The sequence below is a fragment of the Melospiza melodia genome, chromosome W, assembly GCF_035770615.1.
Source record: "Melospiza melodia melodia isolate bMelMel2 chromosome W, bMelMel2.pri, whole genome shotgun sequence".
NCBI lineage: Eukaryota > Metazoa > Chordata > Aves > Passeriformes > Passerellidae > Melospiza > Melospiza melodia.
Genome location: NC_086225.1, coordinates 33,827,948 through 33,972,126, shown reverse-complemented (window position 1 = coordinate 33,972,126; position 144,179 = coordinate 33,827,948).

Genomic DNA, 144,179 nt, shown 5'->3' with positions numbered 1-144,179 from the left:
ACCTTTACATGCTGTGACTCTCTTCACTGATGGCTCTGGTAAAAGCCACAAGTCCGTTGTGACTTGGTTTAATCAAAAGACTGATGTTTGGGAATCTGATATTCAAACAGTAGAGGGATCCCCTCAAATTGTTGAGCTTGCTGCAGTAGTTTGAGCTTTTCAGCTGTTTCCTCAGCCTTTTAATTTGGTCACAGATTCTGCTTATGTTGCTAATGTAGTCAGGAGAATAGAAGGTTCCATTTTAAAGGATTTTAGTAATGAAACTTTACATCGTTGGCTTTCATGTCTTTTTATAACTTTGCAATATAGAACTAATCCATATTTTGTTTCTCACATTAGGGCGCATTCTTCACTTCCTGGATTTTTAGTGGAAGGAAATGCAAGAGCGGACAAGCTGACAATGGTCATTTCTAACACATTGCCAAATATTTTTGAACAAGCAAAATTGAGTCATGCCTTTTTCCACCAAAATGCACAAGCACTCATGCGAATGTTCCAAATCACTAAAAGTCAAGCTAAAGCTATCATTCATACTTGCCCTGACTGTCAATTGGTACAACCTCCTGTTTCTACAGGAGCAATCAACCCCTGAGGCTTACAAAGCCTACAGTTGTGGCAAACAGGTGTTACTAAATAGCCTTCTTTTGGTAAATTTAAAAATATTCATGTTTCCATAGACACGTTCTCTGGTGCAGTTTTTGCTTCCCTTCACACAGGTGAAACTGGCAGCCATGCCTGTCATCATTTCCTGCAAGCTTTTGCTTCATTGGGTAGACCCCAAGAAGTAAAAACTGACAATGGTCCCGCATACATATCTCAAAAATTGGCCACATTTTTAAATGAATGGGGTGTTCGACACATTTTTGGTATTCCCCACTCTCCCACAAGCCAAGCAATCATTGAAAGAACACATCAAACCTTAAAACGCATATTAGATCAACAGAGAGGGGGAACGGAAATCACCCCACAGATGAGACTGAGTAAGGCTTTGTATGGTTTTAATTTTCTAAATAGTTCAAGTACAGAACCAGATCCACCAATCTTTAGACACTTTTCAAATAGCACACAGGCAAAACTGAAAGAACATCCTCCTCTTCTAATTAGAAACCCTGACTCTGGACAGATGGAAGGCCCGTTTCAATTAATAACGTGGGGCAAAGGGTATGCTTCTATTTCCACAGGTGCTGGAAGAATTAAGTGGGTTCCTGCCAAAAACGTCAAACCGTATCGCACTTCAGAACCTGTTGTCGAGCCTAGAACTGAGGAAGCGAGTACGCAGACGTGGACCGAATCGAAGGATCCCGAGTCTCGCCTGACGCCTCTTGTGCCTGACGTTCTTTGTGCATCGGTGGAACCCATGAACTCTGATTTTGTGCCAATGTTATTTATGAGTATACGAATTGAATGCTGAATGTTTGTTTAACGAAGCAAATTTTTGGCTGAAAATTTAGGTTATTGCTTTTGTTTAGAAAGAATTCTGCCAAAACTTAGTTCTTGAAAGAGATGGGGCAGAATCAAATGGTATACTTGTTTTGCTTGATGTTAATTGTTTTTTGTCGTGCAGATTTGCCTGTGGATCAACCGAAAACGAATGTTTGGGTGACCTTAGCCAAGGCTGCTGGATCGGATACTATATGCCTGTCTAATTCGGAACCAGAAAAGCCTTTCTCAACCTGTTTGGTTGGTGTGCCAGTGAAAGAGTTTCCTTTGGTCAGAAAAGAATCCAATGGTAAACCAGGTGGAATTGACAATGGAAACAGTCCTTCCTTCAATTGGAACATTTGGTCCAACAAACTTCTCAGGGCAGCAAATGTTTCAAACAGTTGGGATGTGTTTCTGGAGACGGACCAATATCCACGGCAATTGCCAAAAGGGTATTGGATCATTTGCGGAGACAGAGGTTGGCAAGGCATTCCAGCCCACCTTGAAGGTGGCCCTTGTAGCATTGGTATGCTTACCATAATTGCCCCCACTGCCAAAGCAGTGATGAAAAAGAAACAAAGGAAAACAAGAGCTGTTCCTCATTATGATGAGAACTGTCAGAGTGATTTTATGCCTTGGAATGCCGCCAGAAGGCTTTCAGCAGGTATATTTCTACCCCAATTGGCTTCAGCTGTGGCATTGAGACAATTAGATCGAGTTGGATGTTGGCTGAGCAAACAAGCTAATGCCACATCCTCCGCAATCAGTGATATGTTGACCGATGTTGATAGTATTAGACATGCTACTCTTCAAAACAGAGCAGCCATTGATTTTCTCTTACTGGCACAAGGACATGGTTGTGAGGAATTGGAAGGATTGTGTTGTATGAATTTGTCTGATCATTCCGAATCCATTCACAAAAGCATTCAAAAATTAAAGGATCTGACAGCCCAAATTAAAGAAGATGGAGGTTCCTGGTTGGATGATTTGTTTCAAAATTGGAGTTTTGCACCTTGGCTAAGGCAACTTTGCAAGATAGGTCTTTACATATTAGGTGTTCTAATACTGATATTGATAGTGGCACCTTGTATACTCTGTTGTGTTAGGCGAATGATGAACAAAACAGTCCGAGAAGTTTTTGTCATTAAAGCAGGAGAACTAGGAAGTAGAAGCACAGAGAGTGTATGAAATCTCACGAAAGCAGTAGATGAGGGTATTGACATGAACGAAGGTTTTGAATTAAGGCCTTGGAATCGACCAGAGTTTTTTGAACGATGCCTTGTGACTGTTGCCAAACGTGATTCATATCTCTCTTTCAGGGATTGGGTCTTCACAGCATTAAGTTGCTGTGCCGTAATATAGCAATGCTTCAGTTTAGTGAAAATAGGTCTTCAGCAGATAATAAGCAGAAATTTTGCAATAGAGCTATGAAACGCAAATAGCAAGCGACAAGAAAATGAAAGCTTCTGGGTCAAACAGAGAGGGGGAAATGTTGGAATCCATAAGGTTAGAGGATTTTTAAGAAATGGTTACAAAGAAGTATGTAGGCCTTAGACTGGAGTTTTGTTAGCATTGCAGAAAAGTTTCCCATGCAAGCAGAAAAAGTTTTCCATGCAAGCAGAAAAGTTTCCCAAGCAGTAGACGTGACAAATAACAATAGGCTTCTGTAGAATTGGCTTTAGGATGGCAACAAGGTTATTTAATGTATATCTTTAGAAGGTTAGCATGAATAGAACTCTGTTCTTTGTCTCTTATCAACTAGTCTTTGTTTTAGCTACGATTACCTATGTTTTATAAGATTGGATAGAATGCTTGTCAAGATGTGTTTTCTGTGTCTGATTGGCTGAATTCTAGTCTGAGATGATTTTATGTATTGCTGTATGAGCCCTGTTGAAGGAGACATTTTTTGGTGTGGATCAGTGAGCTGTCATGTCTCCATTTTGTATTTTGAGACTGATGTGCTGGAAATAAAAGCAAAAATCTCTTCACTGGTCTGGTTACCATGTTATCCATATTTGGATATTTTGCCGCGGCCTAGTGGGTTCCTTTTTTAAGGCGTGGGTTCCTGACACTATTGGACTTATACCTGTCCCGTCCCCCGCATATTGGTGCCTCGTGTGAGGACGTAGAATAGAAGAAAAACAAAGAAAAATCGTGGAAGTACCAGCTGCGGAGACCCAAGTGTTAACAAGGAGCACACTGTATCATCTCTCCCGCCGAAGCCAAGAAAATTGTAACTTACTTATCTCAGGAGAGCGCTTGGGTGACGTTGGGAGGCAAAATAGAGAAAAAGAAAATTATTAAAAGAACACAAAAATGGGAACGAATTTATCAAAAGTTGAATGGGATGTTTTTCATCAATTAGAGACAATGTTACAAGAAAAAGGTCACTCTGAAATTTCAAAAACTGAGCTTAAAAACTTACTTATCTGGGTTAAAGCGAATACGCAAGATTTAAATCTGCAGTCTGCATTTACTTTTCATTTTTGGGATCAGATAAACTGGAGAATCTATAATCTAGTCTCTCTCAAAAAAGATGAAAGCTTAAGAGAACTTATGCCGGTTTGTAGAGCGCTGTTGGAGCACTGTTTTAAACAAACTGATAATAATAAGATCAACTTGGACTCAGAAAACAAAGCTTCTTGTTCTGTCTCATTAAATTCCAGTAAACCGGAGACTGTGTGAGTATCGGAGAATGTTACAAGTGTTGTTGCAAATGCTGAAAGTATTGCTTTGAACTCTGTTGAACAAAATCTTTCTTCTCTCTCTGGGAAAAAATGAGACTCTTTTGGACTTTTCTTCGCGTTGTTCTGTTAATGTACAAATATGTGACTCTTGTAAGGGGGATGGAACAAAGTGTGTAAAAGAAGGAAATGAAAAAGTGACTGTACTTCCTAAAATTGTTTGTGCAGGGACACTGAAACCTGAATTGGATTCTGTTGGGCCTGGGGTGGAGGCTGAGGTGGCTGCTTCCACTCGGGAAATTGTGTTCCGGGGAACTCTTTTTCAGTTAAGCAAAAACAGGGTTGTTCTGGTGTTTGTCAATCTATAGATACAGAGAAAGAAAAATTGGCTTTAAGGGTGGAGTCCTTTGAAAGGAAGAGATGGAAGAAACTCGCGACTGTGTTGTTGCTGAAATTCAAAAAGCTGGACTTGAAATCTCTGCAATGAAAATTCAACAAGTTTCACCTTAGAAGTACCTGGGATGGAAGACGATGGAAGACGATGGAAGACGACAATAATACCACAGAAAATTCAGATCCGAACCAGAGTCAACAACCTACAAGAGTTACAACAACTTCTAGGAGAAATCAACTGGGTCAGACCGATGCTGGGAATCACCAATGATGAACTGAGTCCGCTCTTCCATTTGCTGAGAGGAAGTTGCGACATCACTTCGCCAAGAACTTTAACCCCTGAAGCTCGTGCTGCTCTCGACAAAGTCACAGAAGCTCTTCAAAAAAGACAAGCTCATCGCTGCGTTCCTGAAAATCCTTTCTTTCTTGCAATCTTAGGAGAGAAGATGCAGCTTTGTGGTCTCATTTTCCAGTGGGATGCCACAGAACAAGATCCTTTGTTAATAATGGAATGGGTTTTTCCTCCCTACAGGTTTTCAAAGACCATTTGCTCAGTTTTAGAAATGATTGCATACATTATAATTAAGGCTAGAACCAGATTGTTAACTTTGGCAGGTCAAGAATGTTCAGTTATCTATTTGCCATTGAAAAATGATTATTTCAATTGGGCAATGCAAAATTCTGATGATTTACAATATGCATTCTTAGGTTTTCCAGGTGTTTGTTCCATACACTATCCAGCTCACAAACTACTGCAAGCAAAATTGAGTTTCAGAGAAAAACCTAAATTAAGTGAAGAACCTTTACATGCTGTGACTCTCTTCACTGATGGCTCTGGTAAAAGCCACAAGTCCGTTGTGACTTGGTTTAATCAAAAGACTGATGTTTGGGAATCTGATATTCAAACAGTAGAGGGATCCCCTCAAATTGTTGAGCTTGCTGCAGTAGTTTGAGCTTTTCAGCTGTTTCCTCAGCCTTTTAATTTGGTCACAGATTCTGCTTATGTTGCTAATGTAGTCAGGAGAATAGAAGGTTCCATTTTAAAGGATGTTAGTAATGAAACTGTACATCGTTGGCTTTCATGTCTTTTTATAACTTTGCAATATAGAACTAATCCATATTTTGTTTCTCACATTAGGGCGCATTCTTCACTTCCTGGATTTTTAGTGGAAGGAAATGCAAGAGCGGACAAGCTGACAATGGTCATTTCTAACACATTGCCAAATATTTTTGAACAAGCAAAATTGAGTCATGCCTTTTTCCACCAAAATGCACAAGCACTCATGCGAATGTTCCAAATCACTAAAAGTCAAGCTAAAGCTATCATTCATACTTGCCCTGACTGTCAATTGGTACAACCTCCTGTTTCTACAGGAGCAATCAACCCCCGAGGCTTACAAAGCCTACAGTTGTGGCAAACAGGTGTTACTAAATAGCCTTCTTTTGGTAAATTTAAAAATATTCATGTTTCCATAGACACGTTCTCTGGTGCAGTTTTTGCTTCCCTTCACACAGGTGAAACTGGCAGCCATGCCTGTCATCATTTCCTGCAAGCTTTTGCTTCATTGGGTATACCCCAAGAAGTAAAAACTGACAATGGTCCCGCATACATATCTCAAAAATTGGCCACATTTTTAAATGAATGGGGTGTTCGACACATTTTTGGTATTCCCCACTCTCCCACAAGCCAAGCAATCATTGAAAGAACACATCAAACCTTAAAACGCATATTAGATCAACAGAGAGGGGGAACGGAAATCACCCCACAGATGAGACTGAGTAAGGCTTTGTATGGTTTTAATTTTCTAAATAGTTCAAGTACAGAACCAGATCCACCAATCTTTAGACACTTTTCAAATAGCACACAGGCAAAACTGAAAGAACATCCTCCTCTTCTAATTAGAAACCCTGACTCTGGACAGATGGAAGGCCCGTTTCAATTAATAACGTGGGGCAAAGGGTATGCTTCTATTTCCACAGGTGCTGGAAGAATTAAGTGGGTTCCTGCCAAAAACGTCAAACCGTATCGCACTTCAGAACCTGTTGTCGAGCCTAGAACTGAGGAAGCGAGTACGCAGACGTGGACCGAATGGAAGGATCCCGGGTCTCGCCTGACGCCTCTTGTGCCTGACGTTCTTTGTGCATCGGTGGAACCCATGAACTCTGATTTTGTGCCAATGTTATTTATGAGTATACGAATTGAATGCTGAATGTTTGTTTAACAAAGCTAGTTTTTGGCTGAAAATTTAGGTTATTGTTTTTGTTTAGAAAGAATTCTGCCAAAACTTAGTTCTTGAAAGAGATGGGGCAGAATCAAATGGTATACTTGTTTTGCTTGATTTTAATTGTTTTTTGTCGTGCAGATTTGCCTGTGGATCAACCGAAAACGAATGTTTGGGTGACCTTAGCCAAGGCTGCCGGATCGGATACTATATGCCTGTCGAATTCGGAACCAGAAAAGCCTTTCTCAACCTGTTTGGTTGGTGTGCCAGTGAAAGAGTTTCCTTTGGTCAGAAAAGAATCCAATGGTAAACCAGGTGGAATTGACAATGGAAACAGTCCTTCCTTCAATTGGAACATTTGTTCGAAAAAACTTCTCAGGGCAGCAAATGTTTCAAACAGTTGGGATGTGTTTCTGGAGACGGACCAATATCCACGGCAATTGCCAAAAGGGTATTGGATCATTTGCGGAGACAGAGGTTGGCAAGGCATTCCAGCCCACCTTGAAGGTGGCCCTTGTAGCATTGGTATGCTTACCATAATTGCCCCCACTGCCAAAGCAGTGATGAAAAAGAAACAAAGGAAAACAAGAGCTGTTCCTCATTATGATGAGAACTGTCAGAGTGATTTTATGCCTTGGAATGCCGCCAGAAGGCTTTCAGCAGGTATATTTCTACCCCAATTGGCTTCAGCTGTGGCATTGAGACAATTAGATCAAGTTGGATGTTGGCTGAGCAAACAAGCTAATGCCACATCCTCCGCAATCAGTGATATGTTGACCGATGTTGATAGTATTAGACATGCTACTCTTCAAAACAGAGCAGCCATTGATTTTCTTTTACTGGCACAAGGACATGGTTGTGAGGAATTGGAAGGATTGTGTTGTATGAATTTGTCTGATCGTTCTGAATCCATTCACAAAAGCATTCAAAAATTAAAGGATCTGACAGCCCAAATTAAAGAAGATGGAGGTTCCTGGTTGGATGATTTGTTTCAAAATTGGAGTTTTGCACCTTGGCTAAGGCAACTTTGCAAGATAGGTCTTTACATATTAGGTGTTCTAATACTGATATTGATAGTGGCACCTTGTATACTCTGTTGTCTTCGGCGAATGATGAACAAAACAGTCCGAGAAGTTTTTGTCATTCAAGCAGGAGAACTAGGAAGTAGAAGCACAGAGAGTGTATGAAATCTCACGAAAGCAGTAGATGAGGGTATTGACATGAACGAAGGTTTTGAATTAAGGCCTTGGAATCGACCAGAGTTTTTTGAACGATGCCTTGTGACTGTTGCCAAACGTGATTCATATCTCTCTTTCAGGGATTGGGTCTTCACAGCATTAAGTTGCTGTGCCGTAATATAGCAATGCTTCAGTTTAGTGAAAATAGGTCTTCAGCAGATAATAAGCAGAAATTTTGCAATAGAGCTATGAAACGCAAATAGCAAGCGACAAGAAAATGAAAGCTTCTGGGTCAAACAGAGAGGGGGAAATGTTGGAATCCATAAGGTTAGAGGATTTTTAAGAAATGGTTACAAAGAAGTATGTAGGCCTTAGACTGGAGTTTTGTTAGCATTGCAGAAAAGTTTCCCATGCAAGCAGAAAAAGTTTTCCATGCAAGCAGAAAAGTTTCCCAAGCAGTAGACGTGACAAATAACAATAGGCTTCTGTAAAATTGGCTTTAGGATGGCAACAAGGTTATTTAATGTATATCTTTAGAAGGTTAGCATGAATAGAACTCTGTTCTTTGTCTCTTATCAACTAGTCTTTGTTTTAGCTACGATTACCTATGTTTTATAAGATTGGATAGAATGCTTGTCAAGATGTGTTTTCTGTGTCTGATTGGCTGAATTCTAGTCTGAGATGATTTTATGTATTGCTGTATGAGCCCTGTTGAAGGAGACATTTTTTGGTGTGGATCAGTGAGCTGTCATGTCTCCATTTTGTATTTTGAGACTGATGTGCTGGAAATAAAAGCAAAAATCTCTTCACTGGTCTGGTTACCATGTTATCCATATTTGGATATTTTGCCGCGACCTAGTGGGTTCCTTTTTTAAGGCGTGGGCTCCTGACACCATTGGACTTACACCTGTCCCGTCCCCCGCATATTGGTGCCTCGTGTGAGGACGTAGAATAGAAGAAAAACAAAGAAAAATCGTGGAAGTACCAGCTGCGGAGACCCAAGTGTTAACAAGGAGCACACTGTATCATCTCTCCCGCCGAAGCCAAGAAAATTGTAAGTAACTTATCTCGGGAGAGCGCTTGGGTGACGTTGGGAGGCAAAATAGCGAAAAAGAAAATTATTAAAAGAACACAAAAATGGGAACGAATTTATCAAAAGTTGAATGGGATGTTTTTCATCAATTAGAGACAATGTTACAAGAAAAAGGTCACTCTGAAATTTCAAAAACTGAGCTTAAAAACTTACTTATCTGGGTTAAAGCGAATACGCAAGATTTAAATCGGCAGTCTGCATTTACTTTTCATTTTTGGGATCAGATAAACTGGAGAATCTATAATCTAGTCTCTCTCAAAAAAGATGAAAGCTTAAGAGAACTTATGCCGGTTTGTAGAGCGCTGTTGGAGCACTGTTTTAAACAAACTGATAATAATAAGATCAACTTGGACTCAGAAAACCAAGCTTCTTGTTCTGTCTCATTAAATTCCAGTAAACCGGAGACTGTGTGAGTATCGGAGAATGTTACAAGTGTTGTTGCAAATGCTGAAAGTATTGCTTTGAACTCTGTTGAACAAAATCTTTCTTCTCTCTCTCTGGGAAAAAATGAGACTCTTTTGGACTTTTCTTCGCGTTGTTCTGTTAATGTAAAAATATGTGACTCTTGTAAGGGGGATGGAACAAAGTGTGTAAAAGATGGAAATGAAAAAGTGACTGTACTTCCTAAAATTGTTTGTGCAGGGACACTGAAACCTGAATTGGATTCTGTTGGGCCTGGGGTGGAGGCTGAGGTGGCTGCTTCCACTCGGGAAATTGTGTTCCGGGGAACTCTTTTTCAGTTAAGCAAAAACAGGGTTGTTCTGGTGTTTGTCAATCTATAGATACAGAGAAAGAAAAATTGGCTTTAAGGGTGGAGTCCTTTGAAAGGAAGAGATGGAAGAAACTCGCGACTGTGTTGTTGCTGAAATTCAAAAAGCTGGACTTGAAATCTCTGCAACGAAAATTCAACAAGTTTCACCTTAGAAGTACCTGGGATGGAAGATGATGGAAGACGATGGAAGACGACAAGAAGACCACAGAAAATTCAGATCCGAACCAGAGTCAACAACCTACAAGAGTTACAACAACTTCTAGGAGAAATCAACTGGGTCAGACCGATGCTGGGAATCACCAATGATGAACTGAGTCCGCTCTTCCATTTGCTGAGAGGAAGTTGCGACATCACTTCGCCAAGAACTTTAACCCCTGAAGCTCGTGCTGCTCTCGACAAAGTCACAGAAGCTCTTCAAAAAAGACAAGCTCATCGCTGCGTTCCTGAAAATCCTTTCTTTCTTGCAATCTTAGGAGAGAAGATGCAGCTTTGTGGTCTCATTTTCCAGTGGGATGCCACAGAACAAGATCCTTTGTTAATAATGGAATGGGTTTTTCCTCCCTACAGGTTTTCAAAGACCATTTGCTCAGTTTTAGAAATGATTGCATACATTATAATTAAGGCTAGAACCAGATTGTTAACTTTGGCAGGTCAAGAATGTTCAGTTATCTATTTGCCATTGAAAAATGATTATTTCAATTGGGCAATGCAAAATTCTGATGATTTACAATATGCATTCTTAGGTTTTCCAGGTGTTTGTTCCATACACTATCCAGCTCACAAACTACTGCAAGCAAAATTGAGTTTCAGAGAAAAACCTAAATTAAGTGAAGAACCTTTACATGCTGTGACTCTCTTCACTGATGGCTCTGGTAAAAGCCACAAGTCCGTTGTGACTTGGTTTAATCAAAAGACTGATGTTTGGGAATCTGATATTCAAACAGTAGAGGGATCCCCTCAAATTGTTGAGCTTGCTGCAGTAGTTTGAGCTTTTCAGCTGTTTCCTCAGCCTTTTAATTTGGTCACAGATTCTGCTTATGTTGCTAATGTAGTCAGGAGAATAGAAGGTTCCATTTTAAAGGATGTTAGTAATGAAACTGTACATCGTTGGCTTTCATGTCTTTTTATAACTTTGCAATATAGAACTAATCCATATTTTGTTTCTCACATTAGGGCGCATTCTTCACTTCCTGGATTTTTAGTGGAAGGAAATGCAAGAGCGGACAAGCTGACAATGGTCATTTCTAACACATTGCCAAATATTTTTGAACAAGCAAAATTGAGTCATGCCTTTTTCCACCAAAATGCACAAGCACTCATGCGAATGTTCCAAATCACTAAAAGTCAAGCTAAAGCTATCATTCATACTTGCCCTGACTGTCAATTGGTACAACCTCCTGTTTCTACAGGAGCAATCAACCCCTGAGGCTTACAAAGCCTACAGTTGTGGCAAACAGGTGTTACTAAATAGCCTTCTTTTGGTAAATTTAAAAATATTCATGTTTCCATAGACACGTTCTCTGGTGCAGTTTTTGCTTCCCTTCACACAGGTGAAACTGGCAGCCATGCCTGTCATCATTTCCTGCAAGCTTTTGCTTCATTGGGTATACCCCAAGAAGTAAAAACTGACAATGGTCCCGCATACATATCTCAAAAATTGGCCACATTTTTAAATGAATGGGGTGTTCGACACATTTTTGGTATTCCCCACTCTCCCACAAGCCAAGCAATCATTGAAAGAACACATCAAACCTTAAAACGCATATTAGATCGACAGAGAGGGGGAACGGAAATCACCCCACAGATGAGACTGAGTAAGGCTTTGTATGGTTTTAATTTTCTAAATAGTTCAAGTACAGAACCAGATCCACCAATCTTTAGACACTTTTCAAATAGCACACAGGCAAAACTGAAAGAACATCCTCCTCTTCTAATTAGAAACCCTGACTCTGGACAGATGGAAGGCCCGTTTCAATTAATAACGTGGGGCAAAGGGTATGCTTCTATTTCCACAGGTGCTGGAAGAATTAAGTGGGTTCCTGCCAAAAACGTCAAACCGTATCGCACTTCAGAACCTGTTGTCGAGCCTAGAACTGAGGAAGCGAGTACGCAGACGTGGACCGAATGGAAGGATCCCGGGTCTCGCCTGACGCCTCTTGTGCCTGACGTTCTTTGTGCATCGGTGGAACCCATGAACTCTGATTTTGTGCCAATGTTATTTATGAGTATACGAATTGAATGCTGAATGTTTGTTTAACAAAGCTAGTTTTTGGCTGAAAATTTAGGTTATTGTTTTTGTTTAGAAAGAATTCTGCCAAAACTTAGTTCTTGAAAGAGATGGGGCAGAATCAAATGGTATACTTGTTTTGCTTGATGTTAATTGTTTTTTGTCGTGCAGATTTGCCTGTGGATCAACCGAAAACGAATGTTTGGGTGACCTTAGCCAAGGCTGCCGGATCGGATACTATATGCCTGTCGAATTCGGAACCAGAAAAGCCTTTCTCAACCTGTTTGGTTGGTGTGCCAGTGAAAGAGTTTCCTTTGGTCAGAAAAGAATCCAATGGTAAACCAGGTGGAATTGACAATGGAAACAGTCCTTCCTTCAATTGGAACATTTGTTCGAAAAAACTTCTCAGGGCAGCAAATGTTTCAAACAGTTGGGATGTGTTTCTGGAGACGGACCAATATCCACGGCAATTGCCAAAAGGGTATTGGATCATTTGCGGAGACAGAGGTTGGCAAGGCATTCCAGCCCACCTTGAAGGTGGCCCTTGTAGCATTGGTATGCTTACCATAATTGCCCCCACTGCCAAAGCAGTGATGAAAAAGAAACAAAGGAAAACAAGAGCTGTTCCTCATTATGATGAGAACTGTCAGAGTGATTTTATGCCTTGGAATGCCGCCAGAAGGCTTTCAGCAGGTATATTTCTACCCCAATTGGCTTCAGCTGTGGCATTGAGACAATTAGATCAAGTTGGATGTTGGCTGAGCAAACAAGCTAATGCCACATCCTCCGCAATCAGTGATATGTTGACCGATGTTGATAGTATTAGACATGCTACTCTTCAAAACAGAGCAGCCATTGATTTTCTCTTACTGGCACAAGGACATGGTTGTGAGGAATTGGAAGGATTGTGTTGTATGAATTTGTCTGATCGTTCTGAATCCATTCACAAAAGCATTCAAAAATTAAAGGATCTGACAGCCCAAATTAAAGAAGATGGAGGTTCCTGGTTGGATGATTTGTTTCAAAATTGGAGTTTTGCACCTTGGCTAAGGCAACTTTGCAAGATAGGTCTTTACATATTAGGTGTTCTAATACTGATATTGATAGTGGCACCTTGTATACTCTGTTGTCTTCGGCGAATGATGAACAAAACAGTCCGAGAAGTTTTTGTCATTCAAGCAGGAGAACTAGGAAGTAGAAGCACAGAGAGTGTACGAAATCTCACGAAAGCAGTAGATGAGGGTATTGACATGAACGAAGGTTTTGAATTAAGGCCTTGGAATCGACCAGAGTTTTTTGAACGATGCCTTGTGACTGTTGCCAAACGTGATTCATATCTCTCTTTCAGGGATTGGGTCTTCACAGCATTAAGTTGCTGTGCCGTAATATAGCAATGCTTCAGTTTAGTGAAAATAGGTCTTCAGCAGATAATAAGCAGAAATTTTGCAATAGAGCTATGAAACGCAAATAGCAAGCGACAAGAAAATGAAAGCTTCTGGGTCAAACAGAGAGGGGGAAATGTTGGAATCCATAAGGTTAGAGGATTTTTAAGAAATGGTTACAAAGAAGTATGTAGGCCTTAGACTGGAGTTTTGTTAGCATTGCAGAAAAGTTTCCCATGCAAGCAGAAAAAGTTTTCCATGCAAGCAGAAAAGTTTCCCAAGCAGTAGACGTGACAAATAACAATAGGCTTCTGTAGAATAGGCTTTAGGATGGCAACAAGGTTATTTAATGTATATCTTTAGAAGGTTAGCATGAATAGAACTCTGTTCTTTGTCTCTTATCAACTAGTCTTTGTTTTAGCTACGATTACCTATGTTTTATAAGATTGGATAGAATGCTTGTCAAGATGTGTTTTCTGTGTCTGATTGGCTGAATTCTAGTCTGAGATGATTTTATGTATTGCTGTATGAGCCCTGTTGAAGGAGACATTTTTTGGTGTGGATCAGTGAGCTGTCATGTCTCCATTTTGTATTTTGAGACTGATGTGCTGGAAATAAAAGCAAAAATCTCTTCACTGGTCTGGTTACCATGTTATCCATATTTGGATATTTTGCCGCGACCTAGTGGGTTCCTTTTTTAAGGCGTGGGCTCCTGACACCATTGGACTTACACCTGTCCCGTCCCCCGCATATTGGTGCCTCGTGTGAGGACGTAGAATAGAAGAAAAACAAAGAAAAATCGTGGAAGTACCAGCTGCGGAGACCCAAGTGTTAACAAGGAGCACACTGTATCATCTCTCCCGCCGAAGCCAAGAAAATTGTAAGTAACTTATCTCGGGACAGCGCTTGGGTGACGTTGGGAGGCAAAATAGCGAAAAAGAAAATTATTAAAAGAACACAAAAATGGGAACGAATTTATCAAAAGTTGAATGGGATGTTTTTCATCAATTAGAGACAATGTTACAAGAAAAAGGTCACTCTGAAATTTCAAAAACTGAGCTTAAAAACTTACTTATCTGGGTTAAAGCGAATACGCAAGATTTAAATCGGCAGTCTGCATTTACTTTTCATTTTTGGGATCAGATAAACTGGAGAATCTATAATCTAGTCTCTCTCAAAAAAGATGTAAGCTTAAGAGAACTTATGCCGGTTTGTAGAGCGCTGTTGGAGCACTGTTTTAAACAAACTGATAATAATAAGATCAACTTGGACTCAGAAAACCAAGCTTCTTGTTCTGTCTCATTAAATTCCAGTAAACCGGAGACTGTGTGAGTATCGGAGAATGTTACAAGTGTTGTTGCAAATGCTGAAAGTATTGCTTTGAACTCTGTTGAACAAAATCTTTCTTCTCTCTCTCTGGGAAAAAATGAGACTCTTTTGGACTTTTCTTCGCGTTGTTCTGTTAATGTAAAAATATGTGACTCTTGTAAGGGGGATGGAACAAAGTGTGTAAAAGATGGAAATGAAAAAGTGACTGTACTTCCTAAAATTGTTTGTGCAGGGACACTGAAACCTGAATTGGATTCTGTTGGGCCTGGGGTGGAGGCTGAGGTGGCTGCTTCCACTCGGGAAATTGTGTTCCGGGGAACTCTTTTTCAGTTAAGCAAAAACAGGGTTGTTCTGGTGTTTGTCAATCTATAGATACAGAGAAAGAAAAATTGGCTTTAAGGGTGGAGTCCTTTGAAAGGAAGAGATGGAAGAAACTCGCGACTGTGTTGTTGCTGAAATTCAAAAAGCTGGACTTGAAATCTCTGCAACGAAAATTCAACAAGTTTCACCTTAGAAGTACCTGGGATGGAAGATGATGGAAGACGATGGAAGACGACAATAATACCACAGAAAATTCAGATCCGAACCAGAGTCAACAACCTACAAGAGTTACAACAACTTCTAGGAGAAATCAACTGGGTCAGACCGATGCTGGGAATCACCAATGATGAACTGAGTCCGCTCTTCCATTTGCTGAGAGGAAGTTGCGACATCACTTCGCCAAGAACTTTAACCCCTGAAGCTCGTGCTGCTCTCGACAAAGTCACAGAAGCTCTTCAAAAAAGACAAGCTCATCGCTGCGTTCCTGAAAATCCTTTCTTTCTTGCAATCTTAGGAGAGAAGATGCAGCTTTGTGGTCTCATTTTCCAGTGGGATGCCACAGAACAAGATCCTTTGTTAATAATGGAATGGGTTTTTCCTCCCTACAGGTTTTCAAAGACCATTTGCTCAGTTTTAGAAATGATTGCATACATTATAATTAAGGCTAAAACCAGATTGTTAACTTTGGCAGGTCAAGAATGTTCAGTTATCTATTTGCCATTGAAAAATGATTATTTCAATTGGGCAATGCAAAATTCTGATGATTTACAATATGCATTCTTAGGTTTTCCAGGTGTTTGTTCCATACACTATCCAGCTCACAAACTACTGCAAGCAAAATTGAGTTTCAGAGAAAAACCTAAATTAAGTGAAGAACCTTTACATGCTGTGACTCTCTTCACTGATGGCTCTGGTAAAAGCCACAAGTCCGTTGTGACTTGGTTTAATCAAAAGACTGATGTTTGGGAATCTGATATTCAAACAGTAGAGGGATCCCCTCAAATTGTTGAGCTTGCTGCAGTAGTTTGAGCTTTTCAGCTGTTTCCTCAGCCTTTTAATTTGGTCACAGATTCTGCTTATGTTGCTAATGTAGTCAGGAGAATAGAAGGTTCCATTTTAAAGGATGTTAGTAATGAAACTGTACATCGTTGGCTTTCATGTCTTTTTATAACTTTGCAATATAGAACTAATCCATATTTTGTTTCTCACATTAGGGCGCATTCTTCACTTCCTGGATTTTTAGTGGAAGGAAATGCAAGAGCGGACAAGCTGACAATGGTCATTTCTAACACATTGCCAAATATTTTTGAACAAGCAAAATTGAGTCATGCCTTTTTCCACCAAAATGCACAAGCACTCATGCGAATGTTCCAAATCACTAAAAGTCAAGCTAAAGCTATCATTCATACTTGCCCTGACTGTCAATTGGTACAACCTCCTGTTTCTACAGGAGCAATCAACCCCCGAGGCTTACAAAGCCTACAGTTGTGGCAAACAGGTGTTACTAAATAGCCTTCTTTTGGTAAATTTAAAAATATTCATGTTTCCATAGACACGTTCTCTGGTGCAGTTTTTGCTTCCCTTCACACAGGTGAAACTGGCAGCCATGCCTGTCATCATTTCCTGCAAGCTTTTGCTTCATTGGGTATACCCCAAGAAGTAAAAACTGACAATGGTCCCGCATACATATCTCAAAAATTGGCCACATTTTTAAATGAATGGGGTGTTCGACACATTTTTGGTATTCCCCACTCTCCCACAAGCCAAGCAATCATTGAAAGAACACATCAAACCTTAAAACGCATATTAGATCAACAGAGAGGGGGAACGGAAATCACCCCACAGATGAGACTGAGTAAGGCTTTGTATGGTTTTAATTTTCTAAATAGTTCAAGTACAGAACCAGATCCACCAATCTTTAGACACTTTTCAAATAGCACACAGGCAAAACTGAAAGAACATCCTCCTCTTCTAATTAGAAACCCTGACTCTGGACAGATGGAAGGCCCGTTTCAATTAATAACGTGGGGCAAAGGGTATGCTTCTATTTCCACAGGTGCTGGAAGAATTAAGTGGGTTCCTGCCAAAAACGTCAAACCGTATCGCACTTCAGAACCTGTTGTCGAGCCTAGAACTGAGGAAGCGAGTACGCAGACGTGGACCGAATGGAAGGATCCCGGGTCTCGCCTGACGCCTCTTGTGCCTGACGTTCTTTGTGCATCGGTGGAACCCATGAACTCTGATTTTGTGCCAATGTTATTTATGAGTATACGAATTGAATGCTGAATGTTTGTTTAACAAAGCTAGTTTTTGGCTGAAAATTTAGGTTATTGTTTTTGTTTAGAAAGAATTCTGCCAAAACTTAGTTCTTGAAAGAGATGGGGCAGAATCAAATGGTATACTTGTTTTGCTTGATGTTAATTGTTTTTTGTCGTGCAGATTTGCCTGTGGATCAACCGAAAACGAATGTTTGGGTGACCTTAGCCAAGGCTGCCGGATCGGATACTATATGCCTGTCGAATTCGGAACCAGAAAAGCCTTTCTCAACCTGTTTGGTTGGTGTGCCAGTGAAAGAGTTTCCTTTGGTCAGAAAAGAATCCAATGGTAAACCAGGTGGAATTGACAATGGAAACAGTCCTTCCTTCAATTGGAACATTTGTTCGAAAAAACTTCTCAGGGCAGCAAATGTTTCAAACAGTTGGGATGTGTTTCTGGAGACGGACCAATATCCACGGCAATTGCCAAAAGGGTATTGGATCATTTGCGGAGACAGAGGTTGGCAAGGCATTCCAGCCCACCTTGAAGGTGGCCCTTGTAGCATTGGTATGCTTACCATAATTGCCCCCACTGCCAAAGCAGTGATGAAAAAGAAACAAAGGAAAACAAGAGCTGTTCCTCATTATGATGAGAACTGTCAGAGTGATTTTATGCCTTGGAATGCCGCCAGAAGGCTTTCAGCAGGTATATTTCTACCCCAATTGGCTTCAGCTGTGGCATTGAGACAATTAGATCAAGTTGGATGTTGGCTGAGCAAACAAGCTAATGCCACATCCTCCGCAATCAGTGATATGTTGACCGATGTTGATAGTATTAGACATGCTACTCTTCAAAACAGAGCAGCCATTGATTTTCTCTTACTGGCACAAGGACATGGTTGTGAGGAATTGGAAGGATTGTGTTGTATGAATTTGTCTGATCGTTCTGAATCCATTCACAAAAGCATTCAAAAATTAAAGGATCTGACAGCCCAAATTAAAGAAGATGGAGGTTCCTGGTTGGATGATTTGTTTCAAAATTGGAGTTTTGCACCTTGGCTAAGGCAACTTTGCAAGATAGGTCTTTACATATTAGGTGTTCTAATACTGATATTGATAGTGGCACCTTGTATACTCTGTTGTCTTCGGCGAATGATGAACAAAACAGTCCGAGAAGTTTTTGTCATTCAAGCAGGAGAATTAGGAAGTAGAAGCACAGAGAGTGTACGAAATCTCACGAAAGCAGTAGATGAGGGTATTGACATGAACGAAGGTTTTGAATTAAGGCCTTGGAATCGACCAGAGTTTTTTGAACGATGCCTTGTGACTGTTGCCAAACGTGATTCATATCTCTCTTTCAGGGATTGGGTCTTCACAGCATTAAGTTGCTGTGCCGTAATATAGCAATGCTTCAGTTTAGTGAAAATAGGTCTTCAGCAGATAATAAGCAGAAATTTTGCAATAGAGCTATGAAACGCAAATAGCAAGCGACAAGAAAATGAAAGCTTCTGGGTCAAACAGAGAGGGGGAAATGTTGGAATCCATAAGGTTAGAGGATTTTTAAGAAATGGTTACAAAGAAGTATGTAGGCCTTAGACTGGAGTTTTGTTAGCATTGCAGAAAAGTTTCCCATGCAAGCAGAAAAAGTTTTCCATGCAAGCAGAAAAGTTTCCCAAGCAGTAGACGTGACAAATAACAATAGGCTTCTGTAGAATAGGCTTTAGGATGGCAACAAGGTTATTTAATGTATATCTTTAGAAGGTTAGCATGAATAGAACTCTGTTCTTTGTCTCTTATCAACTAGTCTTTGTTTTAGCTACGATTACCTATGTTTTATAAGATTGGATAGAATGCTTGTCAAGATGTGTTTTCTGTGTCTGATTGGCTGAATTCTAGTCTGAGATGATTTTATGTATTGCTGTATGAGCCCTGTTGAAGGAGACATTTTTTGGTGTGGATCAGTGAGCTGTCATGTCTCCATTTTGTATTTTGAGACTGATGTGCTGGAAATAAAAGCAAAAATCTCTTCACTGGTCTGGTTACCATGTTATCCATATTTGGATATTTTGCCGCGACCTAGTGGGTTCCTTTTTTAAGGCGTGGGCTCCTGACACCATTGGACTTACACCTGTCCCGTCCCCCGCATATTGGTGCCTCGTGTGAGGACGTAGAATAGAAGAAAAACAAAGAAAAATCGTGGAAGTACCAGCTGCGGAGACCCAAGTGTTAACAAGGAGCACACTGTATCATCTCTCCCGCCGAAGCCAAGAAAATTGTAAGTAACTTATCTCGGGACAGCGCTTGGGTGACGTTGGGAGGCAAAATAGCGAAAAAGAAAATTATTAAAAGAACACAAAAATGGGAACGAATTTATCAAAAGTTGAATGGGATGTTTTTCATCAATTAGAGACAATGTTACAAGAAAAAGGTCACTCTGAAATTTCAAAAACTGAGCTTAAAAACTTACTTATCTGGGTTAAAGCGAATACGCAAGATTTAAATCGGCAGTCTGCATTTACTTTTCATTTTTGGGATCAGATAAACTGGAGAATCTATAATCTAGTCTCTCTCAAAAAAGATGTAAGCTTAAGAGAACTTATGCCGGTTTGTAGAGCGCTGTTGGAGCACTGTTTTAAACAAACTGATAATAATAAGATCAACTTGGACTCAGAAAACCAAGCTTCTTGTTCTGTCTCATTAAATTCCAGTAAACCGGAGACTGTGTGAGTATCGGAGAATGTTACAAGTGTTGTTGCAAATGCTGAAAGTATTGCTTTGAACTCTGTTGAACAAAATCTTTCTTCTCTCTCTCTGGGAAAAAATGAGACTCTTTTGGACTTTTCTTCGCGTTGTTCTGTTAATGTAAAAATATGTGACTCTTGTAAGGGGGATGGAACAAAGTGTGTAAAAGATGGAAATGAAAAAGTGACTGTACTTCCTAAAATTGTTTGTGCAGGGACACTGAAACCTGAATTGGATTCTGTTGGGCCTGGGGTGGAGGCTGAGGTGGCTGCTTCCACTCGGGAAATTGTGTTCCGGGGAACTCTTTTTCAGTTAAGCAAAAACAGGGTTGTTCTGGTGTTTGTCAATCTATAGATACAGAGAAAGAAAAATTGGCTTTAAGGGTGGAGTCCTTTGAAAGGAAGAGATGGAAGAAACTCGCGACTGTGTTGTTGCTGAAATTCAAAAAGCTGGACTTGAAATCTCTGCAACGAAAATTCAACAAGTTTCACCTTAGAAGTACCTGGGATGGAAGATGATGGAAGACGATGGAAGACGACAATAATACCACAGAAAATTCAGATCCGAACCAGAGTCAACAACCTACAAGAGTTACAACAACTTCTAGGAGAAATCAACTGGGTCAGACCGATGCTGGGAATCACCAATGATGAACTGAGTCCGCTCTTCCATTTGCTGAGAGGAAGTTGCGACATCACTTCGCCAAGAACTTTAACCCCTGAAGCTCGTGCTGCTCTCGACAAAGTCACAGAAGCTCTTCAAAAAAGACAAGCTCATCGCTGCGTTCCTGAAAATCCTTTCTTTCTTGCAATCTTAGGAGAGAAGATGCAGCTTTGTGGTCTCATTTTCCAGTGGGATGCCACAGAACAAGATCCTTTGTTAATAATGGAATGGGTTTTTCCTCCCTACAGGTTTTCAAAGACCATTTGCTCAGTTTTAGAAATGATTGCATACATTATAATTAAGGCTAAAACCAGATTGTTAACTTTGGCAGGTCAAGAATGTTCAGTTATCTATTTGCCATTGAAAAATGATTATTTCAATTGGGCAATGCAAAATTCTGATGATTTACAATATGCATTCTTAGGTTTTCCAGGTGTTTGTTCCATACACTATCCAGCTCACAAACTACTGCAAGCAAAATTGAGTTTCAGAGAAAAACCTAAATTAAGTGAAGAACCTTTACATGCTGTGACTCTCTTCACTGATGGCTCTGGTAAAAGCCACAAGTCCGTTGTGACTTGGTTTAATCAAAAGACTGATGTTTGGGAATCTGATATTCAAACAGTAGAGGGATCCCCTCAAATTGTTGAGCTTGCTGCAGTAGTTTGAGCTTTTCAGCTGTTTCCTCAGCCTTTTAATTTGGTCACAGATTCTGCTTATGTTGCTAATGTAGTCAGGAGAATAGAAGGTTCCATTTTAAAGGATGTTAGTAATGAAACTGTACATCGTTGGCTTTCATGTCTTTTTATAACTTTGCAATATAGAACTAATCCATATTTTGTTTCTCACATTAGGGCGCATTCTTCACTTCCTGGATTTTTAGTGGAAGGAAATGCAAGAGCGGACAAGCTGACAATGGTCATTTCTAACACATTGCCAAATATTTTTGAACAAGCAAAATTGAGTCATGCCTTTTTCCACCAAAATGCACAAGCACTCATGCGAATGTTCCAAATCACTAAAAGTCAAGCTAAAGCTATCATTCATACTTGCCCTGACTGTCAATTGGTACAACCTCCTGTTTCTACAGGAGCAATCAACCCCCGAGGCTTACAAAGCCTACAGTTGTGGCAAACAGGTGTTACTAAATAGCCTTCTTTTGGTAAATTTAAAAATATTCATGTTTCCATAGACACGTTCTCTGGTGCAGTTTTTGCTTCCCTTCACACAGGTGAAACTGGCAGCCATGCCTGTCATCATTTCCTGCAAGCTTTTGCTTCATTGGGTATACCCCAAGAAGTAAAAACTGACAATGGTCCCGCATACATATCTCAAAAATTGGCCACATTTTTAAATGAATGGGGTGTTCGACACATTTTTGGTATTCCCCACTCTCCCACAAGCCAAGCAATCATTGAAAGAACACATCAAACCTTAAAACGCATATTAGATCAACAGAGAGGGGGAACGGAAATCACCCCACAGATGAGACTGAGTAAGGCTTTGTATGGTTTTAATTTTCTAAATAGTTCAAGTACAGAACCAGATCCACCAATCTTTAGACACTTTTCAAATAGCACACAGGCAAAACTGAAAGAACATCCTCCTCTTCTAATTAGAAACCCTGACTCTGGACAGATGGAAGGCCCGTTTCAATTAATAACGTGGGGCAAAGGGTATGCTTCTATTTCCACAGGTGCTGGAAGAATTAAGTGGGTTCCTGCCAAAAACGTCAAACCGTATCGCACTTCAGAACCTGTTGTCGAGCCTAGAACTGAGGAAGCGAGTACGCAGACGTGGACCGAATGGAAGGATCCCGGGTCTCGCCTGACGCCTCTTGTGCCTGACGTTCTTTGTGCATCGGTGGAACCCATGAACTCTGATTTTGTGCCAATGTTATTTATGAGTATACGAATTGAATGCTGAATGTTTGTTTAACAAAGCTAGTTTTTGGCTGAAAATTTAGGTTATTGTTTTTGTTTAGAAAGAATTCTGCCAAAACTTAGTTCTTGAAAGAGATGGGGCAGAATCAAATGGTATACTTGTTTTGCTTGATGTTAATTGTTTTTTGTCGTGCAGATTTGCCTGTGGATCAACCGAAAACGAATGTTTGGGTGACCTTAGCCAAGGCTGCCGGATCGGATACTATATGCCTGTCGAATTCGGAACCAGAAAAGCCTTTCTCAACCTGTTTGGTTGGTGTGCCAGTGAAAGAGTTTCCTTTGGTCAGAAAAGAATCCAATGGTAAACCAGGTGGAATTGACAATGGAAACAGTCCTTCCTTCAATTGGAACATTTGTTCGAAAAAACTTCTCAGGGCAGCAAATGTTTCAAACAGTTGGGATGTGTTTCTGGAGACGGACCAATATCCACGGCAATTGCCAAAAGGGTATTGGATCATTTGCGGAGACAGAGGTTGGCAAGGCATTCCAGCCCACCTTGAAGGTGGCCCTTGTAGCATTGGTATGCTTACCATAATTGCCCCCACTGCCAAAGCAGTGATGAAAAAGAAACAAAGGAAAACAAGAGCTGTTCCTCATTATGATGAGAACTGTCAGAGTGATTTTATGCCTTGGAATGCCGCCAGAAGGCTTTCAGCAGGTATATTTCTACCCCAATTGGCTTCAGCTGTGGCATTGAGACAATTAGATCAAGTTGGATGTTGGCTGAGCAAACAAGCTAATGCCACATCCTCCGCAATCAGTGATATGTTGACCGATGTTGATAGTATTAGACATGCTACTCTTCAAAACAGAGCAGCCATTGATTTTCTTTTACTGGCACAAGGACATGGTTGTGAGGAATTGGAAGGATTGTGTTGTATGAATTTGTCTGATCGTTCTGAATCCATTCACAAAAGCATTCAAAAATTAAAGGATCTGACAGCCCAAATTAAAGAAGATGGAGGTTCCTGGTTGGATGATTTGTTTCAAAATTGGAGTTTTGCACCTTGGCTAAGGCAACTTTGCAAGATAGGTCTTTACATATTAGGTGTTCTAATACTGATATTGATAGTGGCACCTTGTATACTCTGTTGTCTTCGGCGAATGATGAACAAAACAGTCCGAGAAGTTTTTGTCATTCAAGCAGGAGAACTAGGAAGTAGAAGCACAGAGAGTGTACGAAATCTCACGAAAGCAGTAGATGAGGGTATTGACATGAACGAAGGTTTTGAATTAAGGCCTTGGAATCGACCAGAGTTTTTTGAACGATGCCTTGTGACTGTTGCCAAACGTGATTCATATCTCTCTTTCAGGGATTGGGTCTTCACAGCATTAAGTTGCTGTGCCGTAATATAGCAATGCTTCAGTTTAGTGAAAATAGGTCTTCAGCAGATAATAAGCAGAAATTTTGCAATAGAGCTATGAAACGCAAATAGCAAGCGACAAGAAAATGAAAGCTTCTGGGTCAAACAGAGAGGGGGAAATGTTGGAATCCATAAGGTTAGAGGATTTTTAAGAAATGGTTACAAAGAAGTATGTAGGCCTTAGACTGGAGTTTTGTTAGCATTGCAGAAAAGTTTCCCATGCAAGCAGAAAAAGTTTTCCATGCAAGCAGAAAAGTTTCCCAAGCAGTAGACGTGACAAATAACAATAGGCTTCTGTAGAATTGGCTTTAGGATGGCAACAAGGTTATTTAATGTATATCTTCAGAAGGTTAGCATGAATAGAACTCTGTTCTTTGTCTCTTATCAACTAGTCTTTGTTTTAGCTACGATTACCTATGTTTTATAAGATTGGATAGAATGCTTGTCAAGATGTGTTTTCTGTGTCTGATTGGCTGAATTCTAGTCTGAGATGATTTTATGTATTGCTGTATGAGCCCTGTTGAAGGAGACATTTTTTGGTGTGGATCAGTGAGCTGTCATGTCTCCATTTTGTATTTTGAGACTGATGTGCTGGAAATAAAAGCAAAAATCTCTTCACTGGTCTGGTTACCATGTTATCCATATTTGGATATTTTGCCGCGACCTAGTGGGTTCCTTTTTTAAGGCGTGGGCTCCTGACACCATTGGACTTATACCTGTCCCGTCCCCCGCATATTGGTGCCTCGTGTGAGGACGTAGAATAGAAGAAAAACAAAGAAAAATCGTGGAAGTACCAGCTGCGGAGACCCAAGTGTTAACAAGGAGCACACTGTATCATCTCTCCCGCCGAAGCCAAGAAAATTGTAAGTAACTTATCTCGGGAGAGCGCTTGGGTGACGTTGGGAGGCAAAATAGCGAAAAAGAAAATTATTAAAAGAACACAAAAATGGGAACGAATTTATCAAAAGTTGAATGGGATGTTTTTCATCAATTAGAGGCAATGTTACAAGAAAAAGGTCACTCTGAAATTTCAAAAACTGAGCTTAAAAACTTACTTATCTGGGTTAAAGCGAATACGCAAGATTTAAATCTGCAGTCTGCTTTTACTTTTCATTTTTGGGATCAGATAAACTGGAGAATCTATAATCTAGTCTCTCTCAAAAAAGATGAAAGCTTAAGAGAACTTATGCCGGTTTGTAGAGCGCTGTTGGAGCACTGTTTTAAACAAACTGATAATAATAAGATCAACTTGGACTCAGAAAACAAAGCTTCTGGTTCTGTCTCATTAAATTCCAGTAAACCGGAGACTGTGTGAGTATCGGAGAATGTTACAAGTGTTGTTGCAAATGCTGAAAGTATTGCTTTGAACTCTGTTGAACAAAATCTTTCTTCTCTCTCTCTGGGAAAAAATGAGACTCTTTTGGACTTTTCTTCGCGTTGTTCTGTTAATGTAAAAATATGTGACTCTTGTAAGGGGGATGGAACAAAGTGTGTAAAAGATGGAAATGAAAAAGTGACTGTACTTCCTAAAATTGTTTGTGCAGGGACACTGAAACCTGAATTGGATTCTGTTGGGCCTGGGGTGGAGGCTGAGGTGGCTGCTTCCACTCGGGAAATTGTGTTCCGGGGAACTCTTTTTCAGTTAAGCAAAAACAGGGTTGTTCTGGTGTTTGTCAATCTATAGATACAGAGAAAGAAAAATTGGCTTTAAGGGTGGAGTCCTTTGAAAGGAAGAGATGGAAGAAACTCGCGACTGTGTTGTTGCTGAAATTCAAAAAGCTGGACTTGAAATCTCTGCAACGAAAATTCAACAAGTTTCACCTTAGAAGTACCTGGGATGGAAGATGATGGAAGACGATGGAAGACGACAATAATACCACAGAAAATTCAGATCCGAACCAGAGTCAACAACCTACAAGAGTTACAACAACTTCTAGGAGAAATCAACTGGGTCAGACCGATGCTGGGAATCACCAATGATGAACTGAGTCCGCTCTTCCATTTGCTGAGAGGAAGTTGCGACATCACTTCGCCAAGAACTTTAACCCCTGAAGCTCGTGCTGCTCTCGACAAAGTCACAGAAGCTCTTCAAAAAAGACAAGCTCATCGCTGCGTTCCTGAAAATCCTTTCTTTCTTGCAATCTTAGGAGAGAAGATGCAGCTTTGTGGTCTCATTTTCCAGTGGGATGCCACAGAACAAGATCCTTTGTTAATAATGGAATGGGTTTTTCCTCCCTACAGGTTTTCAAAGACCATTTGCTCAGTTTTAGAAATGATTGCATACATTATAATTAAGGCTAAAACCAGATTGTTAACTTTGGCAGGTCAAGAATGTTCAGTTATCTATTTGCCATTGAAAAATGATTATTTCAATTGGGCAATGCAAAATTCTGATGATTTACAATATGCATTCTTAGGTTTTCCAGGTGTTTGTTCCATACACTATCCAGCTCACAAACTACTGCAAGCAAAATTGAGTTTCAGAGAAAAACCTAAATTAAGTGAAGAACCTTTACATGCTGTGACTCTCTTCACTGATGGCTCTGGTAAAAGCCACAAGTCCGTTGTGACTTGGTTTAATCAAAAGACTGATGTTTGGGAATCTGATATTCAAACAGTAGAGGGATCCCCTCAAATTGTTGAGCTTGCTGCAGTAGTTTGAGCTTTTCAGCTGTTTCCTCAGCCTTTTAATTTGGTCACAGATTCTGCTTATGTTGCTAATGTAGTCAGGAGAATAGAAGGTTCCATTTTAAAGGATGTTAGTAATGAAACTGTACATCGTTGGCTTTCATGTCTTTTTATAACTTTGCAATATAGAACTAATCCATATTTTGTTTCTCACATTAGGGCGCATTCTTCACTTCCTGGATTTTTAGTGGAAGGAAATGCAAGAGCGGACAAGCTGACAATGGTCATTTCTAACACATTGCCAAATATTTTTGAACAAGCAAAATTGAGTCATGCCTTTTTCCACCAAAATGCACAAGCACTCATGCGAATGTTCCAAATCACTAAAAGTCAAGCTAAAGCTATCATTCATACTTGCCCTGACTGTCAATTGGTACAACCTCCTGTTTCTACAGGAGCAATCAACCCCCGAGGCTTACAAAGCCTACAGTTGTGGCAAACAGGTGTTACTAAATAGCCTTCTTTTGGTAAATTTAAAAATATTCATGTTTCCATAGACACGTTCTCTGGTGCAGTTTTTGCTTCCCTTCACACAGGTGAAACTGGCAGCCATGCCTGTCATCATTTCCTGCAAGCTTTTGCTTCATTGGGTATACCCCAAGAAGTAAAAACTGACAATGGTCCCGCATACATATCTCAAAAATTGGCCACATTTTTAAATGAATGGGGTGTTCGACACATTTTTGGTATTCCCCACTCTCCCACAAGCCAAGCAATCATTGAAAGAACACATCAAACCTTAAAACGCATATTAGATCAACAGAGAGGGGGAACGGAAATCACCCCACAGATGAGACTGAGTAAGGCTTTGTATGGTTTTAATTTTCTAAATAGTTCAAGTACAGAACCAGATCCACCAATCTTTAGACACTTTTCAAATAGCACACAGGCAAAACTGAAAGAACATCCTCCTCTTCTAATTAGAAACCCTGACTCTGGACAGATGGAAGTTCCGTTTCAATTAATAACGTGGGGCAAAGGGTATGCTTCTATTTCCACAGGTGCTGGAAGAATTAAGTGGGTTCCTGCCAAAAACGTCAAACCGTATCGCACTTCAGAACCTGTTGTCGAGCCTAGAACTGAGGAAGCGAGTACGCAGACGTGGACCGAATGGAAGGATCCCGGGTCTCGCCTGACGCCTCTTGTGCCTGACGTTCTTTGTGCATCGGTGGAACCCATGAACTCTGATTTTGTGCCAATGTTATTTATGAGTATACGAATTGAATGCTGAATGTTTGTTTAACAAAGCTAGTTTTTGGCTGAAAATTTAGGTTATTGTTTTTGTTTAGAAAGAATTCTGCCAAAACTTAGTTCTTGAAAGAGATGGGGCAGAATCAAATGGTATACTTGTTTTGCTTGATGTTAATTGTTTTTTGTCGTGCAGATTTGCCTGTGGATCAACCGAAAACGAATGTTTGGGTGACCTTAGCCAAGGCTGCCGGATCGGATACTATATGCCTGTCGAATTCGGAACCAGAAAAGCCTTTCTCAACCTGTTTGGTTGGTGTGCCAGTGAAAGAGTTTCCTTTGGTCAGAAAAGAATCCAATGGTAAACCAGGTGGAATTGACAATGGAAACAGTCCTTCCTTCAATTGGAACATTTGTTCGAAAAAACTTCTCAGGGCAGCAAATGTTTCAAACAGTTGGGATGTGTTTCTGGAGACGGACCAATATCCACGGCAATTGCCAAAAGGGTATTGGATCATTTGCGGAGACAGAGGTTGGCAAGGCATTCCAGCCCACCTTGAAGGTGGCCCTTGTAGCATTGGTATGCTTACCATAATTGCCCCCACTGCCAAAGCAGTGATGAAAAAGAAACAAAGGAAAACAAGAGCTGTTCCTCATTATGATGAGAACTGTCAGAGTGATTTTATGCCTTGGAATGCCGCCAGAAGGCTTTCAGCAGGTATATTTCTACCCCAATTGGCTTCAGCTGTGGCATTGAGACAATTAGATCAAGTTGGATGTTGGCTGAGCAAACAAGCTAATGCCACATCCTCCGCAATCAGTGATATGTTGACCGATGTTGATAGTATTAGACATGCTACTCTTCAAAACAGAGCAGCCATTGATTTTCTTTTACTGGCACAAGGACATGGTTGTGAGGAATTTGAAGGATTGTGTTGTATGAATTTGTCTGATCGTTCTGAATCCATTCACAAAAGCATTCAAAAATTAAAGGATCTGACAGCCCAAATTAAAGAAGATGGAGGTTCCTGGTTGGATGATTTGTTTCAAAATTGGAGTTTTGCACCTTGGCTAAGGCAACTTTGCAAGATAGGTCTTTACATATTAGGTGTTCTAATACTGATATTGATAGTGGCACCTTGTATACTCTGTTGTCTTCGGCGAATGATGAACAAAACAGTCCGAGAAGTTTTTGTCATTCAAGCAGGAGAACTAGGAAGTAGAAGCACAGAGAGTGTATGAAATCTCACGAAAGCAGTAGATGAGGGTATTGACATGAACGAAGGTTTTGAATTAAGGCCTTGGAATCGACCAGAGTTTTTTGAACGATGCCTTGTGACTGTTGCCAAACGTGATTCATATCTCTCTTTCAGGGATTGGGTCTTCACAGCATTAAGTTGCTGTGCCGTAATATAGCAATGCTTCAGTTTAGTGAAAATAGGTCTTCAGCAGATAATAAGCAGAAATTTTGCAATAGAGCTATGAAACGCAAATAGCAAGCGACAAGAAAATGAAAGCTTCTGGGTCAAACAGAGAGGGGGAAATGTTGGAATCCATAAGGTTAGAGGATTTTTAAGAAATGGTTACAAAGAAGTATGTAGGCCTTAGACTGGAGTTTTGTTAGCATTGCAGAAAAGTTTCCCATGCAAGCAGAAAAAGTTTTCCATGCAAGCAGAAAAGTTTCCCAAGCAGTAGACGTGACAAATAACAATAGGCTTCTGTAGAATTGGCTTTAGGATGGCAACAAGGTTATTTAATGTATATCTTCAGAAGGTTAGCATGAATAGAACTCTGTTCTTTGTCTCTTATCAACTAGTCTTTGTTTTAGCTACGATTACCTATGTTTTATAAGATTGGATAGAATGCTTGTCAAGATGTGTTTTCTGTGTCTGATTGGCTGAATTCTAGTCTGAGATGATTTTATGTATTGCTGTATGAGCCCTGTTGAAGGAGACATTTTTTGGTGTGGATCAGTGAGCTGTCATGTCTCCATTTTGTATTTTGAGACTGATGTGCTGGAAATAAAAGCAAAAATCTCTTCACTGGTCTGGTTACCATGTTATCCATATTTGGATATTTTGCCGCGACCTAGTGGGTTCCTTTTTTAAGGCGTGGGCTCCTGACACCATTGGACTTATACCTGTCCCGTCCCCCGCATATTGGTGCCTCGTGTGAGGACGTAGAATAGAAGAAAAACAAAGAAAAATCGTGGAAGTACCAGCTGCGGAGACCCAAGTGTTAACAAGGAGCACACTGTATCATCTCTCCCGCCGAAGCCAAGAAAATTGTAAGTAACTTATCTCGGGAGAGCGCTTGGGTGACGTTGGGAGGCAAAATAGCGAAAAAGAAAATTATTAAAAGAACACAAAAATGGGAACGAATTTATCAAAAGTTGAATGGGATGTTTTTCATCAATTAGAGGCAATGTTACAAGAAAAAGGTCACTCTGAAATTTCAAAAACTGAGCTTAAAAACTTACTTATCTGGGTTAAAGCGAATACGCAAGATTTAAATCTGCAGTCTGCTTTTACTTTTCATTTTTGGGATCAGATAAACTGGAGAATCTATAATCTAGTCTCTCTCAAAAAAGATGAAAGCTTAAGAGAACTTATGCCGGTTTGTAGAGCGCTGTTGGAGCACTGTTTTAAACAAACTGATAATAATAAGATCAACTTGGACTCAGAAAACCAAGCTTCTTGTTCTGTCTCATTAAATTCCAGTAAACCGGAGACTGTGTGAGTATCGGAGAATGTTACAAGTGTTGTTGCAAATGCTGAAAGTATTGCTTTGAACTCTGTTGAACAAAATCTTTCTTCTCTCTCTCTGGGAAAAAATGAGACTCTTTTGGACTTTTCTTCGCGTTGTTCTGTTAATGTAAAAATATGTGACTCTTGTAAGGGGGATGGAACAAAGTGTGTAAAAGATGGAAATGAAAAAGTGACTGTACTTCCTAAAATTGTTTGTGCAGGGACACTGAAACCTGAATTGGATTCTGTTGGGCCTGGGGTGGAGGCTGAGGTGGCTGCTTCCACTCGGGAAATTGTGTTCCGGGGAACTCTTTTTCAGTTAAGCAAAAACAGGGTTGTTCTGGTGTTTGTCAATCTATAGATACAGAGAAAGAAAAATTGGCTTTAAGGGTGGAGTCCTTTGAAAGGAAGAGATGGAAGAAACTCGCGACTGTGTTGTTGCTGAAATTCAAAAAGCTGGACTTGAAATCTCTGCAACGAAAATTCAACAAGTTTCACCTTAGAAGTACCTGGGATGGAAGATGATGGAAGACGATGGAAGACGACAATAATACCACAGAAAATTCAGATCCGAACCAGAGTCAACAACCTACAAGAGTTACAACAACTTCTAGGAGAAATCAACTGGGTCAGACCGATGCTGGGAATCACCAATGATGAACTGAGTCCGCTCTTCCATTTGCTGAGAGGAAGTTGCGACATCACTTCGCCAAGAACTTTAACCCCTGAAGCTCGTGCTGCTCTCGACAAAGTCACAGAAGCTCTTCAAAAAAGACAAGCTCATCGCTGCGTTCCTGAAAATCCTTTCTTTCTTGCAATCTTAGGAGAGAAGATGCAGCTTTGTGGTCTCATTTTCCAGTGGGATGCCACAGAACAAGATCCTTTGTTAATAATGGAATGGGTTTTTCCTCCCTACAGGTTTTCAAAGACCATTTGCTCAGTTTTAGAAATGATTGCATACATTATAATTAAGGCTAAAACCAGATTGTTAACTTTGGCAGGTCAAGAATGTTCAGTTATCTATTTGCCATTGAAAAATGATTATTTCAATTGGGCAATGCAAAATTCTGATGATTTACAATATGCATTCTTAGGTTTTCCAGGTGTTTGTTCCATACACTATCCAGCTCACAAACTACTGCAAGCAAAATTGAGTTTCAGAGAAAAACCTAAATTAAGTGAAGAACCTTTACATGCTGTGACTCTCTTCACTGATGGCTCTGGTAAAAGCCACAAGTCCGTTGTGACTTGGTTTAATCAAAAGACTGATGTTTGGGAATCTGATATTCAAACAGTAGAGGGATCCCCTCAAATTGTTGAGCTTGCTGCAGTAGTTTGAGCTTTTCAGCTGTTTCCTCAGCCTTTTAATTTGGTCACAGATTCTGCTTATGTTGCTAATGTAGTCAGGAGAATAGAAGGTTCCATTTTAAAGGATGTTAGTAATGAAACTGTACATCGTTGGCTTTCATGTCTTTTTATAACTTTGCAATATAGAACTAATCCATATTTTGTTTCTCACATTAGGGCGCATTCTTCACTTCCTGGATTTTTAGTGGAAGGAAATGCAAGAGCGGACAAGCTGACAATGGTCATTTCTAACACATTGCCAAATATTTTTGAACAAGCAAAATTGAGTCATGCCTTTTTCCACCAAAATGCACAAGCACTCATGCGAATGTTCCAAATCACTAAAAGTCAAGCTAAAGCTATCATTCATACTTGCCCTGACTGTCAATTGGTACAACCTCCTGTTTCTACAGGAGCAATCAACCCCCGAGGCTTACAAAGCCTACAGTTGTGGCAAACAGGTGTTACTAAATAGCCTTCTTTTGGTAAATTTAAAAATATTCATGTTTCCATAGACACGTTCTCTGGTGCAGTTTTTGCTTCCCTTCACACAGGTGAAACTGGCAGCCATGCCTGTCATCATTTCCTGCAAGCTTTTGCTTCATTGGGTATACCCCAAGAAGTAAAAACTGACAATGGTCCCGCATACATATCTCAAAAATTGGCCACATTTTTAAATGAATGGGGTGTTCGACACATTTTTGGTATTCCCCACTCTCCCACAAGCCAAGCAATCATTGAAAGAACACATCAAACCTTAAAACGCATATTAGATCAACAGAGAGGGGGAACGGAAATCACCCCACAGATGAGACTGAGTAAGGCTTTGTATGGTTTTAATTTTCTAAATAGTTCAAGTACAGAACCAGATCCACCAATCTTTAGACACTTTTCAAATAGCACACAGGCAAAACTGAAAGAACATCCTCCTCTTCTAATTAGAAACCCTGACTCTGGACAGATGGAAGGCCCGTTTCAATTAATAACGTGGGGCAAAGGGTATGCTTCTATTTCCACAGGTGCTGGAAGAATTAAGTGGGTTCCTGCCAAAAACGTCAAACCGTATCGCACTTCAGAACCTGTTGTCGAGCCTAGAACTGAGGAAGCGAGTACGCAGACGTGGACCGAATGGAAGGATCCCGGGTCTCGCCTGACGCCTCTTGTGCCTGACGTTCTTTGTGCATCGGTGGAACCCATGAACTCTGATTTTGTGCCAATGTTATTTATGAGTATACGAATTGAATGCTGAATGTTTGTTTAACAAAGCTAGTTTTTGGCTGAAAATTTAGGTTATTGTTTTTGTTTAGAAAGAATTCTGCCAAAACTTAGTTCTTGAAAGAGATGGGGCAGAATCAAATGGTATACTTGTTTTGCTTGATGTTAATTGTTTTTTGTCGTGCAGATTTGCCTGTGGATCAACCGAAAACGAATGTTTGGGTGACCTTAGCCAAGGCTGCCGGATCGGATACTATATGCCTGTCGAATTCGGAACCAGAAAAGCCTTTCTCAACCTGTTTGGTTGGTGTGCCAGTGAAAGAGTTTCCTTTGGTCAGAAAAGAATCCAATGGTAAACCAGGTGGAATTGACAATGGAAACAGTCCTTCCTTCAATTGGAACATTTGTTCGAAAAAACTTCTCAGGGCAGCAAATGTTTCAAACAGTTGGGATGTGTTTCTGGAGACGGACCAATATCCACGGCAATTGCCAAAAGGGTATTGGATCATTTGCGGAGACAGAGGTTGGCAAGGCATTCCAGCCCACCTTGAAGGTGGCCCTTGTAGCATTGGTATGCTTACCATAATTGCCCCCACTGCCAAAGCAGTGATGAAAAAGAAACAAAGGAAAACAAGAGCTGTTCCTCATTATGATGAGAACTGTCAGAGTGATTTTATGCCTTGGAATGCCGCCAGAAGGCTTTCAGCAGGTATATTTCTACCCCAATTGGCTTCAGCTGTGGCATTGAGACAATTAGATCAAGTTGGATGTTGGCTGAGCAAACAAGCTAATGCCACATCCTCCGCAATCAGTGATATGTTGACCGATGTTGATAGTATTAGACATGCTACTCTTCAAAACAGAGCAGCCATTGATTTTCTTTTACTGGCACAAGGACATGGTTGTGAGGAATTTGAAGGATTGTGTTGTATGAATTTGTCTGATCGTTCTGAATCCATTCACAAAAGCATTCAAAAATTAAAGGATCTGACAGCCCAAATTAAAGAAGATGGAGGTTCCTGGTTGGATGATTTGTTTCAAAATTGGAGTTTTGCACCTTGGCTAAGGCAACTTTGCAAGATAGGTCTTTACATATTAGGTGTTCTAATACTGATATTGATAGTGGCACCTTGTATACTCTGTTGTCTTCGGCGAATGATGAACAAAACAGTCCGAGAAGTTTTTGTCATTCAAGCAGGAGAACTAGGAAGTAGAAGCACAGAGAGTGTATGAAATCTCACGAAAGCAGTAGATGAGGGTATTGACATGAACGAAGGTTTTGAATTAAGGCCTTGGAATCGACCAGAGTTTTTTGAACGATGCCTTGTGACTGTTGCCAAACGTGATTCATATCTCTCTTTCAGGGATTGGGTCTTCACAGCATTAAGTTGCTGTGCCGTAATATAGCAATGCTTCAGTTTAGTGAAAATAGGTCTTCAGCAGATAATAAGCAGAAATTTTGCAATAGAGCTATGAAACGCAAATAGCAAGCGACAAGAAAATGAAAGCTTCTGGGTCAAACAGAGAGGGGGAAATGTTGGAATCCATAAGGTTAGAGGATTTTTAAGAAATGGTTACAAAGAAGTATGTAGGCCTTAGACTGGAGTTTTGTTAGCATTGCAGAAAAGTTTCCCATGCAAGCAGAAAAAGTTTTCCATGCAAGCAGAAAAGTTTCCCAAGCAGTAGACGTGACAAATAACAATAGGCTTCTGTAGAATTGGCTTTAGGATGGCAACAAGGTTATTTAATGTATATCTTTAGAAGGTTAGCATGAATAGAACTCTGTTCTTTGTCTCTTATCAACTAGTCTTTGTTTTAGCTACGATTACCTATGTTTTATAAGATTGGATAGAATGCTTGTCAAGATGTGTTTTCTGTGTCTGATTGGCTGAATTCTAGTCTGAGATGATTTTATGTATTGCTGTATGAGCCCTGTTGAAGGAGACATTTTTTGGTGTGGATCAGTGAGCTGTCATGTCTCCATTTTGTATTTTGAGACTGATGTGCTCGAAATAAAAGCAAAAATCTCTTCACTGGTCTGGTTACCATGTTATCCATATTTGGATATTTTGCCGCGGCCTAGTGGGTTCCTTTTTTAAGGCGTGGGTTCCTGACACCATTGGACTTATACCTGTCCCGTCCCCCGCATATTGGTGCCTCGTGTGAGGACGTAGAATAGAAGAAAAACAAAGAAAAATCGTGGAAGTACCAGCTGCGGAGACCCAAGTGTTAACAAGGAGCACACTGTATCATCTCTCCCGCCGAAGCCAAGAAAATTGTAAGTAACTTATCTCGGGACAGCGCTTGGGTGACGTTGGGAGGCAAAATAGCGAAAAAGAAAATTATGAAAAGAACACAAAAATGGGAACGAATTTATCAAAAGTTGAATGGGATGTTTTTCATCAATTAGAGACAATGTTACAAGAAAAAGGTCACTCTGAAATTTCAAAAACTGAGCTTAAAAACTTACTTATCTGCTTGCATGGAAAACTTTTTCTGCTTGCATGGGAAACTTTTCTGCAATGCTAACAAAACTCCAGTCTAAGGCCTACATACTTCTTTGTAACCATTTCTTAAAAATCCTCTAACCTTATGGATTCCAACATTTCCCCCTCTCTGTTTGACCCAGAAGCTTTCATTTTCTTGTCGCTTGCTATTTGCGTTTCATAGCTCTATTGCAAAATTTCTGCTTATTATCTGCTGAAGACCTATTTTCACTAAACTGAAGCATTGCTATATTACGGCACAGCAACTTAATGCTGTGAAGACCCAATCCCTGAAAGAGAGATATGAATCACGTTTGGCAACAGTCACAAGGCATCGTTCAAAAAACTCTGGTCGATTCCAAGGCCTTAATTCAAAACCTTCGTTCATGTCAATACCCTCATCTACTGCTTTCGTGAGATTTCGTACACTCTCTGTGCTTCTACTTCCTAGTTCTCCTGCTTGAATGACAAAAACTTCTCAGACTGTTTTGTTCATCATTCGCCGAACACAACAGAGTATACAAGGTGCCACTATCAATATCAGCATTAGAACACCTAATATGTAAAGACCTATCTTGCAAAGTTGCCTTAGCCAAGGTGCAAAACTCCAATTTTGAAACAAATCATCCAACCAGGAACCTCCATCTTCTTTAATTTGGGCTGTCAGATCCTTTAATTTTTGAATGCTTTTGTGAATGGATTCAGAACGATCAGACAAATTCATACAACACAATCCTTCAAATTCCTCACAACCATGTCCTTGTGCCAGTAAGAGAAAATCAATGGCTGCTCTGTTTTGAAGAGTAGCATGTCTAATACTATCAACATCGGTCAACATATCACTGATTGCGGAGGATGTGGCATTAGCTTGTTTGCTCAGCCAACATCCAACTCGATCTAATTGTCTCAATGCCACAGCTGAAGCCAATTGGGGTAGAAATATACCTGCTGAAAGCCTTCTGGCGGCATTCCAAGGCATAAAATCACTCTGACAGTTCTCATCATAATGAGGAACAGCTCTTGTTTTCCTTTGTTTCTTTTTCATCACTGCTTTGGCAGTGGGGGCAATTATGGTAAGCATACCAATGCTACAAGGGCCACCTTCAAGGTGGGCTGGAATGCCTTGCCAACCTCTGTCTCCGCAAATGATCCAATACCCTTTTGGCAATTGCCGTGGATATTGGTCCGTCTCCAGAAACACATCCCAACTGTTTGAAACATTTGCTGCCCTGAGAAGTTTTTTCGAACAAATGTTCCAATTGAAGGAAGGACTGTTTCCATTGTCAATTCCACCTGGTTTACCATTGGATTCTTTTCTGACCAAAGGAAACTCTTTCACTGGCACACCAACCAAACAGGTTGAGAAAGGCTTTTCTGGTTCCGAATTAGACAGGCATATAGTATCCGATCCGGCAGCCTTGGCTAAGGTCACCCAAACATTCGTTTTCGGTTGATCCACAGGCAAATCTGCACGACAAAAAACAATTAAAATCAAGCAAAACAAGTATACCATTTGATTCTGCCCCATCTCTTTCAAGAACTAAGTTTTGGCAGAATTCTTTCTAAACAAAAACAATAACCTAAATTTTCAGCCAAAAATTTGCTTCGTTAAACAAACATTCAGCATTCAATTCGTATACTCATAAATAACATTGGCACAAAATCAGAGTTCATGGGTTCCACCGATGCACAAAGAACGTCAGGCACAAGAGGCGTCAGGCGAGACCCGGGATCCTTCCATTCGGTCCACGTCTGCGTACTCGCTTCCTCAGTTCTAGGCTCGACAACAGGTTCTGAAGTGCGATACGGTTTGACGTTTTTGGCAGGAACCCACTTAATTCTTCCAGCACCTGTGGAAATAGAAGCATACCCTTTGCCCCACGTTATTAATTGAAACGGGCCTTCCATCTGTCCAGAGTCAGGGTTTCTAATTAGAAGAGGAGGATGTTCTTTCAGTTTTGCCTGTGTGCTATTTGAAAAGTGTCTAAAGATTGGTGGATCTGGTTCTGTACTTGAACTATTTAGAAAATTAAAACCATACAAAGCCTTACTCAGTCTCATCTGTGGGGTGATTTCCGTTCCCCCTCTCTGTTGATCTAATATGCGTTTTAAGGTTTGATGTGTTCTTTCAATGATTGCTTGGCTTGTGGGAGAGTGGGGAATACCAAAAATGCGTCGAACACCCCATTCATTTAAAAATGTGGCCAATTTTTGAGATATGTATGCGGGACCATTGTCAGTTTTTACTTCTTGGGGTATACCCAATGAAGCAAAAGCTTGCAGGAAATGATGACAGGCATGGCTGCCAGTTTCACCTGTGTGAAGGGAAGCAAAAACTGCACCAGAGAACGTGTCTATGGAAACATGAATATTTTTAAATTTACCAAAAGAAGGCTATTTAGTAACACCTGTTTGCCACAACTGTAGGCTTTGTAAGCCTCGGGGGTTGATTGCTCCTGTAGAAACAGGAGGTTGTACCAATTGACAGTCAGGGCAAGTATGAATGATAGCTTTAGCTTGACTTTTAGTGATTTGGAACATTCGCATGAGTGCTTGTGCATTTTGGTGGAAAAAGGCATGACTCAATTTTGCTTGTTCAAAAATATTTGGCAATGTGTTAGAAATGACCATTGTCAGCTTGTCCGCTCTTGCATTTCCTTCCACTAAAAATCCAGGAAGTGAAGAATGCGCCCTAATGTGAGAAACAAAATATGGATTAGTTCTATATTGCAAAGTTATAAAAAGACATGAAAGCCAACGATGTAAAGTTTCATTACTAACATCCTTTAAAATGGAACCTTCTATTCTCCTGACTACATTAGCAACATAAGCAGAATCTGTGACCAAATTAAAAGGCTGAGGAAACAGCTGAAAAGCTCAAACTACTGCAGCAAGGTCAACAATTTGAGGGGATCCCTCTACTGTTTGAATATCAGATTCCCAAACATCAGTCTTTTGATTAAACCAAGTCACAACGGACTTGTGGCTTTTACCAGAGCCATCAGTGAAGAGAGTCACAGCATGTAAAGGTTCTTCACTTAATTTAGGTTTTTCTCTGAAACTCAATTTTGCTTGCAGTAGTTTGTGAGCTGGATAGTGTATGGAACAAACATCTGGAAAACCTAAGAATGCATATTGTAAATCATCGGAATTTTGCATTGCCCAATTGAAATAATCATTTTTCAATGGCAAATAGATAACTGAACATTCTTGACCTGCCAAAGATAACAATCTGGTTCTAGCCTTAATTATAATGTATGCAATCATTTCTAAAACTGAGCAAATGGTCTTTGAAAACCTGTAGGGAGGAAAAACCCATTCCATTATTAACAAAGGATCTTGTTCTGTGGCATCCCACTGGAAAATGAGACCACAAAGCTGCATCTTCTCTCCTAAGATTGCAAGAAAGAAAGGATTTTCAGGAACGCAGCGATGAGCTTGTCTTTTTTGAAGAGCTTCTGTGACTTTGTCGAGAGCAGCACGAGCTTCAGGGGTTAAAGTTCTTGGCGAAGTGATGTCGCAACTTCCTCTCAGCAAATGGAAGAGCGGACTCAGTTCATCATTGGTGATTCCCAGCATCGGTCTGACCCAGTTGATTTCTCCTAGAAGTTGTTGTAACTCTTGTAGGTTGTTGACTCTGGTTCGGATCTGAATTTTCTGTGGTCTTCTTGTCGTCTTCCATCGTCTTCCATCATCTTCCATCCCAGGTACTTCTAAGGTGAAACTTGTTGAATTTTCGTTGCAGAGATTTCAAGTCCAGCTTTTTGAATTTCAGCAACAACACAGTCGCGAGTTTCTTCCATCTCTTCCTTTCAAAGGACTCCACCCTTAAAGCCAATTTTTCTTTCTCTGTATCTATAGATTGACAAACACCAGAACAACCATGTTTTTGCTTAAGTGAAAAAGAGTTCCCCGGAACCACAATTTCCCGAGTGGAAGCAGCCACCTCAGCCTCCACCCCAGGCCCAACAGAATCCAATTCAGGTTTCAGTGTCCCTGCACAAACAATTTTAGGAAGTACAGTCACTTTTTCATTTCCATCTTTTACACACTTTGTTCCATCCCCCTTACAAGAGTCACATATTTTTACATTAACAGAACAACGCGAAGAAAAGTCCAAAAGAGTCTCATTTTTTCCCAGAGAGAGAGAAGAAAGATTTTGTTCAACAGAGTTCAAAGCAATACTTTCAGCATTTGCAACAACACTTGTAACATTCTCCGATACTCACACAGTCTCCGGTTTACTGGAATTTAATGAGACAGAACCAGAAGCTTTGTTTTCTGAGTCCAAGTTGATCTTATTATTATCAGTTTGTTTAAAACAGTGCTCCAACAGCGCTCTACAAACCGGCATAAGTTCTCTTAAGCTTTCATCTTTTTTGAGAGAGACTAGTTTATAGATTCTCCAGTTTATCTGATCCCAAAAATGAAAAGTAAAAGCAGACTGCAGATTTAAATCTTGCGTATTCGCTTTAACCCAGATAAGTAAGTTTTTAAGCTCAGTTTTTGAAATTTCAGAGTGACCTTTTTCTTGTAACATTGCCTCTAATTGATGAAAAACATCCCATTCAACTTTTGATAAATTCGTTCCCATTTTTGTGTTCTTTTAATAATTTTCTTTTTCTCTATTTTGCCTCCCAACGTCACCTAAGCGCTCTCCCGAGATAAGTTACAATTTTCTTGGCTTCGGCGGGAGAGATGATACAGTGTGCTCCTTGTTAACACTTGGGTCTCCGCAGCTGGTACTTCCACGATTTTTCTTTGTTTTTCTTCTATTCTACGTCCTCACACGAGGCACCAATATGCGGGGGACGGGACAGGTATAAGTCCAATAGTGTCAGGAACCCACGCCTTAAAAAAGGAACCCACTAGGCCGCGGCAAAATATCCAAATATGGATAACATGGTAACCAGACCAGTGAAGAGATTTTTGCTTTTATTTCCAGCACATCAGTCTCAAAATACAAAATGGAAACATGACAGCTCACTGATCCACACCAAAAAATGTCTCCTTCAACAGGGCTCATACAGCAATACATAAAATCATCTCAGACTAGAATTCAGCCAATCAGACACAGAAAACACATCTTGACAAGCATTCTATCCAATCTTATAAAACATAGGTAATCGTAGCTAAAACAAAGACTAGTTGATAAGAGACAAAGAACAGAGTTCTATTCATGCTAACCTTCTAAAGATATACATTAAATAACCTTGTTGCCATCCTAAAGCCAATTCTACATAAGCCTATTGTTATTTGCCACGTCTACTGCTTGGGAAACTTTTCTGCTTGCATGGAAAACTTTTTCTGCTTGCATGGGAAACTTTTCTGCAATGCTAACAAAACTCCAGTCTAAGGCCTACATACTTCTTTGTAACCATTTCTTAAAAATCCTCTAACCTTATGGATTCCAACATTTCCCCCTCTCTGTTTGACCCAGAAGCTTTCATTTTCTTGTCGCTTGCTATTTGCGTTTCATAGCTCTATTGCAAAATTTCTGCTTATTATCTGCTGAAGACCTATTTTCACTAAACTGAAGCATTGCTATATTACGGCACAGCAACTTAATGCTGTGAAGACCCAATCCCTGAAAGAGAGATATGAATCACGTTTGGCAACAGTCACAAGGCATCGTTCAAAAAACTCTGGTCGATTCCAAGGCCTTAATTCAAAACCTTCGTTCATGTCAATACCCTCATCTACTGCTTTCGTGAGATTTCGTACACTCTCTGTGCTTCTACTTCCTAATTCTCCTGCTTGAATGACAAAAACTTCTCGGACTGTTTTGTTCATCATTCGCCGAACACAACAGAGTATACAAGGTGCCACTATCAATATCAGTATTAGTATACCTAATATGTAAAGACCTATCTTGCAAAGTTGCCTTAGCCAAGGTGCAAAACTCCAATTTTGAAACAAATCATCCAACCAGGAACCTCCATCTTCTTTAATTTGGGCTGTCAGATCCTTTAATTTTTGAATGCTTTTGTGAATGGATTCGGAATGATCAGACAAATTCATACAACACAATCCTTCCAATTCCTCACAACCATGTCCTTGTGCCAGTAAGAGAAAATCAATGGCTGCTCTGTTTTGAAGAGTAGCATGTCTAATACTATCAACATCGGTCAACATATCACTGATTGCGGAGGATGTGGCATTAGCTTGTTTGCTCAGCCAACATCCAACTTGATCTAATTGTCTCAATGCCACAGCTGAAGCCAATTGGGGTAGAAATATACCTGCTGAAAGCCTTCTGGCGGCATTCCAAGGCATAAAATCACTCTGACAGTTCTCATCATAATGAGGAACAGCTCTTGTTTTCCTTTGTTTCTTTTTCATCACTGCTTTGGCAGTGGGGGCAATTATGGTAAGCATACCAATGCTACAAGGGCCACCTTCAAGGTGGGCTGGAATGCCTTGCCAACCTCTGTCTCCGCAAATGATCCAATACCCTTCTGGCAATTGCCGTGGATATTGGTCCGTCTCCAGAAACACATCCCAACTGTTTGAAACATTTGCTGCCCTGAGAAGTTTTTTCGAACAAATGTTCCAATTGAAGGAAGGACTGTTTCCATTGTCAATTCCACCTGGTTTACCATTGGATTCTTTTCTGACCAAAGGAAACTCTTTCACTGGCACACCAACCAAACAGGTTGAGAAAGGCTTTTCTGGTTCCGAATTAGACAGGCATATAGTATCCGATCCGGCAGCCTTGGCTAAGGTCACCCAAACACTCGTTTTCGGTTGATCCACAGGCAAATCTGCACGACAAAAAACAATTAAAATCATGCAAAACAAGTATACCATTTGATTCTGCCCCATCTCTTTCAAGAACTAAGTTTTGGCAGAATTCTTTCTAAACAAAAACAATAACCTAAATTTTCAGCCAAAAATTAGCTTTGTTAAACAAACATTCAGCATTCAATTCGTATACTCATAAATAACATTGGCACAAAATCAGAGTTCATGGGTTCCACCGATGCACAAAGAACGTCAGGCACAAGAGGCGTCAGACGAGACCCGGGATCCTTCCATTCGGTCCACGTCTGCGTACTCGCTTCCTCAGTTCTAGGCTCAACAACAGGTTCTGAAGTGCGATACGGTTTGACGTTTTTGGCAGGAACCCACTTAATTCTTCCAGCACCTGTGGAAATAGAAGCATACCCTTTGCCCCACGTTATTAATTGAAACGGGCCTTCCATCTGTCCAGAGTCAGGGTTTCTAATTAGAAGAGGAGGATGTTCTTTCAGTTTTGCCTGTGTGCTATTTGAAAAGTGTCTAAAGATTGGTGGATCTGGTTCTGTACTTGAACTATTTAGAAAATTAAAACCATACAAAGCCTTACTCAGTCTCATCTGTGGGGTGATTTCCGTTCCCCCTCTCTGTTGATCTAATATGCGTTTTAAGGTTTGATGTGTTCTTTCAATGATTGCTTGGCTTGTGGGAGAGTGGGGAATACCAAAAATGTGTCGAACACCCCATTCATTTAAAAATGTGGCCAATTTTTGAGATATGTATGCGGGACCATTGTCAGTTTTTACTTCTTGGGGTATACCCAATGAAGCAAAAGCTTGCAGGAAATGATGACAGGCATGGCTGCCAGTTTCACCTGTGTGAAGGGAAGCAAAAACTGCACCAGAGAACGTGTCTATGGAAACATGAATATTTTTAAATTTACCAAAAGAAGGCTATTTAGTAACACCTGTTTGCCACAACTGTAGGCTTTGTAAGCCTCGGGGGTTGATTGCTCCTGTAGAAACAGGAGGTTGTACCAATTGACAGTCAGGGCAAGTATGAATGATAGCTTTAGCTTGACTTTTAGTGATTTGGAACATTCGCATGAGTGCTTGTGCATTTTGGTGGAAAAAGGCATGACTCAATTTTGCTTGTTCAAAAATATTTGGCAATGTGTTAGAAATGACCATTGTCAGCTTGTCCGCTCTTGCATTTCCTTCCACTAAAAATCCAGGAAGTGAAGAATGCGCCCTAATGTGAGAAACAAAATATGGATTAGTTCTATATTGCAAAGTTATAAAAAGACATGAAAGCCAACGATGTACAGTTTCATTACTAACATCCTTTAAAATGGAACCTTCTATTCTCCTGACTACATTAGCAACATAAGCAGAATCTGTGACCAAATTAAAAGGCTGAGGAAACAGCTGAAAAGCTCAAACTACTGCAGCAAGATCAACAATTTGAAGGGATCCCTCTACTGTTTGAATATCAGATTCCCAAACATCAGTCTTTTGATTAAACCAAGTCACAACGGACTTGTGGCTTTTACCAGAGCCATCAGTGAATAGAGTCACAGCATGTAAAGGTTCTTCACTTAATTTAGGTTTTTCTCTGAAACTCAATTTTGCTTGCAGTAGTTTGTGAGCTGGATAGTGTATGGAACAAACACCTGGAAAACCTAAGAATGCATATTGTAAATCATCAGAATTTTGCATTGCCCAATTGAAATAATCATTTTTCAATGGCAAATAGATAACTGAACATTCTTGACCTGCCAAAGTTAACAATCTGGTTCTAGCCTTAATTATAATGTATGCAATCATTTCTAAAACTGAGCAAATGGTCTTTGAAAACCTGTAGGGAGGAAAAACCCATTCCATTATTAACAAAGGATCTTGTTCTGTGGCATCCCACTGGAAAATGAGACCACAAAGCTGCATCTTCTCTCCTAAGATTGCAAGAAAGAAAGGATTTTCAGGAACGCAGCGATGAGCTTGTCTTTTTTGAAGAGCTTCTGTGACTTTGTCGAGAGCAGCACGAGCTTCAGGGGTTAAAGTTCTTGGCGAAGTGATGTCGCAACTTCCTCTCAGCAAATGGAAGAGCGGACTCAGTTCATCATTGGTGATTCCCAGCATCGGTCTGACCCAGTTGATTTCTCCTAGAAGTTGTTGTAACTCTTGTAGGTTGTTGACTCTGGTTCGGATCTGAATTTTCTGTGGTCTTCTTGTCGTCTTCCATCGTCTTCCATCATCTTCCATCCCAGGTACTTCTAAGGTGAAACTTGTTGAATTTTCGTTGCAGAGATTTCAAGTCCAGCTTTTTGAATTTCAGCAACAACACAGTCGCGAGTTTCTTCCATCTCTTCCTTTCAAAGGACTCCACCCTTAAAGCCAATTTTTCTTTCTCTGTATCTATAGATTGACAAACACCAGAACAACCATGTTTTTGCTTAAGTGAAAAAGAGTTCCCCGGAACCACAATTTCCCGAGTGGAAGCAGCCACCTCAGCCTCCACCCCAGGCCCAACAGAATCCAATTCAGGTTTCAGTGTCCCTGCACAAACAATTTTAGGAAGTACAGTCACTTTTTCATTTCCATCTTTTACACACTTTGTTCCATCCCCCTTACAAGAGTCACATATTTTTACATTAACAGAACAACGCGAAGAAAAGTCCAAAAGAGTCTCATTTTTTCCCAGAGAGAGAGAAGAAAGATTTTGTTCAACAGAGTTCAAAGCAATACTTTCAGCATTTGCAACAACACTTGTAACATTCTCCGATACTCACACAGTCTCCGGTTTACTGGAATTTAATGAGACAGAACCAGAAGCTTTGTTTTCTGAGTCCAAGTTGATCTTATTATTATCAGTTTGTTTAAAACAGCGCTCCAACAGCGCTCTACAAACCGGCATAAGTTCTCTTAAGCTTTCATCTTTTTTGAGAGAGACTAGTTTATAGATTCTCCAGTTTATCTGATCCCAAAAATGAAAAGTAAAAGCAGACTGCAGATTTAAATCTTGCGTATTCGCTTTAACCCAGATAAGTAAGTTTTTAAGCTCAGTTTTTGAAATTTCAGAGTGACCTTTTTCTTGTAACATTGTCTCTAATTGATGAAAAACATCCCAGTCAACTTTTGATAAATTCGTTCCCATTTTTGTGTTCTTTTAATAATTTTCTTTTTCGCTATTTTGCCTCCCCACGTCACCCAAGCGCTCTCCCGAGATAAGTTACTTACAATTTTCTTGGCTTCGGCGGGAGAGATGATACAGTGTGCTCCTTGTTAACACTTGGGTCTCCGCAGCTGGTACTTCCACGATTTTTCTTTGTTTTTCTTCTATTCTACGTCCTCACACGAGGCACCAATATGCGGGGGACGGGACAGGTATAAGTCCAATGGTGTCAGGAGCCCACGCCTTAAAAAAGGAACCCACTAGGTCGCGGCAAAATATCCAAATATGGATAACATGGTAACCAGACCAGTGAAGAGATTTTTGCTTTTATTTCCAGCACATCAGTCTCAAAATACAAAATGGAGACATGACAGCTCACTGATCCACACCAAAAAATGTCTCCTTCAACAGGGCTCATACAGCAATACATAAAATCATCTCAGACTAGAATTCAGCCAATCAGACACAGAAAACACATCTTGACAAGCATTCTATCCAATCTTATAAAACATAGGTAATCGTAGCTAAAACAAAGACTAGTTGATAAGAGACAAAGAACAGAGTTCTATTCATGCTAACCTTCTAAACATATACATTAAATAACCTTGTTGCCATCCTAAAGCCAATTCTACAGAAGCCTATTGTTATTTGTCACGTCTACTGCTTGGGAAACTTTTCTGCTTGCATGGAAAACTTTTTCTGCTTGCATGGGAAACTTTTCTGCAATGCTAACAAAACTCCAGTCTAAGGCCTACATACTTCTTTGTAACCATTTCTTAAAAATCCTCTAACCTTATGGATTCCAACATTTCCCCCTCTCTGTTTGACCCAGAAGCTTTCATTTTCTTGTCGCTTGCTATTTGCGTTTCATAGCTCTATTGCAAAATTTCTGCTTATTATCTGCTGAAGACCTATTTTCACTAAACTGAAGCATTGCTATATTACGGCACAGCAACTTAATGCTGTGAAGACCCAATCCCTGAAAGAGAGATATGAATCACGTTTGGCAACAGTCACAAGGCATCGTTCAAAAAACTCTGGTCGATTCCAAGGCCTTAATTCAAAACCTTCGTTCATGTCAATACCCTCATCTACTGCTTTCGTGAGATTTCGTACACTCTCTGTGCTTCTACTTCCTAATTCTCCTGCTTGAATGACAAAAACTTCTCGGACTGTTTTGTTCATCATTCGCCGAACACAACAGAGTATACAAGGTGCCACTATCAATATCAGTATTAGAACACCTAATATGTAAAGACCTATCTTGCAAAGTTGCCTTAGCCAAGGTGCAAAACTCCAATTTTGAAACAAATCATCCAACCAGGAACCTCCATCTTCTTTAATTTGGGCTGTCAGATCCTTTAATTTTTGAATGCTTTTGTGAATGGATTCGGAATGATCAGACAAATTCATACAACACAATCCTTCCAATTCCTCACAACCATGTCCTTGTGCCAGTAAGAGAAAATCAATGGCTGCTCTGTTTTGAAGAGTAGCATGTCTAATACTATCAACATCGGTCAACATATCACTGATTGCGGAGGATGTGGCATTAGCTTGTTTGCTCAGCCAACATCCAACTCGATCTAATTGTCTCAATGCCACAGCTGAAGCCAATTGGGGTAGAAATATACCTGCTGAAAGCCTTCTGGCGGCATTCCAAGGCATAAAATCACTCTGACAGTTCTCATCATAATGAGGAACAGCTCTTGTTTTCCTTTGTTTCTTTTTCATCACTGCTTTGGCAGTGGGGGCAATTATGGTAAGCATACCAATGCTACAAGGGCCACCTTCAAGGTGGGCTGGAATGCCTTGCCAACCTCTGTCTCCGCAAATGATCCAATACCCTTCTGGCAATTGCCGTGGATATTGGTCCGTCTCCAGAAACACATCCCAACTGTTTGAAACATTTGCTGCCCTGAGAAGTTTGTTGGAACAAATGTTCCAATTGAAGGAAGGACTGTTTCCATTGTCAATTCCACCTGGTTTACCATTGGATTCTTTTCTGACCAAAGGAAACTCTTTCACTGGCACACCAACCAAACAGGTTGAGAAAGGCTTTTCTGGTTCCGAATTAGACAGGCATATAGTATCCGATCCGGCAGCCTTGGCTAAGGTCACCCAAACACTCGTTTTCGGTTGATCCACAGGCAAATCTGCACGACAAAAAACAATTAACATCAAGCAAAACAAGTATACCATTTGATTCTGCCCCATCTCTTTCAAGAACTAAGTTTTGGCAGAATTCTTTCTAAACAGAAACAATAACCTAAATTTTCAGCCAAAAATTAGCTTTGTTAAACAAACATTCAGCATTCAATTCGTATACTCATAAATAACATTGGCACAAAATCAGAGTTCATGGGTTCCACCGATGCACAAAGAACGTCAGGCACAAGAGGCGTCAGGCGAGACCCGGGATCCTTCCATTCGGTCCACGTCTGCGTACTCGCTTCCTCAGTTCTAGGCTCGACAACAGGTTCTGAAGTGCGATACGGTTTGACGTTTTTGGCAGGAACCCACTTAATTCTTCCAGCACCTGTGGAAATAGAAGCATACCCTTTGCCCCACGTTATTAATTGAAACGGGCCTTCCATCTGTCCAGAGTCAGGGTTTCTAATTAGAAGAGGAGGATGTTCTTTCAGTTTTGCCTGTGTGCTATTTGAAAAGTGTCTAAAGATTGGTGGATCTGGTTCTGTACTTGAACTATTTAGAAAATTAAAACCATACAAAGCCTTACTCAGTCTCATCTGTGGGGTGATTTCCGTTCCCCCTCTCTGTTGATCTAATATGCGTTTTAAGGTTTGATGTGTTCTTTCAATGATTGCTTGGCTTGTGGGAGAGTGGGGAATACCAAAAATGTGTCGAACACCCCATTCATTTAAAAATGTGGCCAATTTTTGAGATATGTATGCGGGACCATTGTCAGTTTTTACTTCTTGGGGTATACCCAATGAAGCAAAAGCTTGCAGGAAATGATGACAGGCATGGCTGCCAGTTTCACCTGTGTGAAGGGAAGCAAAAACTGCACCAGAGAACGTGTCTATGGAAACATGAATATTTTTAAATTTACCAAAAGAAGGCTATTTAGTAACACCTGTTTGCCACAACTGTAGGCTTTGTAAGCCTCGGGGGTTGATTGCTCCTGTAGAAACAGGAGGTTGTACCAATTGACAGTCAGGGCAAGTATGAATGATAGCTTTAGCTTGACTTTTAGTGATTTGGAACATTCGCATGAGTGCTTGTGCATTTTGGTGGAAAAAGGCATGACTCAATTTTGCTTGTTCAAAAATATTTGGCAATGTGTTAGAAATGACCATTGTCAGCTTGTCCGCTCTTGCATTTCCTTCCACTAAAAATCCAGGAAGTGAAGAATGCGCCCTAATGTGAGAAACAAAATATGGATTAGTTCTATATTGCAAAGTTATAAAAAGACATGAAAGCCAACGATGTAAAGTTTCATTACTAACATCCTTTAAAATGGAACCTTCTATTCTCCTGACTACATTAGCAACATAAGCAGAATCTGTGACCAAATTAAAAGGCTGAGGAAACAGCTGAAAAGCTCAAACTACTGCAGCAAGCTCAACAATTTGAGGGGATCCCTCTACTGTTTGAATATCAGATTCCCAAACATCAGTCTTTTGATTAAACCAAGTCACAACGGACTTGTGGCTTTTACCAGAGCCATCAGTGAAGAGAGTCACAGCATGTAAAGGTTCTTCACTTAATTTAGGTTTTTCTCTGAAACTCAATTTTGCTTGCAGTAGTTTGTGAGCTGGATAGTGTATGGAACAAACACCTGGAAAACCTAAGAATGCATATTGTAAATCATCGGAATTTTGCATTGCCCAATTGAAATAATCATTTTTCAATGGCAAATAGATAACTGAACATTCTTGACCTGCCAAAGTTAACAATCTGGTTCTAGCCTTAATTATAATGTATGCAATCATTTCTAAAACTGAGCAAATGGTCTTTGAAAACCTGTAGGGAGGAAAAACCCATTCCATTATTAACAAAGGATCTTGTTCTGTGGCATCCCACTGGAAAATGAGACCACAAAGCTGCATCTTCTCTCCTAAGATTGCAAGAAAGAAAGGATTTTCAGGAACGCAGCGATGAGCGTGTCTTTTTTGAAGAGCTTCTGTGACTTTGTCGAGAGCAGCACGAGCTTCAGGGGTTAAAGTTCTTGGCGAAGTGATGTCGCAACTTCCTCTCAGCAAATGGAAGAGCGGACTCAGTTCATCATTGGTGATTCCCAGCATCGGTCTGACCCAGTTGATTTCTCCTAGAAGTTGTTGTAACTCTTGTAGGTTGTTGACTCTGGTTCGGATCTGAATTTTCTGTGGTCTTCTTGTCGTCTTCCATCGTCTTCCATCATCTTCCATCCCAGGTACTTCTAAGGTGAAACTTGTTGAATTTTCGTTGCAGAGATTTCAAGTCCAGCTTTTTGAATTTCAGCAACAACACAGTCGCGAGTTTCTTCCATCTCTTCCTTTCAAAGGACTCCACCCTTAAAGCCAATTTTTCTTTCTCTGTATCTATAGATTGACAAACACCAGAACAACCATGTTTTTGCTTAAGTGAAAACGAGTTCCCCGGAACCACAATTTCCCGCGTGGAAGCAGCCACCTCAGCCTCCACCCCAGGCCCAACAGAATCCAATTCAGGTTTCAGTGTCCCTGCACAAACAATTTTAGGAAGTACAGTCACTTTTTCATTTCCATCTTTTACACACTTTGTTCCATCCCCCTTACAAGAGTCACATATTTTTACATTAACAGAACAACGCGAAGAAAAGTCCAAAAGAGTCTCATTTTTTCCCAGAGAGAGAGAAGAAAGATTTTGTTCAACAGAGTTCAAAGCAATACTTTCAGCATTTGCAACAACACTTGTAACATTCTCCAATACTCACACAGTCTCCGGTTTACTGGAATTTAATGAGACAGAACCAGAAGCTTTGTTTTCTGAGTCCAAGTTGATCTTATTATTATCAGTTTGTTTAAAACAGCGCTCCAACAGCGCTCTACAAACCGGCATAAGTTCTCTTAAGCTTTCATCTTTTTTGAGAGAGACTAGTTTATAGATTCTCCAGTTTATCTGATCCCAAAAATGAAAAGTAAAAGCAGACTGCAGATTTAAATCTTGCGTATTCGCTTTAACCCAGATAAGTAAGTTTTTAAGCTCAGTTTTTGAAATTTCAGAGTGACCTTTTTCTTGTAACATTGTCTCTAATTGATGAAAAACATCCCATTCAACTTTTGATAAATTCGTTCCCATTTTTGTGTTCTTTTAATAATTTTCTTTTTCGCTATTTTGCCTCCCAACGTCACCCAAGCGCTGTCCCGAGATAAGTTACTTACAATTTTCTTGGCTTCGGCGGGAGAGATGATACAGTGTGCTCCTTGTTAACACTTGGGTCTCCGCAGCTGGTACTTCCACGATTTTTCTTTGTTTTTCTTCTATTCTACGTCCTCACACGAGGCACCAATATGCGGGGGACGGGACAGGTATAAGTCCAATGGTGTCAGGAGCCCACGCCTTAAAAAAGAAACCCACTAGGTCGCGGCAAAATATCCAAATATGGATAACATGGTAACCAGACCAGTGAAGAGATTTTTGCTTTTATTTCCAGCACATCAGTCTCAAAATACAAAATGGAGACATGACAGCTCACTGATCCACACCAAAAAATGTCTCCTTCAGCAGGGCTCATACAGCAATACATAAAATCATCTCAGACTAGAATTCAGCCAATCAGACACAGAAAACACATCTTGACAAGCATTCTATCCAATCTTATAAAACATAGGTAATCGTAGCTAAAACAAAGACTAGTTGATAAGAGACAAAGAACAGAGTTCTATTCATGCTAACCTTCTAAAGATATACATTAAATAACCTTGTTGCCATCCTAAAGCCAATTCTACAGAAGCCTATTGTTATTTGTCACGTCTACTGCTTGGGAAACTTTTCTGCTTGCATGGAAAACTTTTTCTGCTTGCATGGGAAACTTTCCTGCAATGCTAACAAAACTCCAGTCTAAGGCCTACATAATTCTTTGTAACCATTTCTTAAAAATCCTCTAACCTTATGGATTCCAACATTTCCCCCTCTCTGTTTGACCCAGAAGCTTTCATTTTCTTGTCGCTTGCTATTTGCGTTTCATAGCTCTATTGCAAAATTTCTGCTTATTATCTGCTGAAGACCTATTTTCACTAAACTGAAGCATTGCTATATTACGGCACAGCAACTTAATGCTGTGAAGACCCAATCCCTGAAAGAGAGATATGAATCACGTTTGGCAACAGTCACAAGGCATCGTTCAAAAAACTCTGGTCGATTCCAAGGCCTTAATTCAAAACCTTCGTTCATGTCAATACCCTCATCTACTGCTTTCGTGAGATTTCGTACACTCTCTGTGCTTCTACTTCCTAATTCTCCTGCTTGAATGACAAAAACTTCTCGGACTGTTTTGTTCATCATTTGCCGAAGACAACAGAGTATACAAGGTGCCACTATCAATATCAGTATTAGAACACCTAATATGTAAAGACCTATCTTGCAAAGTTGCCTTAGCCAAGGTGCAAAACTCCAATTTTGAAACAAATCATCCAACCAGGAACCTCCATCTTCTTTAATTTGGGCTGTCAGATCCTTTAATTTTTGAATGCTTTTGTGAATGGATTCAGAATGATCAGAAAAATTCATACAACACAATCCTTCAAATTCCTCACAACCATGTCCTTCTGCCAGTAAGAGAAAATCAATGGCTGCTCTGTTTTGAAGAGTAGCATGTCTAATACTATCAACATCGGTCAACATATCACTGATTGCGGAGGATGTGGCATTAGCTTGTTTGCTCAGCCAACATCCAACTCGATCTAATTGTCTCAATGCCACAGCTGAAGCCAATTGGGGTAGAAATATACCTGCTGAAAGCCTTCTGGCGGCATTCCAAGGCATAAAATCACTCTGACAGTTCTCATCATAATGAGGAACAGCTCTTGTTTTCCTTTGTTTCTTTTTCATCACTGCTTTGGCAGTGGGGGCAATTATGGTAAGCATACCAATGCTACAAGGGCCACCTTCAAGGTGGGCTGGAATGCCTTGCCAACCTCTGTCTCCGCAAATGATCCAATACCCTTTTGGCAATTGCCGTGGATATTGGTCCGTCTCCAGAAACACATCCCAACTGTTTGAAACATTTGCTGCCCTGAGAAGTTTTTTCGAACAAATGTTCCAATTGAAGGAAGGACTGTTTCCATTGTCAATTCCACCTGGTTTACCATTGGATTCTTTTCTGACCAAAGGAAACTCTTTCACTGGCACACCAACCAAACAGGTTGAGAAAGGCTTTTCTGGTTCCGAATTAGACAGGCATATAGTATCCGATCCGGCAGCCTTGGCTAAGGTCACCCAAACATTCGTTTTCGGTTGATCCACAGGCAAATCTGCATGACAAAAAACAATTAACATCAAGCAAAACAAGTATACCATTTGATTCTGCCCCATCTCTTTCAAGAACTAAGTTTTGGCAGAATTCTTTCTAAACAAAAACAATAACCTAAATTTTCAGCCAAAAACTAGCTTTGTTAAACAAACATTCAGCATTCAATTCGTATACTCATAAATAACATTGGCACAAAATCAGAGTTCATGGGTTCCACCGATGCACAAAGAACGTCAGGCACAAGAGGCGTCAGGCGAGACCCGGGATCCTTCCATTCGGTCCACGTCTGCGTACTCGCTTCCTCAGTTCTAGGCTCGACAACAGGTTCTGAAGTGCGATACGGTTTGACGTTTTTGGCAGGAACCCACTTAATTCTTCCAGCACCTGTGGAAATAGAAGCATACCCTTTGCCCCACGTTATTAATTGAAACGGGCCTTCCATCTGTCCAGAGTCAGGGTTTCTAATTAGAAGAGGAGGATGTTCTTTCAGTTTTGCCTGTGTGCTATTTGAAAAGTGTCTAAAGATTGGTGGATCTGGTTCTGTACTTGAACTCTTTAGAAAATTAAAACCATACAAAGCCTTACTCAGTCTCATCTGTGGGGTGATTTCCGTTCCCCCTCTCTGTCGATCTAATATGCGTTTTAAGGTTTGATGTGTTCTTTCAATGATTGCTTGGCTTGTGGGAGAGTGGGGAATACCAAAAATGTGTCGAACACCCCATTCATTTAAAAATGTGGCCAATTTTTGAGATATGTATGCGGGACCATTGTCAGTTTTTACTTCTTGGGGTCTACCCAATGAAGCAAAAGCTTGCAGGAAATGATGACAGGCATGGCTGCCAGTTTCACCTGTGTGAAGGGAAGCAAAAACTGCACCAGAGAACGTGTCTATGGAAACATGAATATTTTTAAATTTACCAAAAGAAGGCTATTTAGTAACACCTGTTTGCCACAACTGTAGGCTTTGTAAGCCTCGGGGGTTGATTGCTCCTGTAGAAACAGGAGGTTGTACCAATTGACAGTCAGGGCAAGTATGAATGATAGCTTTAGCTTGACTTTTAGTGATTTGGAACATTCGCATGAGTGCTTGTGCATTTTGGTGGAAAAAGGCATGACTCAATTTTGCTTGTTCAAAAATATTTGGCAATGTGTTAGAAATGACCATTGTCAGCTTGTCCGCTCTTGCATTTCCTTCCACTAAAAATCCAGGAAGTGAAGAATGCGCCCTAATGTGAGAAACAAAATATGGATTAGTTCTATATTGCAAAGTTATAAAAAGACATGAAAGCCAACGATGTACAGTTTCATTACTAACATCCTTTAATATGGAACCTTCTATTCTCCTGACTACATTAGCAACATAAGCAGAATCTGTGACCAAATTAAAAGGCTGAGGAAACAGCTGAAAAGCTCAAACTACTGCAGCAAGCTCAACAATTTGAGGGGATCCCTCTACTGTTTGAATATCAGATTCCCAAACATCAGTCTTTTGATTAAACCAAGTCACAACGGACTTGTGGCTTTTACCAGAGCCATCAGTGAAGAGAGTCACAGCATGTAAAGGTTCTTCACTTAATTTAGGTTTTTCTCTGAAACTCAATTTTGCTTGCAGTAGTTTGTGAGCTGGATAGTGTATGGAACAAACACCTGGAAAACCTAAGAATGCATATTGTAAATCATCAGAATTTTGCATTGCCCAATTGAAATAATCATTTTTCAATGGCAAATAGATAACTGAACATTCTTGACCTGCCAAAGTTAACAATCTGGTTCTAGCCTTAATTATAATGTATGCAATCATTTCTAAAACTGAGCAAATGGTCTTTGAAAACCTGTAGAGAGGAAAAACCCATTCCATTATTAACAAAGGATCTTGTTCTGTGGCATCCCACTGGAAAATGAGACCACAAAGCTGCATCTTCTCTCCTAAGATTGCAAGAAAGAAAGGATTTTCAGGAACGCAGCGATGAGCGTGTCTTTTTTGAAGAGCTTCTGTGACTTTGTCGAGAGCAGCACGAGCTTCAGGGGTTAAAGTTCTTGGCGAAGTGATGTCGCAACTTCCTCTCAGCAAATGGAAGAGCGGACTCAGTTCATCATTGGTGATTCCCAGCATCGGTCTGACCCAGTTGATTTCTCCTAGAAGTTGTTGTAACTCTTGTAGGTTGTTGACTCTGGTTCGGATCTGAATTTTCTGTGGTCTTCTTGTCGTCTTCCATCGTCTTCCATCATCTTCCATCCCAGGTACTTCTAAGGTGAAACTTGTTGAATTTTCGTTGCAGAGATTTCAAGTCCAGCTTTTTGAATTTCAGCAACAACACAGTCGCGAGTTTCTTCCATCTCTTCCTTTCAAAGGACTCCACCCTTAAAGCCAATTTTTCTTTCTCTGTATCTATAGATTGACAAACACCAGAACAACCCTGTTTTTGCTTAACTGAAAAAGAGTTCCCCGGAACCACAATTTCCCGAGTGGAAGCAGCCACCTCAGCCTCCACCCCAGGCCCAACAGAATCCAATTCAGGTTTCAGTGTCCCTGCACAAACAATTTTAGGAAGTGCAGTCACTTTTTCATTTCCATCTTTTACACACTTTGTTCCATCCCGCTTACAAGAGTCACATATTTTTACATTAACAGAACAACACGAAGAAAAGTCCAAAAGAGTCTCATTTTTTCCCAGAGAGAGAGAAGAAAGATTTTGTTCAACAGAGTTCAAAGCAATACTTTCAGCATCTGCAACAACACTTGTAACATTCTCCGATACTCACACAGTCTCCGGTTTACTGGAATTTAATGAGACAGAACCAGAAGCTTTGTTTTCTGAGTCCAAGTTGATCTTATTATTATCAGTTTGTTTAAAACAGTGCTCCAACAGCGCTCTACAAACCGGCATAAGTTCTCTTAAGCTTTCATCTTTTTTGAGAGAGACTAGTTTATAGATTCTCCAGTTTATCTGATCCCAAAAATGAAAAGTAAAAGCAGACTGCAGATTTAAATCTTGCGTATTCGCTTTAACCCAGATAAGTAAGTTTTTAAGCTCAGTTTTTGAAATTTCAGAGTGACCTTTTTCTTGTAACATTGTCTCTAATTGATGAAAAACATCCCATTCAACTTTTGATAAATTCGTTCCCATTTTTGTGTTCTTTTAATAATTTTCTTTTTCTCTATTTTGCCTCCCAACGTCACCCAAGCGCTCTCCCGAGATAAGTTACTTACAATTTTCTTGGCTTCGGCGGGAGAGATGATACAGTGTGCTCCTTGTTAACACTTGGGTCTCCGCAGCTGGTACTTCCACGATTTTTCTTTGTTTTTCTTCTATTCTACGTCCTCACACGAGGCACCAATATGCGGGGGACGGGACAGGTATAAGTCCAATGGTGTCAGGAGCCCATGCCTTAAAAAAGGAACCCACTAGGTCGCGGCAAAATATCCAAATATGGATAACATGGTAACCAGACCAGTGAAGAGATTTTTGCTTTTATTTCCAGCACATCAGTCTCAAAATACAAAATGGAGACATGACAGCTCACTGATCCACACCAAAAAATGTCTCCTTCAACAGGGCTCATACAGCAATACATAAAATCATCTCAGACTAGAATTCAGCCAATCAGACACAGAAAACACATCTTGACAAGCATTCTATCCAATCTTATAAAACATAGGTAATCGTAGCAAAAACAAAGACTAGTTGATAAGAGACAAAGAACAGAGTTCTATTCATGCTAACCTTCTAAAGATATACATTAAATAACCTTGTTGCCATCCTAAAGCCAATTCTACAGAAGCCTATTGTTATTTGTCACATCTACTGCTTGGGAAACTTTTCTGCTTGCATGGAAAACTTTTTCTGCTTGCATGGGAAACTTTTCTGCAATGCTAACAAAACTCCAGTCTAAGGCCTACATACTTCTTTGTAACCATTTCTTAACAATCCTCTAACCTTATGGATTCCAACATTTCCCCCTCTCTGTTTGACCCAGAAGCTTTCATTTTCTTGTCGCTTGCTATTTGCGTTTCATAGCTCTATTGCAAAATTTCTGCTTATTATCTGCTGAAGACCTATTTTCACTAAACTGAAGCATTGCTATATTATGGCACAGCAACTTAATGCTGTGAAGACCCAATCCCTGAAAGAGAGATATGAATCACATTTGGCAACAGTCACAAGGCATCGTTCAAAAAACTCTGGTCGATTCCAAGGCCTTAATTCAAAACCTTCGTTCATGTCAATACCCTCATCTACTGCTTTCGTGAGATTTCGTACACTCTCTGTGCTTCTACTTCCTAGTTCTCCTGCTTGAATGACAAAAACTTCTCGGACTGTTTTGTTCATCATTCGCCGAACACAACAGAGTATACAAGGTGCCACTATCAATATCAGTATTAGAACACCTAATATGTAAAGACCTATCTTGCAAAGTTGCCTTAGCCAAGGTGCAAAACTCCAATTTTGAAACAAATCATCCAACCAGGAACCTCCATCTTCTTTAATTTGGGCTGTCAGATCCTTTTATTTTTGAATGCTTATGTGAATGGATTCAGGATGATCAGACAAATTCATACAACACAATCCTTCAAATTCCTCACAACCATGTCCTTGTGCCAGTAAAAGAAAATCAATGGCTGCTCTGTTTTGAAGAGTAGCATGTCTAATACTATCAACATCGGTCAACATATCACTGATTGCGGAGGATGTGGCATTAGCTTGTTTGCTCAGCCAACATCCAACTCGATCTAATTGTCTCAATGCCACAGCTGAAGCCAATTGGGGTAGAAATATACCTGCTGAAAGCCTTCTGGCGGCATTCCAAGGCATAAAATCACTCTGACAGTTCTCATCATAATGAGGAACAGCTCTTGTTTTCCTTTGTTTCTTTTTCATCACTGCTTTGGCAGTGGGGGCAATTATGGTAAGCATACCAATGCTACAAGGGCCACCTTCAAGGTGGGCTGGAATGCCTTGCCAACCTCTGTCTCCGCAAATGATCCAATACCCTTTTGGCAATTGCCGTGGATATTGGTCCGTCTCCAGAAACACATCCCAACTGTTTGAAACATTTGCTGCCCTGAGAAGTTTTTTCGAACAAATGTTCCAATTGAAGGAAGGACTGTTTCCATTGTCAATTCCACCTGGTTTACCATTGGATTCTTTTCTGACCAAAGGAAACTCTTTCACTGGCACACCAACCAAACAGGTTGAGAAAGGCTTTTCTGGTTCCGAATTAGACAGGCATATAGTATCCGATCCGGCAGCCTTGGCTAAGGTCACCCAAACATTCGTTTTCGGTTGATCCACAGGCAAATCTGCACGACAAAAAACAATTAACATCAAGCAAAACAAGTATACCATTTGATTCTGCCCCATCTCTTTCAAGAACTAAGTTTTGGCAGAATTCTTTCTAAACAAAAACAATAACCTAAATTTTCAGCCAAAAATTAGCTTTGTAAAACAAACATTCAGCATTCAATTCGTATACTCATAAATAACATTGGCACAAAATCAGAGTTCATGGGTTCCACCGATGCACAAAGAACGTCAGGCACAAGAGGCGTCAGGCGAGACCCGGGATCCTTCCATTCGGTCCACGTCTGCGTACTCGCTTCCTCAGTTCTAGGCTCGACAACAGGTTCTGAAGTGCGATACGGTTTGACGTTTTTGGCAGGAACCCACTTAATTCTTCCAGCACCTGTGGAAATAGAAGCATACCCTTTGCCCCACGTTATTAATTGAAACGGGCCTTCCATCTGTCCAGAGTCAGGGTTTCTAATTAGAAGAGGAGGATGTTCTTTCAGTTTTGCCTGTGTGCTATTTGAAAAGTGTCTAAAGATTGGTGGATCTGGTTCTGTACTTGAACTCTTTAGAAAATTAAAACCATACAAAGCCTTACTCAGTCTCATCTGTGGGGTGATTTCCGTTCCCCCTCTCTGTTGATCTAATATGCGTTTTAAGGTTTGATGTGTTCTTTCAATGATTGCTTGGCTTGTGGGAGAGTGGGGAATACCAAAAATGTGTCGAACACCCCATTCATTTAAAAATGTGGCCAATTTTTGAGATATGTATGCGGGACCATTGTCAGTTTTTACTTCTTGGGGTATACCCAATGAAGCAAAAGCTTGCAGGAAATGATGACAGGCATGGCTGCCAGTTTCACCTGTGTGAAGGGAAGCAAAAACTGCACCAGAGAACGTGTCTATGGAAACATGAATATTTTTAAATTTACCAAAAGAAGGCTATTTAGTAACACCTGTTTGCCACAACTGTAGGCTTTGTAAGCCTCGGGGGTTGATTGCTCCTGTAGAAACAGGAGGTTGTACCAATTGACAGTCAGGGCAAGTATGAATGATAGCTTTAGCTTGACTTTTAGTGATTTGGAACATTCGCATGAGTGCTTGTGCATTTTGGTGGAAAAAGGCATGACTCAATTTTGCTTGTTCAAAAATATTTGGCAATGTGTTAGAAATGACCATTGTCAGCTTGTCCGCTCTTGCATTTCCTTCCACTAAAAATCCAGGAAGTGAAGAATGCGCCCTAATGTGAGAAACAAAATATGGATTAGTTCTATATTGCAAAGTTATAAAAAGACATGAAAGCCAACGATGTAAAGTTTCATTACTAACATCCTTTAAAATGGAACCTTCTATTCTCCTGACTACATTAGCAACATAAGCAGAATCTGTGACCAAATTAAAAGGCTGAGGAAACAGCTGAAAAGCTCAAACTACTGCAGCAAGCTCAACAATTTGAGGGGATCCCTCTACTGTTTGAATATCAGATTCCCAAACATCAGTCTTTTGATTAAACCAAGTCACAACGGACTTGTGGCTTTTACCAGAGCCATCAGTGAAGAGAGTCACAGCATGTAAAGGTTCTTCACTTAATTTAGGTTTTTCTCTGAAACTCAATTTTGCTTGCAGTAGTTTGTGAGCTGGAGAGTGTATGGAACAAACACCTGGAAAACCTAAGAATGCATATTGTAAATCATAAGAATTTTGCATTGCCCAATTGAAATAATCATTTTTCAATGGCAAATAGATAACTGAACATTCTTGACCTGTCAAAGTTAACAATCTGGTTCTAGCCTTAATTATAATGTATGCAATCATTTCTAAAACTGAGCAAATGGTCTTTGAAAACCTGTAGAGAGGAAAAACCCATTCCATTATTAACAAAGGATTTTGTTCTGTGGCATCCCACTGGAAAATGAGACCACAAAGCTGCATCTTCTCTCCTAAGATTGCAAGAAGAAAGGATTTTCAGGAACGCAGCGATGAGCGTGTCTTTTTTGAAGAGCTTCTGTGACTTTGTCGAGAGCAGCACGAGCTTCAGGGGTTAAAGTTCTTGGCGAAGTGATGTCGCAACTTCCTCTCAGCAAATGGAAGAGCGGACTCAGTTCATCATCGGTGATTCCCAACATCGGTCTGACCCAGTTGATTTCTCCTAGAAGTTGTTGTAACTCTTGTAGGTTGTTGACTCTGGTTCGGATCTGAATTTTCTGTGGTATTATTGTCGTCTTCCATCGTCTTCCATCATCTTCCATCCCAGGTACTTCTAAGGTGAAACTTGTTGAATTTTCGTTGCAGAGATTTCAAGTCCAGCTTTTTGAATTTCAGCAACAACACAGTCGCGAGTTTCTTCCATCTCTTCCTTTCAAAGGACTCCACCCTTAAAGCCAATTTTTCTTTCTCTGTATCTATAGATTGACAAACACCAGAACAACCCTGTTTTTGCTTAACTGAAAAAGAGTTCCCCGGAACCACAATTTCCCGAGTGGAAGCAGCCACCTCAGCCTCCACCCCAGGCCCAACAGAATCCAATTCAGGTTTCAGTGTCCCTGCACAAACAATTTTAGGAAGTGCAGTCACTTTTTCATTTCCATCTTTTACACACTTTGTTCCATCCCCCTTACAAGAGTCACATATTTTTACATTAACAGAACAACGCAAAGAAAAGTCCAAAAGAGTCTCATTTTTTCCCAGAGAGAGAGAAGAAAGATTTTGTTCAACAGAGTTCAAAGCAATACTTTCAGCATTTGCAACAACACTTGTAACATTCTCCGATACTCACACAGTCTCCGGTTTACTGGAATTTAATGAGACAGAACCAGAAGCTTTGTTTTCTGAGTCCAAGTTGATCTTATTATTATCAGTTTGTTTAAAACAGTGCTCCAACAGCGCTCTACAAACCGGCATAAGTTCTCTTAAGCTTTCATCTTTTTTGAGAGAGACTAGTTTATAGATTCTCCAGTTTATCTGATCCCAAAAATGAAAAGTAAAAGCAGACTGCAGATTTAAATCTTGCGTATTCGCTTTAACCCAGATAAGTAAGTTTTTAAGCTCAGTTTTTGAAATTTCAGAGTGACCTTTTTCTTGTAACATTGTCTCTAATTGATGAAAAACATCCCATTCAACTTTTGATAAATTCGTTCCCATTTTTGTGTTCTTTTAATAATTTTCTTTTTCTCTATTTTGCCTCCCAACGTCATCCAAGCGCTCTCCCGAGATAAGTTACTTACAATTTTCTTGGCTTCGGCGGGAGAGATGATACAGTGTGCTCCTTGTTAACACTTGGGTCTCCGCAGCTGGTACTTCCACGATTTTTCTTTGTTTTTCTTCTATTCTACGTCCTCACACGAGGCACCAATATGCGGGGGACGGGACAGGTATAAGTCCAATGGTGTCAGGAACCCACGCCTTAAAAAAGGAACCCACTAGGTCGCGGCAAAATATCCAAATATGGATAACATGGTAACCAGACCAGTGAAGAGATTTTTGCTTTTATTTCCAGCACATCAGTCTCAAAATACAAAATGGAGACATGACAGCTCACTGATCCACACCAAAAAATGTCTCCTTCAACAGGGCTCATACAGCAATACATAAAATCATCTCAGACTAGAATTCAGCCAATCAGACACAGAAAACACATCTTGACAAGCATTCTATCCAATCTTATAAAACATAGGTAATCGTAGCTAAAACAAAGACTAGTTGATAAGAGACAAAGAACAGAGTTCTATTCATGCTAACCTTCTAAAGATATACATTAAATAACCTTGTTGCCATCCTAAAGCCAATTCTACAGAAGCCTATTGTTATTTGTCACGTCTACTGCTTGGGAAACTTTTCTGCTTGCATGGAAAACTTTTTCTGCTTGCATGGGAAACTTTTCTGCAATGCTAACAAAACTCCAGTCTAAGGCCTACATACTTCTTTGTAACCATTTCTTAAAAATCCTCTAACCTTATGGATTCCAACATTTCCCCCTCTCTGTTTGACCCAGAAGCTTTCATTTTCTTGTTGCTTGCTATTTGCGTTTCATAGCTCTATTGCAAAATTTCTGCTTATTATCTGCTGAAGACCTATTTTCACTAAACTGAAGCATTGCTATATTACGGCACAGCAACTTAATGCTGTGAAGACCCAATCCCTGAAAGAGAGATATGAATCACGTTTGGCAACAGTCACAAGGCATCGTTCAAAAAACTCTGGTCGATTCCAAGGCCTTAATTCAAAACCTTCGTTCATGTCAATACCCTCATCTACTGCTTTCGTGAGATTTCGTACACTCTCTGTGCTTCTACTTCCTAGTTCTCCTGCTTGAATGGCAAAAACTTCTCGGACTGTTTTGTTCATCATTCGCCGAACACAACAGAGTATACAAGGTGCCACTATCAATATCAGTATTAGAACACCTAATATGTAAAGACCTATCTTGCAAAGTTGCCTTAGCCAAGGTGCAAAACTCCAATTTTGAAACAAATCATCCAACCAGGAACCTCCATCTTCTTTAATTTGGGCTGTCAGATCCTTTAATTTTTGAATGCTTTTGTGAATGGATTCAGAACGATCAGACAAATTCATACAACACAATCCTTCCAATTCCTCACAACCATGTCCTTCTGCCAGTAAGAGAAAATCAATGGCTGCTCTGTTTTGAAGAGTAGCATGTCTAATACTATCAACATCGGTCAACATATCACTGATTGCGGAGGATGTGGCATTAGCTTGTTTGCTCAGCCAACATCCAACTCGATCTAATTGTCTCAATGCCACAGCTGAAGCCAATTGGGGTAGAAATATACCTGCTGAAAGCCTTCTGGCGGCATTCCAAGGCATAAAATCACTCTGACAGTTCTCATCATAATGAGGAACAGCTCTTGTTTTCCTTTGTTTCTTTTTCATCACTGCTTTGGCAGTGGGGGCAATTATGGTAAGCATACCAATGCTACAAGGGCCACCTTCAAGGTGGGCTGGAATGCCTTGCCAACCTCTGTCTCCGCAAATGATCCAATACCCTTTTGGCAATTGCCGTGGATATTGGTCCGTCTCCAGAAACACATCCCAACTGTTTGAAACATTTGCTGCCCTGAGAAGTTTGTTGGACCAAATGTTCCAATTGAAGGAAGGACTGTTTCCATTGTCAATTCCACCTGGTTTACCATTGGATTCTTTTCTGACCAAAGGAAACTCTTTCACTGGCACACCAACCAAACAGGTTGAGAAAGGCTTTTCTGGTTCCGAATTAGACAGGCATATAGTATCCGATCCGGCAGCCTTGGCTAAGGTCACACAAACACTCGTTTTCGGTTGATCCACAGGCAAATCTGCACGACAAAAAACAATTAAAATCATGCAAAACAAGTATACCATTTGATTCTTCCCCATCTCTTTCAAGAACTAAGTTTTGGCAGAATTCTTTCTAAACAAAAACAATAACCTAAATTTTCAGCCAAAAATTAGCTTTGTTAAACAAACATTCAGCATTCAATTCGTATACTCATAAATAACATTGGCACAAAATCAGAGTTCATGGGTTCCACCGATGCACAAAGAACGTCAGGCACAAGAGGCGTCAGGCGAGACCCGGGATCCTTCCATTCGGTCCACGTCTGCGTACTCGCTTCCTCAGTTCTAGGCTCGACAACAGGTTCTGAAGTGCGATACGGTTTGACGTTTTTGGCAGGAACCCACTTAATTCTTCCAGCACCTGTGGAAATAGAAGCATACCCTTTGCCCCACGTTATTAATTGAAACGGGCCTTCCATCTGTCCAGAGTCAGGGTTTCTAATTAGAAGAGGAGGATGTTCTTTCAGTTTTGCCTGTGTGCTATTTGAAAAGTGCCTAAAGATTGGTGGATCTGGTTCTGTACTTGAACTATTTAGAAAATTAAAACCATACAAAGCCTTACTCAGTCTCATCTGTGGGGTGATTTCCGTTCCCCCTCTCTGTTGATCTAATATGCGTTTTAAGGTTTGATGTGTTCTTTCAATGATTGCTTGGCTTGTGGGAGAGTGGGGAATACCAAAAATGTGTCGAACACCCCATTCATTTAAAAATGTGGCCAATTTTTGAGATATGTATGCGGGACCATTGTCAGTTTTTACTTCTTGGGGTCTACCCAATGAAGCAAAAGCTTGCAGGAAATGATGACAGGCATGGCTGCCAGTTTCACCTGTGTGAAGGGAAGCAAAAACTGCACCAGAGAACGTGTCTATGGAAACATGAATATTTTTAAATTTACCAAAAGAAGGCTATTTAGTAACACCTGTTTGCCACAACTGTAGGCTTTGTAAGCCTCGGGGGTTGATTGCTCCTGTAGAAACAGGAGGTTGTACCAATTGACAGTCAGGGCAAGTATGAATGATAGCTTTAGCTTGACTTTTAGTGATTTGGAACATTCGCATGAGTGCTTGTGCATTTTGGTGGAAAAAGGCATGACTCAATTTTGCTTGTTCAAAAATATTTGACAATGTGTTAGAAATGACCATTGTCAGCTTGTCCGCTCTTGCATTTCCTTCCACTAAAAATCCAGGAAGTGAAGAATGCGCCCTAATGTGAGAAACAAAATATGGATTAGTTCTATATTGCAAAGTTATAAAAAGACATGAAAGCCAACGATGTACAGTTTCATTACTAACATCCTTTAATATGGAACCTTCTATTCTCCTGACTACATTAGCAACATAAGCAGAATCTGTGACCAAATTAAAAGGCTGAGGAAACAGCTGAAAAGCTCAAACTACTGCAGCAAGCTCAACAATTTGAGGGGATCCCTCTACTGTTTGAATATCAGATTCCCAAACATCAGTCTTTTGATTAAACCAAGTCACAACGGACTTGTGGCTTTTACCAGAGCCATCAGTGAAGAGAGTCACAGCATGTAAAGGTTCTTCACTTAATTTAGGTTTTTCTCTGAAACTCAATTTTGCTTGCAGTAGTTTGTGAGCTGGATAGTGTATGGAACAAACACCTGGAAAACCTAAGAATGCATATTGTAAATCATCAGAATTTTGCATTGCCCAATTGCAATAATCATTTTTCAAAGGCAAATAGATAACTGAACATTCTTGACCTGTCAAAGTTAACAATCTGGTTCTAGCCTTAATTATAATGTATGCAATCATTTCTAAAACTGAGCAAATGGTCTTTGAAAACCTGTAGAGAGGAAAAACCCATTCCATTATTAACAAAGGATTTTGTTCTGTGGCATCCCACTGGAAAATGAGACCACAAAGCTGCATCTTCTCTCCTAAGATTGCATGAAGAAAGGATTTTCAGGAACGCAGCGATGAGCGTGTCTTTTTTGAAGAGCTTCTGTGACTTTGTCGAGAGCAGCACGAGCTTCAGGGGTTAAAGTTCTTGGCGAAGTGATGTCGCAACTTCCTCTCAGCAAATGGAAGAGCGGACTCAGTTCATCATTGGTGATTCCCAGCATCGGTCTGACCCAGTTGATTTCTCCTAGAAGTTGTTGTAACTCTTGTAGGTTGTTGACTCTGGTTCGGATCTGAATTTTCTGTGGTCTTCTTGTCGTCTTCCATCGTCTTCCATCATCTTCCATCCCAGGTACTTCTAAGGTGAAACTTGTTGAATTTTCGTTGCAGAGATTTCAAGTCCAGCTTTTTGAATTTCAGCAACAACACAGTCGCGAGTTTCTTCCATCTCTTCCTTTCAAAGGACTCCACCCTTAAAGCCAATTTTTCTTTCTCTGTATCTATAGATTGACAAACACCAGAACAACCCTGTTTTTGCTTAACTGAAAAAGAGTTCCCCGGAACCACAATTTCCCGAGTGGAAGCAGCCACCTCAGCCTCCACCCCAGGCCCAACAGAATCCAATTCAGGTTTCAGTGTCCCTGCACAAACAATTTTAGGAAGTGCAGTCACTTTTTCATTTCCATCTTTTACACACTTTGTTCCATCCCGCTTACAAGAGTCACATATTTTTACATTAACAGAACAACACGAAGAAAAGTCCAAAAGAGTCTCATTTTTTCCCAGAGAGAGAGAAGAAAGATTTTGTTCAACAGAGTTCAAAGCAATACTTTCAGCATTTGCAACAACACTTGTAACATTCTCCGATACTCACACAGTCTCCGGTTTACTGGAATTTAATGAGACAGAACCAGAAGCTTTGTTTTCTGAGTCCAAGTTGATCTTATTATTATCAGTTTGTTTAAAACAGTGCTCCAACAGCGCTCTACAAACCGGCATAAGTTCTCTTAAGCTTTCATCTTTTTTGAGAGAGACTAGTTTATAGATTCTCCAGTTTATCGGATCCCAAAAGTGAAAAGTAAAAGCAGACTGCATATTTAAATCTTGCGTATTCGCTTTAACCCAGATAAGTAAGTTTTTAAGCTCAGTTTTTGAAATTTCAGAGTGACCTTTTTCTTGTAACATTGTCTCTAATTGATGAAAAACATCCCATTCAACTTTTGATAAATTCGTTCCCATTTTTGTGTTCTTTTAATAATTTTCTTTTTCGCTATTTTGCCTCCCAACGTCACCCAAGCGCTCTCCCGAGATAAGTTACTTACAATTTTCTTGGCTTCGGCGGGAGAGATGATACAGTGTGCTCCTTGTTAACACTTGGGTCTCCGCAGCTGGTACTTCCACGATTTTTCTTTGTTTTTCTTCTATTCTACGTCCTCACACGAGGCACCAATATGCGGGGGACGGGACAGGTATAAGTCCAATAGTGTCAGGAGCCCAACCTTAAAAAAGGAACCCACTAGGTCGCGGCAAAATATCCAAATATGGATAACATGGTAACCAGACCAGTGAAGAGATTTTTGCTTTTATTTCCAGCACATCAGTCTCAAAATACAAAATGGAGACATGACAGCTCACTGATCCACACCAAAAAATGTCTCCTTCAACAGGGCTCATACAGCAATACATAAAATCATCTCAGACTAGAATTCAGCCAATCAGACACAGAAAACACATCTTGACAAGCATTCTATCCAATCTTATAAAACATAGGTAATCGTAGCTAAAACAAAGACTAGTTGATAAGAGACAAAGAACAGAGTTCTATTCATGCTAACCTTCTAATGATATACATTAAATTAACTTTGTTGCCATCCTAAAGCCAATTCTACATAAGCCTATTGTTATTTGTCACGTCTACTGCTTGGGAAACTTTTCTGCTTGCATGGAAAACTTTTTCTGCTTGCATGGGAAACTTTTCTGCAATGCTAACAAAACTCCTGTCTAAGGCCTACATACTTCTTTGTAACCATTTCTTAACAATCCTCTAACCTTATGGATTCCAACATTTCCCCCTCTCTGTTTGACCCAGAAGCTTTCATTTTCTTGTTGCTTGCTATTTGCGTTTCATAGCTCTATTGCAAAATTTCTGCTTATTATCTGCTGAAGACCTATTTTCACTAAACTGAAGCATTGCTATATTACGGCACAGCAACTTAATGCTGTGAAGACCCAATCCCTGAAAGAGAGATATGAATCACGTTTGGCAACAGTCACAAGGCATCGTTCAAAAAACTCTGGTCGATTCCAAGGCCTTAATTCAAAACCTTCGTTCATGTCAATACCCTCATCTACTGCTTTCGTGAGATTTCGTACACTCTCTGTGCTTCTACTTCCTAGTTCGCCTGCTTGAATGACAAAAACTTCTCGGACTGTTTTGTTCATCATTCGCCGAACACAACAGAGTATACAAGGTGCCACTATCAATATCAGTATTAGAACACCTAATATGTAAAGACCTATCTTGCAAAGCTGCCTTAGCCAAGGTGCAAAACTCCAATTTTGAAACAAATCATCCAACCAGGAACCTCCATCTTCTTTAATTTGGGCTGTCAGATCCTTTAATTTTTGAATGCTTTTGTGAATGGATTCAGAACGATCAGACAAATTCATACAACACAATCCTTCAAATTCCTCACAACCATGTCCTTGTGCCAGTAAGAGAAAATCAATGGCTGCTCTGTTTTGAAGAGTAGCATGTCTAATACTATCAACATCGGTCAACATATCACTGATTGCGGAGGATGTGGCATTAGCTTGTTTGCTCAGCCAACATCCAACTCGATCTAATTGTCTCAATGCCACAGCTGAAGCCAATTGGGGTAGAAATATACCTGCTGAAAGCCTTCTGGCGGCATTCCAAGGCATAAAATCACTCTGACAGTTCTCATCATAATGAGGAACAGCTCTTGTTTTCCTTTGTTTCTTTTTCATCACTGCTTTGGCAGTGGGGGCAATTATGGTAAGCATACCAATGCTACAAGGGCCACCTTCAAGGTGGGCTGGAATGCCTTGCCAACCTCTGTCTCCGCAAATGATCCAATACCCTTTTGGCAATTGCCGTGGATATTGGTCCGTCTCCAGAAACACATCCCAACTGTTTGAAACATTTGCTGCCCTGAGAAGTTTGTTGGAACAAATGTTCCAATTGAAGGAAGGACTGTTTCCATTGTCAATTCCACCTGGTTTACCATTGGATTCTTTTCTGACCAAAGGAAACTCTTTCACTGGCACACCAACCAAACAGGTTGAGAAAGGCTTTTCTGTTTCCGAATTAGACAGACATATAGTATCCGATCCGGCAGCCTTGGCTAAGGTCACCCAAACACTCGTTTTCGGTTGATCCACAGGCAAATCTGCACGACAAAAAACAATTAAAATCAAGCAAAACAAGTATACCATTTGATTCTTCCCCATCTCTTTCAAGAACTAAGTTTTGGCAGAATTCTTTCTAAACAAAAACAATAACCTAAATTTTCAGCCAAAAATTAGCTTTGTTAAACAAACATTCAGCATTCAATTCGTATACTCATAAATAACATTGGCACAAAATCAGAGTTCATGGGTTCCACCGATGCACAAAGAACGTCAGGCACAAGAGGCGTCAGGCGAGACCCGGGATCCTTCCATTCGGTCCACGTCTGCGTACTCGCTTCCTCAGTTCTAGGCTCGACAACAGGTTCTGAAGTGCGATACGGTTTGACGTTTTTGGCAGGAACCCACTTAATTCTTCCAGCACCTGTGGAAATAGAAGCATACCCTTTGCCCCACGTTATTAATTGAAACGGGCCTTCCATCTGTCCAGAGTCAGGGTTTCTAATTAGAAGAGGAGGATGTTCTTTCAGTTTTGCCTGTGTGCTATTTGAAAAGTGCCTAAAGATTGGTGGATCTGGTTCTGTACTTGAACTATTTAGAAAATTAAAACCATACAAAGCCTTACTCAGTCTCATCTGTGGGGTGATTTCCGTTCCCCCTCTCTGTTGATCTAATATGCGTTTTAAGGTTTGATGTGTTCTTTCAATGATTGCTTGGCTTGTGGGAGAGTGGGGAATACCAAAAATGTGTCGAACACCCCATTCATTGAAAAATGTGGCCAATTTTTGAGATATGTATGCGGGACCATTGTCAGTTTTTACTTCTTGGGGTATACCCAATGAAGCAAAAGCTTGCAGGAAATGATGACAGGCATGGCTGCCAGTTTCACCTGTGTGAAGGGAAGCAAAAACTGCACCAGAGAACGTGTCTATGGAAACATGAATATTTTTAAATTTACCAAAAGAAGGCTATTTAGTAACACCTGTTTGCCACAACTGTAGGCTTTGTAAGCCTCGGGGGTTGATTGCTCCTGTAGAAACAGGAGGTTGTACCAATTGACAGTCAGGGCAAGTATGAATGATAGCTTTAGCTTGACTTTTAGTGATTTGGAACATTCGCATGAGTGCTTGTGCATTTTGGTGGAAAAAGGCATGACTCAATTTTGCTTGTTCAAAAATATTTGGCAATGTGTTAGAAATGACCATTGTCAGCTTGTCCGCTCTTGCATTTCCTTCCACTAAAAATCCAGGAAGTGAAGAATGCGCCCTAATGTGAGAAACAAAATATGGATTAGTTCTATATTGCAAAGTTATAAAAAGACATGAAAGCCAACAATGTAAAGTTTCATTACTAACATCCTTTAAAATGGAACCTTCTATTCTCCTGACTACATTAGCAACATAAGCAGAATCTGTGACCAAATTAAAAGGCTGAGGAAACAGCTGAAAAGCTCAAACTACTGCAGCAAGCTCAACAATTTGAGGGGATCCCTCTACTGTTTGAATATCAGATTCCCAAACATCAGTCTTTTGATTAAACCAAGTCACAACGGACTTGTGGCTTTTACCAGAGCCATCAGTGAAGAGAGTCACAGCATGTAAAGGTTCTTCACTTAATTTAGGTTTTTCTCTGAAACTCAATTTTGCTTGCAGTAGTTTGTGAGCTGGATAGTGTATGGAACAAACACCTGGAAAACCTAAGAATGCATATTGTAAATCATCAGAATTTTGCATTGCCCAATTGCAATAATCATTTTTCAATGGCAAATAGATAACTGAACATTCTTGACCTGTCAAAGTTAACAATCTGGTTCTAGCCTTAATTATAATGTATGCAATCATTTCTAAAACTGAGCAAATGGTCTTTGAAAACCTGTAGGGAGGAAAAACCCCTTCCATTATTAACAAAGGATCTTGTTCTGCGGCATCCCACTGGAAAATGAGACCACAAAGCTGCATCTTCTCTCCTAAGATCGCAAGAAAGAAAGGATTTTCAGGAACGCCGCAATGAGCTTGTCTTTTTTGAAGAGCTTCTGTGACTTTGTCGCGAGCAGCACGAGCTTCAGGGGTTAAAGTTCTTGGCGAAGTGATGACGCAACTTCCTCTCAGCAAATTGAAGAGCGGACTCAGTTCATCATTGGTGATTCCCAACATCGGTCTGACCCAGTTGATTTCTCCTAGAAGTTGTTGTAACTCTTGTAGGTTGTTGACTCTGGTTCGGATCTGAATTTTCTGTGGTCTTCTTGTCGTCTTCCATCGTCTTCCATCATCTTCCATCCCAGGTACTTCTAAGGTGAAACTTGTTGAATTTTCGTTGCAGAGATTTCAAGTCCAGCTTTTTGAATTTCAGCAACAACACAGTCGCGAGTTTCTTCCATCTCTTCCTTTCAAAGGACTCCACCCTTAAAGCCAATTTTTCTTTCTCTGTATCTATAGATTGACAAACACCAGAACAACCCTGTTTTTGCATAACTGAAAAAGAGTTCCCCGGAACCACAATTTCCCGAGTGGAAGAAGCCACCTCAGCCTCCACCCCAGGCCCAACAGAATCCAATTCAGGTTTCAGTGTCCCTGCAAAAACAATTTTAGGAAGTACAGTCACTTTTTCATTTCCATCTTTTACACACTTTGTTCCATCCCCCTTACAAGAGTCACATATTTTTACATTAACAGAACAACGCGAAGAAAAGTCCAAAAGAGTCTCATTTTTTCCCAGAGAGAGAGAAGAAAGATTTTGTTCAACAGAGTTCAAAGCAATACTTTCAGCATCTGCAACAACACTTGTAACATTCTCCGATACTCACACAGTCTCCGGTTTACTGGAATTTAATGAGACAGAACCAGAAGCTTTGTTTTCTGAGTCCAAGTTGATCTTATTATTATCAGTTTGTTTAAAACAGTGCTCCAACAGCGCTCTACAAACCGGCATAAGTTCTCTTAAGCTTTCATCTTTTTTGAGAGAGACTAGTTTATAGATTCTCCAGTTTATCTGATCCCAAAAATGAAAAGTAAAAGCAGACTGCAGATTTAAATCTTGCGTATTCGCTTTAACCCAGATAAGTAAGTTTTTAAGCTCAGTTTTTGAAATTTCAGAGTGACCTTTTTCTTGTAACATTGTCTCTAACTGATGAAAAACATCCCATTCAACTTTTGATAAATTCGTTCCCATTTTTGTGTTCTTTTAATAATTTTCTTTTTCGCTATTTTGCCTCCCAACGTCACCCAAGCGCTCTCCCGAGATAAGTTACTTACAATTTTCTTGGCTTCGGTGGGAGAGATGATCCAGTGTGCTCCTTGTTAACACTTGGGTCTCCGCAGCTGGTACTTCCACGATTTTTCTTTGTTTTTCTTCTATTCTACGTCCTCACACGAGGCACCAATATGCGGGGGACGGGACAGGTATAAGTCCAATAGTGTCAGGAACCCACGCCTTAAAAAAGGAACCCACTAGGCCGCGGCAAAATATCCAAATATGGATAACATGGTAACCAGACCAGTGAAGAGATTTTTGCTTTTATTTCCAGCACATCAGTCTCAAAATACAAAATGGAGACATGACAGCTCACTGATCCACACCAAAAAATGTCTCCTTCAACAGGGCTCATACAGCAATACATAAAATCATCTCAGACTAGAATTCAGCCAATCAGACACAGAAAACACATCTTGACAAGCATTCTATCCAATCTTATAAAACATAGGTAATCGTAGCTAAAACAAAGACTAGTTGATAAGAGACAAAGAACAGAGTTCTATTCATGCTAACCTTCTAAAGATATACATTAAATAACTTTGTTGCCATCCTAAAGCCAATTCTACAGAAGCCTATTGTTATTTGTCACATCTACTGCTTGGGAAACTTTTCTGCTTGCATGGAAAACTTTTTCTGCTTGCATGGGAAACTTTTCTGCAATGCTAACAAAACTCCAGTCTAAGGCCTACATACTTCTTTGTAACCATTTCTTAAAAATCCTCTAACCTTATGGATTCCAACATTTCCCCCTCTCTGTTTGACCCAGAAGCTTTCATTTTCTTGTTGCTTGCTATTTGCGTTTCATAGCTCTATTGCAAAATTTCTGCTTATTATCTGCTGAAGACCTATTTTCACTAAACTGAAGCATTGCTATATTACGGCACAGCAACTTAATGCTGTGAAGACCCAATCCCTGAAAGAGAGATATGAATCACGTTTGGCAACAGTCACAAGGCATCGTTCAAAAAACTCTGGTCGATTCCAAGGCCTTAATTCAAAACCTTCGTTCATGTCAATACCCTCATCTACTGCTTTCGTGAGATTTCGTACACTCTCTGTGCTTCTACTTCCTAGTTCTCCTGCTTGAATGACAAAAACTTCTCGGACTGTTTTGTTCATCATTCGCCGAACACAACAGAGTATACAAGGTGCCACTATCAATATCAGTATTAGAACACCTAATATGTAAAGACCTATCTTGCAAAGCTGCCTTAGCCAAGGTGCAAAACTCTAATTTTGAAACAAATCATCCAACCAGGAACCTCCATCTTCTTTAATTTGGGCTGTCAGATCCTTTAATTTTTGAATGCTTTTGTGAATGGATTCAGAACGATCAGACAAATTCATACAACACAATCCTTCAAATTCCTCACAACCATGTCCTTGTGCCAGTAAGAGAAAATCAATGGCTGCTCTGTTTTGAAGAGTAGCATGTCTAATACTATCAACATCGGTCAACATATCACTGATTGCGGAGGATGTGGCATTAGCTTGTTTGCTCAGCCAACATCCAACTCGATCTAATTGTCTCAATGCCACAGCTGAAGCCAATTGGGGTAGAAATATACCTGCTGAAAGCCTTCTGGCGGCATTCCAAGGCATAAAATCACTCTGACAGTTCTCATCATAATGAGGAACAGCTCTTGTTTTCCTTTGTTTCTTTTTCATCACTGCTTTGGCAGTGGGGGCAATTATGGTAAGCATACCAATGCTACAAGGGCCACCTTCAAGGTGGGCTGGAATGCCTTGCCAACCTCTGTCTCCGCAAATGATCCAATACCCTTTTGGCAATTGCCGTGGATATTGGTCCGTCTCCAGAAACACATCCCAACTGTTTGAAACATTTGCTGCCCTGAGAAGTTTTTTCGAACAAATGTTCCAATTGAAGGAAGGACTGTTTCCATTGTCAATTCCACCTGGTTTACCATTGGATTCTTTTCTGACCAAAGGAAACTCTTTCACTGGCACACCAACCAAACAGGTTGAGAAAGGCTTTTCTGGTTCCGAATTAGACAGGCATATAGTATCCGATCTGGCAGCCTTGGCTAAGGTCACCCAAACACTCGTTTTCGGTTGATCCACAGGCAAATCTGCACGACAAAAAACAATTAAAATCAAGCAAAACAAGTATACCATTTGATTCTTCCCCATCTCTTTCAAGAACTAAGTTTTGGCAGAATTCTTTCTAAACAAAAACAATAACCTAAATTTTCAGCCAAAAATTAGCTTTGTTAAACAAACATTCAGCATTCAATTCGTATACTCATAAATAACATTGGCACAAAATCAGAGTTCATGGGTTCCACCGATGCACAAAGAACGTCAGGCACAAGAGGCGTCAGGCGAGACCCGGGATCCTTCCATTCGGTCCACGTCTGCGTACTCGCTTCCTCAGTTCTAGGCTCGACAACAGGTTCTGAAGTGCGATACGGTTTGACGTTTTTGGCAGGAACCCACTTAATTCTTCCAGCACCTGTGGAAATAGAAGCATACCCTTTGCCCCACGTTATTAATTGAAACGGGCCTTCCATCTGTCCAGAGTCAGGGTTTCTAATTAGAAGAGGAGGATGTTCTTTCAGTTTTGCCTGTGTGCTATTTGAAAAGTGTCTAAAGATTGGTGGATCTGGTTCTGTACTTGAACTATTTAGAAAATTAAAACCATACAAAGCCTTACTCAGTCTCATCTGTGGGGTGATTTCCGTTCCCCCTCTCTGTTGATCTAATATGCGTTTTAAGGTTTGATGTGTTCTTTCAATGATTGCTTGGCTTGTGGGAGAGTGGGGAATACCAAAAATGTGTCGAACACCCCATTCATTTAAAAATGTGGCCAATTTTTGAGATATGTATGCGGGACCATTGTCAGTTTTTACTTCTTGGGGTATACCCAATGAAGCAAAAGCTTGCAGGAAATGATGACAGGCATGGCTGCCAGTTTCACCTGTGTGAAGGGAAGCAAAAACTGCACCAGAGAACGTGTCTATGGAAACATGAATATTTTTAAATTTACCAAAAGAAGGCTATTTAGTAACACCTGTTTGCCACAACTGTAGGCTTTGTAAGCCTCGGGGGTTGATTGCTCCTGTAGAAACAGGAGGTTGTACCAATTGACAGTCAGGGCAAGTATGAATGATAGCTTTAGCTTGACTTTTAGTGATTTGGAACATTCGCATGAGTGCTTGTGCATTTTGGTGGAAAAAGGCATGACTCAATTTTGCTTGTTCAAAAATATTTGGCAATGTGTTAGAAATGACCATTGTCAGCTTGTCCGCTCTTGCATTTCCTTCCACTAAAAATCCAGGAAGTGAAGAATGCGCCCTAATGTGAGAAACAAAATATGGATTAGTTCTATATTGCAAAGTTATAAAAAGACATGAAAGCCAACGATGTAAAGTTTCATTACTAACATCCTTTAAAATGGAACCTTCTATTCTCCTGACTACATTAGCAACATAAGCAGAATCTGTGACCAAATTAAAAGGCTGAGGAAACAGCTGAAAAGCTCAAACTACTGCAGCAAGCTCAACAATTTGAGGGGATCCCTCTACTGTTTGAATATCAGATTCCCAAACATCAGTCTTTTGATTAAACCAAGTCACAACGGACTTGTGGCTTTTACCAGAGCCATCAGTGAAGAGAGTCACAGCATGTAAAGGTTCTTCACTTAATTTAGGTTTTTCTCTGAAACTCAATTTTGCTTGCAGTAGTTTGTGAGCTGGATAGTGTATGGAACAAACACCTGGAAAACCTAAGAATGCATATTGTAAATCATCAGAATTTTGCATTGCCCAATTGCAATAATCATTTTTCAATGGCAAATAGATAACTGAACATTCTTGACCTGTCAAAGTTAACAATCTGGTTCTAGCCTTAATTATAATGTATGCAATCATTTCTAAAACTGAGCAAATGGTCTTTGAAAACCTGTAGGGAGGAAAAACCCATTCCATTATTAACAAAGGATCTTGTTCTGCGGCATCCCACTGGAAAATGAGACCACAAAGCTGCATCTTCTCTCCTAAGATTGCAAGAAAGAAAGGATTTTCAGGAACGCAGCAATGAGCTTGTCTTTTTTGAAGAGCTTCTGTGACTTTGTCGAGAGCAGCACGAGCTTCAGGGGTTAAAGTTCTTGGCGAAGTGATGTCGCAACTTCCTCTCAGCAAATCGAAGAGCGGACTCAGTTCATCATTGGTGATTCCCAGCATCGGTCTGACCCAGTTGATTTCTCCTAGAAGTTGTTGTAACTCTTGTAGGTTGTTGACTCTGGTTCGGATCTGAATTTTCTGTGGTCTTCTTGTCGTCTTCCATCGTCTTCCATCATCTTCCATCCCAGGTACTTCTAAGGTGAAACTTGTTGAATTTTCGTTGCAGAGATTTCAAGTCCAGCTTTTTGAATTTCAGCAACAACACAGTCGCGAGTTTCTTCCATCTCTTCCTTTCAAAGGACTCCACCCTTAAAGCCAATTTTTCTTTCTCTGTATCTATAGATTGACAAACACCAGAACAACCATGTTTTTGCTTAAGTGAAAAAGAGTTCCCCGGAACACAATTTCCCGAGTGGAAGCAGCCACCTCAGCCTCCACCCCAGGCCCAACAGAATCCAATTCAGGTTTCAGTGTCCCTGCACAAACAATTTTAGGAAGTACAGTCACTTTTTCATTTCCATCTTTTACACACTTTGTTCCATCCCCCTTACAAGAGTCACATATTTTTACATTAACAGAACAACGCGAAGAAAAGTCCAAAAGAGTCTCATTTTTTCCCAGAGAGAGAGAAGAAAGATTTTGTTCAACAGAGTTCAAAGCAATACTTTCAGCATTTGCAACAACACTTGTAACATTCTCCGATAGACACACAGTCTCCGGTTTACTGGAATTTAATGAGACAGAACCAGAAGCTTTGTTTTCTGAGTCCAAGTTGATCTTATTATTATCAGTTTGTTTAAAACAGTGCTCCAACAGCGCTCTACAAACCGGCATAAGTTCTCTTAAGCTTTCATCTTTTTTGAGAGAGACTAGTTTATAGATTCTCCAGTTTATCTGATCCCAAAAATGAAAAGTAAAAGCAGACTGCAGATTTAAATCTTGCGTATTCGCTTTAACCCAGATAAGTAAGTTTTTAAGCTCAGTTTTTGAAATTTCAGAGTGACCTTTTTCTTGTAACATTGTCTCTAATTGATGAAAAACATCCCATTCAACTTTTGATAAATTCGTTCCCATTTTTGTGTTCTTTTAATAATTTTCTTTTTCGCTATTTTGCCTCCCAACGTCACCCAAGCGCTCTCCCGAGATAAGTTACTTACAATTTTCTTGGCTTCGGCGGGAGAGATGATACAGTGTGCTCCTTGTTGACACTTGGGTCTCTGCAGCTGGTACTTCTACGATTTTTTTCTTTTTCTTCTATTCTACGTCCTCACACGAGGCACCAATATGCGGGGGACGGGACAGGTATAAGTCCAATGGTGTCAGGAGCCCACGCCTTAAAAAAGGAACCCACTAGGTCGCGGCAAAATATCCAAATATGGATAACATGGTAACCAGACCAGTGAAGAGATTTTTGCTTTTATTTCCAGCACATCAGTCTCAAAATACAAAATGGAGACATGACAGCTCACTGATCCACACCAAAAAATGTCTCCTTCAACAGGGCTCATACAGCAATACATAAAATCATCTCAGACTAGAATTCAGCCAATCAGACACAGAAAACACATCTTGACAAGCATTCTATCCAATCTTATAAAACATAGGTAATCGTAGCTAAAACAAAGACTAGTTGATAAGAGACAAAGAACAGAGTTCTATTCATGCTAACCTTCTAAAGATATACATTAAATAACTTTGTTGCCATCCTAAAGCCAATTCTACAGAAGCCTATTGTTATTTGTCACGTCTACTGCTTGGGAAACTTTTCTGCTTGCATGGAAAACTTTTTCTGCTTGCATGGGAAACTTTTCTGCAATGCTAACAAAACTCCAGTCTAAGGCCTACATACTTCTTTGTAACCATTTCTTAAAAATCCTCTAACCTTATGGATTCCAACATTTCCCCCTCTCTGTTTGACCCAGAAGCTTTCATTTTCTTGTCGCTTGCTATTTGCATTTCATAGCTCTATTGCAAAATTTCTGCTTATTATCTGCTGAAGACCTATTTTCACTAAACTGAAGCATTGCTATATTACGGCACAGCAACTTAATGCTGTGAAGACCCAATCCCTGAAAGAGAGATATGAATCACGTTTGGCAACAGTCACAAGGCATCGTTCAAAAAACTCTGGTCGATTCCAAGGCCTTAATTCAAAACCTTCGTTCATGTCAATACCCTCATCTACTGCTTTCGTGAGATTTCGTACACTCTCTGTGCTTCTACTTCCTAGTTCTCCTGCTTGAATGACAAAAACTTCTCGGACTGTTTTGTTCATCATTCGCCGAACACAACAGAGTATACAAGGTGCCACTATCAATATCAGTATTAGAACACCTAATATGTAAAGACCTATCTTGCAAAGCTGCCTTAGCCAAGGTGCAAAACTCTAATTTTGAAACAAATCATCCAACCAGGAACCTCCATCTTCTTTAATTTGGGCTGTCAGATCCTTTAATTTTTGAATGCTTTTGTGAATGGATTCAGAACGATCAGACAAATTCATACAACACAATCCTTCAAATTCCTCACAACCATGTCCTTGTGCCAGTAAGAGAAAATCAATGGCTGCTCTGTTTTGAAGAGTAGCATGTCTAATACTATCAACATCGGTCAACATATCACTGATTGCGGAGGATGTGGCATTAGCTTGTTTGCTCAGCCAACATCCAACTCGATCTAATTGTCTCAATGCCACAGCTGAAGCCAATTGGGGTAGAAATATACCTGCTGAAAGCCTTCTGGCGGCATTCCAAGGCATAAAATCACTCTGACAGTTCTCATCATAATGAGGAACAGCTCTTGTTTTCCTTTGTTTCTTTTTCATCACTGCTTTGGCAGTGGGGGCAATTATGGTAAGCATACCAATGCTACAAGGGCCACCTTCAAGGTGGGCTGGAATGCCTTGCCAACCTCTGTCTCCGCAAATGATCCAATACCCTTTTGGCAATTGCCGTGGATATTGGTCCGTCTCCAGAAACACATCCCAACTGTTTGAAACATTTGCTGCCCTGAGAAGTTTTTTCGAACAAATGTTCCAATTGAAGGAAGGACTGTTTCCATTGTCAATTCCACCTGGTTTACCATTGGATTCTTTTCTGACCAAAGGAAACTCTTTCACTGGCACACCAACCAAACAGGTTGAGAAAGGCTTTTCTGGTTCCGAATTAGACAGGCATATAGTATCCGATCTGGCAGCCTTGGCTAAGGTCACCCAAACACTCGTTTTCGGTTGATCCACAGGCAAATCTGCACGACAAAAAACAATTAAAATCAAGCAAAACAAGTATACCATTTGATTCTTCCCCATCTCTTTCAAGAACTAAGTTTTGGCAGAATTCTTTCTAAACAAAAACAATAACCTAAATTTTCAGCCAAAAATTAGCTTTGTTAAACAAACATTCAGCATTCAATTCGTATACTCATAAATAACATTGGCACAAAATCAGAGTTCATGGGTTCCACCGATGCACAAAGAACGTCAGGCACAAGAGGCGTCAGGCGAGACCCGGGATCCTTCCATTCGGTCCACGTCTGCGTACTCGCTTCCTCAGTTCTAGGCTCGACAACAGGTTCTGAAGTGCGATACGGTTTGACGTTTTTGGCAGGAACCCACTTAATTCTTCCAGCACCTGTGGAAATAGAAGCATACCCTTTGCCCCACGTTATTAATTGAAACGGGCCTTCCATCTGTCCAGAGTCAGGGTTTCTAATTAGAAGAGGAGGATGTTCTTTCAGTTTTGCCTGTGTGCTATTTGAAAAGTGTCTAAAGATTGGTGGATCTGGTTCTGTACTTGAACTATTTAGAAAATTAAAACCATACAAAGCCTTACTCAGTCTCATCTGTGGGGTGATTTCCGTTCCCCCTCTCTGTTGATCTAATACGCGTTTTAAGGTTTGATGTGTTCTTTCAATGATTGCTTGGCTTGTGGGAGAGTGGGGAATACCAAAAATGTGTCGAACACCCCATTCATTTAAAAATGTGGCCAATTTTTGAGATATGTATGCGGGACCATTGTCAGTTTTTACTTCTTGGGGTATACCCAATGAAGCAAAAGCTTGCAGGAAATGATGACAGGCATGGCTGCCAGTTTCACCTGTGTGAAGGGAAGCAAAAACTGCACCAGAGAACGTGTCTATGGAAACATGAATATTTTTAAATTTACCAAAAGAAGGCTATTTAGTAACACCTGTTTGCCACAACTGTAGGCTTTGTAAGCCTCGGGGGTTGATTGCTCCTGTAGAAACAGGAGGTTGTACCAATTGACAGTCAGGGCAAGTATGAATGATAGCTTTAGCTTGACTTTTAGTGATTTGGAACATTCGCATGAGTGCTTGTGCATTTTGGTGGAAAAAGGCATGACTCAATTTTGCTTGTTCAAAAATATTTGGCAATGTGTTAGAAATGACCATTGTCAGCTTGTCCGCTCTTGCATTTCCTTCCACTAAAAATCCAGGAAGTGAAGAATGCGCCCTAATGTGAGAAACAAAATATGGATTAGTTCTATATTGCAAAGTTATAAAAAGACATGAAAGCCAACGATGTAAAGTTTCATTACTAACATCCTTTAAAATGGAACCTTCTATTCTCCTGACTACATTAGCAACATAAGCAGAATCTGTGACCAAATTAAAAGGCTGAGGAAACAGCTGAAAAGCTCAAACTACTGCAGCAAGCTCAACAATTTGAGGGGATCCCTCTACTGTTTGAATATCAGATTCCCAAACATCAGTCTTTTGATTAAACCAAGTCACAACGGACTTGTGGCTTTTACCAGAGCCATCAGTGAAGAGAGTCACAGCATGTAAAGGTTCTTCACTTAATTTAGGTTTTTCTCTGAAACTCAATTTTGCTTGCAGTAGTTTGTGAGCTGGATAGTGTATGGAACAAACACCTGGAAAACCTAAGAATGCATATTGTAAATCATCAGAATTTTGCATTGCCCAATTGCAATAATCATTTTTCAATGGCAAATAGATAACTGAACATTCTTGACCTGTCAAAGTTAACAATCTGGTTCTAGCCTTAATTATAATGTATGCAATCATTTCTAAAACTGAGCAAATGGTCTTTGAAAACCTGTAGGGAGGAAAAACCCATTCCATTATTAACAAAGGATCTTGTTCTGCGGCATCCCACTGGAAAATGAGACCACAAAGCTGCATCTTCTCTCCTAAGATTGCAAGAAAGAAAGGATTTTCAGGAACGCAGCAATGAGCTTGTCTTTTTTGAAGAGCTTCTGTGACTTTGTCGAGAGCAGCACGAGCTTCAGGGGTTAAAGTTCTTGGCGAAGTGATGTCGCAACTTCCTCTCAGCAAATGGAAGAGCGGACTCAGTTCATCATTGGTGATTCCCAGCATCGGTCTGACCCAGTTGATTTCTCCTAGAAGTTGTTGTAACTCTTGTAGGTTGTTGACTCTGGTTCGGATCTGAATTTTCTGTGGTCTTCTTGTCGTCTTCCATCGTCTTCCATCATCTTCCATCCCAGGTACTTCTAAGGTGAAACTTGTTGAATTTTCGTTGCAGAGATTTCAAGTCCAGCTTTTTGAATTTCAGCAACAACACAGTCGCGAGTTTCTTCCATCTCTTCCTTTCAAAGGACTCCACCCTTAAAGCCAATTTTTCTTTCTCTGTATCTATAGATTGACAAACACCAGAACAACCATGTTTTTGCTTAAGTGAAAAAGAGTTCCCCGGAACACAATTTCCCGAGTGGAAGCAGCCACCTCAGCCTCCACCCCAGGCCCAACAGAATCCAATTCAGGTTTCAGTGTCCCTGCACAAACAATTTTAGGAAGTACAGTCACTTTTTCATTTCCATCTTTTACACACTTTGTTCCATCCCCCTTACAAGAGTCACATATTTTTACATTAACAGAACAACGCGAAGAAAAGTCCAAAAGAGTCTCATTTTTTCCCAGAGAGAGAGAAGAAAGATTTTGTTCAACAGAGTTCAAAGCAATACTTTCAGCATTTGCAACAACACTTGTAACATTCTCCGATAGACACACAGTCTCCGGTTTACTGGAATTTAATGAGACAGAACCAGAAGCTTTGTTTTCTGAGTCCAAGTTGATCTTATTATTATCAGTTTGTTTAAAACAGTGCTCCAACAGCGCTCTACAAACCGGCATAAGTTCTCTTAAGCTTTCATCTTTTTTGAGAGAGACTAGTTTATAGATTCTCCAGTTTATCTGATCCCAAAAATGAAAAGTAAAAGCAGACTGCAGATTTAAATCTTGCGTATTCGCTTTAACCCAGATAAGTAAGTTTTTAAGCTCAGTTTTTGAAATTTCAGAGTGACCTTTTTCTTGTAACATTGTCTCTAATTGATGAAAAACATCCCATTCAACTTTTGATAAATTCGTTCCCATTTTTGTGTTCTTTTAATAATTTTCTTTTTCGCTATTTTGCCTCCCAACGTCACCCAAGCGCTCTCCCGAGATAAGTTACTTACAATTTTCTTGGCTTCGGCGGGAGAGATGATACAGTGTGCTCCTTGTTGACACTTGGGTCTCTGCAGCTGGTACTTCTACGATTTTTTTCTTTTTCTTCTATTCTACGTCCTCACACGAGGCACCAATATGCGGGGGACGGGACAGGTATAAGTCCAATGGTGTCAGGAGCCCACGCCTTAAAAAAGGAACCCACTAGGTCGCGGCAAAATATCCAAATATGGATAACATGGTAACCAGACCAGTGAAGAGATTTTTGCTTTTATTTCCAGCACATCAGTCTCAAAATACAAAATGGAGACATGACAGCTCACTGATCCACACCAAAAAATGTCTCCTTCAACAGGGCTCATACAGCAATACATAAAATCATCTCAGACTAGAATTCAGCCAATCAGACACAGAAAACACATCTTGACAAGCATTCTATCCAATCTTATAAAACATAGGTAATCGTAGCTAAAACAAAGACTAGTTGATAAGAGACAAAGAACAGAGTTCTATTCATGCTAACCTTCTAAAGATATACATTAAATAACTTTGTTGCCATCCTAAAGCCAATTCTACAGAAGCCTATTGTTATTTGTCACGTCTACTGCTTGGGAAACTTTTCTGCTTGCATGGAAAACTTTTTCTGCTTGCATGGGAAACTTTTCTGCAATGCTAACAAAACTCCAGTCTAAGGCCTACATACTTCTTTGTAACCATTTCTTAAAAATCCTCTAACCTTATGGATTCCAACATTTCCCCCTCTCTGTTTGACCCAGAAGCTTTCATTTTCTTGTCGCTTGCTATTTGCGTTTCATAGCTCTATTGCAAAATTTCTGCTTATTATCTGCTGAAGACCTATTTTCACTAAACTGAAGCATTGCTATATTACGGCACAGCAACTTAATGCTGTGAAGACCCAATCCCTGAAAGAGAGATATGAATCACGTTTGGCAACAGTCACAAGGCATCGTTCAAAAAACTCTGGTCGATTCCAAGGCCTTAATTCAAAACCTTCGTTCATGTCAATACCCTCATCTACTGCTTTCGTGAGATTTCGTACACTCTCTGTGCTTCTACTTCCTAGTTCTCCTGCTTGAATGACAAAAACTTCTCGGACTGTTTTGTTCATCATTCGCCGAACACAACAGAGTATACAAGGTGCCACTATCAATATCAGTATTAGAACACCTAATATGTAAAGACCTATCTTGCAAAGCTGCCTTAGCCAAGGTGCAAAACTCTAATTTTGAAACAAATCATCCAACCAGGAACCTCCATCTTCTTTAATTTGGGCTGTCAGATCCTTTAATTTTTGAATGCTTTTGTGAATGGATTCAGAACGATCAGACAAATTCATACAACACAATCCTTCAAATTCCTCACAACCATGTCCTTGTGCCAGTAAGAGAAAATCAATGGCTGCTCTGTTTTGAAGAGTAGCATGTCTAATACTATCAACATCGGTCAACATATCACTGATTGCGGAGGATGTGGCATTAGCTTGTTTGCTCAGCCAACATCCAACTCGATCTAATTGTCTCAATGCCACAGCTGAAGCCAATTGGGGTAGAAATATACCTGCTGAAAGCCTTCTGGCGGCATTCCAAGGCATAAAATCACTCTGACAGTTCTCATCATAATGAGGAACAGCTCTTGTTTTCCTTTGTTTCTTTTTCATCACTGCTTTGGCAGTGGGGGCAATTATGGTAAGCATACCAATGCTACAAGGGCCACCTTCAAGGTGGGCTGGAATGCCTTGCCAACCTCTGTCTCCGCAAATGATCCAATACCCTTTTGGCAATTGCCGTGGATATTGGTCCGTCTCCAGAAACACATCCCAACTGTTTGAAACATTTGCTGCCCTGAGAAGTTTTTTCGAACAAATGTTCCAATTGAAGGAAGGACTGTTTCCATTGTCAATTCCACCTGGTTTACCATTGGATTCTTTTCTGACCAAAGGAAACTCTTTCACTGGCACACCAACCAAACAGGTTGAGAAAGGCTTTTCTGGTTCCGAATTAGACAGGCATATAGTATCCGATCCGGCAGCCTTGGCTAAGGTCACCCAAACATTCGTTTTCGGTTGATCCACAGGCAAATCTGCACGACAAAAAACAATTAACATCAAGCAAAACAAGTATACCATTTGATTCTGCCCCATCTCTTTCAAGAACTAAGTTTTGGCAGAATTCTTTCTAAACAAAAACAATAACCTAAATTTTCAGCCAAAAATTAGCTTTGTTAAACAAACATTCAGCATTCAATTCGTATACTCATAAATAACATTGGCACAAAATCAGAGTTCATGGGTTCCACCGATGCACAAAGAACGTCAGGCACAAGAGGCGTCAGGCGAGACCCGGGATCCTTCCATTCGGTCCACGTCTGCGTACTCGCTTCCTCAGTTCTAGGCTCGACAACAGGTTCTGAAGTGCGATACGGTTTGACGTTTTTGGCAGGAACCCACTTAATTCTTCCAGCACCTGTGGAAATAGAAGCATACCCTTTGCCCCACGTTATTAATTGAAACGGGCCTTCCATCTGTCCAGAGTCAGGGTTTCTAATTAGAAGAGGAGGATGTTCTTTCAGTTTTGCCTGTGTGCTATTTGAAAAGTGTCTAAAGATTGGTGGATCTGGTTCTGTACTTGAACTATTTAGAAAATTAAAACCATACAAAGCCTTACTCAGTCTCATCTGTGGGGTGATTTCCGTTCCCCCTCTCTGTTGATCTAATATGCGTTTTAAGGTTTGATGTGTTCTTTCAATGATTGCTTGGCTTGTGGGAGAGTGGGGAATACCAAAAATGTGTCGAACACCCCATTCATTTAAAAATGTGGCCAATTTTTGAGATATGTATGCGGGACCATTGTCAGTTTTTACTTCTTGGGGTATACCCAATGAAGCAAAAGCTTGCAGGAAATGATGACAGGCATGGCTGCCAGTTTCACCTGTGTGAAGGGAAGCAAAAACTGCACCAGAGAACGTGTCTATGGAAACATGAATATTTTTAAATTTACCAAAAGAAGGCTATTTAGTAACACCTGTTTGCCACAACTGTAGGCTTTGTAAGCCTCGGGGGTTGATTGCTCCTGTAGAAACAGGAGGTTGTACCAATTGACAGTCAGGGCAAGTATGAATGATAGCTTTAGCTTGACTTTTAGTGATTTGGAACATTCGCATGAGTGCTTGTGCATTTTGGTGGAAAAAGGCATGACTCAATTTTGCTTGTTCAAAAATATTTGGCAATGTGTTAGAAATGACCACTGTCAGCTTGTCCGCTCTTGCATTTCCTTCCACTAAAAATCCAGGAAGTGAAGAATGCGCCCTAATGTGAGAAACAAAATATGGATTAGTTCTATATTGCAAAGTTATAAAAAGACATGAAAGCCAACGATGTAAAGTTTCATTACTAACATCCTTTAAAATGGAACCTTCTATTCTCCTGACTACATTAGCAACATAAGCAGAATCTGTGACCAAATTAAAAGGCTGAGGAAACAGCTGAAAAGCTCAAACTACTGCAGCAAGCTCAACAATTTGAGGGGATCCCTCTACTGTTTGAATATCAGATTCCCAAACATCAGTCTTTTGATTAAACCAAGTCACAACGGACTTGTGGCTTTTACCAGAGCCATCAGTGAAGAGAGTCACAGCATGTAAAGGTTCTTCACTTAATTTAGGTTTTTCTCTGAAACTCAATTTTGCTTGCAGTAGTTTGTGAGCTGGATAGTGTATGGAACAAACACCTGGAAAACCTAAGAATGCATATTGTAAATCATCAGAATTTTGCATTGCCCAATTGCAATAATCATTTTTCAATGGCAAATAGATAACTGAACATTCTTGACCTGTCAAAGTTAACAATCTGGTTCTAGCCTTAATTATAATGTATGCAATCATTTCTAAAACTGAGCAAATGGTCTTTGAAAACCTGTAGGGAGGAAAAACCCATTCCATTATTAACAAAGGATCTTGTTCTGCGGCATCCCACTGGAAAATGAGACCACAAAGCTGCATCTTCTCTCCTAAGATTGCAAGAAAGAAAGGATTTTCAGGAACGCAGCAATGAGCTTGTCTTTTTTGAAGAGCTTCTGTGACTTTGTCGAGAGCAGCACGAGCTTCAGGGGTTAAAGTTCTTGGCGAAGTGATGTCGCAACTTCCTCTCAGCAAATGGAAGAGCGGACTCAGTTCATCATTGGTGATTCCCAGCATCGGTCTGACCCAGTTGATTTCTCCTAGAAGTTGTTGTAACTCTTGTAGGTTGTTGACTCTGGTTCGGATCTGAATTTTCTGTGGTCTTCTTGTCGTCTTCCATCGTCTTCCATCATCTTCCATCCCAGGTACTTCTAAGGTGAAACTTGTTGAATTTTCGTTGCAGAGATTTCAAGTCCAGCTTTTTGAATTTCAGCAACAACACAGTCGCGAGTTTCTTCCATCTCTTCCTTTCAAAGGACTCCACCCTTAAAGCCAATTTTTCTTTCTCTGTATCTATAGATTGACAAACACCAGAACAACCATGTTTTTGCTTAAGTGAAAAAGAGTTCCCCGGAACACAATTTCCCGAGTGGAAGCAGCCACCTCAGCCTCCACCTCAGGCCCAACAGAATCCAATTCAGGTTTCAGTGTCCCTGCACAAACAATTTTAGGAAGTACAGTCACTTTTTCATTTCCATCTTTTACACACTTTGTTCCATCCCCCTTACAAGAGTCACATATTTTTACATTAACAGAACAACGCGAAGAAAAGTCCAAAAGAGTCTCATTTTTTCCCAGAGAGAGAGAAGAAAGATTTTGTTCAACAGAGTTCAAAGCAATACTTTCAGCATTTGCAACAACACTTGTAACATTCTCCGATAGACACACAGTCTCCGGTTTACTGGAATTTAATGAGACAGAACCAGAAGCTTTGTTTTCTGAGTCCAAGTTGATCTTATTATTATCAGTTTGTTTAAAACAGTGCTCCAACAGCGCTCTACAAACCGGCATAAGTTCTCTTAAGCTTTCATCTTTTTTGAGAGAGACTAGTTTATAGATTCTCCAGTTTATCTGATCCCAAAAATGAAAAGTAAAAGCAGACTGCAGATTTAAATCTTGCGTATTCGCTTTAACCCAGATAAGTAAGTTTTTAAGCTCAGTTTTTGAAATTTCAGAGTGACCTTTTTCTTGTAACATTGTCTCTAATTGATGAAAAACATCCCATTCAACTTTTGATAAATTCGTTCCCATTTTTGTGTTCTTTTAATAATTTTCTTTTTCGCTATTTTGCCTCCCAACGTCACCCAAGCGCTCTCCCGAGATAAGTTACTTACAATTTTCTTGGCTTCAGCGGGAGAGATGATACAGTGTGCTCCTTGTTGACACTTGGGTCTCTGCAGCTGGTACTTCTACGATTTTTTTCTTTTTCTTCTATTCTACATTCTCACACGAGGCACCAATATGCGGGGGACGGGACAGGTATAAGTCCAATGGTGTCAGGAACCCACGCCTTAAAAAAGGAACCCACTAGGTCGCGGCAAAATATCCAAATATGGATAACATGGTAACCAGACCAGTGAAGAGATTTTTGCTTTTATTTCCAGCACATCAGTCTCAAAATACAAAATGGAGACATGACAGCTCACTGATCCACACCAAAAAATGTCTCCTTCAACAGGGCTCATACAGCAATACATAAAATCATCTCAGACTAGAATTCAGCCAATCAGACACAGAAAACACATCTTGACAAGCATTCTATCCAATCTTATAAAACATAGGTAATCGTAGCTAAAACAAAGACTAGTTGATAAGAGACAAAGAACAGAGTTCTATTCATGCTAACCTTCTAAAGATATACATTAAATAACTTTGTTGCCATCCTAAAGCCAATTCTACAGAAGCCTATTGTTATTTGTCACGTCTACTGCTTGGGAAACTTTTCTGCTTGCATGGAAAACTTTTTCTGCTTGCATGGGAAACTTTTCTGCAATGCTAACAAAACTCCAGTCTAAGGCCTACATACTTCTTTGTAACCATTTCTTAAAAATCCTCTAACCTTATGGATTCCAACATTTCCCCCTCTCTGTTTGACCCAGAAGCTTTCATTTTCTTGTCGCTTGCTATTTGCGTTTCATAGCTCTATTGCAAAATTTCTGCTTATTATCTGCTGAAGACCTATTTTCACTAAACTGAAGCATTGCTATATTACAGCACAGCAACTTAATGCTGTGAAGACCCAATCCCTGAAAGAGAGATATGAATCACGTTTGGCAACAGTCACAAGGCATCGTTCAAAAAACTCTGGTCGATTCCAAGGCCTTAATTCAAAACCTTCGTTCATGTCAATACCCTCATCTACTGCTTTCGTGAGATTTCGTACACTCTCTGTGCTTCTACTTCCTAGTTCTCCTGCTTGAATGACAAAAACTTCTCGGACTGTTTTGTTCATCATTCGCCGAAGACAACAGAGTATACAAGGTGTCACTATCAATATCAGTATTAGAACACCTAATATGTAAAGACCTATCTTGCAAAGTTGCCTTAGCCAAGGTGCAAAACTCCAATTTTGAAACAAATCATCCAACCAGGAACCTCCATCTTCTTTAATTTGGGCTGTCAGATCCTTTAATTTTTGAATGCTTTTGTGAATGGATTCAGAATGATCAGACAAATTCATACAACACAATCCTTCCAATTCCTCACAACCATGTCCTTGTGCCAGTAAGAGAAAATCAATGGCTGCTCTGTTTTGAAGAGTAGCATGTCTAATACTATCAACATCGGTCAACATATCACTGATTGCGGAGGATGTGGCATTAGCTTGTTTGCTCAGCCAACATCCAACTCGATCTAATTGTCTCAATGCCACAGCTGAAGCCAATTGGGGTAGAAATATACCTGCTGAAAGCCTTCTGGCGGCATTCCAAGGCATAAAATCACTCTGACAGTTCTCATCATAATGAGGAACAGCTCTTGTTTTCCTTTGTTTCTTTTTCATCACTGCTTTGGCAGTGGTGGCAATTATGGTAAGCATACCAATGCTACAAGGGCCACCTTCAAGGTGGGCTGGAATGCCTTGCCAACCTCTGTCTTCGCATATGATCCAATACCCTTTTTGCAATTGCCGTGGATATTGGTCCGTCTCCAGAAACACATCCCAACTGTTTGAAACATTTGCTGCCCTGAGAAGTTTGTTGGAACAAATGTTCCAATTGAAGGAAGGACTGTTTCCATTGTCAATTCCACCTGGTTTACCATTGGATTCTTTTCTGACCAAAGGAAACTCTTTCACTGGCACACCAACCAAACAGGTTGAGAAAGGCTTTTCTGGTTCCGAATTAGACAGACATATAGTATCTGATCCGGCAGCCTTGGCTAAGGTCACCCAAACACTCGTTTTCGGTTGATCCACAGGCAAATCTGCACGACAAAAAACAATTAAAATCAAGCAAAACAAGTATACCATTTGATTCTGCCCCATCTCTTTCAAGAACTAAGTTTTGGCAGAATTCTTTCTAAACAAAAACAATAACCTAAATTTTCAGCCAAAAACTAGCTTTGTAAAACAAACATTCAGCATTCAATTCGTATACTCATAAATAACATTGGCACAAAATCAGAGTTCATGGGTTCCACCGATGCACAAAGAACGTCAGGCACAAGAGGCGTCAGGCGAGACCCGGGATCCTTCCATTCGGTCCACGTCTGCGTACTCGCTTCCTCAGTTCTAGGCTCGACAACAGGTTCTGAAGTGCGATACGGTTTGACGTTTTTGGCAGGAACCCACTTAATTCTTCCAGCACCTGTGGAAATAGAAGCATACCCTTTGCCCCACGTTATTAATTGAAACGGGCCTTCCATCTGTCCAGAGTCAGGGTTTCTAATTAGAAGAGGAGGATGTTCTTTCAGTTTTGCCTGTGTGCTATTTGAAAAGTGTCTAAAGATTGGTGGATCTGGTTCTGTACTTGAACTATTTAGAAAATTAAAACCATACAAAGCCTTACTCAGTCTCATCTGTGGGGTGATTTCCGTTCCCCCTCTCTGTTGATCTAATATGCGTTTTAAGGTTTGATGTGTTCTTTCAATGATTGCTTGGCTTGTGGGAGAGTGGGGAATACCAAAAATGTGTCGAACACCCCATTCATTTAAAAATGTGGCCAATTTTTGAGATATGTATGCGGGACCATTGTCAGTTTTTACTTCTTGGGGTATACCCAATGAAGCAAAAGCTTGCAGGAAATGATGACAGGCATGGCTGCCAGTTTCACCTGTGTGAAGGGAAGCAAAAACTGCACCAGAGAACGTGTCTATGGAAACATGAATATTTTTAAATTTACCAAAAGAAGGCTATTTAGTAACACCTGTTTGCCACAACTGTAGGCTTTGTAAGCCTCGGGGGTTGATTGCTCCTGTAGAAACAGGAGGTTGTACCAATTGACAGTCAGGGCAAGTATGAATGATAGCTTTAGCTTGACTTTTAGTGATTTGGAACATTCGCATGAGTGCTTGTGCATTTTGGTGGAAAAAGGCATGACTCAATTTTGCTTGTTCAAAAATATTTGGCAATGTGTTAGAAACGACCATTGTCAGCTTGTCCGCTCTTGCATTTCCTTCCACTAAAAATCCAGGAAGTGAAGAATGCGCCCTAATGTGAGAAACAAAATATGGATTAGTTCTATATTGCAAAGTTATAAAAAGACATGAAAGCCAACGATGTACAGTTTCATTACTAACATCCTTTAAAATGGAACCTTCTATTCTCCTGACTACATTAGCAACATAAGCAGAATCTGTGACCAAATTAAAAGGCTGAGGAAACAGCTGAAAAGCTCAAACTACTGCAGCAAGCTCAACAATTTGAGGGGATCCCTCTACTGTTTGAATATCAGATTCCCAAACATCAGTCTTTTGATTAAACCAAGTCACAACGGACTTGTGGCTTTTACCAGAGCCATCAGTGAAGAGAGTCACAGCATGTAAAGGTTCTTCACTTAATTTAGGTTTTTCTCTGAAACTCAATTTTGCTTGCAGTAGTTTGTGAGCTGGATAGTGTATGGAACAAACACCTGGAAAACCTAAGAATGCATATTGTAAATCATCAGAATTTTGCATTGCCCAATTGCAATAATCATTTTTCAATGGCAAATAGATAACTGAACATTCTTGACCTGCCAAAGTTAACAATCTGGTTCTAGCCTTAATTATAATGTATGCAATCATTTCTAAAACTGAGCAAATGGTCTTTGAAAACCTGTAGGGAGGAAAAACCCATTCCATTATTAACAAAGGATCTTGTTCTGTGGCATCCCACTGGAAAATGAGACCACAAAGCTGCATCTTCTCTCCTAAGATTGCAAGAAAGAAAGGATTTTCAGGAACGCAGCGATGAGCTTGTCTTTTTTGAAGAGCTTCTGTGACTTTGTCGAGAGCAGCACGAGCTTCAGGGGTTAAAGTTCTTGGCGAAGTGATGTCGCAACTTCCTCTCAGCAAATGGAAGAGCGGACTCAGTTCATCATTGGTGATTCCCAGCATCGGTCTGACCCAGTTGATTTCTCCTAGAAGTTGTTGTAACTCTTGTAGGTTGTTGACTCTGGTTCGGATCTGAATTTTCTGTGGTCTTCTTGTCGTCTTCCATCGTCTTCCATCATCTTCCATCCCAGGTACTTCTAAGGTGAAACTTGTTGAATTTTCGTTGCAGAGATTTCAAGTCCAGCTTTTTGAATTTCAGCAACAACACAGTCGCGAGTTTCTTCCATCTCTTCCTTTCAAAGGACTCCACCCTTAAAGCCAATTTTTCTTTCTCTGTATCTATAGATTGACAAACACCAGAACAACCCTGTTTTTGCTTAAGTGAAAAAGAGTTCCCCGGAACCACAATTTCCCAAGTGGAAGCAGCCACCTCAGCCTCCACCCCAGGCCCAACAGAATCCAATTCAGGTTTCAGTGTCCCTGCACAAACAATTTTAGGAAGTACAGTCACTTTTTCATTTCCATCTTTTACACACTTTGTTCCATCCCGCTTACAAGAGTCACATATTTTTACATTAACAGAACAACGCGAAGAAAAGTCCAAAAGAGTCTCATTTTTTCCCAGAGAGAGAGAAGAAAGATTTTGTTCAACAGAGTTCAAAGCAATACTTTCAGCATCTGCAACAACACTTGTAACATTCTCCGATACTCACACAGTCTCCGGTTTACTGGAATTTAATGAGACAGAACCAGAAGCTTTGTTTTCTGAGTCCAAGTTGATCTTATTATTATCAGTTTGTTTAAAACAGTGCTCCAACAGCGCTCTACAAACCGGCATAAGTTCTCTTAAGCTTTCATCTTTTTTGAGAGAGACTAGTTTATAGATTCTCCAGTTTATCTGATCCCAAAAATGAAAAGTAAAAGCAGACTGCAGATTTAAATCTTGCGTATTCGCTTTAACCCAGATAAGTAAGTTTTTAAGCTCAGTTTTTGAAATTTCAGAGTGACCTTTTTCTTGTAACATTGTCTCTAATTGATGAAAAACATCCCATTCAACTTTTGATAAATTCGTTCCCATTTTTGTGTTCTTTTAATAATTTTCTTTTTCGCTATTTTGCCTCCCAACGTCACCCAAGCGCTCTCCCGAGATAAGTTACTTACAATTTTCTTGGCTTCGGCGGGAGAGATGATACAGTGTGCTCCTTGTTGACACTTGGGTCTCTGCAGCTGGTACTTCTACGATTTTTTTCTTTTTCTTCTATTCTACATTCTCACACGAGGCACCAATATGCGGGGGACGGGACAGGTATAAGTCCAATGGTGTCAGGAACCCACGCCTTAAAAAAGGAACACACTAGGTCGCGGCAAAATATCCAAATATGGATAACATGGTAACCAGACCAGTGAAGAGATTTTTGCTTTTATTTCCAGCACATCAGTCTCAAAATACAAAATGGAGACATGACAGCTCACTGATCCACACCAAAAAATGTCTCCTTCAACAGGGCTCATACAGCAATACATAAAATCATCTCAGACTAGAATTCAGCCAATCAGACACAGAAAACACATCTTGACAAGCATTCTATCCAATCTTATAAAACATAGGTAATCGTAGCTAAAACAAAGACTAGTTGATAAGAGACAAAGAACAGAGTTCTATTCATGCTAACCTTCTAAAGATATACATTAAATAACTTTGTTGCCATCCTAAAGCCAATTCTACAGAAGCCTATTGTTATTTGTCACATCTACTGCTTGGGAAACTTTTCTGCTTGCATGGAAAACTTTTTCTGCTTGCATGGGAAACTTTTCTGCAATGCTAACAAAACTCCAGTCTAAGGCCTACATACTTCTTTGTAACCATTTCTTAAAAATCCTCTAACCTTATGGATTCCAACATTTCCCCCTCTCTGTTTGACCCAGAAGCTTTCATTTTCTTGTCGCTTGCTATTTGCGTTTCATAGCTCTATTGCAAAATTTCTGCTTATTATCTGCTGAAGACCTATTTTCACTAAACTGAAGCATTGCTATATTACAGCACAGCAACTTAATGCTGTGAAGACCCAATCCCTGAAAGAGAGATATGAATCACGTTTGGCAACAGTCACAAGGCATCGTTCAAAAAACTCTGGTCGATTCCAAGGCCTTAATTCAAAACCTTCGTTCATGTCAATACCCTCATCTACTGCTTTCGTGAGATTTCGTACACTCTCTGTGCTTCTACTTCCTAGTTCTCCTGCTTGAATGACAAAAACTTCTCGGACTGTTTTGTTCATCATTCGCCGAAGACAACAGAGTATACAAGGTGTCACTATCAATATCAGTATTAGAACACCTAATATGTAAAGACCTATCTTGCAAAGCTGCCTTAGCCAAGGTGCAAAACTCTAATTTTGAAACAAATCATCCAACCAGGAACCTCCATCTTCTTTAATTTGGGCTGTCAGATCCTTTAATTTTTGAATGCTTTTGTGAATGGATTCAGAATGATCAGACAAATTCATACAACACAATCTTTCAAATTCCTCACAACCATGTCCTTGTGCCAGTAAGAGAAAATCAATGGCTGCTCTGTTTTGAAGAGTAGCATGTCTAATACTATCAACATCGGTCAACATATCACTGATTGCGGAGGATGTGGCATTAGCTTGTTTGCTCAGCCAACATCCAACTCGATCTAATTGTCTCAATGCCACAGCTGAAGCCAATTGGGGTAGAAATATACCTGCTGAAAGCCTTCTGGCGGCATTCCAAGGCATAAAATCACTCTGACAGTTCTCATCATAATGAGGAACAGCTCTTGTTTTCCTTTGTTTCTTTTTCATCACTGCTTTGGCAGTGGGGGCAATTATGGTAAGCATACCAATGCTACAAGGGCCACCTTCAAGGTGGGCTGGAATGCCTTGCCAACCTCTGTCTCCGCATATGATCCAATACCCTTTTGGCAATTGCCGTGGATATTGGTCCGTCTCCAGAAACACATCCCAACTGTTTGAAACATTTGCTGCCCTGAGAAGTTTGTTGGAACAAATGTTCCAATTGAAGGAAGGACTGTTTCCATTGTCAATTCCACCTGGTTTACCATTGGATTCTTTTCTGACCAAAGGAAACTCTTTCACTGGCACACCAACCAAACAGGTTGAGAAAGGCTTTTCTGGTTCCGAATTAGACAGACATATAGTATCTGATCCGGCAGCCTTGGCTAAGGTCACCCAAACACTCGTTTTCGGTTGATCCACAGGCAAATCTGCACGACAAAAAACAATTAAAATCAAGCAAAACAAGTATACCATTTGATTCTGCCCCATCTCTTTCAAGAACTAAGTTTTGGCAGAATTCTTTCTAAACAAAAACAATAACCTAAATTTTCAGCCAAAAATTTGCTTCGTTAGACAAACATTCAGCATTCAGTTCGTATACTCATAAATAACATTGGCACAAAATCAGAGTTCATGGGTTCCACCGATGCACAAAGAACGTCAGGCACAAGAGGCGTCAGGCGAGACCCGGGATCCTTCCATTCGGTCCACGTCTGCGTACTCGCTTCCTCAGTTCTAGGCTCGACAACAGGTTCTGAAGTGCGATACGGTTTGACGTTTTTGGCAGGAACCCACTTAATTCTTCCAGCACCTGTGGAAATAGAAGCATACCCTTTGCCCCACGTTATTAATTGAAACGGGCCTTCCATCTGTCCAGAGTCAGGGTTTCTAATTAGAAGAGGAGGATGTTCTTTCAGTTTTGCCTGTGTGCTATTTGAAAAGTGTCTAAAGATTGGTGGATCTGGTTCTGTACTTGAACTATTTAGAAAATTAAAACCATACAAAGCCTTACTCAGTCTCATCTGTGGGGTGATTTCCGTTCCCCCTCTCTGTCGATCTAATATGCGTTTTAAGGTTTGATGTGTTCTTTCAATGATTGCTTGGCTTGTGGGAGAGTGGGGAATACCAAAAATGTGTCGAACACCCCATTCATTTAAAAATGTGGCCAATTTTTGAGATATGTATGCGGGACCATTGTCAGTTTTTACTTCTTGGGGTATACCCAATGAAGCAAAAGCTTGCAGGAAATGATGACAGGCATGGCTGCCAGTTTCACCTGTGTGAAGGGAAGCAAAAACTGCACCAGAGAACGTGTCTATGGAAACATGAATATTTTTAAATTTACCAAAAGAAGGCTATTTAGTAACACCTGTTTGCCACAACTGTAGGCTTTGTAAGCCTCGGGGGTTGATTGCTCCTGTAGAAACAGGAGGTTGTACCAATTGACAGTCAGGGCAAGTATGAATGATAGCTTTAGCTTGACTTTTAGTGATTTGGAACATTCGCATGAGTGCTTGTGCATTTTGGTGGAAAAAGGCATGACTCAATTTTGCTTGTTCAAAAATATTTGGCAATGTGTTAGAAACGACCATTGTCAGCTTGTCCGCTCTTGCATTTCCTTCCACTAAAAATCCAGGAAGTGAAGAATGCGCCCTAATGTGAGAAACAAAATATGGATTAGTTCTATATTGCAAAGTTATAAAAAGACATGAAAGCCAACGATGTACAGTTTCATTACTAACATCCTTTAAAATGGAACCTTCTATTCTCCTGACTACATTAGCAACATAAGCAGAATCTGTGACCAAATTAAAAGGCTGAGGAAACAGCTGAAAAGCTCAAACTACTGCAGCAAGCTCAACAATTTGAGGGGATCCCTCTACTGTTTGAATATCAGATTCCCAAACATCAGTCTTTTGATTAAACCAAGTCACAACGGACTTGTGGCTTTTACCAGAGCCATCAGTGAAGAGAGTCACAGCATGTAAAGGTTCTTCACTTAATTTAGGTTTTTCTCTGAAACTCAATTTTGCTTGCAGTAGTTTGTGAGCTGGATAGTGTATGGAACAAACACCTGGAAAACCTAAGAATGCATATTGTAAATCATCAGAATTTTGCATTGCCCAATTGCAATAATCATTTTTCAATGGCAAATAGATAACTGAACATTCTTGACCTGCCAAAGTTAACAATCTGGTTCTAGCCTTAATTATAATGTATGCAATCATTTCTAAAACTGAGCAAATGGTCTTTGAAAACCTGTAGGGAGGAAAAACCCATTCCATTATTAACAAAGGATCTTGGTCTGCGGCATCCCACTGGAAAATGAGACCACAAAGCTGCATCTTCTCTCCTAAGATTGCAAGAAAGAAAGGATTTTCAGGAACGCAGCAATGAGCTTGTCTTTTTTGAAGAGCTTCTGTGACTTTGTCGAGAGCAGCACGAGCTTCAGGGGTTAAAGTTCTTGGCGAAGTGATGTCGCAACTTCCTCTCAGCAAATGGAAGAGCGGACTCAGTTCATCATTGGTGATTCCCAGCATCGGTCTGACCCAGTTGATTTCTCCTAGAAGTTGTTGTAACTCTTGTAGGTTGTTGACTCTGGTTTGGATCTGAATTTTCTGTGGTATTATTGTCGTCTTCCATCGTCTTCCATCATCTTCCATCCCAGGTACTTCTAAGGTGAAACTTGTTGAATTTTCGTTGCAGAGATTTCAAGTCCAGCTTTTTGAATTTCAGCAACAACACAGTCACCAGTTTCTTCCATCTCTTCCTTTCAAAGGACTCCACCCTTAAAGCCAATTTTTCTTTCTCTGTATCTATAGATTGACAAACACCAGAACAACCATGTTTTTGCTTAAGTGAAAAAGAGTTCCCCGGAACCACAATTTCCCGAGTGGAAGCAGCCACCTCAGCCTCCACCCCAGGCCCAACAGAATCCAATTCAGGTTTCAGTGTCCCTGCACAAACAATTTTAGGAAGTACAGTCACTTTTTCATTTCCATCTTTTACACACTTTGTTCCATCCCGCTTACAAGAGTCACATATTTTTACATTAACAGAACAACGCGAAGAAAAGTCCAAAAGAGTCTCATTTTTTCCCAGAGAGAGAGAAGAAAGATTTTGTTCAACAGAGTTCAAAGCAATACTTTCAGCATCTGCAACAACACTTGTAACATTCTCCGATACTCACACAGTCTCCGGTTTACTGGAATTTAATGAGACAGAACCAGAAGCTTTGTTTTCTGAGTCCAAGTTGATCTTATTATTATCAGTTTGTTTAAAACAGTGCTCCAACAGCGCTCTACAAACCGGCATAAGTTCTCTTAAGCTTTCATCTTTTTTGAGAGAGACTAGATTATAGATTCTCCAGTTTATCTGATCCCAAAAATGAAAAGTAAAAGCAGACTGCAGATTCAAGTCTTGCGTATTCGCTTTAACCCAGATAAGTAAGTTTTTAAGCTCAGTTTTTGAAATTTCAGAGTGACCTTTTTCTTGTAACATTGCCTCTAATTGATGAAAAACATCCCATTCAACTTTTGATAAATTCGTTCCCATTTTTGTGTTCTTTTAATAATTTTCTTTTTCGCTATTTTGCCTCCCAACTTCACCCAAGCGCTCTCCCGAGATAAGTTACTTACAATTTTCTTGGCTTCGGCGGGAGAGATGATACAGTGTGCTCCTTGTTAACACTTGGGTCTCCGCAGCTGGTACTTCCACGATTTTTCTTTGTTTTTCTTCTATTCTACGTCCTCACACGAGGCACCAATATGCGGGGGACGGGACAGGTATAAGTCCAATAGTGTCAGGGACCCACGCCTTAAAAAAGGAACCCACTAGGCCGCGGCAAAATATCCAAATATGGATAACATGGTAACCAGACCAGTGAAGAGATTTTTGCTTTTATTTCCAGCACATCAGTCTCAAAATACAAAATGGAGACATGACAGCTCACTGATCCACACCAAAAAATGTCTCCTTCAACAGGGCTCATACAGCAATACATAAAATCATCTCAGACTAGAATTCAGCCAATCAGACACAGAAAACACATCTTGACAAGCATTCTATCCAATCTTATAAAACATAGGTAATCGTAGCTAAAACAAAGACTAGTTGATAAGAGACAAAGAACAGAGTTCTATTCATGCTAACCTTCTAAAGATATACATTAAATAACCTTGTTGCCATCCTAAAGCCAATTCTACAGAAGCCTATTGTTATTTGTCATGTCTACTGCTTGGGAAACTTTTCTGCTTGCATGGAAAACTTTTTCTGCTTGCATGGGAAACTTTTCTGCAATGCTAACAAAACTCCAGTCTAAGGCCTACATACTTCTTTGTAACCATTTCTTAAAAATCCTCTAACCTTATGGATTCCAACATTTCCCCCTCTCTGTTTGACCCAGAAGCTTTCATTTTCTTGTCGCTTGCTATTTGCGTTTCATAGCTCTATTGCAAAATTTCTGCTTATTATCTGCTGAAGACCTATTTTCACTAAACTGAAGCATTGCTATATTACGGCACAGCAACTTAATGCTGTGAAGACCCAATCCCTGAAAGAGAGCTATGAATCACGTTTGGCAACAGTCACAAGGCATCGTTCAAAAAACTCTGGTCGATTCCAAGGCCTTAATTCAAAACCTTCGTTCATGTCAATACCCTCATCTACTGCTTTCGTGAGATTTCGTACACTCTCTGTGCTTCTACTTCCTAGTTCTCCTGCTTGAATGACAAAAACTTCTCGGACTGTTTTGTTCATCATTCGCCGAACACAACAGAGTATACAAGGTGCCACTATCAATATCAGTATTAGAACACCTAATATGTAAAGACCTATCTTGCAAAGTTGCCTTAGCCAAGGTGCAAAACTCCAATTTTGAAACAAATCATCCAACCAGGAACCTCCATCTTCTTTAATTTGGGCTGTCAGATCCTTTAATTTTTGAATGCTTTTGTGAATGGATTCAGAATGATCAGACAAATTCATACAACACAATCCTTCAAATTCCTCACAACCATGTCCTTGTGCCAGTAAAAGAAAATCAATGGCTGCTCTGTTTTGAAGAGTAGCATGTCTAATACTATCAACATCGGTCAACATATCACTGATTGCGGAGGATGTGGCATTAGCTTGTTTGCTCAGCCAACATCCAACTCGATCTAATTGTCTCAATGCCACAGCTGAAGCCAATTGGGGTAGAAATATACCTGCTGAAAGCCTTCTGGCAGCATTCCAAGGCATAAAATCACTCTGACAGTTCTCATCATAATGAGGAACAGCTCTTGTTTTCCTTTGTTTCTTTTTCATCACTGCTTTGGCAGTGGGGGCAATTATGGTAAGCATACCAATGCTACAAGGGCCACCTTCAAGGTGGGCTGGAATGCCTTGCCAACCTCTGTCTCCGCATATGATCCAATACCCTTTTGGCAATTGCCGTGGATATTGGTCCGTCTCCAGAAACACATCCCAACTGTTTGAAACATTTGCTGCCCTGAGAAGTTTTTTCGAACAAATGTTCCAATTGAAGGAAGGACTGTTTCCATTGTCAATTCCACCTGGTTTACCATTGGATTCTTTTCTGACCAAAGGAAACTCTTTCACTGGCACACCAACCAAACAGGTTGAGAAAGGCTTTTCTGGTTCCGAATTAGACAGGCATATAGTATCCGATCCGGCAGCCTTGGCTAAGGTCACCCAAACACTCGTTTTCGGTTGATCCACAGGCAAATCTGCACGACAAAAAACAATTAAAATCAAGCAAAACAAGTATACCATTTGATTCTGCCCCATCTCTTTCAAGAACTAAGTTTTGGCAGAATTCTTTCTAAACAAAAACAATAACCTAAATTTTCAGCCAAAAATTTGCTTCGTTAGACAAACATTCAGCATTCAATTCGTATACTCATAAATAACATTGGCACAAAATCAGAGTTCATGGGTTCCACCGATGCACAAAGAACGTCAGGCACAAGAGGCGTCAGGCGAGACCCGGGATCCTTCCATTCGGTCCACGTCTGCGTACTCGCTTCCTCAGTTCTAGGCTCGACAACAGGTTCTGAAGTGCGATACGGTTTGACGTTTTTGGCAGGAACCCACTTAATTCTTCCAGCACCTGTGGAAATAGAAGCATACCCTTTGCCCCACGTTATTAATTGAAACGGGCCTTCCATCTGTCCAGAGTCAGGGTTTCTAATTAGAAGAGGAGGATGTTCTTTCAGTTTTGCCTGTGTGCTATTTGAAAAGTGTCTAAAGATTGGTGGATCTGGTTCTGTACTTGAACTATTTAGAAAATTAAAACCATACAAAGCCTTACTCAGTCTCATCTGTGGGGTGATTTCCGTTCCCCCTCTCTGTCGATCTAATATGCGTTTTAAGGTTTGATGTGTTCTTTCAATGATTGCTTGGCTTGTGGGAGAGTGGGGAATACCAAAAATGTGTCGAACACCCCATTCATTTAAAAATGTGGCCAATTTTTGAGATATGTATGCGGGACCATTGTCAGTTTTTACTTCTTGGGGTATACCCAATGAAGCAAAAGCTTGCAGGAAATGATGACAGGCATGGCTGCCAGTTTCACCTGTGTGAAGGGAAGCAAAAACTGCACCAGAGAACGTGTCTATGGAAACATGAATATTTTTAAATTTACCAAAAGAAGGCTATTTAGTAACACCTGTTTGCCACAACTGTAGGCTTTGTAAGCCTCGGGGGTTGATTGCTCCTGTAGAAACAGGAGGTTGTACCAATTGACAGTCAGGGCAAGTATGAATGATAGCTTTAGCTTGACTTTTAGTGATTTGGAACATTCGCATGAGTGCTTGTGCATTTTGGTGGAAAAAGGCATGACTCAATTTTGCTTGTTCAAAAATATTTGGCAATGTGTTAGAAATGACCACTGTCAGCTTGTCCGCTCTTGCATTTCCTTCCACTAAAAATCCAGGAAGTGAAGAATGCGCCCTAATGTGAGAAACAAAATATGGATTAGTTCTATATTGCAAAGTTATAAAAAGACATGAAAGCCAACGATGTAAGTTTCATTACTAACATCCTTTAAAATGGAACCTTCTATTCTCCTGACTACATTAGCAACATAAGCAGAATCTGTGACCAAATTAAAAGGCTGAGGAAACAGCTGAAAAGCTCAAACTACTGCAGCAAGCTCAACAATTTGAGGGGATCCCTCTACTGTTTGAATATCAGATTCCCAAACATCAGTCTTTTGATTAAACCAAGTCACAACGGACTTGTGGCTTTTACCAGAGCCATCAGTGAAGAGAGTCACAGCATGTAAAGGTTCTTCACTTAATTTAGGTTTTTCTCTGAAACTCAATTTTGCTTGCAGTAGTTTGTGAGCTGGATAGTGTATGGAACAAACACCTGGAAAACCTAAGAATGCATATTGTAAATCATCAGAATTTTGCATTGCCCAATTGCAATAATCATTTTTCAATGGCAAATAGATAACTGAACATTCTTGACCTGCCAAAGTTAACAATCTGGTTCTAGCCTTAATTATAATGTATGCAATCATTTCTAAAACTGAGCAAATGGTCTTTGAAAACCTGTAGGGAGGAAAAACCCATTCCATTATTAACAAAGGATCTTGTTCTGTGGCATCCCACTGGAAAATGAGACCAAAAAGCTGCATCTTCTCTCCTAAGATTGCAAGAAAGAAAGGATTTTCAGGAACGCAGCGATGAGCTTGTCTTTTTTGAAGAGCTTCTGTGACTTTGTCGAGAGCAGCACGAGCTTCAGGGGTTAAAGTTCTTGGCGAAGTGATGTCGCAACTTCCTCTCAGCAAATGGAAGAGCGGACTCAGTTCATCATTGGTGATTCCCAGCATCGGTCTGACCCAGTTGATTTCTCCTAGAAGTTGTTGTAACTCTTGTAGGTTGTTGACTCTGGTTTGGATCTGAATTTTCTGTGGTATTATTGTCGTCTTCCATCGTCTTCCATCATCTTCCATCCCAGGTACTTCTAAGGTGAAACTTGTTGAATTTTCGTTGCAGAGATTTCAAGTCCAGCTTTTTGAATTTCAGCAACAACACAGTCGCGAGTTTCTTCCATCTCTTCCTTTCAAAGGACTCCACCCTTAAAGCCAATTTTTCTTTCTCTGTATCTATAGATTGACAAACACCAGAACAACCATGTTTTTGCTTAAGTGAAAAAGAGTTCCCCGGAACCACAATTTCCCGAGTGGAAGCAGCCACCTCAGCCTCCACCCCAGGCCCAACAGAATCCAATTCAGGTTTCAGTGTCCCTGCACAAACAATTTTAGGAAGTACAGTCACTTTTTCATTTCCATCTTTTACACACTTTGTTCCATCCCCCTTACAAGAGTCACATATTTTTACATTAACAGAACAACGCGAAGAAAAGTCCAAAAGAGTCTCATTTTTTCCCAGAGAGAGAGAAGAAAGATTTTGTTCAACAGAGTTCAAAGCAATACTTTCAGCATTTGCAACAACACTTGTAACATTCTCCGATACTCACACAGTCTCCAGTTTACTGGAATTTAATGAGACAGAACCAGAAGCTTTGTTTTCTGAGTCCAAGTTGATCTTATTATTATCAGTTTGTTTAAAACAGTGCTCCAACAGCGCTCTACAAACCGGCATAAGTTCTCTTAAGCTTTCATCTTTTTTGAGAGAGACTAGATTATAGATTCTCCAGTTTATCTGATCCCAAAAATGAAAAGTAAAAGCAGACTGCAGATTTAAGTCTTGCGTATTCGCTTTAACCCAGATAAGTAAGTTTTTAAGCTCAGTTTTTGAAATTGCAGAGTGACCTTTTTCTTGTAACATTGTCTCTAATTGATGAAAAACATCCCATTCAACTTTTGATAAATTCGTTCCCATTTTTGTGTTCTTTTAATAATTTTCTTTTTCGCTATTTTGCCTCCCAACGTCACCCAAGCGCTCTCCCGAGATAAGTTACAATTTTCTTGGCTTCGGCGGGAGAGATGATACAGTGTGCTCCTTGTTAACACTTGGGTCTCCGCAGCTGGTACTTCCACGATTTTTCTTTGTTTTTCTTCTATTCTACGTCCTCACACGAGGCACCAATATGCGGGGGACGGGACAGGTATAAGTCCAATAGTGTCAGGGACCCACGCCTTAAAAAAGGAACCCACTAGGCCGCGGCAAAATATCCAAATATGGATAACATGGTAACCAGACCAGTGAAGAGATTTTTGCTTTTATTTCCAGCACATCAGTCTCAAAATACAAAATGGAGACATGACAGCTCACTGATCCACACCAAAAAATGTCTCCTTCAACAGGGCTCATACAGCAATACATAAAATCATCTCAGACTAGAATTCAGCCAATCAGACACAGAAAACACATCTTGACAAGCATTCTATCCAATCTTATAAAACATAGGTAATCGTAGCTAAAACAAAGACTAGTTGATAAGAGACAAAGAACAGAGTTCTATTCATGCTAACCTTCTAAAGATATACATTAAATAACTTTGTTGCCATCCTAAAGCCAATTCTACAGAAGCCTATTGTTATTTGTCATGTCTACTGCTTGGGAAACTTTTCTGCTTGCATGGAAAACTTTTTCTGCTTGCATGGGAAACTTTTCTGCAATGCTAACAAAACTCCAGTCTAAGGCCTACATACTTCTTTGTAACCATTTCTTAAAAATCCTCTAACCTTATGGATTCCAACATTTCCCCCTCTCTCTTTGACCCAGAAGCTTTCATTTTCTTGTCGCTTGCTATTTGCGTTTCATAGCTCTATTGCAAAATTTCTGCTTATTATCTGCTGAAGACCTATTTTCACTAAACTGAAGCATTGCTATATTACGGCACAGCAACTTAATGCTGTGAAGACCCAATCCCTGAAAGAGAGCTATGAATCACGTTTGGCAACAGTCACAAGGCATCGTTCAAAAAACTCTGGTCGATTCCAAGGCCTTAATTCAAAACCTTCGTTCATGTCAATACCCTCATCTACTGCTTTCGTGAGATTTCGTACACTCTCTGTGCTTCTACTTCCTAGTTCTCCTGCTTGAATGACAAAAACTTCTCGGACTGTTTTGTTCATCATTCGCCGAACACAACAGAGTATACAAGGTGCCACTATCAATATCAGTATTAGAACACCTAATATGTAAAGACCTATCTTGCAAAGTTGCCTTAGCCAAGGTGCAAAACTCCAATTTTGAAACAAATCATCCAACCAGGAACCTCCATCTTCTTTAATTTGGGCTGTCAGATCCTTTAATTTTTGAATGCTTTTGTGAATGGATTCAGAACGATCAGACAAATTCATACAACACAATCCTTCAAATTCCTCACAACCATGTCCTTGTGCCAGTAAAAGAAAATCAATGGCTGCTCTGTTTTGAAGAGTAGCATGTCTAATACTATCAACATCGGTCAACATATCACTGATTGCGGAGGATGTGGCATTAGCTTGTTTGCTCAGCCAACATCCAACTCGATCTAATTGTCTCAATGCCACAGCTGAAGCCAATTGGGGTAGAAATATACCTGCTGAAAGCCTTCTGGCGGCATTCCAAGGCATAAAATCACTCTGACAGTTCTCATCATAATGAGGAACAGCTCTTGTTTTCCTTTGTTTCTTTTTCATCACTGCTTTGGCAGTGGGGGCAATTATGGTAAGCATACCAATGCTACAAGGGCCACCTTCAAGGTGGGCTGGAATGCCTTGCCAACCTCTGTCTCCGCAAATGATCCAATACCCTTTTGGCAATTGCCGTGGATATTGGTCCGTCTCCAGAAACACATCCCAACTGTTTGAAACATTTGCTGCCCTGAGAAGTTTTTTCGAACAAATGTTCCAATTGAAGGAAGGACTGTTTCCATTGTCAATTCCACCTGGTTTACCATTGGATTCTTTTCTGACCAAAGGAAACTCTTTCACTGGCACACCAACCAAACAGGTTGAGAAAGGCTTTTCTGGTTCCGAATTAGACAGACATATAGTATCCAATCCGGCAGCCTTGGCTAAGGTCACCCAAACACTCATTTTCGGTTGATCCACAGGCAAATCTGCACGACAAAAAACAATTAACATCAAGCAAAACAAGTATACCATTTGATTCTGCCCCATCTCTTTCAAGAACTAAGTTTTGGCAGAATTCTTTCTAAACAAAAACAATAACCTAAATTTTCAGCCAAAAATTAGCTTTGTTAAACAAACATTCAGCATTCAATTCGTATACTCATAAATAACATTGGCACAAAATCAGAGTTCATGGGTTCCACCGATGCACAAAGAACGTCAGGCACAAGAGGCGTCAGGCGAGACCCGGGATCCTTCCATTCGGTCCACGTCTGCGTACTTGCTTCCTCAGTTCTAGGCTCGACAACAGGTTCTGAAGTGCGATACGGTTTGACGTTTTTGGCAGGAACCCACTTAATTCTTCCAGCACCTGTGGAAATAGAAGCATACCCTTTGCCCCACGTTATTAATTGAAACGGGCCTTCCATCTGTCCAGAGTCAGGGTTTCTAATTAGAAGAGGAGGATGTTCTTTCAGTTTTGCCTGTGTGCTATTTGAAAAGTGTCTAAAGATTGGTGGATCTGGTTCTGTACTTGAACTATTTAGAAAATTAAAACCATACAAAGCCTTACTCAGTCTCATCTGTGGGGTGATTTCCGTTCCCCCTCTCTGTTGATCTAATATGCGTTTTAAGGTTTGATGTGTTCTTTCAATGATTGCTTGGCTTGTGGGAGAGTGGGGAATACCAAAAATGTGTCGAACACCCCATTCATTTAAAAATGTGGCCAATTTTTGAGATATGTATGCGGGACCATTGTCAGTTTTTACTTCTTGGGGTATACCCAATGAAGCAAAAGCTTGCAGGAAATGATGACAGGCATGGCTGCCAGTTTCACCTGTGTGAAGGGAAGCAAAAACTGCACCAGAGAACGTGTCTATGGAAACATGAATATTTTTAAATTTACCAAAAGAAGGCTATTTAGTAACACCTGTTTGCCACAACTGTAGGCTTTGTAAGCCTCGGGGGTTGATTGCTCCTGTAGAAACAGGAGGTTGTACCAATTGACAGTCAGGGCAAGTATGAATGATAGCTTTAGCTTGACTTTTAGTGATTTGGAACATTCGCATGAGTGCTTGTGCATTTTGGTGGAAAAAGGCATGACTCAATTTTGCTTGTTCAAAAATATTTGGCAATGTGTTAGAAATGACCACTGTCAGCTTGTCCGCTCTTGCATTTCCTTCCACTAAAAATCCAGGAAGTGAAGAATGCGCCCTAATGTGAGAAACAAAATATGGATTAGTTCTATATTGCAAAGTTATAAAAAGACATGAAAGCCAACGATGTAAGTTTCATTACTAACATCCTTTAAAATGGAACCTTCTATTCTCCTGACTACATTAGCAACATAAGCAGAATCTGTGACCAAATTAAAAGGCTGAGGAAACAGCTGAAAAGCTCAAACTACTGCAGCAAGCTCAACAATTTGAGGGGATCCCTCTACTGTTTGAATATCAGATTCCCAAACATCAGTCTTTTGATTAAACCAAGTCACAACGGACTTGTGGCTTTTACCAGAGCCATCAGTGAAGAGAGTCACAGCATGTAAAGGTTCTTCACTTAATTTAGGTTTTTCTCTGAAACTCAATTTTGCTTGCAGTAGTTTGTGAGCTGGATAGTGTATGGAACAAACACCTGGAAAACCTAAGAATGCATATTGTAAATCATCAGAATTTTGCATTGCCCAATTGAAATAATCATTTTTCAATGGCAAATAGATAACTGAACATTCTTGACCTGCCAAAGTTAACAATCTGGTTCTAGCCTTAATTATAATGTATGCAATCATTTCTAAAACTGAGCAAATGGTCTTTGAAAACCTGTAGGGAGGAAAAACCCATTCCATTATTAACAAAGGATCTTGTTCTGCGGCATCCCACTGGAAAATGAGACCACAAAGCTGCATCTTCTCTCCTAAGATTGCAAGAAAGAAAGGATTTTCAGGAACGCAGCGATGAGCTTGTCTTTTTTGAAGAGCTTCTGTGACTTTGTCGAGAGCAGCACGAGCTTCAGGGGTTAAAGTTCTTGGCGAAGTGATGTCGCAACTTCCTCTCAGCAAATGGAAGAGCGGACTCAGTTCATCATTGGTGATTCCCACCATCGGTCTGACCCAGTTGATTTCTCCTAGAAGTTGTTGTAACTCTTGTAGGTTGTTGACTCTGGTTCGGATCTGAATTTTCTGTGGTATTATTGTCGTCTTCCATCGTCTTCCATCATCTTCCATCCCAGGTACTTCTAAGGTGAAACTTGTTGAATTTTCGTTGCAGAGATTTCAAGTCCAGCTTTTTGAATTTCAGCAACAACACAGTCGCGAGTTTCTTCCATCTCTTCCTTTCAAAGGACTCCACCCTTAAAGCCAATTTTTCTTTCTCTGTATCTATAGATTGACAAACACCAGAACAACCCTGTTTTTGCATAACTGAAAAAGAGTTCCCCGGAACCACAATTTCCCGAGTGGAAGAAGCCACCTCAGCCTCCACCCCAGGCCCAACAGAATCCAATTCAGGTTTCAGTGTCCCTGCACAAACAATTTTAGGAAGTACAGTCACTTTTTCATTTCCATCTTTTACACACTTTGTTCCATCCCCCTTACAAGAGTCACATATTTTTACATTAACAGAACAACGCGAAGAAAAGTCCAAAAGAGTCTCATTTTTTCCCAGAGAGAGAGAAGAAAGATTTTGTTCAACAGAGTTCAAAGCAATACTTTCAGCATCTGCAACAACACTTGTAACATTCTCCGATACTCACACAGTCTCCGGTTTACTGGAATTTAATGAGACAGAACCAGAAGCTTTGTTTTCTGAGTCCAAGTTGATCTTATTATTATCAGTTTGTTTAAAACAGCGCTCCAACAGCGCTCTACAAACCGGCATAAGTTCTCTTAAGCTTTCATCTTTTTTGAGAGAGACTAGATTATAGATTCTCCAGTTAATCTGATCCCAAAAATGAAAAGTAAAAGCAGACTGCAGATTTAAATCTTACGTATTCGCTTTAACCCAGATAAGTAAGTTTTTAAGCTCAGTTTTTGAAATTTCAGAGTGACCTTTTTCTTGTAACATTGTCTCTAATTGATGAAAAACATCCCATTCAACTTTTGATAAATTCGTTCCCATTTTTGTGTTCTTTTAATAATTTTCTTTTTCGCTATTTTGCCTCCCAACGTCACCCAAGCGCTCTCCCGAGATAAGTTACTTACAATTTTCTTGGCTTCGGCGGGAGAGATGATACAGTGTGCTCCTTGTTAACACTTGGGTCTCCGCAGCTGGTACTTCCATGATTTTTCTTTCTTTTTCTTCTATTCTACGTCCTCACACGAGGCACCAATATGCAGGGGACGGGACAGGTATAAGTCCAATAGTGTCAGGAGCCCAACCTTAAAAAAGGAACCCACTACGTCGTGGCAAAATATCCAAATATGGATAACATGGTAACCAGACCAGTGAAGAGATTTTTGCTTTTATTTCCAGCACATCAGTCTCAAAATACAAAATGGAGACATGACAGCTCACTGATCCACACCAAAAAATGTCTCCTTCAACAGGGCTCATACAGCAATACATAAAATCATCTCAGACTAGAATTCAGCCAATCAGACACAGAAAACACATCTTGACAAGCATTCTATCCAATCTTATAAAACATAGGTAATCGTAGCTAAAACAAAGACTAGTTGATAAGAGACAAAGAACAGAGTTCTATTCATGCTAACCTTCTAAAGATATACATTAAATTAACTTGTTTCCATTTGTCACGTCTACTGCTTGGGAAACTTTTCTGCTTGCACGGAAATCTTTTCTGCTTGCATGGGAAACTTTTCTGCAATGCTAACAAAACTCCAGTCTAAGGCCTACATACTTCTTTGTAACCATTTCTTAAAAATCCTCTAACCTTATGGATTCCAACATCAGGCCTTTATCAGTTCCATAGCTTTAAGCCATAACAAACACAATTCAACCAACCACCATGCACCATGCTGTGAACACACGACGGTTCTAGAACTTGTTGATTTACCTCTAATTCAGCTGCCTCACCTCCCGCAGTCCTTTTCTACTTAGCCAAAGTAATGGGCCTCAGCCCAAGGCCTTCCTTTTTTAAGCTTCTAGCTATATGCAGCAGCAAACCACTACTTTCTTCTGTGCCAAGACTTTAGGTAGACGATTTGCATCTGCCCTTCCAGTGAAACCTAATGGGGAGAGAAAAGCCTCTCAGAGATGTTTAGTCATTCCATTTTCTAGACAGGCCAAATCCAAAGAAAAGCAAGCTATGGGATTGTGTACTTGCTCTTACATAACACCTGCTGCCCTCTGACAAACAACTAGCAGAAAACCAGCCAAACTGAGACTTGAGGCAAACGACCCTTGGAAGGGAATAATGATGTGATCAATCAAGACAACACTTTTCCAGGCTACCGAGATATTGGAAATGTCAGCAAAGGCTTGAGAGCAAAGGCTGAACAAATGGGGAAAGGGTAAAAGAATCCCAAGAAAAACATGACCAAAGGTTAAAACAATTCCAAGAAAAACATGGGCAAGTAACCTGTTGAAGCCTTCAGGAAATCAGTGGCCGCTGATTGACATAGGCCATTCAAGTTAATTGACCCCTGCACCTTCCACTCCTTTTTCATAGGGTGACTTGAGACCATGGAATCACAATTCCTTGGATTCTGTTCTTAACTTTAGGAGAGAAGTACAGCAGCTGAAGTACCTGTTACTGATGTGATACCCAGAAACACAGAGTTGACACATTTCATTCTTGGCCAATCACAACAAGCAAGACTAAGAGGATAAGGCTGGCTTATGTTCATGACATTTTTCTTGTTTGACAGCCTGCTCTGATTGCAGTGAAACTTTTTCATTAGCTTCTCTCTACAAGGAGAAAGTCCAGTTCAATGTCCTGCCCTACTGCTGCAAGTATACCATTTGGTTTCTCGAGCCAAAAAATTGAATTGGAAGGTACGGAGCTAAGAGCCGCTCCGGGGCGTCTTTCGGCAGAAGCCGCGCTAAGGAGAGCACTGTGAGCGGCACAATCGTCTTTGCGCGAAGAAGCCGCTTCTTCGGCTCCGGGAGCCGGAGAGAGCGGCAGCTTCGGGAAGGTGAAGAAGCAAGCTGTACAACACTGGGATTGTGTGCGCACCTTGCCAACTGATACAAAACAGTACTTTTGCACTCTCCTGACTCTTCCAATCACATGAACAATAGATTAGAAGTTGTTTTGGACAACTTTTCTTTTCTTCCTGCCAAACACTTGGCAGACATCTCTGCAACTTCTAGAACACCTTGGGAGATGTTTTCTGTGCTGGCACAGTTTTTCCTAGCCAGACATAGTGGAAAAGCGTTTTGCTGAGATGTAGATGAGAAGAGACGCTAAAGACGAAGGTAGGATGCTGTCCGGAGCTAAGAGCCGCTCCCGGGCGTCTTTCGACAGAAGCCGCGCTAAGGAGAGCACTGTGAGCGGCACAATCGTCTTTGCGCGAAGAAGCCGCTTCTTCGGCTCCGGGAGCCGGAGAGAGCGGCAGCTTCGGGAAGGTGAAGAAGCAAGCTGTACAACACTGGGATTGTGTGCGCACCTTGCCAACTGATACAAAACAGTACTTTTGCACTCTCCTGACTTTTCCAATCACATGAACGTTCGATTCGAAGCTGTTTTGGACAACTTTTCTTTTCTTCCTGCCAAACACTTGGCAGACATCTCTGCAACGTCTAGAACACGATGGGAGATGTTTTCTGTGCTGGCACAGTTTTTCCTAGCAGACATAGTGGAAAAGCTTTTTGCTGAGATGTAGATGAGAAGAGGCGCTAAAGACGAAGGTAGGATGCTGTCCAGAGCTAAGAGCCGCTCCCGGGCGTCTTTCGGCAGAAGCCGCGCTAAGGAGAGCACTGTGAGCGGCACAGTCGTCTTTGCGTGAAAAAGCCGCTTCTTCGGCTCCGGGAGCCGGAGAGAGCTGCAACTTTGGGAAGGTGAAGAAGCAAGCTGTACAACACTGGGATTGTGTGCGCAACTTGCCAACTAATAGAAAACAGTACTTTTGCACTCTCCTGACTTTTCCAGTCACATGAACATTCGATTAGAATCTGTTTTGGACAACTTTTCTTTTCTTCCTGCCAAACACTTGGCAGACCTCCGTGCAACGTCTAGAACACGATGGGAGATGTTTTCTGTGCTGGCACAATTTCTCCTTGCCAGATGTAGTGGAAAAGCTTTTTGCTAAGATGTAGACGACAAGAGAGGCTAAAGAGTGGATGTAAGCAAATGACACCCATCTTCAAAAAATGCAATTAAGAGGACTCGCGATAGTACAAACCAGCCAGCCTCTTTTTTATCCCCAGTAAGTTGATGAAGCAGCTCTTCCTGGAAATCCTTGCCAGGCACATGAAAGACGACCAAATAATGTAGTTAGCATGATTTTTCAGGGGAATTTCATGCTGAACATCACTTTAAACTCCTCTGATGAATCAACTTGACTGGTAGATGAAGGGAATATTATCTGCCTGGGCTTCAGGGCGGTTTTTGACATATCTCTACATGGCAGCACACATACATATGGAAGCAATAATGCAAAGGGGAGGGAATCAGTGTCTTTTCAGTGATGCTGAGGGAAAAGACAAGAGGCAGTGGGCACACACTGAAATACAGGAGATTGCCTTTGAACATCAGTAAATGTTTCTTTACTGTGAGGGTGACTGAACCACGGCACAGACTGCCCAGAAAGATTGTGGAGCCTGGATCTTTGAAGACATTAAAAGTACACCCAGATAGAATCCTGGGCAAGAGGCTCTAGGTATCCTGGTTTAGGCAGGGGGGTTGGGCCTGGTTAGCCCCACCAACCCCTTCCACTCTCTTTCATTCTGTGCTAGTGAATTCTCTTCAAGATGCATTTCAAGCACTGGCATGACAAAGTTCTGTGCAGACAGAGATCCAAATGGACATGGCATCTAAGTTCCTTAAGCAGTGTTCAAGAAGAATGTAAAACTCTGGCACAAGTGTCTCTTCCCTAACTGAATCCCTTTCATGGGAAAATTCCCAGCTCTAGAAAGATCTTCTGATACGCATGCTTAAGACTGACACTGGCTGAGCAAATTTCTCCCTATGTGTATCTAAGACCAGTTAGGATCTTCACCCAAAGTGCTGTCAACATAGTCACAGAATGCCTATTGTTAAGAAGTGACAGCTTCCATCAGAATGGCAACTATTGGTCCACAAAATGGATGAATGGATGGGAATTATCTACGTGGGTTAAAAACAAAAATAAAGAGTTGGTCTTTATTTATCAATTTCATTGCAATATTGATAAGGGAAGAAAAAGATCTAAGTCCTTGACTTTCTGAACTCGAGGAAAGATTTTAAAAATTCCTTGTAAAAATGTATGATCACAATCAGACTATTGAAACCATTTTAGTTGGGAACAAAGTTCCAAAATTGTCTAGATAGTGGCAAAGAAGCCAAGAAAATAGGAAAGAAACAAAAAGAGAGCAAAAGAGTCAGCTTCAGTGTACAAGCTCGTTCTAGAAGTAGTCTGCTGGGAAAAGGAACCCCCAGCTAAATTTCCAATGTATTCCTGCGCTTGATTCAGTAACTGGTCAATGTAAAAACCAATCCTTTTGTACAACTTCTTCCAGCAACAAAAACTCCAACAGGTTGACACTACCATCATGCCTGTTCCAGACATATTTAAAAGAGAAATGATGATTTTCTTGAAAACCTACTTGCATAAAAGTTGCAAGATGGTGGAGGGATTCCCACATCCTCCTTCCTCCATCTGGCTTGAAAGTATATTTGATAAAATATGCAACAAAGCACATGATTTATAAGGGAGAGTCAAATGGATGATTTGGGAATTGATCTCTTGTTGATAGTAAACTTCATATCCACTCGGTGTGACCTTTTTAAAACAAAATGTGGAGCTGAGGCATGAATCTGCCACAACAATTGTAAAGCAAACATACACACTCCCCTTCACATGCCTCCCCTTCCACACACACCTAGGCACACACAGAGATCAGCATAGCAGATCATGAACACCTTGGAAAAGACTGAAATGCTAAATGCCTCTCTTGATGGGCAAAAGAGCTGGTGCAGTAATTCAAATGCCTGGTACAAAAATTCTGTTTCATATTTAGCTCCTATTTAAAACACAGCTTTTCATTTCATTCTATTTACAGAATATTTTAATTTCATTTGTTTCTTTAAAATTACTTAGTTCTCACCTGTTGTATGTCTAGGAATATTTTCTTCCAAAAATAGAAAAAAATAGATGATATCTTTTCAGCAGAAAACATTGGTTGATACAATTTTAAACCATCATGATATGGAAGAATTCTTCTGTCCCTCTCGAAGGTGGAAGAAGCATTTGGATCACAGATCATCTACAATGAAATACTTGACATGTTTAAGATGCTTTCAATCAATTTTGATCGTCAATTGCTTATTCGTTGTAAACAGTAATTTTTCAGTGAAGGGAAAGTGTGTGTGGTATATCTACATGATGTGTTCAAAGCCAGTTCCTACTAATGGCCAGGCTGAATTCCAGTAAATAATGTCCCGAATGATATTTTGCCGCCTTCTTTGGCACTTCATGAAATCTTACCCCGATGAAGTGCTGAAACACAGAGATTTTCTCTTAGAGAGTGTCTCATGTTGTAACCCATCCCATGGATTTTATGCTGTAATTCTTATCTCTTTTAAAATTTACTATCTTCTGTACAGTTTTCATGAAACTTTCTGTTACAGTAGTGAATAGCACAGATAAATGTCATTTTGTACAACTTTGAATTTACCCCAAGAGCTGAGAGAAAACTTGCTCCTATACTTCAATCCGAGTTTCTTCTATAGTCCAACTTTGTTTCTCTACCATCAAGCTTCTCCTTTGTTGCTGCTCCAAGCCCCGTCCAAGGTGACCTTGAATACTTTCAGGGAGGGGACACCCACAACTTCTCTGGGCAACCTGTTCCAGTGTTCCAGCACTCCCACAGTAAAAAAGGCCTTCCTTTCATCTAATATGTGTAGGAAATCATAAATCTAGGCATAGAAGCTTGGAGTGCAAATTTGAAATTCTTTGGATTTGAAGCACATTTTATATGAATACTGACTTACAGATGACTAAAAGATGTTGATGGGCATTTGAGCTGACAAGTTTTGAAAAAGTGCATGGAAATTAAAATTGAAACCACTAAAATTAAAAACTCCTTGCCATTTTCTTTTTCCTCTCCTATTCAAAATTGCATATGTCAGATATCAGTGCTTCATGCAAACATCTCAGATGCTCTCAGAGAAAAAGCTTTTCTTTCAGACTAAGTTGCGGTTGACGTAGAACACTAGCAGGAGTGAAAGTTTTTCTGGGCATCGGGGCAGCACCTTCTCCTTGGATTTGTGTGCAGAATGCATTTTATCCAAACTGGAAAATAGATCCCAGCTCTGTTCTATTCATCATTCTTACTTCATCAGGCCTGAAGATTCTGTGAAAAGTAGCCTGTGGACCTTGAAGATAGCGCATGTGAAACAGATGAGAGGTGATAGAGAAGTTGAGGGAGAGAAGAAAGAGCATATGGCTGAAACCAGAAAGTATTTCTTCACGTGATCATGGAAGATTGCAGGAGCCACTTGGTGCTATCAAACCAGCCCGACTTGGCACTGGTGCCACCTTGGGTCTGGGAGCCATCTTGCATATCGTGCATTTTAAGGAGCCAGCTGGCCACTCCCAGCCATATGCCCCCAAACACAAACCACGGCCCTTTTCTCTGGCAAACAAAACTCAGCTGCCCAGCTTTTTGATGGCAGATGGCAGGAGCCACTTGGTACTATCAAACCAGCCTGACTTGGCACTGGTGCCACCATGGGTCTGGTAACCATCCTGCCTATTGTAGCTTTTCAGGAGCCAGCCGGTCACTCTCAGACATAGGCCCCAGACACAAACCTCGGCCCGTTTCCCTGGCAAACAAAAGTAAGCTGCCCCGCTTCTGGATGGCAGATTGCAGGAGCTACATAGTACTATCAAACCAGCCCGACTTGGCACTGGTGCCACCTTGGGTCTGGGAACCATCCTGCGTATCGTGGATTTTCAGGGGCCAGCCGGCCACTCTCAGCCATATGCCCCCAAACACAAACCACGGCCCTTTTCTCTGGCAAACAAAACTCAACTGCCCCTCTTCTGCTTGGCAAATTGCAGGACGCACTTGGTACTATAAAAACAGCCCAACTTGGCAGTGGTGCCACCTTGGGTCTGGGAACCATCCTGCGTATCGAGCATTTTAAGGAGCCAGCCGGCCACTCCCATCCATATGCCCCCAAAAACAAACCACGGACCATTTCTCTGGCAAACAAAAATCAGCTGCCCCGCTTCTGGATGGCAGATTGCAGGAGCCACTTTGCACCATAAAACCAGCCCGACTTGGCACTGGTGCCACCTTGGATCTGGGAACCATCCTGCGTATCGTACATATTCAGGAACCAGCCGAACACTGCTGGCCATAGGCCCCCAAACACAAACCTTGGCACGTTTCCCTGGCAAACAAAAGTAAGCTGCCCCGCTTCTGGATGGCAGATTGCAGGAGCCACTTGGTACTAGCAAACCAGCCCAACTTGGTACTGGTGCCACCTTGGGTCTGGGAACCATCCTGCCTATCGTGGATTTTCAGGAAACAGCCGGCCACTCCCAGCCACAGGCCCCCAAACACAAACCACGGCCCATTTCCCTGGCAAACAAAACTCAGCTGCCCCGCTTCTGGATGGCAGTTTGCAGGAGCCACTTGGGACTATCAAACCAGCCCAACTTGGCACTGGTACCACCTTGGATCTGGGAACCATCCTGCGTATCGTGGATTTCCAGGGGCCAGCCGGCCACTCCCAGCCATATGCCCCCAAACACAAACCTCGGCCCATTTCCCTGGCAAAAAAAACTCAGCTGCCCCTCTTCTGGATGGCAGTTTGCAGGAGCCACTTGGTACTACAAAAACAGCCCGACTTGGCACTGGTGCCACCTTGGGTCTGGTTACCATCCTGCGTATTGTGCATTTTAAGGAGCCAGCTGGCCACTCCCAGCCATATGCCCCCAAACAAAACCCACGGCCCTTTTCTCTGGCGAACAAAACTCAGCTGCCCCGCTACTGGATGGCAGATTGCAGGAGGCACTTGACACTGTCAAACCAGCCTGACTTGCCACTGGTGCCACCTTGGCTCTGGGAACCATCCTGCGTATCGTGGATTCTAAGGAGCCAGCCGGCCACTCCCAGCCACAGGCCCCCAAACACAAACCACAGCCCTTTTCTCTGGCAAACAAAACTCAGCTGCCCCGCTTCTGGATGGCACATTGCAGGAGTCACTTGGGACTATCAAACCAGCCCGACGTGGCACTGGTGCCACCATGGGTCTGGGAACCATCCTGCGTATCGTGAATTTTCAGGGGCCAGGTGGCCACTCCCAGCCATATGCCGCCAAAAACAAACCACGGACCTTTTCTCTGGCAAAAAATTAGCTGCCACGCTTCTGGATGGCAGATTGCAGGAGCCACTTGGTACTATCAAACCAGCCCGACTTGGCAGTGGTGCCACCTTGGGTCTGGAAGCCGTCATGCGCATGGTTGATTTTCAGGAGTCAGTCGGGCTGGTTTGATGGTGCAAATGGCTCTTGCAATTTGCCATCCAGAAGCGGGGCAGCTGATTTTTGTTTGCCAGAGAATAGTTCCGTGGGTTGTTTTGGGGGCATATGGTTTGGAGTGGCCAGCTGGCTCCTTGAAATGCTCGATACGCAGGATGGTTCCCAGACCCAAGGTGGTACCACTGCCAAGTCGGGCTGTTTTTGTAGTACCAAGTGCATCCTGCAATCTGCCATCCAGAAGCGGGGCAGCTTAGTTTTGTTTGCCAGGGAAACGGGCCGAGGTTTTTGATTGGGGTCTGTGGCCGAGAGCGGTCGGCTGGCTCCTGACAATCCACAATTCGCAGGATGGTTCCCAGACCCAAGGTGGCACCAGTGGCAAGTCAGGCTGGTTTGATAGTACCAAGTGGCTCCTGCAATCTGCCATCCAGTAGCGGGGCAGCTGAGTTTTGTTCGCCAGAGAAAAGGGCCGTGGGTTTTGTTTGGGGGCATATGGCTGGGAGTGGCCAGCTGGCTCCTTAAAATGCACGATACGCAGGATGGTAACCAGACCCAAGGTGGCACCAGTGCCAAGTCGGGCTGTTTTTGTAGTACCAAGTGGCTCCTGCAAACTGCCATCCAGAAGAGGGGCAGCTGAGTTTTGTTTGCCAGGGAAACGGGCCGAGGTTTGTGTCTGGGGCCTATGTCTGAGAGTGACCGGCTGGCTCCTGAAAAGCTACAATAGGCAGGATGGTTACCAGACCCATGGTGGCACCAGTGCCAAGTCAGGCTGGTTTGATAGTACCAAGTGGCTCCTGCCATCTGCCATCAAAAAGCTGGGCAGCTGAGTTTTGTTTGCCAGAGAAAAGGGCCGTGGTTTGTGTTTGGGGGCATATGGCTGGGAGTGGCCAGCTGGCTCCTTAAAATGCACGATATGCAAGATGGCTCCCAGACCCAAGGTGGCACCAGTGCCAAGTCGGGCTGGTTTGATAGCACCAAGTGGCTCCTGCAATCTTCCATGGTCACGTGAAGAAATACTTTCTGGTTTCAGCCATATGCTCTTTCTTCTCTCCCTCAACTTCTCTATCACCTCTCATCTGTTTCACATGCGCTATCTTCAAGGTCCACAGGCTACTTTTCACAGAATCTTCAGGCCTGATGAAGTAAGAATGATGAATAGAACAGAGCTGGGATCTATTTTCCAGTTTGGATAAAATGCATTCTGCACACAAATCCAAGGAGAAGGTGCTGCCCCGATGCCCAGAAAAACTTTCACTCCTGCTAGTGTTCTACGTCAACCGCAACTTAGTCTGAAAGAAAAGCTTTTTCTCTGAGAGCATCTGAGATGTTTGCATGAAGCACTGATATCTGACATATGCAATTTTGAATAGGAGAGGAAAAAGAAAATGGCAAGGAGTTTTTAATTTTAGTGGTTTCAATTTTAATTTCCATGCACTTTTTCAAAACTTGTCAGCTCAAATGCCCATCAACATCTTTTAGTCATCTGTAAGTCAGTATTCATATAAAATGTGCTTCAAATCCAAAGAATTTCAAATTTGCACTCCAAGCTTCTATGCCTAGATTTATGATTTCCTACACATATTAGATGAAAGGAAGGCCTTTTTTACTGTGGGAGTGCTGGAACACTGGAACAGGTTGCCCAGAGAAGTTGTGGGTGTCCCCTCCCTGAAAGTATTCAAGGTCACCTTGGACGGGGCTTGGAGCAGCAACAAAGGAGAAGCTTGATGGTAGAGAAACAAAGTTGGACTATAGAAGAAACTCGGATTGAAGTATAGGAGCAAGTTTTCTCTCAGCTCTTGGGGTAAATTCAAAGTTGTACAAAATGACATTTATCTGTGCTATTCACTACTGTAACAGAAAGTTTCATGAAAACTGTACAGAAGATAGTAAATTTTAAAAGAGATAAGAATTACAGCATAAAATCCATGGGATGGGTTACAACATGAGACACTCTCTAAGAGAAAATCTCTGTGTTTCAGCACTTCATCGGGGTAAGATTTCATGAAGTGCCAAAGAAGGCGGCAAAATATCATTCGGGACATTATTTACTGGAATTCAGCCTGGCCATTAGTAGGAACTGGCTTTGAACACATCATGTAGATATACCACACACACTTTCCCTTCACTGAAAAATTACTGTTTACAACGAATAAGCAATTGACGATCAAAATTGATTGAAAGCATCTTAAACATGTCAAGTATTTCATTGTAGATGATCTGTGATCCAAATGCTTCTTCCACCTTCGAGAGGGACAGAAGAATTCTTCCATATCATGATGGTTTAAAATTGTATCAACCAATGTTTTCTGCTGAAAAGATATCATCTATTTTTTTCTATTTTTGGAAGAAAATATTCCTAGACATACAACAGGTGAGAACTAAGTAATTTTAAAGAAACAAATGAAATTAAAATATTCTGTAAATAGAATGAAATGAAAAGCTGTGTTTTAAATAGGAGCTAAATATGAAACAGAATTTTTGTACCAGGCATTTGAATTACTGCACCAGCTCTTTTGCCCATCAAGAGAGGCATTTAGCATTTCAGTCTTTTCCAAGGTGTTCATGATCTGCTATGCTGATCTCTGTGTGTGCCTAGGTGTGTGTGGAAGGGGAGGCATGTGAAGGGGAGTGTGTATGTTTGCTTTACAATTGTTGTGGCAGATTCATGCCTCAGCTCCACATTTTGTTTTAAAAAGGTCACACCGAGTGGATATGAAGTTTACTATCAACAAGAGATCAATTCCCAAATCATCCATTTGACTCTCCCTTATAAATCATGTGCTTTGTTGCATATTTTATCAAATATACTTTCAAGCCAGATGGAGGAAGGAGGATGTGGGAATCCCTCCACCATCTTGCAACTTTTATGCAAGTAGGTTTTCAAGAAAATCATCATTTCTCTTTTAAATATGTCTGGAACAGGCATGATGGTAGTGTCAACCTGTTGGAGTTTTTGTTGCTGGAAGAAGTTGTACAAAAGGATTGGTTTTTACATTGACCAGTTACTGAATCAAGCGCAGGAATACATTGGAAATTTAGCTGGGGGTTCCTTTTCCCAGCAGACTACTTCTAGAACGAGCTTGTACACTGAAGCTGACTCTTTTGCTCTCTTTTTGTTTCTTTCCTATTTTCTTGGCTTCTTTGCCACTATCTAGACAATTTTGGAACTTTGTTCCCAACTAAAATGGTTTCAATAGTCTGATTGTGATCATACATTTTTACAAGGAATTTTTAAAATCTTTCCTCGAGTTCAGAAAGTCAAGGACTTAGATCTTTTTCTTCCCTTATCAATATTGCAATGAAATTGATAAATAAAGACCAACTCTTTATTTTTGTTTTTAACCCACGTAGATAATTCCCATCCATTCATCCATTTTGTGGACCAATAGTTGCCATTCTGATGGAAGCTGTCACTTCTTAACAATAGGCATTCTGTGACTATGTTGACAGCACTTTGGGTGAAGATCCTAACTGGTCTTAGATACACATAGGGAGAAATTTGCTCAGCCAGTGTCAGTCTTAAGCATGCGTATCAGAAGATCTTTCTAGAGCTGGGAATTTTCCCATGAAAGGGATTCAGTTAGGGAAGAGACACTTGTGCCAGAGTTTTACATTCTTCTTGAACACTGCTTAAGGAACTTAGATGCCATGTCCATTTGGATCTCTGTCTGCACAGAACTTTGTCATGCCAGTGCTTGAAATGCATCTTGAAGAGAATTCACTAGCACAGAATGAAAGAGAGTGGAAGGGGTTGGTGGGGCTAACCAGGCCCAACCCCCCTGCCTAAACCAGGATACCTAGAGCCTCTTGCCCAGGATTCTATCTGGGTGTACTTTTAATGTCTTCAAAGATCCAGGCTCCACAATCTTTCTGGGCAGTCTGTGCCGTGGTTCAGTCACCCTCACAGTAAAGAAACATTTACTGATGTTCAAAGGCAATCTCCTGTATTTCAGTGTGTGCCCACTGCCTCTTGTCTTTTCCCTCAGCATCACTGAAAAGACACTGATTCCCTCCCCTTTGCATTATTGCTTCCATATGTATGTGTGCTGCCATGTAGAGATATGTCAAAAACCGCCCTGAAGCCCAGGCAGATAATATTCCCTTCATCTACCAGTCAAGTTGATTCATCAGAGGAGTTTAAAGTGATGTTCAGCATGAAATTCCCCTGAAAAATCATGCTAACTACATTATTTGGTCGTCTTTCATGTGCCTGGCAAGGATTTCCAGGAAGAGCTGCTTCATCAACTTACTGGGGATAAAAAAGAGGCTGGCTGGTTTGTACTATCGCGAGTCCTCTTAATTGCATTTTTGGAAGATGGGTGTCATTTGCTTACATCCACTCTTTAGCCTCTCTTGTCGTCTACATCTTAGCAAAAAGCTTTTCCACTACATCTGGCAAGGAGAAATTGTGCCAGCACAGAAAACATCTCCCATCGTGTTCTAGAAGTTGCAGAGATGTCTGCCAAGTGTTTGGCAGGAAGAAAAGAAAAGTTGTCCAAAACAGCTTCGAATCGAACGTTCATGTGATTGGAAAAGTCAGGAGAGTGCAAAGGTACTGTTTTCTATCAGTTGGCAAGGTGCGCGCACAATCCCAGTGTTGTACAGCTTGCTTCTTCACCTTCCCGAAGCTGCCGCTCTCGCCGGCTCCCGGAGCCCAAGAAGCGGCTTCTTCGCGCAAAGACGATTGTGCCGCTCACAGTGCTCTCCTTAGCGCGGCTTCTGCCGAAAGACGCCCGGGAGCGGCTCTTAGCTCCGGACAGCATCCTACCTTCGTCTTTAGCGCCTCGTCTCATCTACATCTCAGCAAAATGCTTTCCCACTATGTCTGGCTAGGAAAAACTGTGCCAGCACAGAAAACATCTCCCAAGGTGTTCTAGACGTTGCACGGATGTCTGCCAAGTGTTTGGCAGGAAGAAAAGGAAAGTTATCCAAGACAGCTTCTAATCGAATGTTCATGTGACTGGAAAAGTCAGGAGAGTGCAAAAGTACTGTTTTCTATTGGTTGGCAATTGCGCACACAATCCCAGTGTTGTACAGCTTGCTTCTTCACCTTCCCGAAGTTGCCGCTCTCTCCGGCTCCCGGAGCCGAAGAAGCGGCTTCTTCGCGCAAAGACGACTGTGCCGCTCACAGTGCTCTCCTTAGCGCAGCTTCTGCCGAAAGACGCCCGGGAGCGGCTCTTAGCTCCGGACAGCATCCTACCTTCGTCTTTAGCGCCTCTTCTCATCTACATCTCGGCAAAAAGCTTTTCCAATATGTCTGCTTGGAAAAACTGTGCCAGCACAGAAAACATCTCCCATCGTGTTCTAGAAGTTGCAGAGATGTCTGCCGAGTGTTTGGCAGGAAGAAAAGAAAAGTTTTCCAAAACAGCTTCCAATCGAATGTTCATGTGATTGGAAGAGTCAGGAGAGTGCAAAAGTACTGTTTTGTATCAGTTGGCAAGGCACGCACACAATCCCAGTGTTGTACAGCTTGCTTCTTCACCTTCCCGAAGTTGCCGCTCTCTCCGGCTCCCGGAGCCGAAGAAGCGGCTTCTTCGCGCAAAGACGACTGTGCCGCTCACAGTGCCCTCCTTAGCGCGACTTCTGCCGAAAGACGCCTGGGAGCGGCTCTTAGCTTTGGACAGCATCCTACCTTCGTCTTTAGCGTCTCTTCTCATCTACATCTCAGCAAAACGCTTTTCCACTATGTCTGGCTAGGAGAAACTGTGCCAGCACAGAAAACATCTCCCAAGGTGTTCTAGACGTTGCACGGATGTCTGCCAAGTGTTTGGCAGGAAGAAAAGAAAAGTTGTCCAAAACAGCTTCCAATCGAACGTTCATGTGATTGGAAAAGTCAGGAGAGTGCAAAGGTACTGTTTTGTATCAGTTGGCAAGGTGCGCACACAATCCCAGTGTTGTACAGCTTGCTTCTTCACCTTCCCAAAGCTGCCGCTCTCTCCGGCTCCCGGAGCCGAAGAAGCGGCTTCTTCGCGCAAAGACGATTGTGCCGCTCACAGTGCTCTCCTTAGCGCGGCTTCTGCCGAAAGACGCCCGGGAGCGGCTCTTAGCTCCGGACAGCATCCTACCTTCGTCTTTAGCGCCTCTTCTCATCTACATCTCAGCAAAACGCTTTCCAACTATGTCTGGCTAGGAAAAACTGTGCCAGCACAGAAAACATCTCCCAAGGTGTTCTAGACGTTGCACGGATGTCTGCCAAGTGTTTGGCAGGAAGAAAAGGAAAGTTATCCAAAACAGCTTCTAATCGAATGTTCATGTGACTGGAAAAGTCAGGAGAGTGCAAAAGTACTGTTTTCTATTAGCTGGCAATTGCGCACACAATCCCAGTGTTGTACAGCTTGCTTCTTCACCTTCCCGAAGTTGCCGCTCTCTCCGGCTCCCGGAGCCGAAGAAGCGGCTTCTTCGCGCAAAGACGATTGTGCCGCTCACAGTGCTCTCCTTAGCGCAGCTTCTGCCGAAAGACGCCCAGGAGCGGCTCTTAGCTCCGGACAGCATCCTACCTTCGTCTTTAGCGCCTCTTCTCATCTACATCTCAGCAAAACGCTTTCCCACTATGTCTGGCTAGGAAAAACTGTGCCAGCACAGAAAACATCTCCCAAGGTGTTCTAGACGTTGCACGGATGTCTGCCAAGTGTTTGGCAGGAAGAAATGGAAAGTTATCCAAAACAGCTTCTAATCGAATGTTCATGTGACTGGAAAAGTCAGGAGAGTGCAAAAGTACTGTTTTCTATTAGTTGGCAATTGCGCACACAATCCCAGTGTTGTACAGCTTGCTTCTTCACCTTCCCAAAGTTGCCGCTCTCTCCGGCTCCCGGAGCCGAAGAAGCGGCTTCTTCGCGCAAAGACGACTGTGCCGCTCACAGTGCCCTCCTTAGCTCGGCTTCTGCCGAAAGACGCCCGGGAGCAGCTCTTAGCTTCGGACAGCATCCTACCTTAGTCTTTAGCGCCTCTTCTCATCTACATCTCGGCAAAAAGCTTTTCCACTATGTCTGGCTAGGAAAAACTGTGCCAGCACAGAAAACATCTCCCATCGTGTTCTAGACGTTGCACGGATGTCTGCCAAGTGTTTGGCAGGAAGAAAAGAAAAGTTATCCAAAACAGCTTCTAATCGAATGTTCATGTGATTGGAAAAGTCAGGAGAGTGCAAAGGTACTGTTTTGTATCAGTTGGCAAGGTGCGCACACAATCCCAGTGTTGTACAGCTTGCTTCTTCACCTTCCCGAAGCTGCCGCTCTCTCCGGCTCCCGGAGCCGAAGAAGCGGCTTCTTCGCGCAAAGACGATTGTGCCGCTCACAGTGCTCTCCTTAGCGCGGCTTCTGCCGAAAGACGCCCGGGAGCGGCTCTTAGCTCCTGACAGCATCCTACCTTCGTCTTTAGCGCCTCTTCTCATCTACATCTCAGCAAAACGCTTTCCCACTATGTCTGGCTAGGAAACACTGTGCCAGCACAGAAAACATCTCCCAAGGTGTTCTAGACGTTGCACGGATGTCTGCCAAGTGTTTGGCAGGAAGAAAAGGAAAGTTATCCAAAACAGCTTCTAATCGAATGTTCATGTGACTGGAAAAGTCAGGAGAGTGCAAAAGTACTGTTTTCTATTAGTTGGCAATTGCGCACACAATCCCAGTGTTGTACAGCTTGCTTCTTCACCTTCCCGAAGTTGCCGCTCTCTCCGGCTCCCGGAGCCGAAGAAGCGGCTTCTTCGCGCAAAGACGACTGTGCCGCTCACAGTGCCCTCCTTAGCGCGGCTTCTGCCGAAAGACGCCCGGGAGCGGCTCTTAGCTCCGGACAGCATCCTACCTTCGTCTTTAGCGCCTCTTCTCATCTACATCTCGGCAAAAAGCTTTTCCAATATGTCTGCTAGGAAAAACTGTGCCAGCACAGAAAACATCTCCCATCGTGTTCTAGAAGTTGCAGAGATGTCTGCCGAGTGTTTGGCAGGAAGAAAAGAAAAGTTTTCCAAAACAGCTTCCAATCGAATGTTCATGTGATTGGAAGAGTCAGGAGAGTGCAAAAGTACTGTTTTGTATCAGTTGGCAAGGCACGCACACAATCCCAGTGTTGTACAGCTTGCTTCTTCACCTTCCCGAAGTTGCCGCTCTCTCCGGCTCCCGGAGCCGAAGAAGCGGCTTCTTCGTGCAAAGACGACTGTGCCGCTCACGGTGCCCTCCTTAGCGCGACTTCTGCCGAAAGACGCCCGGGAGCGGCTCTTAGCTTCGGACAGCATCCTACCTTCGTCTTTAGCGTCTCTTCTCATCTACATCTCAGCAAAACGCTTTTCCACTATGTCTGGCTAGGAGAAACTGTGCCAGCACAGAAAACATCTCCCAAGGTGTTCTAGACGTTGCACGGATGTCTGCCAAGTGTTTGGCAGGAAGAAAAGAAAAGTTGTCCAAAACAGCTTCCAATCGAACGTTCATGTGATTGGAAAAGTCAGGAGAGTGCAAAGGTACTGTTTTGTATCAGTTGGCAAGGTGCGCACACAATCCCAGTGTTGTACAGCTTGCTTCTTCACCTTCCCGAAGCTGCCGCTCTCTCCGGCTCCCGGAGCCGAAGAAGCGGCTTCTTCGCGCAAAGACGATTGTGCCGCTCACAGTGCTCTCCTTAGCGCGGCTTCTGCCGAAAAACGCCCAGGAGCGGCTCTTAGCTCCTGACAGCATCCTACCTTCCTCTTTAGCGCCTCTTCTCATCTACATCTCAGCAAAACGCTTTCCCACTATGTCTGGCTAGGAAAAACTGTGCCAGCACAGAAAACATCTCCCAATGTGTTCTAGACGTTGCACCGATGTCTGCCAAGTGTTTGGCAGGAAGAAAAGGAAAGTTGTCCAAAACAGCTTCTAATCGAATGTTCATGTGACTGGAAAAGTCAGGAGAGTGCAAAAGTACTGTTTTCTATTAGTTGGCAATTGCGCACACAATCCCAGTGTTGTACAGCTTGCTTCTTCACCTTCCCGAAGCTGCCGCTCTCTCCGGCTCCCGGGGCCGAAGAAGCGCCTTCTTCGCGCAAAGACGACTGTGCCGCTCACAGTGCTCTCCTTAGAGCGGCTTCTGCCGAAAGACGCCCGGGAGCGGCTCTTAGCTCCGGACAGCATCCTACCTTCGTCTTTAGCGCCTCTTCTCATCTACATCTCGGCAAAAAGCTTTTCCAATATGTCTGCTAGGAAAAACTGTGCCAGCACAGAAAACATCTCCCATCGTGTTCAAGAAGTTGCAGAGATGTCTGCCGAGTGTTTGGCAGGAAGAAAAGAAAAGTTGTCCAAAACAGCTTCCAATCGAATGTTCATGTGATTGGAAGAGTCAGGAGAGTGCAAAAGTACTGTTTTGTATCAGTTGGCAAGGCGCGCACACAATCCCAGTGTTGTACAGCTTGCTTCTTCACCTTCCCAAAGCTGCCGCTCTCTCCGGCTCCCGGAGCCGAAGAAGCGGCTTCTTCGCGCAAAGACGATTGTGCCGCTCACAGTGCTCTCCTTAGCGCGGCTTCTGCCGAAAGACGCCCGGGAGCGGCTCTTAGCTCCGGACAGCATCCTACCTTCGTCTTTAGCGCCTCTTCTCATCTACATCTCAGCAAAACGCTTTCCCACTATGTCTGGCTAGGAAAAACTGTGCCAGCACAGAAAACATCTCCCAAGGTGTTCTAGACGTTGCACGGATGTCTGCCAAGTGTTTGGCAGGAAGAAATGGAAAGTTATCCAAAACAGCTTCTAATCGAATGTTCATGTGACTGGAAAAGTCAGGAGAGTGCAAAAGTACTGTTTTCTATTAGTTGGCAATTGCGCACACAATCCCAGTGTTGTACAGCTTGCTTCTTCACCTTCCCGAAGTTGCCGCTCTCTCCGGCTCCCGGAGCCGAAGAAGCGGCTTCTTCGCGCAAAGACGACTGTGCCGCTCACAGTGCTCTCCTTAGCGCAGCTTCTGCCGAAAGACGCCCGGGAGCGGCTCTTAGCTCCGGACAGCATCCTACCTTCGTCTTTAGCGCCTCTTCTCATCTACATCTCGGCAAAAAGCTTTTCCAATATGTCTGCTAGGAAAAACTGTGCCAGCACAGAAAACATCTCCCATCGTGTTCTAGAAGTTGCAGAGATGTCTGCCGAGTGTTTGGCAGGAAGAAAAGAAAAGTTTTCCAAAACAGCTTCCAATCGAATGTTCATGTGATTGGAAGAGTCAGGAGAGTGCAAAAGTACTGTTTTGTATCAGTTGGCAAGGCACGCACACAATCCCAGTGTTGTACAGCTTGCTTCTTCACCTTCCCGAAGTTGCCGCTCTCTCCGGCTCCCGGAGCCGAAGAAGCGGCTTCTTCGCGCAAAGACGACTGTGCCGCTCACAGTGCCCTCCTTAGCGCGACTTCTGCCGAAAGACGCCCGGGAGCGGCTCTTAGCTTCGGACAGCATCCTACCTTCGTCTTTAGCGTCTCTTCTCATCTACATCTCAGCAAAACGCTTTTCCACTATGTCTGGCTAGGAGAAACTGTGCCAGCACAGAAAACATCTCCCAAGGTGTTCTAGACGTTGCACGGATGTCTGCCAAGTGTTTGGCAGGAAGAAAAGAAAAGTTGTCCAAAACAGCTTCGAATCGAACGTTCATGTGATTGGAAAAGTCAGGAGAGTGCAAAGGTACTGTTTTCTATCAGTTGGCAAGGTGCGCGCACAATCCCAGTGTTGTACAGCTTGCTTCTTCACCTTCCCGAAGCTGCCGCTCTCGCCGGCTCCCGGAGCCCAAGAAGCGGCTTCTTCGCGCAAAGACGATTGTGCCGCTCACAGTGCTCTCCTTAGCGCGGCTTCTGCCGAAAGACGCCCGGGAGCGGCTCTTAGCTCCGGACAGCATCCTACCTTCGTCTTTAGCGCCTCTTCTCATCTACATCTCAGCAAAATGCTTTCCCACTATGTCTGGCTAGGAAAAACTGTGCCAGCACAGAAAACATCTCCCAAGGTGTTCTAGACGTTGCACGGATGTCTGCCAAGTGTTTGGCAGGAAGAAAAGAAAAGTTGTCCAAAACAGCTTCTAATCGAATGTTCATGTGACTGGAAAAGTCAGGAGAGTGCAAAAGTACTGTTTTCTATTGGTTGGCAATTGCGCACACAATCCCAGTGTTGTACAGCTTGCTTCTTCACCTTCCCGAAGTTGCCGCTCTCTCCGGCTCCCGGAGCCGAAGAAGCGGCTTCTTCGCGCAAAGACGATTGTGCCGCTCACAGTGCTCTCCTTAGCGCGGCTTCTGCCGAAAAACGCCCAGGAGCGGCTCTTAGCTCCGGACAGCATCCTACCTTCGTCTTTAGCGTCTCTTCTCATCTACATCTCAGCAAAACGCTTTCCCACTATGTCTGGCTAGGAAAAACTGTGCCAGCACAGAAAACATCTCCCAAGGTGTTCTAGACGTTGCACGGATGTCTGCCAAGTGTTTGGAAGGAAGAAAAGAAAAGTTGTCCAAAACAGCTTCCAATCGAATGTTCATGTGATTGGAAAAGTCAGGAGAGTGCAAAGGTACTGTTTTGTATCAGTTGGCAAGGTGCGCACACAATCCCAGTGTTGTACAGCTTGCTTCTTCACCTTCCCGAAGCTGCCGCTCTCTCCGGCTCCCGGAGCCGAAGAAGCGGCTTCTTCGCGCAAAGACGATTGTGCCGCTCACAGTGCTCTCCTTAGCGCAGCTTCTGCCGAAAGACGCCCAGGAGCGGCTCTTAGCTCCGGACAGCATCCTACCTTCGTCTTTAGCGCCTCTTCTCATCTACATCTCAGCAAAACGCTTTCCCACTATGTCTGGCTAGGAAAAACTGTGCCAGCACAGAAAACATCTCCCAAGGTGTTCTAGACGTTGCACGGATGTCTGCCAAGTGTTTGGCAGGAAGAAAAGGAAAGTTATCCAAAACAGCTTCTAATCGAATGTTCATGTGACTGGAAAAGTCAGGAGAGTGCAAAAGTACTGTTTTCTATTAGTTGGCAATTGCGCACAAAATCCCAGTGTTGTACAGCTTGCTTCTTCACCTTCCCGAAGTTGCCGCTCTCTCCGGCTCCCGGAGCCGAAGAAGCGGCTTCTTCGCGCAAAGACGACTGTGCCGCTCACAGTGCCCTCCTTAGCGCGGCTTCTGCCGAAAGACGCCCGGGAGCGGCTCTTAGCTTCGGACAGCATCCTACCTTCGTCTTTAGCGCCTCTTCTCATCTACATCTCGGCAAAAAGCTTTTCCACTATGTCTGGCTAGGAAAAACTGTGCCAGCACAGAAAACATCTCCCATCGTGTTCTAGACGTTGCACGGATGTCTGCCAAGTGTTTGGCAGGAAGAAAAGAAAAGTTGTCCAAAACAGCTTCCAATCGAATGTTCATGTGATTGGAAAAGTCAGGAGAGTGCAAAAGTACTGTTTTCTATCAGTTGGCAAGCTGCGCACACAATCCCAGTGTTGTACAGCTTGCTTCTTCACATTCCCGAAGTTGCCGCTCTCTCCGGCTCCCGGAGCCGAAGAAGCGCCTTTTCGCACAAAGACGACTGTGCCGCTCACAGTGCTCTCCTTAGAGCGGCTTCTGCCAAAAGACGCCCGGGAGCGGCTCTTAGCTCCGGACAGCATCCTACCTTCGTCTTTAGCGCCTCTTCTCATCTACATCTCGGCAAAAAGCTTTTCCAATATGTCTGCTAGGAAAAACTGTGCCAGCACAGAAAACATCTCCCATCGTGTTCTAGACGTTGCACGGAGGTCTGCCAAGTGTTTGGCAGGAAGAAAAGAAAAGTTGTCCAAAACAGCTTCCAATCGAATGTTCATGTGATTGGAAAAGTCAGGAGAGTGCAACGGTAGTGTTTTCTATCAGTTGGCAAGCTGCGCACACAATCCCAGTGTTGTACAGCTTCCTTCTTCACCTTCCCGAAGCTGCCGCTCTCTCCGGCTCCCGGAGCCGAAGAAGCGGCTTCTTCGCGCAAAGACGATTGTGCTGCTCACAGTGCTCTCCTTAGCGCGGCTTCTGCCCAAAGACGCCCGGGAGCGGCTCTTAGCTCCGGAGAGCATCGTACCTTCGTCTTTAGCGTCTCTTCTCATCTACATCTTACCAAAACGCTTTTCCACTATGTCTGGCTAGGAAAAACTGTAGCAGCACAGAAAACATCTCTCATCGTGTTCTAGACGTTGCACGGAGGTCTGCCAAGTGTTTGGCAGGAAGAAAAGAAAAGTTGTCCAAAACAGCTTCCAATCAAATGTTCATGTGGTTGGAAAAGTCAGAAGAGTGCAACGGTATTGTTTTCTATCAGTTGGCAAGCTGCGCACACAATCCCAGTGTTGTACAGCTTCCTTCTTCACCTTCCCGAAGCTGCCGCTCTCTCCGGCTCCCAGAGCCGGAGAAGCGGCTTCTTCGCGCAAAGAGGATTGTGCCGCTCACAGTGCTCTCCTTAGCGCGGCTTCTGCCGAAAGACGCCCGGGAGCGGCTCCTAGCTCCGGAGAGCATCGTACCTTCGTCTTTAGCGTCTCTTCTCATCTACATCTCAGCAAAAAGCTTTTCCTCTATGTCTGGCTAGGAAAAACTGTGCCAGCACAGAAAACATCTCCCATCGTGTTCTAGAAGTCGCAGAGATGTCTGCCAAGTGTTTGGCAGGAAGAAAAGAAAAGTTGTCCAAAACAGCTTCCAATCGAATGTTCATGTGATTGGAAAAGTCAGGAGAGTGCAAAGGTACTGTTTTGTATCAGTTGGCAAGCTGCGCACACAATCCCAGTGTTGTACAGCTTGCTTCTTCACCTTCCCGAAGCTGCCGCTACCTACGGCCCCCGGAGCCGAAGAAGCGGCTTCTTCGCGCAAAGACGATTGTGCCGCTCACAGTGCTCTCCTTAGCGCGGCTTCTGCTGAAAGTCGCTCGGGAGCGGCTCTTAGCTCGGGAGAGCATCGTACCTTTGTCTTTAGCGTCTCTTCTCATCTACATCTCAGCAAAACGCTTTTCCACTTTGTCTGGCTCGGAAAAACTGTGCCAGCACAGAAAACATCTCCCATCGTGTTCTAGACGTTGCACGGAGTTCTGCCAAGTGTTTGGCAGGAAGAAAAGAAAAGTTGTCCAAAACAGCTTCCAATCGAATGTTCATGTGATTGGAAAAGTCAGGAGAGTGCAACGGTACTGTTTTCTATCAGTTGGCAAGCTGCGCACACAATCCCAGTGTTGTACAGCTTGCTTCTTCACCTTCCCGAAGATGCCGCTCTCTCCGGCTCCCAGAGCCGAAGAAGCGGCTTCTTCGCGCAAAGACGATTGTGCCCCTCACAGTGCTCTCCTTAGCGCGGCTTCTGCCGAAAGACGCCCGGGAGCGGCTCTTAGCTCTGGAGAGCATCGTACCTTCGTCTTTAGCGTCTCTTCTCATTTACATCTTAGCAAAACGCTTTTCCACTATGTCTGGCTAGGAAAAACTGCGCCAGTACAGAAAACATCTCCCATCATGTTCTAGAACTCGCAGAGATGTCTGCCAAGTGTTTGGCAGGAAGAAAAGAAAAGTTGTCCAAAACAGCTTCCAATCGAATGTTCATGTGATTGGAAAATTCAGGTGAGTGCAAAGGTACTGTTTTGTATCAGTTGACAAGCTGCGCACACAATCCCAGTGTTGTACAGCTTCCTTCTTCACCTTCCCGAAGCTGCCGCTCCCTACGGCTCCCGGAGCCGAAGAAGCGGCTTCTTCGCGCAAAGACGATTGTGCCGCTCACAGTGCTCTCCTTAGCGTGGCTTCTGCCGAAAGACGCCCGGGAGCGGCTCTTAGCTGTGGAGAGCATCGTACCTTCGTCTTTAGCGTCTCTTCTCATCTACATCTTACCAAAATGCTTTTCCACTATGTCTGGCTAGGAAAAACTGTGCCAGCACAGAAAATATCTCCCATCGTGTTCTAGAAGTCTCAGAGATGTCTGCCAGGTGTTTGGCAGGAAGAAAAGAAAAGTTGTCCAAAACAGCTTCCAATCAAATGTTCATGTGATTGGAAAAGTCAGGAGAGTGCAACGGTACTGTTTTCTATCAGTTGGCAAGCTGCGCACACAATCCCAGTGTTGTACAGCGTCCTTCTTCACCTTCCTGAAGATGCCGCTCTCTCCGGCTCCCGGAGCCGAAGAAGCGGCTTCTTCGCGCAAAGTTGATAATGCCGCTCACAGCGCTCTCCTTAGCGCGGCTTCTGCCGAAAGATGCCCGGGAGCGGCTCTTAGCTCCGGAGAGCATCGTACCTTCGTCTTTAGCGTCTCTTCTCATCGACATCTAAGCAAAACGCTTTTCCACTATGTCTGGCTAGGAAAAACTGTGCCAGCACAGAAAACATCTCCCATCGTGTTCTAGACGTTGCACGGAGGTCTGCCAAGTGTTTGGCAGGAAGAAAAGAAAAGTTGTCCAAAACAGCTTCCAATCGAATGTTCATGTGATTGGAAAAGTCAGGAGAGTGCAACGGTAGTGTTTTCTATCAGTTGGCAAGCTGCGCACACAATCCCAGTGTTGTACAGCTTCCTTCTTCACCTTCCCGAAGCTGCCGCTCTCTCCGGCTCCCGGAGCCGAAGAAGCGGCTTCTTCGCGCAAAGACGATTGTGCTGCTCACAGTGCTCTCCTTAGCGCGGCTTCTGCCGAAAGACGCCCGGGAGCGGCTCTTAGCTCCGGAGAGCATCGTACCTTCGTCTTTAGCGTCTCTTCTCATCTACATCTTACCAAAACGCTTTTCCACTATGTCTGGCTAGGAAAAACTGTGCCAGCACAGAAAACATCTCTCATCGTGTTCTAGACGTTGCACGGAGGTCTGCCAAGTGTTTGGAAGGAAGAAAAGAAAAGTTGTCCAAAACAGCTTCCAATCAAATGTTCATGTGGTTGGAAAAGTCAGGAGAGTGCAACGGTATTGTTTTCTATCAGTTGGCAAGCTGCGCACACAATCCCAGTGTTGTACAGCTTCCTTCTTCACCTTCCCGAAGCTGCCGCTCTCTCCGGCTCCCGGAGCCGAAGAAGCGGCTTCTTCGCGCAAAGAGGATTGTGCCGCTCACAGTGCTCTCCTTAGCGCGGCTTCTGCCGAAAGACGCCCGGGAGCGGCTCCTAGCTCCGGAGAGCATCGTACCTTCGTCTTTAGCGTCTCTTCTCATCTACATCTCAGCAAAAAGCTTTTCCTCTATGTCTGGCTAGGAAAAACTGTGCCAGCACAGAAAACATCTCCCATCGTGTTCTAGAAGTCGCAGAGATGTCTGCCAAGTGTTTGGCAGGAAGAAAAGAAAAGTTGTCCAAAACAGCTTCCAATCGAATGTTCATGTGATTGGAAAAGTCAGGAGAGTGCAACGTAAGTGTTTTCTATCAGTTGGCAAGCTGCGCACACAATCCCAGTGTTGTACAGCTTCCTTCTTCACCTTCCCGAAGCTGCCGCTACCTACGGCTCCCGGAGCCGAAGAAGCGGCTTCTTCGCGCAAAGACGATTGTGCCGCTCACAGTGCTCTCCTTAGCGCGGCTTCTGCTGAAAGTCGCTTGGGAGCGGCTCTTAGCTCGGGAGAGCATCGTACCTTTGTCTTTAGCGTCTCTTCTCATCTACATCTCAGCAAAACGCTTTTCCACTTTGTCTGGCTCGGAAAAACTGTGCCAGCACAGAAAACATCTCCCATCGTGTTCTAGACGTTGCACGGAGGTCTGCCAAGTGTTTGGCAGGAAGAAAAGAAAAGTTGTCCAAAACAGCTTCCAATCGAATGTTCATGTGATTGGAAAAGTCAGGAGAGTGCAACGGTACTGTTTTCTATCAGTTGGCAAGCTGCGCACACAATCCCAGTGTTGTACAGCTTGCTTCTTCACCTTCCCGAAGATGCCGCTCTCTCCGGCTCCCAGAGCCGAAGAAGCGGCTTCTTCGCGCAAAGACGATTGTGCCGCTCACAGTGCTCTCCTTAGCGCGGCTTCTGCCGAAAGACGCCCGGGAGCGGCTCTTAGCTCTGGAGAGCATCGTACCTTCGTCTTTAGCGTCTCTTCTCATTTACATCTTAGCAAAACGCTTTTCCACTATGTCTGGCTAGGAAAAACTGCGCCAGTACAGAAAACATCTCCCATCATGTTCTAGAACTCGCAGAGATGTCTGCCAAGTGTTTGGCAGGAAGAAAAGAAAAGTTGTCCAAAACAGCTTCCAATCGAATGTTCATGTGATTGGAAAAGTCAGGTGAGTGCAAAGGTACTGTTTTGTATCAGTTGACAAGCTGCGCACACAATCCCAGTGTTGTACAGCTTCCTTCTTCACCTTCCCGAAGCTGCCGCTCCCTACGGCTCCCTGAGCCGAAGAAGCGGCTTCTTCGCGCAAAGACGATTGTGCCGCTCACAGTGCTCTCCTTAGCGCGGCTTCTGCTGAAAGACGCTCGGGAGCGGCTCTTAGCTCGGGAGAGCATCGTACCTTTGTCTTTAGCGTCTCTTCTCATCTCCATCTCAGCAAAACGCTTTTCCCCTTTTTCTGGCTCGGAAAAACTGTGCCAGCACAGAAAACATCTCCCATCGTGTTCTAGACGTTGCACGGAGGTCTGCCAAGTGTTTGGCAGGAAGAAAAGAAAAGTTGTCCAAAACAGCTTCCAATCGAATGTTCATGTGATTGGAAAAGTCAGGAGAGTGCAACGGTACTGTTTTCTATCAGTTGGCAAGCTGCGCACACAATCCCAGTGTTGTACAGCTTGCTTCTTCACCTTCCCGAAGATGCCGCTCTCTCCGGCACCCAGAGCCGAAGAAGCGGCTTCTTCGCGCAAAGACGATTGTGCCGCTCACAGTGCTCTCCTTAGCGCGGCTTCTGCCGAAAGACGCCCGGGAGCGGCTCTTAGCTCCGGAGAGCATCGTACCTTCGTCTTTAGTGTCTCTTCTCATCTACATCTTACCAAAACGCTTTTCCACTATGTCTGGCTAGGAAAAACTGTGCCAGCACAGAAAACATCTCCCATCGTGTTCTAGACGTTGCACGGAGGTCTGCCAAGTGTTTGGCAGGAAGAAAAGAAAAGTTGTCCAAAACAGCTTCCAATCGAATGTTCATGTGATTGGAAAAGTCAGGAGAGTGCAAAGGTACTGTTTTCTATCAGTTGGCAAGCTGCGCACACAATCCCAGTGTTGTACAGCTTCCTTCTTCACCTTCCCAAAGCTGCCGCTCTCTCCGGCTCCCGGAGCCGAAGAAGCGGCTTCTTCGCGCAAAGACGATTGTGCCGCTCACAGTGCTCTCCTTAGCGCGGCTTCTGCCGAAAGACGCCCGGGAGCGGCTCTTAGCTCCGGAGAGCATCGTACCTTCGTCTTTAGCGTCTCTTCTCATCTACATCTCAGCAAAACGCTTTTCCACTATGTCTGGCTAGGAAAAACTGTGCCAGCACAGAAAACATCTCCCATCGTGTTCTAGACGTTGCACGGAGGTCTGCCAAGTGTTTGGCAGGAAGAAAAGAAAAGTTGTCCAAAACAGCCTCCAATCGAATGTTCATGTGATTGGAAAAGTCAGGAGAGTGCAACGGTACTGTTTTCTATCAGTTGGCAAGCTGCGCACACAATCCCAGTGTTGTACAGCTTCCTTCTTCACCTTCCCGCAGCTGCCGCTCTCTCCGGCTCCCGGAGCCGAAAAAGTGGCTTCTTCGCGCAAAGACGATTGTGCCACTCACAGTGCTCTCCTTAGCGCGGCTTCAGCCGATAGACGCCCGGGAGCGGCTCTTAGGTCCGGAGAGCATTGTACATTCGTCTTTAGCGTCTCTTCTCATCTACATCTCAGCAAAAAGCTTTTCCACTATGTCTGGCTAGGAAAAATTGTGCCAGCACAGAAAACATCTCCCATCCTGTTCTAGACGTTGCACGGAGGTCTGCCAAGTGTTTGGCAGGAAGAAAAGAAAAGTTGTCCAAAGCAGCTTCCAATCGAATGTTCATGTGATTGGAAAAGTCAGGAGAGTGCAAAGGTACTGTTTTCTATCAGTTGGCAAACTGCGCACACAATCCCAGTGTTGTACAGCTTGCTTCTTCACCTTCCCGAAGCTGCCGCTCTCTCCAGCTCCCGGAGCCGAAGAAGCGGCTTCTTCGCGCAAAGACGATTGTGCTGCTCACAGTGCTCTCCTTAGCACGGCTTCTGCTGAAAGACGCCCGGGAGCGGCTCTTAGCTCCGGAGAGCATCGTACCTTTGTCTTTAGCGTCTCTTCTCATCTACATCTTAGCAAAACGCTTTTCCGCTATGTCTGGCTAGGAAAAACTGTGCCAGCACAGAAAACATCTCCCATCGTGTTCTAGACGTTGCACGGAGGTCTGCCAAGTGTTTGGCAGGAAGTAAAGAAATGTTGTCCAAAACAGCTTCCAATCAAATGTTCATGTGATTGGAAAAGTCAGGAGAGTGCAACGGTACTGTTTTCTATCAGTTGGTAAGCTGCGCACACAATCCCAGTGTTGTACAGCATCCTTCTTCACCTTCCAAAAGCTGCCGCTCTCTCCGGTTCCAGGAGCCGAAGAAGCGGCTTCTTCGCGCAAAGACGATTGTGCCGCTCACAGTGCTCTCCTTAGCGCGGCTTCTGCCGAAAGACGCCCGGGAGCGGCTCTTAGCTCCGGAGAGCATCGTACCTTCGTCTTTAGCGTCTCTTCTCATCTACATCTTACCAAAATGCTTTTCCACTATGTCTGGCTAGGAAAAACTGTGCCAGCACAGAAAATATCTCCCATCGTGTTCTAGAAGTCTCAGAGATGTCTGCCAAGTGTTTGGCAGGAAGAAAAGAAAAGTTGTCCAAAACAGCTTCCAATCAAATGTTCATGTGATTGGAAAAGTCAGGAGAGTGCAACGGTACTGTTTTCTATCAGTTGGCAAGCTGCGCACACAATCCCAGTGTTGTACAGCGTCCTTCTTCACCTTCCTGAAGATGCCGCTCTCTCCGGCTCCCGGAGCCGAAGAAGCGGCTTCTTCGCGCAAAGTTGATAATGCCGCTCACAGCGCTCTCCTTAGCGCGGCTTCTGCCGAAAGACGCCCGGGAGCGGCTCTTAGCTCCGGAGAGCATCGTACCTTCGTCTTTAGCGTCTCTTCTCATCGACATCTAAGCAAAACGCTTTTCCACTATGTCTGGCTAGGAAAAACTGTGCCAGCACAGAAAACATCTCCCATCGTGTTCTAGACGTTGCACGGAGGTCTGCCAAGTGTTTGGCAGGAAGAAAAGAAAAGTTGTCCAAAACAGCTTCCAATCGAATGTTCATGTGATTGGAAAAGTCAGGAGAGTGCAACGGTAGTGTTTTCTATCAGTTGGCAAGCTGCGCACACAATCCCAGTGTTGTACAGCTTCCTTCTTCACCTTCCCGAAGCTGCCGCTCTCTCCGGCTCCCGGAGCCGAAGAAGCGGCTTCTTCGCGCAAAGACGATTGTGCTGCTCACAGTGCTCTCCTTAGCGCGGCTTCTGCCGAAAGACGCCCGGGAGCGGCTCTTAGCTCCGGAGAGCATCGTACCTTCGTCTTTAGCGTCTCTTCTCATCTACATCTTACCAAAACGCTTTTCCACTATGTCTGGCTAGGAAAAACTGTGCCAGCACAGAAAACATCTCTCATCGTGTTCTAGACGTTGCACGGAGGTCTGCCAAGTGTTTGGCAGGAAGAAAAGAAAAGTTGTCCAAAACAGCTTCCAATCAAATGTTCATGTGGTTGGAAAAGTCAGGAGAGTGCAACGGTATTGTTTTCTATCAGTTGGAAAGCTGCGCACACAATCCCAGTGTTGTACAGCTTCCTTCTTCACCTTCCCGAAGCTGCCGCTCTCTCCGGCTCCCGGAGCCGAAGAAGCGGCTTCTTCGCGCAAAGAGGATTGTGCCGCTCACAGTGCTCTCCTTAGCGCGGCTTCTGCCGAAAGACGCCCGGGAGCGGCTCCTAGCTCCGGAGAGCATCGTACCTTCGTCTTTAGCGTCTCTTCTCATCTACATCTCAGCAAAAAGCTTTTCCTCTATGTCTGGCTAGGAAAAACTGTGCCAGCACAGAAAACATCTCCCATCGTGTTCTAGAAGTCGCAGAGATGTCTGCCAAGTGTTTGGCAGGAAGAAAAGAAAAGTTGTCCAAAACAGCTTCCAATCGAATGTTCATGTGATTGGAAAAGTCAGGAGAGTGCAACGTAAGTGTTTTCTATCAGTTGGCAAGCTGCGCACACAATCCCAGTGTTGTACAGCTTCCTTCTTCACCTTCCCGAAGCTGCCGCTACCTACGGCCCCCGGAGCCGAAGAAGCGGCTTCTTCGCGCAAAGACGATTGTGCCGCTCACAGTGCTCTCCTTAGCGCGGCTTCTGCTGAAAGTCGCTCGGGAGCGGCTCTTAGCTCGGGAGAGCATCGTACCTTTGTCTTTAGCGTCTCTTCTCATCTACATCTCAGCAAAAGGCTTTTCCACTTTGTCTGGCTCGGAAAAACTGTGCCAGCACAGAAAACATCTCCCATCGTGTTCTAGACGTTGCACGGAGGTCTGCCAAGTGTTTGGCAGGAAGAAAAGAAAAGTTGTCCAAAACAGCTTCCAATCGAATGTTCATGTGATTGGAAAAGTCAGGAGAGTGCAACGGTACTGTTTTCTATCAGTTGGCAAGGTGCGCACACAATCCCAGTGTTGTACAGCTTGCTTCTTCACCTTCCCGAAGATGCCGCTCTCTCCGGCTCCCAGAGCCGAAGAAGCGGCTTCTTCGCGCAAAGACGATTGTGCCCCTCACAGTGCTCTCCTTAGCGCGGCTTCTGCCGAAAGACACCCGGGAGCGGCTCTTAGCTCTGGAGAGCATCGTACCTTCGTCTTTAGCGTCTCTTCTCATTTACATCTTAGCAAAACGCTTTTCCACTATGTCTGGCTAGGAAAAACTGCGCCAGTACAGAAAACATCTCCCATCATGTTCTAGAACTCGCAGAGATGTCTGCCAAGTGTTTGGCAGGAAGAAAAGAAAAGTTGTCCAAAACAGCTTCCAATCGAATGTTCATGTGATTGGAAAAGTCAGGTGAGTGCAAAGGTACTGTTTTGTATCAGTTGACAAGCTGCGCACACAATCCCAGTGTTGTACAGCTTCCTTCTTCACCTTCCCGAAGCTGCCGCTCCCTACGGCTCCCGGAGCCGAAGAAGCGGCTTCTTCGCGCAAAGACGATTGTGCCGCTCACAGTGCTCTCCTTAGCGTGGCTTCTGCCGAAAGACGCCCGGGAGCGGCTCTTAGCTCCGGAGAGCATCGTACCTTCGTCTTTAGCGTCTCTTCTCATCTACATCTTACCAAAATGCTTTTCCACTATGTCTGGCTAGGAAAAACTGTGCCAGCACAGAAAATATCTCCCATCGTGTTCTAGAAGTCTCAGAGATGTCTGCCAAGTGTTTGGCAGGAAGAAAAGAAAAGTTGTCCAAAACAGCTTCCAATCAAATGTTCATGTGATTGGAAAAGTCAGGAGAGTGCAACGGTACTGTTTTCTATCAGTTGGCAAGCTGCGCACACAATCCCAGTGTTGTACAGCGTCCTTCTTCACCTTCCTGAAGATGCCGCTCTCTCCGGCTCCCGGAGCCGAAGAAGCGGCTTCTTCGCGCAAAGTTGATAATGCCGCTCACAGCGCTCTCCTTAGCGCGGCTTCTGCCGAAAGACGCCCGGGAGCGGCTCTTAGCTCCGGAGAGCATCGTACCTTCGTCTTTAGCGTCTCTTCTCATCGACATCTAAGCAAAACGCTTTTCCACTATGTCTGGCTAGGAAAAACTGTGCCAGCACAGAAAACATCTCCCATCGTGTTCTAGACGTTGCACGGAGGTCTGCCAAGTGTTTGGCAGGAAGAAAAGAAAAGTTGTCCAAAACAGCTTCCAATCGAATGTTCATGTGATTGGAAAAGTCAGGAGAGTGCAACGGTAGTGTTTTCTATCAGTTGGCAAGCTGCGCACACAATCCCAGTGTTGTACAGCTTCCTTCTTCACCTTCCCGAAGCTGCCGCTCTCTCCGGCTCCCGGAGCCGAAGAAGCGGCTTCTTCGCGCAAAGACGATTGTGCTGCTCACAGTGCTCTCCTTAGCGCGGCTTCTGCCGAAAGACGCCCGGGAGCGGCTCTTAGCTCCGGAGAGCATCGTACCTTCGTCTTTAGCGTCTCTTCTCATCTACATCTTACCAAAACGCTTTTCCACTATGTCTGGCTAGGAAAAACTGTGCCAGCACAGAAAACATCTCTCATCGTGTTCTAGACGTTGCACGGAGGTCTGCCAAGTGTTTGGCAGGAAGAAAAGAAAAGTTGTCCAAAACAGCTTCCAATCAAATGTTCATGTGGTTGGAAAAGTCAGGAGAGTGCAACGGTATTGTTTTCTATCAGTTGGCAAGCTGCGCACACAATCCCAGTGTTGTACAGCTTACTTCTTCACCTTCCCAAAGCTGCCGCTCTCTCCGGCTCCCGGAGCCGAAGAAGCGGCTTCTTCGCGCAAAGAGGATTGTGCCGCTCACAGTGCTCTCCTTAGCGCGGCTTCTGCCGAAAGACGCCCGGGAGCGGCTCCTAGCTCCGGAGAGCATCGTACCTTCGTCTTTAGCGTCTCTTCTCATCTACATCTCAGCAAAAAGCTTTTCCACTATGTCTGGCTAGGAAAAACTGTGCCAGCACAGAAAACATCTCCCATCGTGTTCTAGAAGTTGCAGAGATGTCTGCCAAGTGTTTGGCAGGAAGAAAAGAAAAGTTGTCCAAAACAGCTTCCAATCGAATGTTCATGTGATTGGAAAAGTCAGGAGAGTGCAACGTAAGTGTTTTCTATCAGTTGGCAAGCTGCGCACACAATCCCAGTGTTGTACAGCTTCCTTCTTCACCTTCCCGAAGCTGCCGCTACCTACGGCTCCCAGAGCCGAAGAAGCGGCTTCTTCGCGCAAAGACGATTGTGCCGCTCACAGTGCTCTCCTTAGCGCGGCTTCTGCTGAAAGTCGCTTGGGAGCGGCTTTTAGCTCGGGAGAGCATCGTACCTTTGTCTTTAGCGTCTCTTCTCATCTACATCTCAGCAAAACGCTTTTCCACTTTGTCTGGCTCGGAAAAACTGTGCCAGCACAGAAAACATCTCCCATCGTGTTCTAGACGTTGCACGGAGGTCTGCCAAGTGTTTGGCAGGAAGAAAAGAAAAGTTGTCCAAAACAGCTTCCAATCGAATGTTCATGTGATTGGAAAAGTCAGGAGAGTGCAACGGTACTGTTTTCTATCAGTTGGCAAGCTGCGCACACAATCCCAGTGTTGTACAGCTTGCTTCTTCACCTTCCCGAAGATGCCGCTCTCTCCGGCTCCCAGAGCCGAAGAAGCGGCTTCTTCGCGCAAAGACGATTGTGCCCCTCACAGTGCTCTCCTTAGCGCGGCTTCTGCCGAAAGACGCCCGGGAGCGGCTCTTAGCTCTGGAGAGCATCGTACCTTCGTCTTTAGCGTCTCTTCTCATTTACATCTTAGCAAAACGCTTTTCCACTATGTCTGGCTAGGAAAAACTGCGCCAGTACAGAAAACATCTCCCATCATGTTCTAGAACTCGCAGAGATGTCTGCCAAGTGTTTGGCAGGAAGAAAAGAAAAGTTGTCCAAAACAGCTTCCAATCGAATGTTCATGTGATTGGAAAAGTCAGGTGAGTGCAAAGGTACTGTTTTGTATCAGTTGACAAGCTGCGCACACAATCCCAGTGTTGTACAGCTTCCTTCTTCACCTTCCCGAAGCTGCCGCTCCCTACGGCTCCCGGAGCCGAAGAAGCGGCTTCTTCGCGCAAAGACGATTGTGCCGCTCACAGTGCTCTCCTTAGCGCGGCTTCTGTTGAAAGACGCTCGGGAGCGGCTCTTAGCTCGGGAGAGCATCGTACCTTTGTCTTTAGCGTCTCTTCTCATCTCCATCTCAGCAAAACGCTTTTCCCCTTTTTCTGGCTCGGAAAAACTGTGCCAGCACAGAAAACATCTCCCATCGTGTTCTAGACGTTGCACGGAGGTCTGCCAAGTGTTTGGCAGGAAGAAAAGAAAAGTTGTCCAAAACAGCTCCCAATCGAATGTTCATGTGATTGGAAAAGTCAGGAGAGTGCAACGGTACTGTTTTCTATCAGTTGGCAAGCTGCGCACACAATCCCAGTGTTGTACAGCTTGCTTCTTCACCTTCCCGAAGATGCCGCTCTCTCCGGCTCCCAGAGCCGAAGAAGCGGCTTCTTCGCGCAAAGACGATTGTGCCCCTCACAGTGCTCTCCTTAGCGCGGCTTCTGCCGAAAGACGCCCGGGAGCGGCTCTTAGCTCTGGAGAGCATCGTACCTTCGTCTTTAGCGTCTCTTCTCATTTACATCTTAGCAAAACGCTTTTCCACTATGTCTGGCTAGGAAAAACTGCGCCAGTACAGAAAACATCTCCCATCATGTTCTAGAACTCGCAGAGATGTCTGCCAAGTGTTTGGCAGGAAGAAAAGAAAAGTTGTCCAAAACAGCTTCCAATCGAATGTTCATGTGATTGGAAAAGTCAGGTGAGTGCAAAGGTACTGTTTTGTATCAGTTGACAAGCTGCGCACACAATCCCAGTGTTGTACAGCTTCCTTCTTCACCTTCCCGAAGCTGCCGCTCCCTACGGCTCCCGGAGCCGAAGAAGCGGCTTCTTCGCGCAAAGACGATTGTGCCGCTCACAGTGCTCTCCTTAGCGCGGCTTCTGTTGAAAGACGCTCGGGAGCGGCTCTTAGCTCGGGAGAGCATCGTACCTTTGTCTTTAGCGTCTCTTCTCATCTCCATCTCAGCAAAACGCTTTTCCCCTTTTTCTGGCTCGGAAAAACTGTGCCAGCACAGAAAACATCTCCCATCGTGTTCTAGACGTTGCACGGAGGTCTGCCAAGTGTTTGGCAGGAAGAAAAGAAAAGTTGTCCAAAACAGCTTCCAATCGAATGTTCATGTGATTGGAAAAGTCAGGAGAGTGCAACGGTACTGTTTTCTATCAGTTGGCAAGCTGCGCACACAATCCCAGTGTTGTACAGCTTGCTTCTTCACCTTCCCGAAGATGCCGCTCTCTCCGGCACCCAGAGCCGAAGAAGCGGCTTCTTCGCGCAAAGACGATTGTGCCGCTCACAGTGCTCTCCTTAGCGCGGCTTCTGCCGAAAGACGCCCGGGAGCGGCTCTTAGCTCCGGAGAGCATCGTACCTTCGTCTTTAGTGTCTCTTCTCATCTACATCTTACCAAAACGCTTTTCCACTATGTCTGGCTAGGAAAAACTGTGCCAGCACAGAAAACATCTCCCATCGTGTTCTAGACGTTGCACGGAGGTCTGCCAAGTGTTTGGCAGGAAGAAAAGAAAAGTTGTCCAAAACAGCTTCCAATCGAATGTTCATGTGATTGGAAAAGTCAGGAGAGTGCAAAGGTACTGTTTTCTATCAGTTGGCAAGCTGCGCACACAATCCCAGTGTTGTACAGCTTCCTTCTTCACCTTCCCAAAGCTGCCGCTCTCTCCGGCTCCCGGAGCCGAAGAAGCGGCTTCTTCGCGCAAAGACGATTGTGCCGCTCACAGTGCTCTCCTTAGCGCGGCTTCTGCCGAAAGACGCCCGGGAGCGGCTCTTAGCTCCGGAGAGCATCGTACCTTCGTCTTTAGCGTCTCTTCTCATCTACATCTCAGCAAAACGCTTTTCCACTATGTCTGGCTAGGAAAAACTGTGCCAGCACAGAAAACATCTCCCATCCTGTTCTAGACGTTGCACGGAGGTCTGCCAAGTGTTTGGCAGGAAGAAAAGAAAAGT